The following is a 109,358-nucleotide window of genomic DNA, read 5'->3' as shown; positions in this document are numbered from 1 at the left end:
CATATTAGTTTTTAATATTATATATATATATATATATATATATATATTTATTATTATTAATCTATTTCTGTTTTCTTTTAAAGTATTTCTTGCGCCTTATTATTTAATCTATTTCTTCTATGTTTTCTTTTAAATTCTTACTTGCTTCTATAATTTAATTTATGTTTATGTTTATGCAGACAAGAAGATAACTCTTTTACAAATTCAGACAGCGGGGTGCTCGAGGGTTTGCTGATGCTGCAGATTTCTTCGCTTTTTACAACTCCTAAATTTGTTCTATGGAAGCGTGTAGATGAGTTCGTCAATAAAAACAATTATAATATTTACAAAACAATTATTATTTATATGATTATATATATATATGTTATATATTATGTATATATATTATGTTTACTGTATAAATATATATATAAATATATAACATATATATTTATATTTAATATAAATAAAATGCTGCGTTATGCAAAGCATAAGTAAATATTAATACATGCATGCATGCATGAAGCAAAGTGTTTGCATTCACATGAAAAAGAAATAAAAACATTTAATATAAACAATCTGCTAAAGAAACATAAATCGATGCTCTCTGGGGTATTTGTCTGCATGCATTTCCTCATATATGTGTTAATGCATGCATGCATTTCTTCATATACGTCTTGATGTTTGCATGCATGCATGCATGCATGCATGCTTTTCTTTATATACGTTTTAATGCATGCATGCATGCTTGCATGCATGCTTTTCTTTATATAGGTTTTAATGCTTGCATGCATGCATGCATGCATTTATACTTTTCTTCATATACGTTTTAATGCATGCATGCATGCTTTTCTTTATATACGTTTTAATGTTTTTTTGTGTGTTTTGCTGTTGTTGTTGCTGTGCAGAATCCTCTATATGATAGTATTTGAAGTAAACGAAAACTGTTTATTAGTTTCTCTCTCTCTTACATTCTTTATTCATATCATTGCAGACATCTTCGGTGTACATGCATCTTCTCCGCCATTAACACAACTTGTAAGTTTATTATATTCTTTTATTTGTTTTTTTTTGATTTTTCTTCGGGTGTTCGTAATAGAGTATTTGGTATTAGAAAAATAATATGTAGGGTTTTGCTTGCAATTAAATATTTAATGCTTCTTTATCCTTATTTTGTATCTGTTTCTTCTTCTTGTTTTAATTGTAATAACAAACAAAACAAATAAATATTTAATGCAATATAAATGATACGCCTCTTGAATTTAACTTGTATTCTCTTCTGTACAATACACTGTACAGACATCGTTTTGCAGACGTTTTCTTTTGTTTCTTTTTCTTATTTTAATTAAATATTTAATGCATTAAAACAACACTTTCATTAAAACAACATTTTGCTTCTGCATGCATCATGCAAACTCTCCTTTATATCCTTTTTCTTCTCGTTGAGTCCGAGAGAGAACAACCTAATACTGAAATATTTATTTCTTTTTTCAATAATCATTATATTGTCAATTTAATATTATCTTTTATAATATTATGTAGTATAATATAATATTATACTATATAGTATTATCTTGTATAATACTAAATAAAATATTATTGTATATTGTATAATAGAGTAATATGTTATTTTGTCGTATATTATATGATGTTGTATTATATTACAATATATGATATTATACCATATCATACTATATTATTTTAAATAGTATAATGCATTATAATAAATCTATTTTCAATAAAGATGTTCTCTGATGTTCTCTGACTAATCTTTTTATCGGGCTGCACTGCATGCAGACACTGTCTGATTCTTGCTGTTTGTATATTGTTGTTTTTGTTTTTGTTTTATTTTGATTTTTGTTTGTCTCTGTCTCTTTTTTATTTGTTTTTATTTAATGCAGTTTCAGAAAAGACCCGACGCTCTGCTCGTCACGCTGCATTATTTATTGCCAGGTTACTCTAAACCCTAAACCCTAGATAAACCCTAAACCCTAGATAAACCCTAAACCCTAGATAAACCCTAAACCCTAAGCTCTAGATAAACCCTAAAACCCTAAACCCTAGATAAACCCTAAGCCTTAAGCCCTAGATAAACCCTAAACTCTAGATAAACCCTAAACCCTAGATAAACCCTAAACCCTAGATTTGTTAGAATTAAGAAAGGTGTTGGTGTTTGATTTATAGAGGGTAATTTGCTTCTGCTGTCTTTTTCTGTCTTTGCACTGTATCGGCTCGTATTTGCAGAAACACATAAATGTAATATTTTCGTAATTGTATGCCTTGCATTTATTTTAATAAAGGTATTTATTTATTTTATTTTGATCTATGTAAACCTATACATAATACTAAATACACATATAATACTAAATATATATATATATATATATATATATTTGTAATTGTGAATATATGCAGGAGGTAATTTGATGTTTTTGAATGTCTCGCGAGCGCAGCGCATCAAAGCGGATGTGAAGGAAGCCCTTAGACAGGCGTCGCAAGGCAATTCTATTTAACTAAAACATATTATTTGTTTATTTATCTATTTATTTATTTGTTTATTTATTTTATTTTATTTAGTTTATTTATTGTATTCATTTTGTTGTAACAACCTGCGCAGTTGTGCAGCTTTAGAGATCCTGTTGATGTATTTGTTTGTTTGCTCTAAGCTTCATTGCTGCTTGCACTGCTTCTTTTATTATTATTATTATTATTGTTATTATTATTATTATTTATTGTTATTATTAGTAGTGTTACCTTGATGCTTTTTTTATATAGTAATAATAATATTATTATTTAATAATTTAGATTAAAGTTATTTCCACGCAGTCTTTCGCTGCACTCTTCGATAAAAAGACAACACAGAAAAGTTTGTTTCAAGACAAACTCAGTATTCTAAATTTATAATATTTATATATTATATTATATAAATATAATATATCATTATTCATGATATTATGATGTATTAGTTTTTTAATGCTTTATGTAATATCTAATATATTTAATATATATATGTACATAATAAATAGATTATATATTATCGTGCATAAGTCATTATGTATATTCTACAGCAGCTTTATTTGTCTTGTTGCAATAGCCATCAACAATAACAAAGATATGTTCTGGAGTTAAGTTAAACAGAGAAGAAGAGAAAGAGAAGTGCATAAAAAAAAGACAAAACACAAAAATACGAGTAGCAGATAATATACACTGGCTGTCTCTTTCAAGGCGTTTGCTACAATGCAAGAAGCAAAGAAAAAATATTTTAAGTATATATAAATATACGTATATATGAATATATATATATATATGTTTGTGTTGTTTGCAAGATATTAATTGAATTTTGCTGCTTCTACCTTGATGCACAAACTCTGGAGTTGGTTGTTGTTCGTTTTATTTATATTATAATAAAGAGAAGCTGGCTGCTGTCTTTTATTTATTTAATTATAACTCCCGTACTGTTGTTTAATTATATAATTAACAACTGTTTGCTGGCTAAACACAATATTTATCTTATGTTAGTGGTGCTGGGGTTTCGAATACTGTAGGTATATGAGGAGCAAAAGAAGCAGAAGTATTCATATTATTTATATTTTTAAATTTAGGTTTTATGTAAATGTTAATAATATTACTTTTACAACTTTTTCCTCAAGTTTCAGGAAGAAGAAAGTGTGGGCGATGGGTCGCCACGCTGGCGTCGGTGGCGGTGCGAAGTGCTGCATGAATTTTTTCTTTTTTGAATGAAAAAAGTTTAAATTTGTTTAAAACAAACAAATTAATTAATAATTAAATTAAATAAATTTTTAGAAAAAGAATATTCGGAGCAGTAGACCGACAAATGCAACACTGGCGGCCGGTGGTCACTCAGTGTGTACAATGCAGGTTTCTGTGCTGCATGCATTTCCTTCCCCCTATCAATTATATTTTTAATTGTTTTTAAATGTATTTTAACGTTTTATTTGTTTTTTCGATGATAAAAGAGCAAAAAAACAGCCGAATTACTGCACTGGCCGCACGTTCAACTCCTGCATGGTTTGCTTCCCCCCCTCCCACACGCGGGAGAAGCTCAGCTAAAAACAGCGAATAAATGAATAAACTTTATGAAAAAATAAGCTTAGATTATTTAATTTCAAATTAGTGTTGCATTTTATAAAACAAAGAGCGGCAGGTTCAGGCGCAGTGCAGGCGATGCAACAATGCAGTCACTGTGTGCATACATAAACCCTAAACCCTAAACCCTAACCCCAGCCTTCTTTGAAACTAGAAGCAAGGAAAGGCCGTCAGATAACGCCGGTCTGTATAGAGGGAATGTGCAAGAAGGCAGCAGTTGCTGCTGTAAGGGGGATTGTCGCTAGATAGAGTGCGGCGGCTCCACTGCTGTTCTGCTGAAATGCTGCAACAGCAGAAGATGCAGCAGGAGGAGCAGCATCAGTTGCTGCCGCAGCCGCAGCAAGAACAGCAGCAACAGCAGCAGCAACAACAGCAGCAGCAGCAACAGCAGCAGCAACAACCTGCTGACGCTCACGCTGCATCTCCTGAGACTCCCCTTTCTATTCCTGGTGCGCTGTGTGTATGTGGCGCTGCATGCATATATTCTCTTTGTCTAATTCACCCTGATGTGTTCATTAATACTTTGTTTGCATTTCTTGAGTTTAAAAGAGCAGCATATCAGGAGCAACTGACTGCAGCAGCAGCACCACCACCACCACCACCAACACCAGCAGCAGCAGCAGCAGCAGCAGCAGCAGCAGCAGCAGGAACAAGGAAGCATGAGTATTTACATTTGGGGTGTCTGCAGGAAACCATTTGCTGCTGGTTGTGAATGGCTCTATTGAATCTGTTCATCTGTGGGGAAATCGAAGAGGCGTCGTCTGTCGCTACGCTATGGTAGTAGGCAGCGACTGGGCCCATACTTGGGTGCGTTGCGGCGTTTCCACGGTAGCTAGCTACCCAGCTAGCTAGCCAGCTAGCCATACAGCTAGCCAGATAGCTCCGCAATCAGCTAGCCAGATAACCACCTAGCCAGCTAGCCAGCCAGCTAGCTAGCCAGCTACGTAGTTGGCTAGCTGGGTAGCCAGCTAGCAAGCTAGTTAGCCAGCCAGATAGCCAGAGAGAAGGACAGCTAGCTGTTCTGCTAAGCTAGCTAGGTGTGAGCCAGCTAGCTGCTGCAACTGCTTTATTCTGTTTGTGTTTGGCTTTGTTCACAGGGCCTGGCTGGGGGTTTAACCCAACAAGGGCGCTGCTCACCCTATACTGCAGAAGCTGTTTTTAACTTCCCCTTTCATGCTGCATTCAAGGTGCGGCCTAGCTAGCCAGTTAAGAATGGACATACTTCGTCGCAGCTAGCTAGCTAGCTAGCTAGACAGGTCCTCTTCGCTAGCTAGCTAGCTAGCTAGCCAGCAGAACCTCCACCGAGCTAATAGGAGCTAGCTAGCTAGCTAGCTAGCTAGCCAACAGAGAATAAATCCATCAAGTAGTGGCTAGTTGTGCTAATAGCCTTCTTGAGCCCTCTACTGGTGGCCCCTAAGCAGCAACCACGCAGACAACTAGCAGCAGCAGCAGCAGCAACAGGAGCAGCAGCAGCAGCAAATAAACCAGGGGATAGAGGCAGCGGGATTAGGAATAGTTAGTTTCTTTGCAACTGCTGAGTGTACAGCTGCCAAACCACTACCCCCAAAACCCTAAACCCTAAACCCTAAACCCTAGAGGGTTTAATGTTTGTGTGAGGGTTTAGGGGACGTCTCCTTACGGTTGGCCTCGGATGGCGTTTTGTGTGTATGGAAGAGACTGGTATGTCTTTGTTGTTGTCTTAACTTCGATATAAATTATTTCTTTTGCATTACTTTGCCCCTGTTGTCTTGATGTGTCTTATTTATAATTATATAATAATATTGTAAGCCTCTTATCTATTTTATTTAAATATATATATATATGTATACATATATATATATGTGTGTATATTATTTCTGTTGTTTTTGCTGCTTCTCTCTGTTTGTCTTCTTCTTCATTTGTCTCCATTTATACTCCATTTAGAACTGGAGCCTTAAAATAAGCTTTATTTATTTATTTATTTATTTATTTATTTATTTATTTATTTATTTATTTAATTAATTTATTTGTCTTTGCTGCAGGCTGAACAGACAAATAGTCGCAGGTTATGCACACGCCTCAATCCCTGTACAGCCGGGGCGGTGAGAAGAGCAGCAAACACTGCAGCAGCAGCAGCAGTAGCAGCAGCAATAGCAGCAGCACCAGAAACAACAACACCTACAGCAATAACGGCAACACCAGCAGTAGCAGCAGCAACAACACCAACAGCAACAACAGCAGCAGCAGCAACAGCAGCAGCAGCAACAGCCGCAGCAACAGCAGTCGCAGGTGCATTGAGTATGGATAGCTTTGTTGTTTATATTTGTGTGTACAGACACCTGAAGCGGCTGCCTGTTTACTCTCTTGTGGGGTCTTCTTTCTCTGTTCGACTTACTGGCTGGCTTAATGCACAAAGAGCAGAATTCATTGATCTCGCAACACCAGCAAAAACAGAAGGCAGAGAAGGTCCGCTGCTGCTGCTGCTGCTGCTGCTCCTGCTCCTGCTGCTCCTGCTGCTGCTGCTCCTGCTGCTGCTACCTCTGCTACTGCTGCTGCTGCTGCTGCTACCTCCGCAGCAGCTGCTGCTGCTGCTACTGCTGCTGCTAATATTCCCTGCACTAACACTAACAAAAATGCTAATAACAATAGTAATACTAATAGTAATATAGCAGTAATAGTAATACTAATATAATACTAACACCAATACTAATACTAATACTAATGCTAATACTAATACTAATACTAATACTAGTACTAATGCTAATATAATACTAATGAAATACTAATACTAATACTAATAAAATACTAATATAATACTAATACTGATGTTAATACTAATACTAATATAATACTAATATAATACTAATGAAATACTAATACTAATTCTAATATAATATTCACATAAAGCTAATACAAATACCAACACCAATACTCGTAACGGCATTGAAGAATAAAGAGTAAACATATTCCTAAATATAAATGCACTAAGAAATATAAATATATTTAAATATATATCTATATATATTTCTAATTAAAAATGCATTAATATATATATATATATATACTTCTAACAAACAAACTGCTCTTGTTTTTTTTGTGTTTTGTTTGGAAGTGGTGCGGGCTGAGAGCGCAGGGGAATTGACTGTTTCTTTTGAAGTTCTTCTGCGAGGAGCAGATGCATTGGGGTATTCTTTTTAATTAAAACAACAAAACAAATAATATCTTTCTCTTCTTATTTCAACAGCTGCAGCAGCAATAGCAGCAGCAGCAGCAGCAGCAGCAGCAGCAGCAGCAGACACTCCGCTGCGAACTTAGCCAGGAAACCGCGGCGCCCACTCTCCTCCTATAGCTGGGCTTTATGCAGCTTCCTCTTCACCGATATCTACTGCTGCTGCTGCTGAATCTGCTGCTGCTGCTGCTGCTGCTGAATCTGCTGCTGCTGAATCTACTGCTACTACTGCTGCTGCTGCTGAATCTGCTGCAGCTTCAGCTGCTGCTGAATCTGCTCCAGCTGTTGCTGGAGCAGCTGCAGCACCTGCCTGCTGCTGCAGCCTCGCCTATATGTGCTGCGTAGGGCCCTAAGGGCCCCCTGTAGGGGCCCCCTTGGAAATGAATAGCAGCACTATTTTAGTTAAATACCTACACCCTTTGGCGCATGCAGAAACAAAACCCACTGCCTTTGCAGCAACTCGTTTAGCAGCCACAAGCCGCCTTCATCTGCGCCACGGGTGCTGCTACAGCTGTTGGTGCTGCTGCTGCAGCCGGTGCTGCTGCTGCTGCTGCTGCTGCTGCAGCATTTGCTGTGGAGGTGAACGACCACTGGCTGTTTACCCCTCATATCAAAATTCGGAGGGAAGCGCAAAAGACAAACAATCTGCTGCGGCGCTTCAAAGTAGAGAAAACGCCCAACACGCATTCAACATAGCCTCGTGCTGCTGTTGCTGCTGCTGCTGCTGCTGCTGCTGCTGCTTAGCGACGGGGGCCCCTGAAGCCCCTTCCTCCCCTGGGGGCCCCCCCAGGCCGCTCCCGCTGCTGCATTCCCGCAGCGCCTGCAACTGCGTGCCGCGGCTGAAACTGCTGCTGCTGCTGCTGCTGCTGCTGTAGCTGCAGCTGTTCCAGCTGTTGTTGCTGCTGCTGCAGTTGAAGCTGCTGCTGGTGAATCTTCTCCAGCAGCATTTGTGTGTCGGTTTGTATTGGTGTCGGCTGCTGCTGCTGCTGCTGCTGCTGCTGCTGTGGGATGTGGGAGTCGCTTCTGCCCTTTCTGCTGGCTTTGGGAGCTTGCTGCGGCTCTTCCATTGTTGTTGCTGCTGCTGCTGTTGCTTCTGCTGCTGCTGCACTTTTGTGCGGCTGTTGCCGGCCTGGCTTTGTGGGGGCTGTTGAGAGCTGACGCCGCCGCTGCTGCTGCTTCAGCCCTGCAGGAAACGCTGCAGCAGCAAAGGCAGCCTGTTGCAGCTGCTGCTGCTGCTGCGCAGCAGCAACGACTGCCTGTTGCATGGTGAGCGACGGTGCTGAGAAGTTCATGGCGGAGGAAGCAGCCACAGCTGCTGCTAGCTGTTGCTGCTGAGCAGCAGCAGCAGCAGCAACAGCAGCAGCAGCAGAATTCCACGAACTCCCATTGGCTTTGCTAATATTTGCAGGAGGCGACAGCGGCCCAGGGAAGCCCACAGGCCAATATGGGTTCATAGAGAAGAGGGGGAAGGCGAAAGGCTGCTGCTGTGCTGCTGCAGTTGCAGGTGATGTTGCTGCAGTGTTGCTGCTGATGCTGCTGGTGCTGCTGCTCGCGGGAGACTGAGGGCCCTTGCTCGGAGCTACAAGCGAAGTGCGCGTGGCAGCACAAGAAGACGCAGAAGCCTCGCTCCTCTGTGGCCGTTGCTGCTGCTGCTGCTGCTGCTGCTGCTTCCGCTGCTGGTGTTGCTGCTGCGGCTGCTGCGGCTGTTGCAGCTGTGGCGGGTGCTGCTGCCTCAGCCGAGTTTGGTGCTGCTGCTGTTGCGCCTGTTGTTGTTGCTGCTGTTGCTGCTGCTGTTGCTGTTGTTTCTGTTGTTGATGCTGTTGCTGCTGTTGTGGTTGCTGCTGTTGTTGCTGCTGCTCCTGCTGTTGTGGTTGCTGCTGTTGCTGTTGTTGTTGCCGCTGCTGTTGCTGCTGTTGCTGCTGTTGCTGCTGTTGTTGCTGTTGTTGCCGCTGCGGTTGCTGCTGTTGCTGCTGCTGACGTTGCGGAGGACCCCGTTGCTGCAGCTGTTTTTGATTTCGAGCTTGCCTCGGTTGTTGCTGCTGCTGTCGCTGCTGTTGCTGCTGCTGCTGCTGCTGTTGCTGCTGCTGCTGCTGCTGCTGTCCATGTTGCTGCTGCTTTTGCCGCAACGGTTGCTGCTGCTGTTTCGGTTGGACCGGCGCTCTGTGCACCGCTGCATCAGTCCCAACAGCAGCAGCAGCAGCAGCAGCAGCAGCCGCAGCAGGAGCAGCAACAGCAGCAGCAGCAGGAAGCGGGGGGCGGGCAACAACTTCAACAGTCGGCCTCGCCCTTCGCCTCATTGCCTTCTGGGTCTCGCAATCCTCCTGCGAAGAATCACAGCGCATGCACTCTGGGGTGTATGTACACCTCAGCACAACAAAAAAATCAGCAGCTACAGACACTACGGGGAGTTGCTGCTGCTGCTACAGTTGCTGCACCTGTCGCAGCAGCTGCTGCTTCTGCAGTTGTTGCATCTGCCGCAGCTGCTTCTGCTGCAACAGTTGCTGCAGCTCTACCGCAGCAGAAGCAGCAGCTGCTGCTGCTGCTGCAGCAGCAGGTACAGCTGGGTGCGGGGGAGCAGCACCAGCAATCAAGGAAGAGGTGTGGGGCCTCACTGCATTAACAAAGGCCAAATCGTCCCTAGAAATTTGCCCCTCCTTTGCAAATTCATTCAAGACAGTGAAGAAAACACCGCCTGCTGTCTTACGACGGCTTCCGTCAGCCACCAGCATACCCCCTGAAGAAACAAATAATTAAAATAAATAAATAAATAAATTAATAATAATAATAATAAACTAATAATAATAATATACTAATAATAACAATATACTAATAATAATAATATACTAATAGTAATAATAGTAGCAATGCCGATCCAGCAACAAAAGATGCAGAGACACCGCAAAGAAAGGCATGCAATGCAGATAGCGATTGATAATACACAAATATCACAGCCTTTATAAATAAACACTCTGATTAATAATCAGCAAACAGAGTTTAAAATATTAAATATAGCAGAAGTAGGAGATAATGTACAAATATTACGAACAGGTATTCAAAAACATTGATGTAAGGCGTATATATACATTACATATATATATATATATATATATATATGTATGTATATATATATTACATATATATATATATACGTATGTATATAGGTTTTTCTATTCTTTCCAAAGGTCCAGCCCCATAGAAAGAATTATATATATAAATATATATATATATATATTTATGCTAATTTAACTACACCAAGGCAAACGAACACTGCACAGAAATGAAGCCCTCCCTTCACTCAGCAAGCAGGCCTACTGAGGCCCCTAACTATCCGCAAGGCCAGCAGCAGCAGCAGCAGCAGCAACACCACCACTTGCAGCAACAGCATGAGCAACACCCCGCAGACCCCCCTCAGCAGCAGCAACAGCAGCAACAGCAGCAGCAGCAACAGCAGCAGTTGGAGAAGCAAAGAGTGTGAAGCTACCGAGTGCTTGAATCATCAAAGTCTGCTGATAGGCCTTCAGACAAGGCAGTGTGCCCAGGCGTTGAACAGCGCGCAGCAGTTTTGCTTTCTTTAGTTCCTAGAGGAAACGAAAAATATAAATATAAATATAAATATAAATATAAATATAAACTATAATTATAAATGTACATGCAAAGTACAATAAAATAATCATTTAAATACTTTCATGCAAGGGACAAAAAGAAGCAAATACGAATACACACACAGGGGAAACAGAAGAAAGAAGTCAGAATTACGAAAGAGAAGCCTAAACCCTAAACCCTAAACCCTAAACCCCAAACCCTAAGCTTCAGCACCATCAGCAGTAGCAGCAGTAACAGGAGCAACAGCAACAGCAGCAGCAACAGCAACAGCAGCAACAGACTTGAAGGCCTGTAGCTAAGACTTCTGCTATTGTAGCAGAGACAGCGGTGTCTGAGAGACCCTGAGTGCCTATGGCGCAGCAGGTTGCTGCTGCAGCAGCTTCTTCCATCCCCACTTGAGACTCCACCGCTTCTCTGTATGACTTCAGCAGCAAGTGCTGCAGCAACAGCAACAGCAACAGCAGCAGCAGCAGCAGCAGAAATAGAGACAGTCTATTAAGACATCAATCAGAAAGATGAGAGGTAAAGCAGACAGAACAAAGACAAACAGAGGAGACAAAGAAAGAACAGACAGACAAAACAAATAAAGAAGAGACAGACGAAGAGAGAAAAGAAGTAAAGAAGAGACAGAGGAGACAAAAGAGACAGAAGGGCGTGCAAGAGAGACAGAGACAGCCACAATAAAAATGAAGAACAAAAGGAGACAGAAAAAGAGTGAAAATGCAGCAGAAGAAGAGACAGCAAAAGATAGAAGAAGAGACAGAAGAAGAGACAGAAGAAGAGACAGAAGAAGAGACAGAAGAAGGGACAGAAGAAGAGACAGAAGAAGAGACAGAAGAAGAGACAGAAGAAGAGACAGAAGAAGAGACAGAAGAAGAGACAGAGACAGCGAGACACCTCACCATAGAGCGATGTCCGTGCAGCCTTGCAAGGGCTTCAGCTGTAAGCCCCCAGACATCTTGCTGCAGCAGCAGCCGCAGCAGAGCCTTTGGGGGCGTTGCTTCCAGCAGCAGCTGCACAACCTGCAGATTTCCTCGCGTTGCTGCAGCGTGAAATGCACCTCTTTTATTTATATCCAGGAGGTCAGGCAGAGCCCCTAAGAGAAGACAGAAAAAACAACGAAAAAAAAATTAAAGAGATAATGCAAAGAAACACAAGCATGCAGACTATAGACACAAAAATATAATAAACAAACTAAACAAACGCATGCAGCGAGATGTATATATATATATATAGATGTTTATGTATATGTATGAACAAACATAAGAGCATATATATTATTATAATATAATAATTTATATTATTGTAGGTTAAATTAAACATAAACATAGATATAAACGCAAAGAAAGACAATCACAAACAAAGAGAAACAGAGGCAAAGACAAAGACAGAGACAAAGACAAGCATAGACACGAGCAGAAACAAAGACAGCGAAAGATAAAGACAGACGCAACATCAGAAAAAAAAAAGAAGAAACACCAAGACAAAGACAACAGCAAACAAAGACAAAGACAGGGGCAAACCGATAATAATGAAGACCAGCAGAAACAAACACAAGCAAAGATGAAGACAGAAAAAGAATTATATATATAATTTTTTCTCTTCCTTACCTTGTTGAAGAAGCCACCGCACATACTCCGGTTTATCTCTGCATGCTGCATAATGCAGCGGCGGTCTCGCGTCTGAGTCCAAGTCATTAACTGCAGCAGCAGCAGCAGCAGCAACAGCAGCAGCAGCAAAGACAAAGAAATAAACATTTTTAAAATAAAGACAGCCAATGCAGCAAGCAACAGCTTCCTGCGTACAAACGAAATGAAGCAGGCAGCAGCTAGCCACAGCTAGCTCCAGCTAGATACAGCTAGCTACAGCTAACTGCAGCTAGCCGTGGCTGTATAGGGACAGCACCCCAAACCCCAATCAATTAGCTGCTAATGCGGAGCAGCAGCAGGAGAGATTAGACAAAACAACAAAAAGAAGAAGCAAAGACAAAAAGACAGAAACAGCAAAGACGCAGTCATCACCTACCCGTGCTGCCGTGCTGCAGCAGCAACTCGGATATAGGGATATTGCCCTTGATAGCAGCAAAATGAATTGCTGCACTCCACGTTTGTAAAGAGGACCCTTCGCTGCTGCTGCTGCTGCTGCTGTTGCTGCTGCTGCTGCTGTCGCAGCTGTCACTAGCGGTATTTTTCTTGCGCCCTAGCTGCGTATTTTCGTCTGAATTGTCGGCCGCTGCTGTTGCCTCCACTGCTGCTGCTGCTGCTGGAGCAGCAGCTTCGGAGGATGTTTTTGCTGCTGCAGTTGCACTGTAGCCTCTACAGGGAGCGCAGCGATGGCAGAGCAAATGCTGAGGGTTTGCACCAGCAGCAAGAAGAAGCCGAACGCAGGGCTCGTGCTCTTTAGTAACAGCAATAAGCAGCGGAGTCCACCGCTTCTTATCTGGCCTATCAACAAGTGCAGCAAGCCCTCCTCCGCCTCCCCGCTGCTGCTGCTGCTGCTGCTGCTGCCCGTCCGCCCTAGCGGCGTGCTGCAGCAGCAGCGACACCGCCTGAGCCACACCCGTTGCTGCAGCGTAATGCAGTGGTGTTCTCCCTATTGCATCTGCTGCAGCCGGAGACGCCCCCCTTTCTAAACATAACTTTACAATATCTGTGCGGCCTAAGAAAGAAGCACGCAGCAAAGCACTCTGTACGTCAGGACCGCTAAGACCAGGAGGAGCGCGGACGCCTGCCGCTGCTGCTGTTTCTGCTGCTGCTGCTGCTGCTGCTGTTGCAGAGCTTGAAGAGGAACCGCCCGCTCCCGCCTCCACGTCCACTGGAGCAGCAGATGCAGGAGAAGAGGGGGGGGCCCTGCATGGAGGAGGGCTATTAGCAGATCGAGAGGCATCACATCCGAAGGAAGCGTCGCTGTCCTGTGCATCTTTGGCCGCTTGCTGCTGTTGCTGCTGCTGCTGCTGCTGCTGCTGCTGCTGCTGCCGCTGTCGTTGCTGCTGCTGCTGAAAGCCACGGCCATTCGGTTTCTTGCCTACAACAGCTGCCCTGGACAGTGGAGGCCACACGGTGTCTGTACTCTTTTCGTTTTGTTTGCCTTGAGAGCTGCTGAGGTTGCGCTCGTCGGCGGCGGGAGGTGGCAGGCAGAAGCTGGGCTGCTGCTGATGCTGCGGAAGCTTCGGCGCTGCTGTGGCAGCAGCAGCAGCAGCAGCAACAGTGTTAACCATGGTAGCTGTCTGCTGCAGCAACTGAGGGGGGAAGGAGCCTTCATTGAGGCAAAGATCTGCAGGGGGGCTGAAATCGAGTTCGCCTATGGATACAGCCTCAGGTGGGTGTTGGTGAGTTGGTGTTGCCGCAGCATCTTTACCCTCTTCAATGTGTTTCTGCTGCTGCTGCTGTTGTTGCTGCTGTTGTTGCTGCTGCTGCTGATGCTCCTGCTTGGGCTGTTTCGGGGTCTGAGGCTTCCACACCGGGTGCTTGAGGCTCCCCCCATGGCGGCCACTATGCCAGCGACTTGAATGACCCCCCGGCGGGAGGGAGGGTTTGAGGTGTTGGGGTGACATGCTGAGTTTACGTTTTGTATATATGTGGCGTGGTGGTGTTCGGGGGTATCAGGTCGGTGGGTTTGTTGGGGTGTATGGACAGCTATACTGGGTAACAGAAACCACACGTTTAGGAGCGGCAGCAGCGCAGAGAGAGCGCTGCAGACATGCTTGTGTCAAGGCCTAGGCTTGATAACAGTAGGAGCGGCAGCTCAGGCAGCCTCAGGCAGCGCTGCAGTGTATAGGCAGCAGGGTGAGTGAGAGAGTGAATACGAACACGGAAGCTGCTGCGTCCAGGGGAACCTTGGGCTCCTACGCCCTCAGTCAATATTTGAAAAAGAAATCAACAAATTCAAAAGGCATTTCATCAATGCATGCAACAAACAAGGTCTGTCTTGCACCCGCTTCTGCCTTAGGATGCCATATCATCATATGGGCGACGCTTTCGGCTAATATGCAGGAGGTGGCACAGCACCCCCCCACCTGTTGCAACACGCAGACAAGGGCCTTTTCTTGTTAGCAGTGTTTTTTAAACAAATAATTTGTTTATTTACCCTTTTCTTCGCCCTTATTCAACGAGATTTCCGCGTATCTACAGCCAGAAGCACCACAAACACCCAGACACCCTAATGAACTCTCGCCCACAGAAGGCACAGAGCCCCGCTACCATCCTCCGCTGGTTGTGCTCCTTACACCTTCTCTCAACAAGCAGAGCTACGTTAAAACAAATAAACAAATTAAAACAGCATTACTAGCTCTCCCTTCTCCCTGCCTTCCCGTATTTCATAGCAGGGAGCCAGCCAAGAGAGCATACAAACATATGTTACTGCCGAACGCATTGGTGGGAGGCAGGATGGTGTTCTTAGAATGGTCTGTCTGGAGGTGCTGGGTGGTTGCTATGCATATTTGTTTTTGCGTTCGTGCTGACTTCACATTGCCAAGGAAGTGTTGAACACTTGTTTACAGTGTTAGAGCATGCACTACGTAACATAGTCCATCTGATGCCGGCAACTCGGTTTCTACTTTCGCACAGGCTGGCTACTTAGGACCGAGGAGATGTAAAACAATTATATACAGTGCTAGAGCATGCAGAAAATCCGGCTTGCAGCACCAGTTGCGACAAGATGCGTTACACCTCAAAGCGCGCAGGCTCCTCCCCGAAGTAGCCGCAGGCCCTTCGGCCGCTGTTCCCAGGAGGCCTAAGTGATGTAGACAAAATCAGAAACTTTTTAGGAACGCTTATCTTGAGTCTTGAAATCTACTGCCGCGCGCCGCTGCCCCCAGCTTAGGTAAAGGACCCCCGCTACGCTGTTTAGCAATGCGTGGTTCATTGGGCATATGCGAGCAGCGAGCCCCTCCATGGTGACGCATCAAACTCACCTTCTAGGCATAGGCAGGAGCTTCGTGAAAGTACCGAGGCGCAGGAGACCTCGATATCTGGAGGCGGAAATCGAGCGGCAAGCTGATAAACTGTAACAGAAAAGGCTAAAGTGAACCTTCAACCAGCGCGCTCGGAAAAAAATAGGGTGCTGGAGAGGAAACAGAACTGGAATTGATGCCTGTGCGCTGCCTCCAAGCCCCACAAAAATTTCCGATGCACCGGATCAAGGCACTACTTCTTCGCTGCAGCCTTGACTGTCAAGCTAGGATTCACAAGTGGGAACTCTAGACTCGTGAGCACACATGCAAAAATGCAGCGAAAGGTCAATCACGACTTCTTCGCCCAAGCATATGATCTCTGGATAATAATCTGCACGGAGGGAGTGCTCCTGCCCAACCGGAATGTGGAGGAGCAGTTGCAGCATATGCTGCGTGCTCTACAGTTGCATAGTTAACAGTGGCTCGCAAAGGCACGAAGGTTCTCGTTTCTCGTTTCTCGTACCAACAATTGAATCCCAAGGGCTTCGTGCCTCTCAAGCAGGTCTCAACTCAGATCCGGCAAAGATGGTGGCCGTCTAGAGGCGTGCGCTTCCCCTTTAAACTGTGTCGCCAATCGGTCTCGATCCTTTTCTCTTCTGGGAATGGTTAGAATCACATACAGAATATCCAAACGTTGTAGTGCTCCCCCTTTTATAAGAAAGGGGAGTAAGCGTGACTATTCTTCTAACTCTCTTAGACTGGTAGGCAGTCCTAAATTGCTTACCGTTCAACATTCTCTCCACTGGCTGTCGATTTAGTGATAACCTCTCTCCAGGTGACGCCCCTGTGCTAAGCCATTGGTAGACGGGCTTTTAATCCACTGTGGAGCTTCTGTTCACCAAGGGCTGATATTCTAGAAACTACGCCCTCTTGATAGCTGCCGTTGCTTAATTTTCTTGAGATTTGCCATAGTAGGCTGTCCCCTGTTCCCTGTGCAACCTGTTTGTCAAAATCCCTTTCCCCAAAGGAGGCACACTTGCTCAGGTTAGGCCATTCGTGCCACGCCTTCAAGTAAAGAAAACGCCAATGCGAACGGTTTGTGATCGGGTCCATTATAGAAACACAAGTACATTTCCAGACAGGCAAGGAAATCCTTCCCTTGGTCCCCAGGCACCCCTGCTATTCAAGTGGTCGGCACAGGCGAAGGCATTCTTCGTCTGCGTTCTTTATAGAAAAATGCTTTTGGCTGGGTGGGCTAGCGAAAGCAAGCCAGCTGCAACGCGGCGAGATGCCAAGCCTTTTGCCGCCTCGCCGCCGGAGAGCAAACCCTGAGCAATTTCTTTCCGGGAGGATAGGGCATGTGCCGCAGTTTAGCCTGTCCACCTGCGGGATGCTGTTAGGAGTGTGCAAGAGCCCTCGGCCTGTGCGTTGGACCGTCGGAAGGCGCAGCCGAACCGCTTTCTGCAGTAGCTTGCAAACCACTTTCTGCAATGGCTTGCCCAAGAGCAACTGGCCACCCTTCCTATCAGGCACTCTGAGTGCAACAGAGCAGGGTTCTAGTACTGACGGGGAGAGGGGGGGTGGCTCCCCTGAGTTGCAGGACTTTCTGCTACAACTCCTGTCGCAAGGGCTCGATTGCACACGGGGTGCCAAGCCATTTTCAGCATAGACACTAACGCCGCAATCAATTTTTGAGCAGTCACTAACCGTGCGGCAGCCCATAGTACGAAAAAAATAAGTCATAGACCTATGGCTTGCAGGCCCCGGTACAGAAAAGCTGCCCCGCTAGTGCTGCGGCTTCCTGGAGCAGCAGATTCATCGCATGACGCATGCAGGAATCTTCGGCTAAACCCAAACTATGCAAAAGTGCTGCATATTTGTCCGCCAACACATAGCAGGAATGAGTAGCAAACCCACCTTAACCATAGGTATAATCCAGAGAGGACGTGGCATGAGAATCTACAGTGTTTCCCCCTTCAAAAAACGTATGGCAGACGACCGATAGTTCATACATGTATATGCATATATATAGATATGTTCAACAAGTAAATGCAACATTGCAGAGGAATATGGCCGAAAGTTGCATGCAACAACACAAGCCAGCCCCATCGGGGCTTACTGAATGCGCGATTTTGTGAATTTGGGAGAACCTGTTAGTTGCGACCGAAATATTTGTTTATTTTTCATCTTGTTGTCAAATTTTCGAAAAAGGTGACCCCTTTGATGGAGCTTTTGCATCGCGTTTCCTCCTTTGCGTTTCTTCAAGGCAGCCAGCAACCACTGGTCTGCATGCATGTTTACTGTGGGATTCGCTGGTGACTGGAGGAATGGCTCGTGTGCTCCTTTGCGGTGAAGTCCGCGGCCGCATCAGCGAGTTGCACCGCCTGCTGCAACAGCTGCAGAAGAAGGGTCCTTTCGATTTTGTGCTATGCACAGGGTCTTTCTTTGCTACAGCGGAGGAACAGGGGCGAGCCCCTGAAACCAGCAACTCCTCCCCTCAAGATAGCCGCTCTGAGAGGCCTCTGAATTCAAATGAGGCACCTCCAGGCGCCTTACGGGAGGCTGTCTGTGCTGCGCTGTTGCAACAGTTCCCCTCTGCCTTCGGCGAGCTGCAGCGCTGCTGCAGTTCTCTCCCGATCCCTTTGTACATCCTCGATGAAGCTGCAAGCAGATGCGTGCAGAAGCTGCAGAAACAAAACCGGATAACGGCAGGAGCTCAGCCTAGCAGCAGCGCGGAAGGGCCCCACAGGGTCAAAACAGAGGATCCACCTGCGCCTCCTGCTGCCGCTGCTAGATCTGCTGCACCTTCTGAGAGCCCAGCTGCAGATATTAAAGATATCAAAGAAGAACCGAATGGAGAAAAATCGCCGAAGGAGAACGGAAGTGGCGTGGAATCAAACAACCTGCCGCAGGCGGATCCTGCTGTGTCAAGAGCACCCGGGTGTGCGTACACCCCACTGCGGTTGTTAGATAATGTTTGGCTTCTGGCGGGAGCGGGGGTAACGGAGCTGCACGGCCTCAACATTGCCTTCTACGGAGGGCAAGGGCCACCTGAGTTGTCCGATGCACCCAGTGAGCAACAGACACAGGATCAGCAGGAGCAGCAGCAGCAACAGCAGCAGCAGCCTGTCTCTGACGACAGAGGTGCTGCATTTGCCTTGAGTCTCGCGAATGGCTGGGGCGGCTTTGAAGCTTTCAGGGGCCGCATCGACATCCTGCTAACCACGAGGCCTCCCTTAGGCATATTCGATGGACTTCCCCCCGGTGTGGCGCCGGCCCTACTACCCCACCAGCAGAACCAACAGCAGCAGCAGCAACAACAACAAGAACAGCAGCAGCAGCAGAATGAGAACGACCCTGCTGTTACGGACGGCAAAAAGGAAAGCCCAGCGGTTGCTGGGGCTGAGGAGTCATCGACTAACTCCGAAGGACTCTAGTAAGTTGGTCCTTCTTCCCCCTCTGTCAGAAAGGGTGTGAATGCCTTTGGTTTAATACCCCATTTATATCATCTCCATCCTTTCTTGCTGCGGTCTCTGGTACGCCTGCGCTTTGGTGCTCATGCTAGTGGTGGTAGTGCTGCTGTTGCTGCCCTGGGTGCAGCAGTTGAGCTGTTTTTTTTCGTGTGCGTCGCTGTATGCTTACTTGCTGTGCACGTACCAATGTCGATGCTCCTGCAGTTGCCGTTTATCCTGAGTCCTGGTGTTGCTGCGGTGGGGTTGTTACTGCAGCTGTAGAGAGAGCAGCTGTCTCGCAGACTTCATCGAGCCTCGTCACATCGTCTGTAGCGGCTTGGGGCTCTTCTGGCAAAGGCCTCATTTTAGGGGAAGGCATTTTGGTAAGGTCCTGCCCCACCGGCTCCAGCAGCTGCAGAGTATCTGTACCTGCTGCTGCTGCTGCTGCAACAGGCACCTGTTCGACTTTGGCCTTTGGCTGTTCTCTTTAAAGCTGCACATGCTGCAGGAGCTGTTTTGAAGCAGGGCTGAAACAGGCTGACATGGTTGGTTTGTACTACTGGCGGACTGCTACCGCTGTTGCTGCTGGTGAATGCTGCTGCAGCAGATGAAGGCTGTCTGTCCTTGTCCTCTTGCTCTCTTCGTCTCTTATGCTGCAGGGTATTCAATGCGTTTAATTTCCTTGGGAGTGGTGGGAGAAAAGGGCCCTCAGGTGAAAGCCTTCCATGCACTGCAGCTGCGGCCCACAACAGAAATGCTGGAGCAGGTGCAGCAGCAAGTACAACAGCAGCAACAACCAGGGGAGCTGAAGCAAGAGGAGCTGGAGAACGCAGCAACGGCAGCGGATGCAGCACAGGAAGCCCGTGCTGCGCTGTATTGTGTCCCTCTTGAGTGCAACAGCCCCAACCCATTTGTCTGTGTCAGTAGGCAAGGACTGCTGCAGCTGCATGCTTCTCCTGCAGCAGCAGGAGAGGGGCCATCACTAAGCCCCACGCAGCTGTCTCCATACCCTGGTGCCGGCGTTCATGGACCCCAAAGGCCTTTCAAGAGGCAGCGGGAGACAGGTGTAGTGCTGGTTGAGAACCTGCCTTATGCAGTCACAGACGAGGGGCCCTTAAAGGATGCTATGGAGCAATTTGGAACAGTAAAATTCGTCTTTATGCCGAAGGACAAGGCAGACCCAACCAGAGGAACGGGGAAAGCGTGAGGCGCACGGAATATGGCACTCCACGCTGCTGCTGTTGCTGCTGCAGCTCCTCCTGCTGCTGCTGTTCCTGCTGTTGCTGCATCCGGACAGGGTCGTGGGGTAGTCTGTGGCTGCTCCTTTGTTCGTGTTGTTGGCGCATATTGGCGTGTAGTTTGTTTTACTGACGGCTTGTGCAGGTTTGTGGTGTACGTTGACCCCAAGTGCGCCGCCAAAGCAACAGAAGCGTCAGGACAGCTGGAGGGGGGAGGCCGCCCTCTTCGGTTGCGTTTGTACTACGACAAGATTCCCTTTGATAGACCTGCAGGGGAGAAGCGAGTAAAGTGCAGCGATGTGATTGCCACAGAGCCGCATGCAGACTGCTGGTTCTGCCTGGCGAACCCTCAGGTTGAGAAGCACATGATTGTGGACATAGCGGACCGCCTGTACTCCGCAGTACCGAAAGGAGGACTCACCTCTCTTCACATGCTGCTCATCCCTATTGCCCATTTGCCTTCTCTAGCATACGCTGACGCAGATACGCGCAGAGAGGCAGCTGAACTCGTGGCAGCCGCACGCAAGGCCTTCCACAAACAGGTGAGAGTTCACTCTTTCACAAACACTCAACCCACTGTCCAGCATAAGGAGCTAAAAGAGGTGTGAAATGTCTTGCAACGGCTGCTGCATATTCAACTGAAGCTCCTCTCTCAGCCTCAGTGAGAGGCGCACTTTATGCTTTGATGTGAACTCCCTCTCTTTATGGATGACCGTGAAGGCCACGCTCGGCTAGTGATTTCTTTCTTGCCAATCTCCCCTTGTCTTTAGAGATGCGTTGTTTAAACAGAATGCGTGCTCTAGGCTTTTAGGGCCCAAAGAGGCGTTCCGCATCGAAAAAATGCATGATTGAGGGTTTAGAGGCCACTTTTGGGGTTCAGGGTTTGAGTGCGTGCAGAGCCTGGACTTGGTTGTGTACGAGCGGTACGTTCCGATGAAGACCACCAAGGCGATGCACTGCCAGCTGCAGGCCATTCCCTGCGACCGCTCTCAGGCCCTGCGATCGGGGGAGTTGTTTGAGGTAAAGCAACGAATCAACCTGTACACCCTTCAATGCTTTAAGTGCTGAATTCCTTTGTCTTGTGTACACACCGCAGTGGGTAGAGCGAAGGGGATTTTAATCCAATTAAAAATATCTCTAAGTAAATAATGAAGAAGATATCTAAATGGATATGGAATTAGTGATTATTTTGGAAGCCTTGCTTTTAGATGTACACTACGAAGGCAGCATGACAACCCCCCAGCATCCTCGTGGCCTCACCGTTGAACGGCACAGTTCTGCACAAAGCTATTCTTCTTCTTCTGTGTGATTGCGGGACTTCACTTTGATGAAGTTGTACATGCAAGTGGTTGAATTGTGGTTGTGATGTGTTTGTTTGTGTTTCTGCTTATAGAAACGGGCGCGGCGGGCGGGCCTTTCGCTGCAAAAGCTTCCGAGTTCTTCGGATATAACTGCGCTGTCTGAGCTGGCGAAGGACCCTAACTTGGGGTATTTCTACGTGGAGGTACCGGGCGTTTGTACAGCACGAGGTCAGACAATTGATCGGTACTTGCACGTACAGTCGGGGAGAGAAAACGGGAAGATTCCGATGAACTTTGGCAGAGAGGTCATGGCGGAGTTGCTGGGAGAGAAGGATAAAGTCAACTGGCAGAGTTGTCTTCTGCCCAAGGATCAAGAGGAGAGGCTAGCCGCTGCTCTCCGGAATATTTTAGCTGCGGGCTAGCAGCAGCAACCCAACTGCGGCGCCCAGCAGCGGCAAGCAGCAGGAGCTCCCAGTTTCGGCGCCTTTGCCAAGTCCTGGGTTTTGCCTTGTAGAGCAGCGGGTTAACCTCTGCGTTCCGCGAATCTTTTGGGACAAGAGACAGGCGCGCTTGCGATGTGTGCGTTTACTATATTTACCTAGGGTCCCTGATAACGGGAAGCTCCACTAGGAGCGAAGCTCCCTAGACATTTTCTGGTAACTCCAGCGTCCACTCCGTTGCCTTATACATTGATTTCGTCTTTGTTGCCGTGGGGCTGTCTCGGTGCAGGCCAGGCCTGCTGTGTGCTTGAGATGCTGGTCACAGACAAGGACGCAGGGAGGCCGGATGCTCCACCGAGCCACCGCCTATCCGTCCAGAAGGCTTATTAAAACGCTGACGTACGGAACCGGTTTTTTCAGCAGCGTGCTATTTCAGAAGCAGACCCCCACAGCTAATGTTGTTTGTGGCTCATTTTTTGGCTCATTTGGCTAAATTTTTACTTTGTTATTACAAATGCCGACCGAGCTCCGGTTGCGGTGGTTTGCTGAGACAGCGTACCGTAGATACTACCGGAGCGACAACTTCACCACCTTCTGACAGTTGTGCAACTGGTCTAGAAAAGCCATTCTAAAAGATGTAGCCCCGATGTTCATCCGCAGCCTGCCTACGGGGAACAAGGTCACTGATGTCCTCCCGGGAAGCCCTTTCTGTTGGCTAGGTCAGAGAGCTTATCCGGCGCCTACGGGCCTTACTTTCCGTTGGCTTTCATACTCGCCGTGTGTATGGCTGCGTGTGGATGTGTGAGCGTGTGCGTGCGTGCATGCGTGCTGGTAAGTTCTGACTTTATAGTTCTGTTCCCTGCCCTCCCTCCCCGAGACAGCATCCTTCTTCGCTGTGTGCCTACAAGTGTCTGCCTATCATCGGCTGCAAATGCCGCTTATGTTACTGTTATGCTCTCGGAACAGCTGCGCGAAGAGCCGGGGCCGAAGCAACAAAAACGCCAAAGCCGAGCTACGAAACTACAGTTTTTCCGAGGAAAGAAAATACTCATTAAATTGCTTGCACAGGTACCTGCTGTGGTAGAGCCGGTACTGCATTCATTTATCGCCCTCGGCACCGCGCACTCCGGGCGCATCCGGAAGGGGAGGAACTCACGACATATTTGGCAGGGCTCTACCCCCTGAAAGCGGTTCAAACTGAAGGAGCGGGAGCACCTGAAGCCCGGTGCCATCTAGTTCAGCCTTCTATACAGACAGCACAACGAACTTTTCAACATGTGCACAATCCTGTTCCTCTGTTCCCAAGTTCCCCTGACGATATCCTCTAGGGGAAAGTTGCTCTCTCCTTTCACGTGTAGTAGGCCCTTCTCCGCGCAAGGGTCATGGCAAAGCAGACCCTCCTGAAGGCCATCGCGGCAAACAGAAAACGCGCGAGGCACAGCAAATGCGATGGAATGAAAGGCGCCTCTTGGCGACCGCCTGGAAACATGATGAGGAAGGGCTGGAGCGCCGCACTCAGCAGCAGCTGCGCCGCCCCGATAACTACATGTGCGGCAGCCTCAGCCGTAATACACCGCCTCTAGAAAGGATCCTCTCCAAACCACACGAACGACAGTTGCCAGCAACATCGCTGCACCTTCCATCGGCAGGAGCTCCGAAGTTCAAAAGCAGATAACTGCCTCGTGGAGGAGGGAGGAGGCCAGTTGGGTCCTTCACGGATGCGCAGCAATGACAGCGGAGGTGTTGCGGTACAACGCCAGAAAACAGAGGCATGCTGCCGCTGGGTTTAATACAAGCAAGAAGCAGGCAGTCATGCCGCAAGCCACAGCGGGGCGTTCCAGGAAGTTTAAAAACCAATAAACAAAACCAAAACCGAAGGACTGCATAGTTGCAATCATGACCGCATAACATGCACCCAGCAGGAAACAGAAAGGGAGCATGCACAGTCTGTAGGGGACTCTGGAAAGAAGAGACAGCCCCCACGTTGCTAATGGGCAACACAAATGCACATACACCGAAGCCCACAGATGGTTGGGCCTGTGCATCGGAAACAACAGAGTCCAGTAAACCAACAGCATTACAGTAACCATGGGCAATGCCAAACAGAAGACGACGTCATGCAAGCACAGCAGCGCCTCTAACGCTGGCCGGTTCGGGCCGCCACTAAAGGGCCGCCTGAAGTCGCAGCATCCCTCCAGTGGTTGCTGTTGGGTCTTAGAGGGGGATTGTGGGCTGCAGCATGTGAGCTCTGTCTTCAGCTTCAGGAGCTGTTTGTACTCCAAATCAACCCTTTTGAAGAAAGATAAACAGGAACCGCGAGGCGCAGCGGAGGCGCTGGAGCCCGAAGCATCACCCCCCGCCTCTGCCGCTTGTGTCTGCCTGCTGAGGGAGCAAACTGCGGCAATGCTGATGATTGTGGACAGCAGATAACCAGCGAGCGCCACCAGGTTTGTCCACGTTGTGAAGAACAGTATATCTCTGTAGATCTTAACAAAGACTAGCGCCGCCAGGTGGCCTACGAAGACCGCCCCCCGAAGAAGAAGCAACGCGCAAGGGCCGAAACCAACCAACGAGCTACCCGCATAAACCAACCGCCAGTCTCTGCCGTTCAAGCCGCAGTCTATCTGCAGGTGACAGGCCTTTGATATTTCCGCGCGAAAAAGTCGGTACAAGCCCCCCCCAAAACTGCTCGGGGCAACGCACTTCACAGCACTCGGAGGCTGATAATTGCTGTGTGCGGTCGTTTCCTCAACATTATCCGGCGGGTGCTTTAGCTCGGCGGAGGCGACAGCAACTGCTGTGGAGTGCTGTGGAGCACACTCCAACCTGTAACGGCAGCGAAGAAGATAGAGAAGCCACAGTTCGTGAAAAATAAAGAAACATGGAGACGGGCTAATAAAAGGCACGCAATGCATAACCAAGAGCTGCAGCAAATGATGCGGAGGAGAAGAAGATATGGAAGTACAGCGATCGCTACCCCTGCAAAGTCCAGAATGCTGCTCGAGGCGGCGCAGCTTATATAGAAGAAAGTGTTGGAAAGGGTATGTAAACTGAAAATCTAATGGTAAATATGCATCTCTTAGCTGCAGGCAGCGCTTTGGCCTTACTCTGTCCACTCCACACATCGTTCTTCTCCCGTCAGCTTCATTCCGTGGCGTGCGCGCGATCCTGGAGCCTGCTAATCAGCAGAGGTTCATTAACATCGTATGCAGTTGAGCTCGGTCTACACAGTTGCCTTGCACTCACTGCGAGGGGTCTGTCGCGTCGAGTGACTCTGAAATGCTACGAGTCCACTCCGGACGGTCCTGAGGCGTAGCTGAAGCAAGCGCGAGGCACACAACAAAAATATACTACGCTTGGAGGAAAATGTGCAGCGCAAATGAATTAAGTGCTTCAACTCCGCCGTTTTCCGTGTCACAGGCGAACACACCAGACCGCAACAGATTCATGAAGATAAGTCCCTCACCTGCAGAGCTCTGGAAGACCAAGATGTTCGGGAATAAAAGCGTAAACAGAAGGTATTCGCGATTTTGGAAGGGGCAGTCCAGAGGGAAGGTGCAAGAAAGGCAAATAAAGGCGCCTCGCAAGGAATCCTCTCTCCAGACCTGCTGAGAAACGGCGATTCCCCGCAGGAAGTGGAACAAGTTAGTGGTAAAAATGGATCAAGCAAGACAAAGAGAACGAGATATTGCGCAATATTACACCCTTCACTGAAACGATCAGCCATGAGCGGCCCGCGGCCCCGTTGGGGCGGTTGCAGTGCGAGCGACAAGGCAGTGTGTCTGCTCGTTAGCATAGCAGCGGAGTCCAGGCCGATAATGGAGATGCAGCATCGAGGTAGATACCTTTTGAATGAATTTTGTTTCAAAACGCGCGCGTACTTAGGTGTTAATTTCAACAAAGGGGGCATCTAGGTAGTCATGCTACCACTTATGCATTGAATAAGTGGAGCGATAACGATCCGCTGTGGATCGACACTACGTTGTGCTGTAATACGCAGGCTAGATGCTTCAGAGGACAACAAGAGCTTTAATCAAGTGCTGGGAGAGTTGAAATAGATAATTTCGGGTGCAGGGCCCCGCTCGGAACACGTACTTTCTTTGTAATGGGCCAGACCCACAACTCGAAGGAAAAACACGAGGTCTATGGAATTGGAGAGACAAGAATTTCGTAACCTAGTCCTCGGCAGGCAACCGTTGTCAGCGGCAATAAAGGGTAAAATCACTTAAGATGAGACTTTTAAGAAGAGGCGCTGCCCTTCCGGCCTCCAGGCGCCTTGGGCACAGCGACAGGGCCTGAACTGGTGGAGAGGATGCGTCGTGGGCTGGTTCCTGCTGCACAGTGGAAGTCGGTATCTAGCTTTGTTGGCGTAGCATACTTTTGCGTATTAGATATGAGAACTCAAAGGGTCGGTATTTAAACTTCGCAGCCCAGCGGACGCCCGCCTGAACTGAAAACATATACACCCGTCGCAGTGGCTCCACTAAAGGAGCCACTGCGACGGGTGTTCGATATGTTTTGAGACCGAATTGACTCTTTGCACGGGCATTTTTAGTCCTGCCTAAGGCAACTGAAAATATCAGTATTGCACGGGAGTGTCTCAGTGCAGCGCCGGCGCCCTGAAGACGAGCAGCTCGCGACTTGGCTTCGTCCACGCTGCACCTGGAGTGGCAATTGAGGGGAAATTCGCCTGTTATTTACATTTTCACCTGTCATAGTATGCAAAAAAGGTTTTCAAGAGTCCGGAACAGCTGAATAAGGTGGAGTGTTGTGTCATGTACGTCCCTAGCGCTTGCCGATGCCCCGTGGTGTCCAGATGAGACCTGCTGATGCGCCGAAGTTAAATATTAGGCCCTTTTAGCTTAGAAAGAAATCCTTTGCCTGCATTACAATAGGGTTCCACCCCTAGACCCGTTGCGTATAGTCGGCGCGAATGAAACGCCTCGCCTCTGCTTTGCGGAGAGAAGCGCTTGTCGCGCTAAGCGCTAGGAAGCCGCAGGCACTGGGTCAACATCTGTCCCATTGGACCTCGCAGTGTGCTAGTGCAACGAAGCGCCAAGCATTTTTCATCCTCTCTGAATCCCAGCATGTTCCCCGCACTGCGCCCCGTGTCCACTGACGGTTTCCTGCTGCTGCTCCCGCCCGCTAGGGAAAACATTAAGTGAAACAAATCCCTCAGCAGTTGCCTCAGACGGCCCTTCTGCTGCTGGCGCTGCGTCCGCCATACCAGCTGCTGCAGCTCCTGCCGGTGTGTTGCCGTTGCGGTTGCTGCTGTTGTTGTTGCTGCTGACGTTGCTGCTGCCCCCGCTTCCCAGCATCTGTTCTCAGGGCCGCTACTGCTGCACTTTCTGCTTATGCTGCCTCTGAGGCAAATGTGCAACAAGGGAATATCTGGGTGTTTTCTCCAAACATGGTTAATGAAGAAGTGGGCGCTCTCGAACCGGGGCTGCGGCGGGCGTAGTTGCTGAGTCTATCCATGACGATGGAAATGCTATCGTAGCATTTGCTTAATGGACGAATATCGCAATAAGATCGTGAGATCCATGATCTTATTACGATATTCGTTCAGAGCCATTTGAAGATCGGAATACACTGCGCATCCCAGGGTTTCAGACTGCTCTGCCGTTATAGCGGCTGGCATTATGGGCAAGTGAGGACAGAATCCTACGCTACGAGCCGCGCATCCTAGGCAGCCGAAAAAACCTAGCCACTCTCTCCACTGTTGTGTTGAGCCCACCATGGCCTGCTAAGCGCAGTCGTGCGCCTTGGGCGAAACGTCTCAGCGGACGTACAATTGGAGGAGTCCCCGCTTTGTTGATTACCACACGAGGTCGCCTTCTAAGGTGTAGTGCGTTACGCGCTGAGTATTACAAGGGCCTCAGCGAACCGCAAGGGCTTGGGTCTGAAAGGTAAGAAGAACGCAGCTTAGGAACGAAATGGAGAGCTCTGCAGACGACAGCAATTGCAGAACAAGGGGCCTGAGCGGTAGGCTATTGTCATAGTGCATTAACGGCCAAGTTGGTGATACCCTTGGTATCTCTGACTGTGAAGTCCTACTGCGCAAATCGGCCAAGAGATCTTCCATTGTCCTCGTCTTGGAAATCCTTTGTCAGGTATGTCACGGACTATGGATCGGTTTGAATCGTGAACTGTCTTCCACACGAGAAATGTTAATAGATTTTGAGTCCCCACCAAACCGGGTACAGCTCCATCACACGTACTGGAAAGCTCTGCTATTTTTTCGCGGAACGGTGTGAGTAGCAGGCGATTATCTTTGTCACGTCGAGTCTTTAGTTTGCTGAGAGAGTATCACCCCAACTGCTGTGTCACTGGCATCTGTTGCTGGGAAGAAGCGTTTGTCGAAACCAGGGATCGCGAGTACAGCAGACGACGTCGGGCATCTGATGATTCTTCTGGCGGCTGAGTCTTCGCTATCCGTCCAAGTATGCGGTTTTTCCGTCTTCAGAGACCCGTTAAAGTAGGGATAATGCAAGTGAGCCACGGGATGTAGTTCCGGTAGCACGATGCGAAAACAAAGAACTTCAGGGCTCTCGTGCAAGTGTATAAGGGTTGCAGCGGCGTCCGCATGGCGGGTCAGAGCGGTCAAAGGATGAGTACACTGCTGGACCCTGCAAACGTTCAAGTAGTTCGTAGATCCGGGGCATCAGAAGCTTTTGCTCCACCGTGAGTTTGTCGAGGGGGTTGACGTCGACGCAGGTGCCCATGCCCTACTTCCCTTCCTGTTTCCTTGCCATCACCGTATTGTGTCCGAATGAGGTAGTTGACGGTTGAATTTTGTCATTTCGTAGCAATTCGTCTGAGTGCATTTTTATTCACTTTGGAAGATGCGGCATCGCCTGTACCTCGGAAGAAAGCTTGGGGTTGCTTCGGGAATGAGTTCGTTGCGGTGCATTTGACTACCAGCAGGTGCCCTGCCCGCTGGTTGCTCCTTATTATCTAGTACATCGGAGAACTCTTCCTTTAGTTGCACTCGTTTCTGTCTTTCGCCGAGTGTTAAAAGGATCGACTCCCCCAAATCGGTGTCTTCGGAAGATCATCACGGCGGGTTACATGCAGTTCTCCGTCGTCGCGTGTAGCACGTCTGCACTGTGTAGGAACCTCTTTGCTCCTTCCTCCTTGGGAAAATAGTTCCGCTCGTCTTACCGTGGGAAGTACAGATGCCAATGTGAGCGCGGAAGGACGCCCACTCAATGCTTCCCCGAACACAGATTTCACGCAAATGGTGCCGTGTGGAGGCTTCATGCGCGCCCTCCAGTGGAACGTCCACGGCAAGCCTAACACTATATCGCGGAGAACTGGTACAGCACAAATCCCAGTGTCATGGTAATATGATCCATTTGTGAACTGAGCTTGAGTTTTACACCCGTAGTTTTCCCGGTTATCGTCTCCTGTCTGCGTTGTGCTACGGGTAGGCCAGAAGTTGCTAGTGCTACAGGATACAGGCTGTAAAGTGTGTTTGACAGCTCCATTCACGGCGAGTAGACAGGTAGCTTGCACCTCCTCGCCGTAACTGGAGCTGTCAGACCCACTTCGCAGCCTGTATCCTGTAGCACTCGCAATTTCTGACCATTTATACGGGCTTGCATAAGCACACAGATATTTTGAGGCAGAGCTGCAGGCGTCGCCTCTTCTGGACCCTTCAATGTGCGGGATGTCGCAGGGGCTGTGTAGCGTTCCCCTGATTTCTTTTTTTGTTCCCCTGACAGCGCTGTCCGAATCTTTGCTCCTTCAGCTTCGTTAGCTGTCTTCGTAGACAAACGAAAAGTTTGTTGCAAAGTAGGTTGCTACGTCGTGCAACCTTGTTGCACAACGCAAATGCGCCGCTCAGTCGGTCCCCCTCGGTTGGTGTCGATTACATGCAGCCATCTTCTTATGAACAGGGCTAGCATTCATAGCCACAATATCAAAAGGCATTATGTTCGGGTCATCGTTAAACCCAATTCGTTCCTTATCAGCTGGGGCGATGGAAATGGCTTTTTCTCCCCCCCTTTGATGCACTTCCTCATCTTGCCATGGCCAGCACTTTCACCCCTTAACACCCGCTGCGCTTCGGAGCTGCAGCGGTTTACAAAAATGTCCTCCGCAGAGAAGCAATGATATACGAGTGTTCAGCCCGCCATTGGTTTTCTGTTCACTAAGGACTGATGCTTCCCGATGTAGCGCTCTATCGGTAGTTCCCCATGTTTGATTTTTCTCACTTGTGCTGTAGCCTGCTTGCTTGCCGGCACGGGAACGAATGTGCATCTCAGGGCGTATCGGAGGGCTTCTCTAGTCAGAATGCGCTCCGGTGAAGTGGAACCCTTGCTCAGATAGAACCAACACTGGCGTAACCCCCCTCATACTGACGAAATGTTCTCGGGCTCATTTTGGAGATGGAAAGAAAACTCAAGAGAACCACGGAGCTCCTCCACCCCCACCCCCCCATTGCGGCGACACCCGTCATATCCGGACGAATGTGTCCGCAGCACAACCGGTTCATGAAGAAGGCAGAGGCGTTCTCCATGAAATGTGCTGTACAGAGATTTTAAAATTGGTCGCCTCCCCAACAAAGGGCAGGTTCTGACCATTCTCCACTATGCAAGGAGAGGAAATGACTGAGGCTTTGCATGAGTCCGGAGAGCGTTTCTAACCTGTTCGTATTCTTAAAAAGCCTCGGCACCAGTAAATGCTATGCATCAGGCCAACCCGCTGTTTGGGTGGGGTTCGTCCGTCGCGCCTGGCCCGACTAACAATGCAGTACTACCAAATCCAACGAGCTGCAGTCGAGCCAACAGGCTTATGATAGGAATTGTTCAATTCTAGCTGACCACCCGTCCAAGCCCCAGGCCTTATGGTTACAGAAACCCAACAGCATGGTAACTGGGAGAGAGGAGGCGCCCTGCAATAAGTTGTATCAGCGCAACGCGTTGCAACTGATGCTGCACGGCACATTCACATGCACGCACAACCCACGCTTGGTTTCTGCTCGAACAGTGTAGACAATTGTTGTAGCTCAGCTTGCGTGCAGTCTGCTTCACAATAGTGCATGAATACTTGCCCAAAGCAAGTCTTCATGCACCACCCTCATATGGAGCACGCCACATCTATCGTCACAACCCTACTGCCAGTACGAATGGATTAGCTGTAGCCCCACCAAACACGCGTTGCGCTTGCCACCACAATGCTTCTCTTCACGTCTAAATGGGATCCGAACCAAGTAGAGCACAATGGCACATAGTATACTACATGGCTGTTGCTACAACACGAACGGACAAGACTGGCCGCTCGTTCCTGCATTCCCTGAGCCTCTACATTCGCAGTGAGCTTCGCATGAGCAAATCTTACACAGATATGAATCGTCTTTGGAAAATATTGGCAGAGACAGCAGCAGAAGGCCATCTCTGCCACACTCTCGTAGAGGGCTGCGGGGGTTCACGCATCTATAGGGGAGCATGTGGGGCGCAGCGGATTTCTGCAGAGAGCAGCATGTACGAGCCCCTGTCTCCGCCGCTTTAATCGATATACTGGATTTACATAATCTAATATTCTACGGCATACCTGGAGCAGGCTACGCTACTGCAGCACCGAGCCGCCTTATTGCTGCCGCTGTTTCTGCAGAGTAGGCAGAGCAGCTGCGGCCGCAGCAGCCGTTGCAGCGGCTGCTGCAGCTGCCGTGACTAGGGCGCACCAGGCTTAGCAGCAGCAAGAACAGCAACAGCAGCTCGAAGGGTGAGGAACGGCAATTAAATTCACTTTGTGGCGGCTGCGGCCTGCTAGACTAGCTCCCCCTCCCCTCCCCAGCTTCGGGTCTGCTGCGGCGGCAGCGGCGGCGGCAGCAGCAGAAGCCTGGCCGGGCAAGAAGTTGATTTCGTTGCACCTAAATATATCAGCAGGAGCAACAGGAACCACCTTGGTCACAGTAGTTGTACAGTCGCTGGAGCGGTTCCTGTGCCACTGCTACTGCCGCTGCTGTTGCTCGGTCCGGCCTCCATGCGTAGGGACTGCTGCTGTTGCAGTTTGCTGGTATGGCTGATCTGGATGCGTTCCAGCTCTTGAGACAGCAGTATCAGGGGCAATAGCAAGAGCAACGTGTGCACACTGTACCGAAGCCGTCCGGCCATCTCGTACACATCATCCCCCGCGAACCAGGCATCCCACGTACGTAGCGCGAGGTTTCCTTCCGGAGGGGCGGCAGGAGCTGCTGGCATCCTTTCAACCGGAGCAGCAGCAGCAGCTGCTGCTGCTCACGGCAGCAGCGAACGACACAGAGTGCTTCTGTGGTCATCCGCATGAAGCCTTAGATTCAACTTCGCTTCTAAGCCAGGAGCACAGCTGAGAGAGCTGCGGTGGCACCGCTGCAGCTGCCGCAGCGGCACCGTCAGCAGCAGAAGCGGCAGCACGTGCTCAGACGCTCATCCTGCATTTACCCAGCTCTCCCCACATTTGACGTTCAAAATCTGCAAAAATGGCGGACCAAATGGCGGTGTTGCAGCAATTGCTGCTAGCAACCCTTGACCCTCGGCCCTCCGTGAGGCAAGCAGCGGAGCAGCAGCTGACCACAGCGAGACAAACAGATCTAGGTCAGTTTGTCAGCTCGATGGCTGCTCTCATTGCTTTAGAGCAGCCGCCCCAAGGGCCTCAGGGGGCCCCCAGTAGCCTTGAAGATCTTCTTATAGCCAAGCAGATTGCTGCTGTGACATTCAAGAACTCCATCAGCGCTAAGGTAAGACCCCTGTTCCTGGCAGTTGCTGCGTGCCGTCGTCTGCTGCATTGGCTTTTGCTTCCCTGAGTGTAGCTTCTGCTTTTTCGATGAATGGCGGCATGGCCGTGTTTTTGTCCCTGTGCCGCTGCTTCCGAGCTGCGGCTTTTGTTGTGTTGTGCATTAGCACTATCCTAGGGTGAAATGGCTGCACTAAACGAGGTGCCGCTCTGCCGACCGTTAAGTGAATCAACGTGATGTGGCTACGGTGCTGTGGTCGGGTGGTGCAGGATATGACGCTAGATGGCGCGGCTGCACAGGCCTGGCGGGATCTTCCAGACGCAACGAAAGCCGAAATAAGAAAACAGTTGTTGGCAGCTTTACATACGGACTGCACTCAGGTAGGCACTGAGGTGCACGTGCACTTCATTTTTAGTCTCGCGAGTTCTATCGAAATGCCAACACTGGCTTGACAAGTACAACGAGCGCCTCCCGTCGTCAGTCTTAAAAGCTAATTTTCCCTTTGGGCGCACAGAAGTCCCGTCTGAGTAGTTGCTTGTCTCGCGACGCCTCTAAAAGCTTGTATTCGTGATATAGGGCCTAGGATCCAAAGTGAGTGTATAGAGTGCTGCTTTTCAGGTCGGCAACGCAGTTTGCCAGGCCTTAGCGAAGTTGGGGGTTATAGAGCTGCGAGCCTTGGAGTTTGAAAACCTCTTACCTGCACTCCAAGAGATGGTGCAACAGGCAGTTTCATGCCAGCAGCCGCAACCGCAGCAGCAGCTCGCCAGGGCATGCGGACGCCACGCTTTAACGTGTCTTGCGTATCTGTGCGAAGAACTTGCCGATATTGTTTCAGAGGGAGAAGATCCGTCAGAGGTCCTCTCGAAAGAAAGATGCAATGTCGTGCTCACAGCTGTCGTTCATGGTTAGTTAGCTGCTGGACGATGCCCGCTTAGCGCCTTGCCTTTGCCTTTTCTTCTATACTGTATGCTCGTAGTGGATATCTGCTTGTCTTTGACCTGATTTTCCTTCACTTATGCCTCTTTGTAGCGTTGGTGGATGTGACTGTCTTGGGGGGCTTGTTGCACGACTGCAGGGTTGACGGATTCGGACCCACAGTTGAAAGTGGCGGCGTTGCGAGCGCTCTACCATGCACTAATTTTCGCAAAGGAAAACTTCAATAGAAAGGTGCAGCGAAAACAAGTTGTTGCAAGCTTGCTCCTGCGCAGACTTACAGTGGAGGCAAATCATCAATTCGCGAGAGATGCGGAAGTAGACATTTCTATATTTGTTGGCAAGAGAGAGTACTAAATATTCACTGATTGGTGCCCTGCTCCGTGCGATTCACAGGAAGAACGGGACTACATCATTGGTGCGGTAGTGGAGGCTGGCGGCGCGGCGAATCCCAGTCCTGTTCAAGTTGCAGCTTTTGAGTGCATAGTGCAAGTTGCACAGGAGTACTACTCTATCTTAGAAGCATACATGCCTACTGTGGGACCAGTAAGTTTAGACTGCAGCTCCATGGCGAAAGATACTTAGGTCCAGTTTCTTTTTCAGTCCCGGGCAAGATGTGATGAAGAAGCTGTACGCATGCGCATGGGCATCAAAGCGAACAGCTCTCCGTGAGCATCGCATGCCAGCGCGTTTATTATGTATGTGGGTGTGCCTGCATATGCTGCCTACTGGAGTGGAGCCTGCGCTCCCCGTCAGGCCGTTCGTCAGCATGAGTGCAGTGGTCTGATTCGTTTGCCCCTTCAAGGACAAATTGTTGGTCGCGTTTTTTCGTATGGAGCGCTGCGCACTTATTTGTGTTGCGCTCAGCTCACTTGGCATGCACTCGAGGGGTCGGATTCAGCAGTTGTGATTGCGGCGTTGGAGGTGTGGAATGCGTTGGCTGAGGAAGAACTAGCTATAATAGAGGGCGACTCAACTCGATGGACTCTCTTGAAAATTATGGAACAAGCTGCACCCTTCTTGCTTCCCCTTCTTCTTTCACAACTTCTCAATGCAGCGGAGGATGAGGATGATGATGACAGCTGGACCCCGGCTATGGCTGCCGCTATCTGTTTAGGCCTATGCGCACAAGTCAGCCGGTTCACCATAACTGCTTAACTAATTGCAATTTCCACGCGAGTCACTCTTTGCAGAAATGCGGGGGAGATTGCGTCGGAACATGGCGGATAAAGCCGTGCGGGACCGTGCGGAAGGCTTTTCTGCTGCCTCCCCGATTGTGGATGAACTTTTGTTGTACGATTCATTGTTTTGCCGTTCCGTCTCAGGTAGTGAAGGATGCGATCCTGCCTCCCGTGCTAGAGTTCGTGCAGTTAAACTTCTCATCAACTGAGTGGCGTCGGCGAGAGGCGTCTCTGTTGGCCTTGGGCTGTGTGATGGAAGGGCCAAGCGCAGAGGCAATGGCCCCTTACGTCGCAACTTCGTTCCCCATGCTGGTGAAGGCGGTTGCGTCGGATGCCTCAGTAGCTGTGCGAGACAGCGCCGCATGGACCCTCGGCAAGGCGGCGCAGCAGCATGCACCTATTGTGCTGCGTCATCTGTTCCCGCCGGCCGGCGTGTCGGCTGCTGGCGCCCCAGCCAACAGCAGCGGCGAACTCCTCCTTGCGATCGTTGAACGTCTCGCTGACCAACCGAGGGTAGCAGTGCACATATGCTGGATGCTGCATGAGCTAGCGGACAACATCAACACACCTGAGGGCCGAGCGGCTTACCAAGGAACTACAGCTGCGCAACAAGATCAAAACCCATTGGACCCGATCTTTCCCAAACTTTGTGAAGCCCTACTGAGTGTCTCGGAACGGCCAGACGCTGTGAGTCAAGGCTTCTTCCCCTGCCTCCCTATGCTGTGAATGCTCAAGTTGTGTGTGTAAGGGCTCTTTCCGCTCTGTGTCGCTGGCCATTGCACAGGACGAGAAGAATCTGCGCGAAGCAGCATTTAATTGCATGGGGGCGTTGATTAAAAATGCAGGTTAGACGCTCTGCGCTCTTTGCCGCCAAAACTTCAGGTTATTGTGCTTCTCAGGGCTTTCTACTTTGCCGCGATACTGTACAGCAGGCAACATTCCGTGCTTGCTCAGTTGCATTGTTGGGGCGTAAGGAGTGCGATTGAGGGTGTTGGGTGCGCTTGCAGGCAGTGCTTGCTGGAACCATCTTCTCTCTCTCCTTGAGCATTTTGAGGGTCAGCTGAGAAAATCTTTTTCTTTCGAACAGACAGAACAGACGAAACAACGCCAAGGTGAGGGCTTCTCCGTGCAGCTTTCAATTCCTTATGTGCACCTTGTTAGTATTCGGTGCTTCCCTGCTGGATGCTGATGAAAGCCCTGTTTAGTGGTATGGGCGAAGCGTCGGTGGCCACTCGAAAGGCGGAGCCACATGCTGCCTGTGCATTTTGATGCAAAGAAGCGGACCACTCGCTAAATGGAAATTCTGTGTGGCTTGTGTTTCTCTTTGTGCAGGGATGCTATGTGGCGTCATTCAGATTCTCTGCCTACGTCTTGGTGACCAAGTGAAGCCCGTCGCTGGCAGCCTTTGGAACACTCTCAAGCAGGTCCGTTGTGTGCATTAGTGACGAGCTTAGATCTACTGCATTGGTGTCCGCTTCGTCGCTACGCCGTGATATGCGCAGAGATATTCAGGATGGGGGTGCATCTCCTTGATATTTTAGTCTGTATAACTGTGTACTGTTCCACATATTTATTCCTGTATTGTATGTTCTTCACTTTTGCCGTCCTGTAGGTTTTCCAGCGGCCTACGAACGGCGTGCAGGTTAACCAGGTCGAGGGTAGCGCCTCGCCCAGCAATCCTCAAGGATTTGTCGTCAGCTCCGAGCCGAGCGTCTGCGATGCGCTGCTTGCACTTTCTGCCCTTATCAACTCCTCTGGCCCTGCGGTTTCTCCCTTTGCGGAGGAAGTGGCGGACTTGCTGGTGCTGCAAATGAAGCATCAGTGGGAACCGCAAGAAACAGCACCGGCGGCAGCAGCTGCAGCCTCTACCACGTTAACAAATGACAGCAGCACGCCAGACGAGCTACAGGCTGCGCGCATATGTATAGAACTTGTGGGGGATCTTAGCCGGGCCCTAGGGACGGAGTTCGGACGCTTTTCGGATGCCCTTCTCCAGCAGTTTTACGAGCTGCTCCGGGTATGCCTATCACCGTCGTAGCCTCTATAATGTAGTCTTTTGCTTGCCCGATGCCGCCTGCGTTGAGCTGGCTTGCTTTGAGGTTTTATTTTGTTGGTTCTCCATAAGCTTTTTTTACTCGTCTGGCATGCGCATAACCGGATCTGTGCGTGCGTCTTACTCTAGGCCGCGTCGGTGGACAGGTCTCTTAAGCCAGTCGTGATTGTCGCAGTAGGCGATGTAGCACTGAGTCTCGGGGGTGCCAAGTTTGCGCGTTTTGCCCCGTGGCTGATTGAGCTGCTGGTACAGGCGGGCGTCACCCCTTATGATGCGGGCCCCCCCAACTGGCAAGTAAGTTACATCCCTAAGGCGAGAATTTCTGTGTTTACATTCGGACGACTCCTTCACGTATTCAGCTTTCAGTTGTTCGTGTGGTAATCTAGACAGCAAAGCCCATTCTTTGTTCTGGTTTCTCTTCTCGGAAAGAGAGGGTGTTCGTGGGTATCCTAGGGTTGCTTCAAGCCAGATAGTGTGTCATCCTGTGTCGTGCTTGTGGGTGTATTAACAGCTCAATGAGGAGTGGATGTGGTACGTGCATGAGCTGCGGTCAGCAACTCTGGAGGCCTTGGCCAGCTGCGTATATGCCTTAAAGGAGGCACAGTTGCAGGAAGTGCTGCGCACAGAAGTCAACGGGATGTTGCAGGTGGTAAAGGCCGTCGCAGAAGCCCCATCTTGGGTCCACGGCTCAGCGCAGATGGTGCAGCAGGCACTGGAGCTTACAGGGTGAGGTGCCTTTGGAGCAGGGTGCCATTATATATGTTCCCGTGCATTTCGGTATGCGTTTGGCCCTCTGGGACTTGCAGAGGTTTGTTCACGCGTTTCATGGTGCGTACGGGCAGCCGGTTGAAGCCCCGCGTTATGCTTGTTTTGCGCCGCTGCCCAGGGATCTTTTATCGACATTTGGGCGGACACTGGGAAGTCACTTGCGCTCTCTAAGCTTCGTTGTTCAGTTGCAGAGGGAAGCCGAGCGTCTGGCAACAGAAGAAGGCAACGCCGCTGTTGGAGCGAAAGCACAGTGGCTAGCTCAGGTACTAATTTGCTGTGGAGCTCTTCAGAGTCGGTTTTAGAGGCTCTTCACAGTTTATGCTTCTGCGGGTCTAGATGAGTTTTAGGGACGGGAGAGGGGGGTTTTGAAGTTGCAGGGTACTGGGATGGAAGGGGGTGACGTATTGTACACGTTTAAAATGTGTGTAGCTTGCTTACCTGCGTTGTACAGAATGAGAAGACTCATCATCCATGTTTTGCCGATGTGTCTTTTGCTTTTTTGCTTCGTTACGTGCTCCATTTTCGTGTACCGGCGTTGTTTTTGTTTCTTCGCAGTTGCTGAGCCACTACAGTTGAGTCAATGGAGAAGCGGGTTGACTAGATATGAGCTGTCGGCCGGGCATAGGGCAGCATCGGGACAGGTTTCAGCTGCAGCAGAGCAGCGGCAGCTTCTGCTCCCGATTCTGTTGCTGTTTTCACTGCTGCTACAGAGACTGCTTGTCGACCAAGGACCCCGCGAGTTCGCGGGCTTTCAGAGGGCGACTAAAGAACCGCGCACCAGCAACGTAGCCTGTAGAGTGACATACTGTTGCTTGTGTCTATGCTGTCCTTTGGTGTCAGTTTTGTAAATGGCTGGGGAGGCGACGAAGATCCAGGCTGTCCGTTGGTGTCAGTCTCTCGAAGGGTTAGGGAGATGACAGGGGTGGTTCTTTTGGACCCAGGAGACCCAAAAGACGGCCCCAATGCCTTTCCAGTTTTTGTGGAGGTTTTGGTGCGGCTGCTTCTAACGATTGCTGCTGTGTCTGCTGCTGCCGATGCTTGCTGCTGTTGTTTGAATCTCTTCCTCTCGGTCGTTGGCTTTCTTCTGGGCATAGCCAGGCGACAAGGAGAGGCGCTGCAGTGCTACCAAGATGGTGGCATAGCAGACCATGTTTTTTCTGCTGCTGTTTATGCTGCTGTTAGTGCTGCTGTACGAGGAGTTCCCGCTTGGGATCCGCTCCTCGGTTTTGCTTTGCATGGGAAGTTCGTACTGGCACGTCTAGAACTGCGGGGGTTGGTGAAGTGGAAGGTCTTTGTAGGCTGCGTAACTGTTAGTTCGTGACTAGTTTACATCTTTTAGTTTGCTAACAAGCTAGCTGAGGGGGCAATTTTGCTTATACGTTCAATGTGCTCCTCCTCTATTTGGCAGGACTCCACGCCATGTGGAGTGGGCTGTGGTGGTAGGCCGAGTAGCTTGTCAGTTAAGCTGATGTGGACTGGACGGATGTAAGGCAGCAGCTCTTACTTGACTAGTCACTAGGACGACCGTTTTTTGGAGGTACACGGGACGTCTCGTTCCAACGAAGTGTGCAGTCGCCCCAGACTGGCAACCTCCCAGTTGGTGGGTGGCCGGCTCTTCGTCAGTTGAAAAGTTCTTCAGTTGTTAGGTGCAAAAGATGTTTAACGATGAACAGAGATAATTTTTTTGCAATATCGTCCGAGTTGCCTGGACGAATATAGTGGGGCTCCCACTGGGGGGCCCCACCTTGGGGCCTTCGCCTTGAGGTTTCTTGTATCCAAAGTCCGATTTCCCTCCTCCTTGTCTAAAACACAATCACTTCGTTGAAATAGAAATTTGGTACAGACGAAGATTGTTGGCTAGAGGCCTTCTACAGGTCAATGCGGTGCTTGCCGTATGGTTTTTGTAGACCGCGCCGAATTTTTCTAGGCCTGGAGCTCAGCAATGGCTTGTTCTTTTTTAGACAAGCTGACTCGTCGCATTAAAGAATATGGGACGATTCTTTGTGTAGGGGTTGACCCCAACATTCCATGCGGTTCTGTTGTGGAACTCTCGGCCACTGAGCTGCGGCAGCTCGCTAAAGATCTACATGCAAAGTGCACTTACCTCATTAAGAAGACTTCTGATTCTGTCTGCTGCTTTAAGTTCAACGTGGCTTTCTTTGAACAGTATGGACCAGGAGGAATGGAGGTGCGCTACCCGCTACAGGGGATTCCTAAAGTTTTGCACAACAACCGTCCCTCGTGCGGTACCTTGCATTCACGCAGCGAAGGGCAGAATAACTCGTTTCAATGGAATGCATTGCGTTACGCCTTATAATCTTGCGGAGGAAGTTGAATTCAGCTTAACCTTTTTCGATGGCGCTGCAACATGAAAGCTGCGTGTTTCCGACCGTTAACCCTGCCATTTTTTTGCCCATTTAGGTTTTGCAACAACTCTGTAGGGAAATACCCGAAGATATTCCAGTTATCATTGACGCAAAAAGAGCGGCGACCGGCGAAGCAGCAGAGGCCTACGCTCATGCCTTCTATTCTCTCTACGGCGTATGTATGGTTGAAGAGTCGTACTGCAGTGCATATTAACAAAACTTCTAAACTAAGCTACAAGAGTTTCCGTGGCAGTTTAATCCCGACAAAACACCCACATTGGTGCATCCCTAGGTTTGCCTGTATCCTCTCTTGGCAGTTTGCCTCCTGCCTCACGTGTTTTTCCTCCTGCTGTGTAGTTTCAGCATTATCTGTTCGTGACGAATTTTTCGTACGTTTGCGCTCGTGCATCAGGCTGACTGCATAACTTTAGACCCATACTTGGGGGAGAATGCGCTCCTCCCCTTTGTTAAGGAAAAAGGGAAGGGGATATTCGTCGTTTGCCGAAGTTCAAATCCACGCAGCTCCGATTTGCAAGGGCTTATTGTTAGTGGGCGTTCGGAGGAAGTGCAGATGGAGGCAAATAAGGAGGTGTTCATGCGAGTGGCTTGCATTTGCGATAGCGTGAGGAGGCAAAGTGGTAAGCGCAAGCATATTAATTACTCTAGCATCCAGTATCATCGACGTGTGTGGAGTTTTGACAACCCTAAATATGCGTCCGATCGTTCGCTTGCGCAAGGACCAGAGCGACTTGAAACTAGTTAGTCTGAAAATAGTTCTTCTCTAGGCTAGCGAGCATTCTTGAGTCGCGACCTGTCTGCAGAACCTTCCCTGACAGAGGGTGGAGGCTTAGTTGGCTTGGTTGTGGGTTCAACATATCCTGACGACATGAGGAGAATTCGTTCTATTTTCCCCGAAATGTGGTTCTTGTCCCCGGGCATCGGCGCGCAGGGGGGAGACCTCGAGGCAACCATTGAAGCAGGTGGGAAGTTCTCTTTCTAATTATGGTTTGGGCGCCCTCTGCTGGGGATAGGAAGGCGCAGCATTGTAGTATTGTCTGCCCCTGATGTCGTTAGTGCATTTGAGGCGAAGGAAATGCGCTTTGCCACTGACCGCTAGCCTGTACCAAGTCGAAAAGGCGGTCAATTGTGCCGGTGTTTGACTTACAATCAATTTTTATCTGTTTATTCGCAAAGACATGCCAAGCACTGCCCGAATGTCCAGGTCTCAGGAAAGATGGTCTCGGCCTCATCGTGAATGTCGGACGGGCAATCTCGGAAGCGGAGGTAAACGACGTCAAGCAGGAACACGAGGTCCAAACAATAGTGCGGTGACACCCGATATGCCGCGCTCCTACACAGATGCCCTGTGTTCTTTGCCTTCCTCACGATCGCCTCCTTGGCTCCATGTGCTCCGCTTGCCCAACAGGACCCCGGGAGAGCAGCCGAAGCACTCCGAAAGAAAATGAATGACCTAGTCCAGAATCTGAGAGAGTCTGCTTACCGCAAAGCAGCGGGGAAGGCAGCACCAAGCTGATTGGTTCTCCTCGATACGCTTGGGGCATTTGGTCTAGACTCTTGTTTGGCCTCTTCAATAGGAACACTAGCTAGGCTGGCAGTTTCAAAATGGACTCTGCGTTCGGTAGAACTACTTGTTCTAATGCTTATTCGCACACGCGGCAACCCCTCCTCCCCGTCCCGGCCCCAACACACACACTAAGCGCCCTCTTGTATAAGAATATCTGTAGCCTAGAGGTTACTGAAGGTAATGAGTGAAACACGCAGGCACCGAGGTAAAAACCAACAGAACATTATTAGTGTCTGTCCAACAGTTCGCGTACAAAAGAGCGCACGCCGCCCGCACCCTCCCACTCCCCGAGCCTTAACCATATACAGAATCCCGCCTGGCAGCGAGGGTTAACGAGGGACCCTCGCAGTTGGCATACAGGATTTCTCTAACAATTTAGATGTTGGAAGGATACAAAAAGACACGCACGCGACCTCCAAATGACTTCGGGGGCAAATTCTTCCTAAAGCGGGCGCGCACGACGCCGCTGTTGCCATGAGGGCGGCAGATCTTTCCCCAAATCGTCTGTAAACGACAGAACAGGCAAAAGGTCAATGCAGAGACATCAGGAGCACGCTTCCGCTGAGTACACACCCACTCCTACTCTATGAGGTGTACAGTCCTCAGCAGTGACAGCCAGCCCGTCGCTAAGTACACACATGGCGTACCCTGAACTTTGTCCCCTTCTTCTCTGTCTTTGCCTTGTACACATATGCCACGCGCTTGCCTAGGTAGAAAGCAGTGTCCTGTCTGGTCTTCACATTCTCCAATTGCAAAAGAGAGCGAGACGGAGTCTGATTCACCTTGGACCTGAAACGCAGCCAGAATACTCACTCCCAACTGAGCATGCCTTTAGCGCCTCCTGTAACACCCAAGTGATGCATAAATCGAACCCTCCGTAGAAAGGAAACCACGTGGACTAAGAGGCAAAGTACTCATATTATGTTTCTTGCGGTAGGCATGGGGCTGCCTCTCCACAAAACCCAGAGTGGGATAGACCCACTAAAGGGAACTAGTTGGTCTTGGCTGCAAAAAGGGGAAGGAAAGCAAAAAGTAAACAAATGAGGAAGAATCCCTCACCTCTGATAACCGAGGACAATGCCTCGAACATAAAGCCGAACCGGCTCCTTAGTGCCCTTAACTGGGCGTTTCTTTTGGGTGGCCGCTGCTGTCATCTTTCTTGAGTGGGAGTTTGCAGGATTTACAAGTAAACACGTGTAGAAAACTGCACAAGTCCCGCGAAATACAAGAAAGGGCCCCGTGGTGCAGCAGATGAAAGAAGGCGAGAAAGCCTGCTCTGAGCAGGCAGCCGTAGCAGCGTGGGGGTAGCGAATGCAACAGCACCCCACTAGCGTTGTTTAACAATGTTGCAGTTGGGGCTGCAGCCGAACGCCACTGAGAGCCCGACAGAAGCGGCCGCAGTGGGGCAGCCAGCGGCTGCGGGAGAGCACCCACCGCCTAGTGGGGCTGCTGTAGCCTAAAGCCCGACGGAGTTCTATGTGGGGAATAGTGGGTGATGCTGGCTTTCGGAGAGACGCATTTTCCAATTGTGGCGGTATTTAGGATTTATTATTCCTAACTTATACCTCCTTTTTCCTCTGTAGCCACCAGCATGAGCAAGGCGCTCAAGGAGGGTTTGGAGGGGGAGGAGCAGCGGCTCCACAGGATACGCATAACGCTTACCTCGAAGGATTTGAAATCCATCGAGCGTGGTGAGGAATCAAAATGAGCAAAATTACCCCTCCTTGAGCCTGATCAGTTCATCTCGGTGTCAACATGCGCAGCTGTCAAGGCGTGTATCATGTCATGCACCTGGCGAGACACCTGAATACCTGTGCCTCTTTTGCCTTCTAAATGCGTGGAGCAAAGGCAGCGTCTTTACTCATTAAGACAACGTCCTTCATATCTCTCCTTCGCACGGACGAGGCAGGGAGAGGGGGTTGGAAGCTCCCGCCTAGTTTCGTACATTCTTGCCTTGCGCCGGCGCTTGTTCAGATTACTAGCGCTTCGCAGCATTTTCCCTTTATACGGTGCAGGGCGTATGAGCACTTCGGTGCAACATTGTGTATGGGCGTCATTTCATCTCTCGCAATTCCTTTTGTTGTTGCCTCTGCCTGTGTCCTCTGCTTTTTTCTGCATACTCTGTTTATCCGCAGTGTGTACGGAGCTTATTGGAGCGGCAAAACAGAGGAGGCTGCAGACAAATGGGCCGGTACGCCTACCCGTCAAGACCCTGCGGGTCACCACTAGGAAATCGCCGTGTGGAGAGGGTGAGTGATACAACAGATGATGAAGTCTCCTCCACTACCAAGTGCGGATATCCTGTGTGTATGTTTCCTTGCTGACTATGCATCGAATGTGGATACAGGTTATCCACATTCGATGCATAGTCCCATTTTCTCCCGCTCGTTATAGATGCATGCAGGGTCCAGCATTTTCCGTAGCAGGCGCGAGTTTGTAAAGTGCGTGTGAGGACTGCATATATGATGCCTCTTTGTTGGTTTTCTGCGTACCGATGGTTTCAGGAACGAACACGTACGACAGGTTCGAGCTGCGTATTTACAAGCGTTTGATCGACTTGCACTCAGCAAGCGACGTGGTTCGGCAGATCACGTCCATCAACATCGACCCCGGTGTTGAAGTGGAGGTTACTGTGTCCAACATATAAAAAGAGCCGCTCACCATCTGGGGACCACGCGGTGCGCGGTCAGCAGGCCGCGCCGCAGGGTCCTAACCCCCAAACTCGAGACTTCTAATTCGTCCTTTTCTGTTTTGTGTATCGCTGCATTGAGTAGGGGCGAATGGCGACTCGTTAGCTACTTAGTTACGGCCCACACAATCATATTTATGGGAAAGAAGAGGCGAATATGTATACTGTTACATCACTTTCACATGCCTCCATACGCACATCTGTAGGATAGGCAGTGCACTGCGTAGGATGCCCCGAGGTACTACGGACTGGTCTACAGCTCACAGGGCACAGCAGGGGATTTTGCGCAACCAAAGCATAACGCGAGCATCCCCAACCGCCCCATACGGGGCTTAGAGTTTTGGTGCAAAGGGACTGTGTTAACCCCGGAGACAATAATAGTTGACTGGGAGCCGCGAATCGAGGTCCGCAAGAGGTGAGGGGTTGGCCACGCTGAATGGCTGTGCAAGCCAGCTGGAGCTAGTGTCCCAGCAGCAGCGCTGGCTCCCCATCATGTCTCCCTCTTGTCAAAAACTCCACGAGTGTGCAGCGAAGGCCTTGGCTAGCTGGCTACCCCGTGGCAGGCTGGGCATAAGGCGAACATCGGCTGTGTACAGCGAAGGACGCCTGCCTACGGATAATGCCGCTCCCCAACCGCCGGGCAGCAGCAACTGACGGCGTGACACTGCGACAAGAGCAACCGCTCAACCGTATAGGCCCCGGACGAACGGGCCAAGGAGCTAACCGTCTCCACCCACCCCATTCCCCATTCTTCTTCACGCATTCAAGAAATATGCCAGGATCACCGGAATGCACAGTATAAGCTCTTTACAAAACCTTGGCTATCGGCGGTTTGGAGGCACCACATGGGGCGCCCTGCGTCCTGTAGCACTCGACTTTCCAGCTAGCCACTGCAGACGCACATTCACTTGGCAAGCATCATGCCCACGAACTCCTCGTAGTTGATCTGCCCGTCTCCGTCTATGTCTGCCTCTCTAATCATCTCGTCGACCTCCTCGTCCGTTAGCTTCTCTCCCAGATTCGTCATCACGTGCCGTAGCTCAGCTGCGGAAATCAGGCCGTTGCCGTCTCTGTCGAAGACCTTAAAGGCCTCGATCAACTCCTCTTCCGAATCTGTATCCTTCATCTTACGGGCCATCAGCGTTAGGAACTCAGGGAAGTCAATCGTGCCTGTGCGTACACCCGCTCCCAAAGAGCAAGAAGCCTGCCTTACATTCCATAACTTCTTCACATAGCTGCAGCTCACGATCGAAAAAAGAGATCCATGTGGATACCAGCAACCACCTAGCAAAGGATGTGAATGTATGGGTATTCGTACCGTTGCCATCCGCGTCCACTTCGTTAATCATGTCCTGGAGTTCCGCCTCCGTGGGATTCTGACCCAGGGACCTCATCACAGTCCCAAGTTCCTTGGTTGTGATCGCTGCAAAGGGAACAGGAGCACGCACAGCGCCACAAACAGAACAATATAAAAGGAGGAAAATGCAGGCCGGAGTGGGAAGAGGAAAATATCCACCAAAGCTTGCAGAACAGCCACCATGGAAATCCTCTTTTCTCATCAGTGGGAGCGCCAGTTCGCCTTCCAAACCCGGAACAAACTATAAATCTGGAGGAAATCGGTATAAACAGTCATATCAGATGCAGTGCAATGAATCATTTCAAACCAAATGCCACAAGCACGAAGGAAAGAATGCCACATGCATATTCGTCAACCACGGCGCCTGTGCTCCCCCATCCACCATGCGGCGCATTCGCCGCTTGTGTCTCGTACGCGTCTCTTCCCACTAAGAATAAAAATACGACACTGCAAAAGGAAAATGCAGTACCAAGTTTGAACATTCGAAGCAGAACTCTAGCTGCCCGTTGAGGCCGCTGTGCGCACAACGGCCCAAAGGGGCCCATGGAAGAGGAAGCGAGGGAAGAAAAGCAGCATAAGGAATCAGACAGTCTGAATCGATTCAACAAAATAAAGGTTAGTCGTTGTATTGCATCCACTGAAGCAAGACGAGTCAAGAACAGCAGCCGCGCCAGCAGCTCGGGCCCCTCCAGGGAAAGAATGACTCCCATCACAGGAGCTCACTTCCGTCTCCATCTTTGTCAAAGAGACTAAATGCCTCCTTGAACTCTGCAATTTGCTCCTCGGTGAGCTGATCCGCCATCTCGACTTTTGTTCGTAGTTGAGGTGTTTGAATACAGGGCTGGGGTTGAGGGGAAACAGCTCAGATGTTCTGAGGCAGTCGGCAGATACCCAAGCTGCTCAAGAGAGGCCCCGCCTATGATATTTCAAGGATCTAAACTCAGTAATCAAATATCCAACGCAAAGAATCGAGAAATTTACAACAGGACGCCCGCAGCACATGTGCACACAGCCACTGTGCTGTGCCGGGGGGAAGCCCAAGAAGCACGGCAGCGCAGTTCCGCTCGGCCTCCCCAAGCCCCCCAGGAAAGGCAAAATGCGGTTGGTTTCGAAAGTATACTTTAGATGTAGGCATATGCAATGCAAGGGCGCACCTTTCTTATCATCTACGTGGACAATGACCAGCAGCAGCGGTGTAGTGCGCCTAGCCCTGCTAGACACTTAAGTGAGTCTCTGCGACCAGCTAACTAAACTAGACTTCTAAATAACCTGCGCGGATTCTCTAGATTCATTACCTAAAATATTTGACACCTGCTTCTGGTATCCGCGAGCTCTGTTCTGTACTAAGAAAGAGAGAACTTCCACCGCTTAAATTATTTCGCTGCGTGCACAGAGGTGCTGGCAGCTGCAGAGTGTCTGCCACTCAGATGGGCTCCGCTGCTGAGCCCGTAGGGTCTGGCCACCATCAGAGCCTCGCCTTCTCGGCATATTATATCGGGCTATATAACTTCATATATCTCATTGTATCACCCATTATATCACATTTACAATTTAGACATGTTTTAGTCGCTTCTTTTTGCTCCCTAGGGCAGTTCGCCAGCATCATTAGTGTGCCCGGCACTACAACTTCACTCCGGTGGACGCTTCCGTTTCCTTGCCGCGAGCACTTCCCTGTACTCTCTCCATCAGCGGTATGTTCCTGTTCGCTCTATGCACTTTGGGACTTTTACCGTGTGTCCTCCTTTACTGGCGCCTTGTTTCCCGCGTCAGCCTTTTCAGCGCATGCTGACGGGGTGTGCTGCCGACAAGAGGCGCCGCCGCACATATTTTCTAGGACTGTCTGTCCAGAGTTGGTCCATGAATACTTGCTTGGCCTCAGTAGGCACCCTGCGCTCATGAGGAAGTACAGCAATTGCCTCTTGCACTACTAAATAGCGAAAGGGGGCTTAGTTGTGCTTGCATGCGGAGGTGCCTTGCAGCATCAGCTGCAACGAAGTGTTGTGTAACTCGTGTTAGGGTGTCTCCTCTCCCCCGGCTCCGGGACCTTGTACCACTGTACGCCTAACGCCTGGGGACTGGAGGGGAAGTCAGTTTGTCCTTAGGAACCCTTGCCGTAAGCCGTTTTGACTGACTGCACCTTACGACACTCATCTGGTAAAATCGCGGACTTTCGCGGCACATTTCTTCTGGCCGCGAGTGTGTAATATTTTCTGCCTCTAATTTTTTTTAAAAATGCTCCCTGTGTATTCATGCAAGTAAGTGGGCGTGCGAATGCACGCTCGTTCTCTTCCCACGTTAGTGGAAAAAAGGCACGAAGAGGCAGCTGTATATACTCGAAATACCTAAGCTAAGAGTTTTAAGCCGGGGAAAGCGGTGAGTTGTGACGAGGGTTGCAGCATGCTCCTTCTGAAACTAGTACAACGTGAACATCTGTTTGGCCTTAGAAGGCAGCCATAGCGTAAACCGAAATACAAGGAACTTCTACACTGTTCATGCAGATGCCCAAAGTGGATTTAGTTGTGCATGCATATGAAGGTGCCTTACAGCATCAGTTGCACCGAGGTGCGCTGCAACTCATGGCAGGGCGTCTCCTTTCCCCCGGCACTAGGCTGTTGGTCTTCTGTACCCAGAACGCCTGGGGCCTGGAGGGGTGGTCAGCTGCATTAGGAATCTTAAGTTTTTTTGACTAGATTGCGCCTCTCAGCGATCTTTGCGTAGGACCGGGGACGCTAATTACACTTGGTAGCACCGCATTGTCTGTCTGTCCCGACCAGCCATGCGGTCCTACCAAGTGTAGCATCGCATGGTTTATCGGGACAGGTGCGAGCGGCGAACCCTTCTCAAACAGCGGGGTGTCCTGGTGCATAGCAATGACTGCTACCGCAGCTTGTGAAAAGTACTAACAGGTTTGAAATGCTCCCCGAACTCTTTCAAAGCCTCAGCCGTCAGAGTCTGCCCTCTCGCGGGGAGGCGACAAACTTTGGGAGCCGTGTCGCATTTATACTAGCTCAGCATACCTATCATACCCAGGGGAAAATGCCTGTACGGCAAACACATTTCATGGAGAACGCCTCTACCTTCTTCATGAATCGGTTGTGCTGGTCCAGATGTGACGGCCGTTGCCGCGATGCGGGGGCGGCGGAGGAGCTGCTTGACTCTCTGGACTTTTCCCTTCATCTCCAAAATGCACCGGAAAACACTTCGACACTATGGGGGAGGTCACGCCAGTGTTAATTCTATCTGAGCAAGAGAACCACTTTACCGGAGCGCATTCTGACTATGGAAGCCCTCCGATACGCCCTGGGATGCATGTTCGTTCCCGTGTCGGCAAGCGAGCAGGCTACTTCATAAGTGGGGAACTATCGATAGAGCGCTATATCGGGAATCATCAGTCTTTGGTGAACAGAAAACCAGTGGCTGGCTGGACAATCCTATATCAATGGTTCGTTACAGGAATGTCCTCCGCAGGGAAGCAATGGATAACCAGCTGGGCAGAGGAGCGGGTGTTAAGGGTTTAAAGTGTTGACCATGGCGAGATGAACAAGTGCACCAAATGGGGGAGAACAAGCCGTCTCCACCGCCCTAGCTGAGAAGAAACGAATCGGTTCTAAAGATGACCTGGAAATAAAGCCTTTTGCTATTGTGGCTACGAATGCTAGCCACGTCCATGAGAAGATGAAAGCATGTAATCGACAGCAACTCGGCGGGACTTACCGAGCGACGCATTTGCTTCGTTTGCAGTAAACGAGGTTGCACAAATCAATACTGTAGGTCTGCGAAAGAGCTAAGAAACTGGAGGAGCAAAGATTCGGACAGCTCTGTCAGGGGAACAGACAGATCAAACAGGGGAACTCCGCCTCCCCCCCTGCCCCGCAGCATCGGCACCAACAGTTCCGCCTCAAGTTAACTCTGTGCTCGCCTGGTCACTTCCAAACCCGTTTTCTTCCTTTCCAGCAAGGCAGTGAAACTGACATGTTTCATCCATGATGAATAAGTAATCCAAGATCTTGGCGGGTTTGAACCTTTCATCCCTTTGTTCCCTCTCCGCTGCCCAGCGGGTTGCCAACTGGGTCTTCCCAGGGGACAGTCCTGCCATGTAACATGGATACAGCAGCTCTGAGCTTACTGCTAGACTTCTGCTCACCAAGGACTGATACTTTTCGATGCGGCATTGCGGTCTATCTCAATATGGGAAGGGATTAGGTTGAGGCTTTGGCAAATATTTTTAGGAGAATGCCCAGAGACGCTCGCGTTTTTGTTTTTCGCAGATTGTCTTAGTGCCCTAATCAATGCCGTGCACCAGGCCGTCCAGCAGTGATGCTGCGATCCGCTGTGCATGCCTTCCCTGATGAATCATGGGATGCTACCAAATGTAACCAAATTCTATCTTAGCTGAGAACCGTTGTTAGCTGAAAACATCGTCAGAAAACGCAAAATAGGAGTTCTTGCAAGAAACTCACTTCGCGTTTAGTTGCCAGGCGTCCTGGTCAGAGAGGTGCAAAGGTAGCTGTTGAGCAAAAGTGTGTGAATATCTTGGGTCGCAGTGTACCTTGCTGCAACAGCTGCTGCAGAGTGACCTCAAAACCAACTATTCCCAAACCCCACTTGCGCTGGCATTGCAGACAATTGTTCAACATTTACTGGGCATTCAGTGGCCAGCTTGCACACAAAGGGAAGAACATGTACCACCGTCAGGCAGATAATGCTTGTAATACCCTAGTATTGGTTGAGCGTGTAGCCTCTTGAAAATACAAGTAAAATACGTATTCTTAAATTCTTAAAAGGGGCCGCGCATCATCATGTAAAAACTAAGGTAGACAGCCGCTGTAACCTGGCCGTCCAGGGGTAGCAAAATCCCCCTCCAGTCAAATTCCACCCTGAATAAGTGGTGGAAAAACCATCCTAATCTCTCTAATGTAAGACTCTTCTAAATGGAAAAACCTAGGCCATGCCCATGCTGGAAGGCAACCGAATGAGAGCGCAACAGAGCCCGTCCTCGCATCACCCGCAAAAAACACTGTAAATAATTCTTAAAACACTTACTTGGAATTCAGTAGCCAGCGGGCAGACAAGTATTAATTCACTTGCCAGCTTAAGACAGGGCATGCTACACAGGCAGCTGCCATCAGCCTCGTCTTTCCCAGTTTCTGTATCACGTTATCTCGCATATTGAATCATATTATATCACATATTATACCAGGGTTATAACATAGACGTGTTCAACTGGCTCCATTTTGCTTCCGAAGGCAGTTCACGCCCGTCATTTAATTCTCGTCGTGGCACACTTGCTCACCGCAGGTTGGCTGCATGCTTGGCCAGTCACTCGACGGCATGCACCTGGCGCGTGTTAGGGGATGTCTTGGATTAATGCGATAATGAAGCTATTTTCTTTTTTCGTTCCACTTCTTACAGTCGCCATGCGGCAATCTATTCCCCCACCACTTCTTGCAGAACTGCCCAATTCCGTCCCCGCCGACAGCGTGAGGCACAGCCATCTCTCAACTTTCTGTATTGATTACGCCCCTTAGGAGGTGGCAGAAGGTTCGTTTTTTTTTGCACATTAACGGCAACAAACTTCCATGGATAATACCATATGGCTAGGGTGGGCATGTCGGGCTTTGCATTCTTCGTGATTCGTTTGAGCATTTTTCTACTGAATTTGGCTCTACAAGAAACCGCGGCATCACGTGTTTCTACTTACGCTAATTGTGACCATATTAACTAAAGCATTTCGTTCGGACAAGGAGATTTGTCAACACTCGTGTAGCTAATCCCACATCTGGGAAGGGCATTTGATCGATAGTTTTGGCCGTTGTATTTGTCTGGTGAGAGGTTGTATTTGTCTGGTGAGCGTTAGGCCTTCCCAGGGAGAGCGAGTGAGAGACCTTCGGAACTCTACCTACGTCTAGAATGTCGCGCCGGTACGACTCGCGCACGACCACTTTCTCTCCCGAGGGGAGACTTTACCAGGTAGAGTACGCTCTTGAGGCTATTAACAACGCCTCGTCCACACTAGGCATTCTGGCAAAGGATGGAGTTGTCTTGGCTGCTGACAAGATGGTTACCTCGAAGCTGCTTGATCATGGAAGAACCAAAGAAAAGCTATACAAGGTGAGACCTACAAAAGATCCCAACAGACTTGCAGTTGAAGTTAGCCGGGCTTCTGCGTCGTTTACAGCAACACCGGCCCTCTTTTCTTCGTTAGACAGATATTGAAGTGAGGTTGGTGGACGTGGTAATACGCTCTGGTGATGTAGAAATAGACTTGGCATGTGTTTTGGAGCGACGGGTATACGCGGATTTGCAGTGGTAGGCTACTACGCCATGGCGCATAGGCACTAAGCGCTTTTGATGAACGGCGCATTTGTTCAGGTCGACAACCACGTGATGTGCGCAGTGGCGGGATTAACAGCTGACGCAAACATCCTGATTAATCAAGCAAGAGTTAACGCTCAACGCTTTCTGTATCAGTACGGAGAACCACAACCAATCGAGCAGCTGGTGGTACAGCTATGCGACATCAAGCAAGTAAGCATGGATTCAAGACTGCTCGATACCTTGCGCGAGAGCGGTTGTAATGCATTGGGAAAGACAACTGTAGTGGGGAACTCGCGGGCATCTTGATTATACGCAGTCGCTGGCGCCTGACACATCCGGGTATTTTAGAATGTTTTGTGTGCAGTCTTACACACAGTTTGGTGGGTTGCGGCCATTCGGCGTAAGCTTTCTGTTTGCTGGTTGGGACAAGCACTACGGCTTCCAGCTGTATCATACCGACCCATCGGGCAATTACTCTGGATGGAAGGCGACAGCTATTGGCGTGAACAACCAGTCAGCACAGACAATCCTGAAACAGGTATGCACCATGAACTGTTGGGGTTCGTTTGATGCAGCTGTTGGACGATACATTTCGCCTTGTCGCCCGTCCGAGTTCTATCGGTGGCAGACGGGGCATCGCCGTACTACGTTGCCCTAGTTGGAGTTTGTGTCTACTACCTGCTGATGCGAAAATGTGCTTGACGCAGGAGTTGCGAGATGATATGGACGTACCGGCGGCGCTTGATTTAGCAGCCAAAGTTCTCAACAAAACAATGGACACGGCAGCGCCAAGTGCAGATAAACTTGAAATCGCGGTTTTACAATTTGACCCCCAGGACCCCACTGTTCTGGAGCAGCGGTCGCTACCTGCAAAAGAGGTGGAAGTTCTCATGAAGCGCGCCCAGGAGCAGCAGGCAGAGGCACAGTAGAAAATGCTGAACAAAAACGATTCCGGTGAAGCAGCAGCTCCACTCACTTCCCTAGTGCGAACTTAACAGTGTGCGCATCGCTTCTGAGCAGCGTCACAAATATGTTACTAGCATGTGCTGGCAGGGTCTGACGAAAGTTTACACTACAGTTGAGTTGCTTCCACGCGCCAGCCAAAGCGCGGGTGACCGTCGACATTCGTGTCCCCCGTCCCACAGAACAGCAGTTTCTAGCGTTTAAAGCTAGAGCCGCTGGTATTAAGTGGTTTAACTCGAGATGCTCCTTCACCGCCAGATGCTCCGTAGGGCGGCTCTTTCTGACCGAGCTTGCTAATCACTTATTAATGCGTTGTCCTAGGGACCTAGACTGGACAAAGATGTGCAGCCTGCGTCAGTCGTAGTACATCGGCGCTGCAGCTAGCCGCACAACACAAAACCCTGCAGGAAAAGTCTCTACAGCATGCTGATCAGCAAAATGACGAAAATTGAGAAGGGACAAGAGCTGAAAGCAGACTACGGCTACATAGAATCACACCGCAATAAGACGTGCGGGCATTGCTGCAGCCACGTTCGTAACTCAAAATGAAACACGCAGGGATGCAATACCCTTCACACCACGTCCGCCAGGTAGGAAAGCAGAGTTGCCCACTGCCCACTACGTTCGAAGAAACCTGGTCAACGGTTCCGAACAAACTTCACTTTGTGGTCTTGACCTACGCTCTGCAAGTTCACGATTTTGACTGGCAAACCGAGGTGCTCTCAAGCGCTCAAGACAGCCGCCTGCACTGCACTGCTGCTCGTTTTTTGGCGATTTTCCGGCGAGTCGGCAAACGGCGGCACGCTCCAACTAGGTGCTTCGCACGCGCTGTTAAGCACCACAGTGTGATCTGCAACGTTTGCATCCACCAAGTTCTGCTCCCCACAGACGCTGCCCTCGACTGCTGCCGCTCGGTGAGCGACAACTGGACCCCGATATTCTTCTACGGCTGCTTGCGTATCTGTAACAGCAGAAGCCGATGTTTCTGAGTCGCCGTATGACCCCTGTAGGCAAGCTGAATGCTGCGGCTGTTGCTCTGATGGCACACAGGGGGAAGAGATGACTGAATCAACAGCATGAGGATCCTGATGCAGCGGGGTGTCTTTGCATCCCACAAGCTGCTCGCAACAAACATCTGCAGGAGAAACGGGTATTCCGTCATTACCCTCCGCATCTGAAACTGAATGCACACTTAACTCGCATGCAGGATTTGAACAATTCCCTTTAACGCCTTCTCCATCTACTGCGGTTGTAGCCTCGTCGTAGGCCCGTTCAGCCTGTATCTGGTTCCCTTCTTGAATGGGTTCCCCGTCAGCAAGAGCCGCTCGTTCCGCTCCCGTGTCAGTGACTCCCTGAGGAAATGAATTAACATTCGTCGAGGAGCCGGAACTGCTACTGCTTGGAGGCGTGTTCATTTCCCTGCCGGAACGCCCTCCCTCAGTCTCCCTGCTAGGGGAAGTTTCATCTGTGACTGGAGGCCGTGCAGGGCCAATAAATCGCATGACTTTCCGCTGTGGCATTCCATTCGGCAGGGAACAGGATGCAGCCCTCTTCCGGGCAGTTGCATGGGGCGGCAACCACCCTGCTTGTGGCAACCGTCGGGGCTCCGAGTGAACTGAACGAGGTTCCTTCTTCACGCATTCGTAAAGAACTTCCAGCTGCGAGCGGAACGACTCATTTGGCTGCGCCAAAGGGTTTCGGCGGCGGACGAATGCCAATGCCTCATCCGAAGACATGCCCTCGTATTTTATTAGATACGAACAGATGAAGGCAACCGACCGAGAAACTCCTTGATTGCAGTGTATTAAAAGGTTACCATCTTCCCGTGTGCGGCAAGTTTCCATGAACTCCCACACATTCTCATAGTGAGGCTGCAGCGTCTCGGCCTGCGTATCAAAGATAGGAACCCGCAAGTACCTGAATGCAAGACGTGATCCTACAGACAAGCGCTCATGGAAATTGGGGACCCCTCCATCCCCGCAGGGGGGGGTGCAATTGACAATATACGCAATCTTCTGTTTCCTCAGGAGCTGTTCATTTCGTGCAACCCTCCTATCGCCCAAGAAAAGCCACGGAAAACGAACAGAATCCAGTGGTTCCAGACTGCACGGTCCACCGTAAGCTTCCATTTTCTCTATCTGCAAGCTGGATTGCGAACAGTAGCAATCCTAAAACAGACGAACGGAAGAACACGAAACGATTCACCTCAAGGATCCATACACGGCACGATGTGCGCGTGGCCTTGCTCTCCAGACGTGCCTACTATCGACGTTCGTGGTGGTCCAGTCAACGGCCAACCAGATGAGTGAGGTACGATGAGAGAAGTCTTCGCAGTCGGCTCAACACGAGGCCAGCTTCCCACCTAAACATCGCCACGCGGGCCGGACGGCAACAGAACACGTCTCCAAGCAAGCGCAACTCTAAAAGATGGCCCGGCCGCAACTTGCTGTGAGTAAAGTTATAATTTGGCGGGTTCCGACCGGCGGTTCTGGAACAGTAGAACACGAAGTCGCAGCCTCAAGCAATGAAGCTACACAGCTCGCACGCCGGCAGTCGCGCGTCCTGAGCGACCTCGCAAAACTCCGAAGCCTTGCCGTTGTCTCTCCCAGCAGAAGTGAACTAGTTTCATATGGGTTGTCCAATGCACTCTAGAGGTCAAAGAAGCGCGCCTCAAACACTTTTTTACAAAAAGCGTGCCGCATGTACCTGGCACCGAGCAGCCATTCGAGTTGATAGCAGAAATAGTAGCAACCCACGTCGCCGCTCCTCCTGTCCCAGGATATGCAGTCAAGCATGGCATGCATATTATACAGCACTGCCGAGAAAAGACAACACGGAAAGAGTATTGCAGTGCGGTCAGCCAGTGACAAGGCGGCTGGCGGTGCAGAACGGGCTAAGGAAGGGCTGAAGCCAAGCCCCAAATTACCAGGTCTTCCACCGCCTCATGTGGAAGTCAGAAGCTGCTTGACATAATACCAGTGGTTTAAGTTCATTCGGATTCATTCCCTGATCATGGACGCAAATGCATCCAGAAGAGCCGTACTACAGCTACTGAGGAATTGTCGTTGCAGTCAAAGCCTGCATGATCGCTCCTTCAGTGGTATAAGCATTGCGTGTGCCTTATTTCACTTACTCTGTATGAGCCGTCACTTTTACGTCTCCTCTGTTGTTTTAGGCCTGAGGCAATCGAATTCGCTGCTGCGTTAGCATTGGCGGCCATTCGTGGGTGATCCGCGGCGCAGAGTGGGCGGTGCGTCGTCATTGTTGGCGTGTTCTGAGCTGCCATGTTCAAATCGCTCCATTGGGCATGAGGCTGAGCATCCTGAATGTATTTAACTACACAGACACTACTTTGCTTTGCCCAACTGCCTCGTCAATGGACCCTTTATCACAACTCGTGTTGCAGTGCACCGCCATACGTGATACGATAGAATTCAGCTTAGACGCAAGAGCCCAATGCGCAGAACGAAGGCTGCGTGCTTTTCTCCATGCGTAGTACCAGTGATTGTAGATTCTTTTACAAGCTGTCTGCCCGCTGCGGGCCCTTTGCCACGATGGCTGACTGAAGGTGCTTTGCTAGCGCTGGTAGACACCTCATGCACCTGATTAGGTTTTTGTTAGGAGCGAAGGAGCTGAGTCGAGCCTTACGATTCTGTGGAGGCGCCTGCTTTTGGGTTTGATATGGGACCCTTATCGGGCGGAGCAGTGTTTCCTGCTGTCTAGCCGTGAAACAAAAAAACCAGTGAAGAAGTAGAAGGGAGCTGTAACAGTCACTTTCTTCGGGAGGATGGCTAGCTCCGGAGGAGTTACAGTGGAAATTGAACACTGGTGAGGTGGGAGCGACATTCAGTAGTGCCCTTAGCGGATCTACGGACAGCCTTTTCGCGGCATAGTGGCTCCAGGGTGAAGCAGTGCAGTTCATAGGAATACTGCGTAGTAAGTAAAGTTCGGCTTCAAGTGAGGCTGTCGTCGTAATTGCCTTGCAGCATCGGATGTGATGCTCACCAAACCTATACCCGCCATATCGAAAGCAAATATGAGGATTATGCTTCCAAAGGTGGGTGTTTTAACTCCAGCCAAAACGCCAGCTTCATGAGCACAAGACGGATCTTCCTTTTATCAGAGTACCAGATAATTTTGCCAAGCACTGAACTGTGTTGGCAACAGTCCCTGATAGAGCACTCGTAGTCGCCGCCCTTCAGAGGATGCATGGCGACTGCACTGAGCCGACTTTCGCCGGTACTCTGTGCCGCAGTCAATCGGAGCATTTCAGCGAATGTCTCGTCTGAAGTACAAGTTTTCGTAAGTCGAGCCTAAACAAACCAATAGCTGGCTGTAGCGCTCTTCATGGAGGCCAGCTCTCAAGGAGTGGTCAAACAACATGCAAAGGTTCACTCTACCACACCGCAGAAACCCTACTACCAGTAGCGTTCATCTATCCCAGGAGCTCTAAAATTGCTTCCTTTATGCCTGCAGGTAAATCCTCAACCAAACTTGGGGAGGCACGACGGCATAATTCTTGTCAGAGACCCTTACAGCAACACGCACTGTCCGTTTTCTTTTCAATAAACAGTCGTCAAAATGGAGTAGCGTTTTTGATTTACCTGAGAATACGAGGCAAAAGCGACCCAATTCATTCACAACACTCTTTGGGAAGATCAGTGATCTGGAACGCTCACTTATTTTTCTTATTGGGCGCGATAGTCAAGGTGTTCATTTGTTCTGTAGATAATGCCGTGGACGCGACAGGAAGAATTACTTGTAGGTTTCGGTATCCCCGACTAGGGGCGTTTGAAGTGTTTCTACGGATTCCCTCCATCAACAGAAGAATTGTAGGCAAGCACATTACACCTGACGTGCTAGCGAGTTCCTTTGCTGGTTGTAGAAGGTCTAACATTTGGCAGTTTAGGAAAAGGAGTGTAAGTCAAGATAAACGTAAGCAAAACGTCAGCGCAGCTGAAAGTTTCCCCGAAGTTCAGTTGCACTTCACTGCAGCAAATCTTCTCTAAACTAACCTGCGGCAAGTGGCCAACTCCGGACGCCGTCGCACAGCGCGTCCAGCGAGCACTGCAGCAGCCGTCTAGCTTTGTCGAAGATGGACCGCTCGCCCCTCTTAAAGCGGTCGGGCCTGTTTCTCATCAATCTCCTCCCTCTCGTCCAAACGCAGCTGTAAGTAGCTTCTTACCGGTGAGCCTTCAAAAACGGAGCATCGGCTTCTGTGTCTCCTCATTGCTCAAAGTTGAGCAAAAAGCGAAGGCCTCCGCTCCTCCCTTCATGCATTCTCATTTTAGGCGGGACTGCGCAAATTCCAAACGAGCACATCTTGGGTCCCTGTGCTTCCGCAGGATCTTCCACCCCACGCTTCTAGGCATGGGGCTGGTGCAAATGCTAAGCATATACGCACTAGCGAGGAAAGCATAAGTGGAGCAGGCAGCAGTCATCAGTTGAGTTCAGAACAGAAAGGTGCCTCAGGAACTCCGGGGGAAGAAGAGCAGGCAAATTATGCTGTGGTTGAGGGAAGTAGAACGCAAGATGGTAGGCGTTTAATGCTCAGAAGAGACTTTTCCAGCAATGACATATTTGTTTTATATCTTGATACAATGCCATCTTGGGATAGAAAACCATATGTATTGCCCGCAGCTGCTCAGCACATGCACTTCTCCACGAAAAAGCAAAAAGAATCGAAGGATAAGCACAAGGGGGATCAAGATAAGAAGACTGACGATGAATCAGGCACAGCTAGCGGCGACACCGAAGCAGCTTCAGAACCATCGAACACTAGCAGCTCCAGAGGCAAGCCCAAGAAAAGGTCCAAGGATAAGGAAGAGGGCTCAAACTCCGAGGAGTCGAGTGGTACAACTCTAAAGACAGAATGCAGCCAGAGCAGCGAGCAATCGTCGTCAACACTACATGCCGATAAGGCGAAGAAGCACCACAAGTCAAAACACAGCAAAGATAAGGAAGCCGACAGCCAAGAAGCACGGGAAACTGCCAATAACGAAGCACCTGAAACAGAAGCTGCGGGCGGCGCTGACTCGGGAGACGCGGGTGAAAAAAAGAAAAAGAAAAGCAAGTCTAAAGCAAAAGAACACGCCAAAGAAGACGAAGGCACAGAAACAAAGTCTGACGCCAAGAAGAAGAAAAAGAAATCACCAGATGGGGAGATTTTGGCTGACGGGCAGTCCGAGGAACTGTCAAAAGAAGAGACAAAGAAAAAGGGAAAACACGCGGATAAAATAGATTCCGGCACTCAGGACAGTAGCAAAGCTGCCTCAGAGAAATCGGAGGATAGCAAGAAGGAAAAGGCCACGGCTAAAGAAATTGACGAAAAACTGGAAGGGACCGCAGGTGAGTCTGGCAGCACCGAGGAAAAGAAAAAGAAAAAGAAAAAGGAAGAAACAAAAGACATTGCCTTGCCTCACGAAGGAAGTGAAAGAGACTTAGAAACAACAGACGCTAAGAAAAAAAAGAAAAAGGATAAGAGCGACGACAAAAAGGGGGCCGTGGAGACACCTGAGGGACATGACGACGCGTCAGGTGCTGCAGATGGCAAGAAGAAGAAGAAAAAGGATAAGAGTGACGACAAAAAAGAGGCATTGGAAACACACAAGGGACGTGACGACATATCAGTTGCTGCAGATGCCAAGAAAAAAAAGAAAAAGAGCGACGACAAAAAGGAGGAGGAGGAGACGCATGAGGGGCATGACGACGCGTCAGGTGCTCCAGATGGCAAGAAGAAGAAGAAAAAGGATAAGAGCGACGAGCACGATGCTACAGGAGAAAATAAGGAAGCCGCTACAGAAGACAATAAAGGAGACAAGTCAAAGAAGAAGTCAAAAAAGGAAAAAAAAGACTCATCAAGCGATGGCTCGAATGAAACAGGGGACAAGCACAAATCTAAAGGCAACCCTCTTGCAAACTGCTCCAATCGTACGTGCACCTAAGACCCTTTACTAGATGAACCGGCAAATCTACCAAACGTAACTTCCTGTGCTCAACAGTCAACGCCATCGTTGAAGTGTGCTTTTCAGATCCTGTCGTTCCAGTCACAAGGAACTACGATTTGACCTTCCCCGTGGGAGCAAAACAAACTCAAGTGCGGCCGTTTTAAGAGCAGTCAAGAATGGAAACGGCGCCTTCTTTAGTAGTCATGCTTCGTGCTGCCCCTTAGGCACCGGGACAGCTTAAATCGCGGAGGCTTAAGGACCTAACAAAGTGGAAAGCACCTCCAAATCGATATTTTTGTTTTCCTGCTTCTGCAAATGAATTTTGCAGAGGCTTTCGTATCAAAATCCTAGCGACGTCGGTCTGAGCATCACTATTGTTTCATCGGACGAAAACGTCATGACACCGAAGTAGGTGAAGTCCTTGAGGCGCTTTTGCTCGTCACTGTATAAGACTTGCGAGGCTATCCGACGGGCCAAACCCGCGCAAATTGCCTAGAATCAAAAGCTTTGTTCTTACAGGAAACCGGAAATGGCGCTGGGCCCTGGAGAGAGCGTGAAAATCCCCGTGGCATTCCAAGAGGTTTGATTCACAACTGCTACGAATAGATAAAAAGCAGGAAGCAGTATCGGTGGTGCACTAGAAACTCAAGTGTGACAGTTTCTTTAGGGCTTCAATGGCGCAGGTCGCTGAGGCATGCGAAAAGACGGTGTACCTGTACATGCTGCAAAAGGAGTCCGAGCAGATAATGTAAGGCAGTTCCTACGCCCTTCAGTGAGACGGATCTAAGCATTGCCTTGGCTCTCAGTAAAAACAATGATGGAGGAAAATACCGCAGCCTTCACCATTCCCTAAGGGTGATATGTGTTTCTGCCCCCTACAACTATTAAGGAAGGTCGTTGGCTTTCACTGTTCGTTCCCAGGGAGTGCGTGGAGATATCCCTCACTTTCAAGTAAACGCTGCAGGTGGCGGGTCGCGCCTGCTGGGGACTGCAAATCAATTTTGGATACGCTATTCTACCGTCCGGGCAACCCAATCTGTCAGGCGCTCCACTGACAAGCGGCACCCAAAAGGATTGAACACTTCCAGCATACGCTCAGCATACGCTTCAGGAATTGGAACTGCCATCAGCTGACGGTGCATATGGCAGCCACTACTGAAAAATCCATGCCGTGTGCACCTAGACCTGCAAGTGGTAGGGACCCTGTTGCCCATGTGGGCCCTTCCCGCTCTGCCGCACAGGGGATGCCATGCATTTATATTATGCGTCTAGATCCGGTTCTGTTCTCCGGCACCTCCCAGCCGATGGACACAACTGCTTCTCCAAAAAGTCATCTGAGGGCATCGCGGATACATGCTGCGGCTCTGATTTGCACTTGCAACACTGTGTGGCCAATGCTCGAAGGAAATTAAACTAATACAAATTTTGTTGGTTGTACGGGCTGGGTATGTACAGCCGTCAGCTCCGTTCCTGTAATCACGTCGAATAAGCGCGCAATTAAGAAAGTGGCGTTTGGAAGTGTGGAAACCAAAATAGAAGACAAAGAGGCCAGTTACACCAAAGGAATTCCGAATCTATTCGGCGTCTATTCCTTCAGTTGTTTCAAAACTTGGCCGGGTGTGAGAATATTCGTGCCACCTGCATCACCAGTGAAGGCAAAAACAGCACCAAGCACGACCATTAGCACGAAGCCTATACTAGAATGGCACACTAAGGGCGCGGAATTGCAGGGGGAGGGGGGGAAACAACGCCCACCGATGAAAACCTCGCAGTTTAGTTCTTTTGACACTTCATACGCGCATCGCATTTCAGACTGCACGATGCCCCCTAAAATAAAAACGATTAGGCACTTTTTGGACTTGTCCAAAACTAGGGAAGAACTCTGAGGCTGCATATTGCAGTAAGAAAACGCAAGCATATAGACGCACGGACTGGAAGCTGGATAGCTGGTAGGCACCAAAAGTGACATTCGTCATATGCAGTAATTCACCTTTTGAACAACCTCAGGGACAGAGGAGTCCCACGCCCATTCCGTCGAACGTCCAATGACTGCAGCTGCAGCACCAGGAAGGCAACGGAATAAAACGAGCTGTCTTGAGTGAAGGCGCAGAAAAAAAACAAAGTGCGAAGCTAGGAATATAAAATGGGAGCTATGCCACAACTAGGGCGCGAGAAGTTTAAGCTCAACAGTGGCCAGACACACTTCCTCGCTTCGTCTGCACTGGTTCTTCGTTTTCCATCCTTCTCCTGTACACGAACCGTACAGCACACAAATACGATGCAAATAAATCATAAAGCTGGAGGGAAAAAGTCAACAGATATTTCCATCTGTACTGCATTTCAGGCGGCTCACGATGGCTCATCAACAAAAGGGAATCGACCTCCATGCAGAGTCCCTTCAACTGCCTTCTGAGTTTCAAAACACATCAGAACGGTTGAGATACCAGCTGTGTAGTCGAAAATACGCCCTCCACGTCTCTAGGTTCTGTCTTGTGCCTCCTTTTGCCCACTTCCATGATCTCGCGGACTGCAGGTTCAAACCTCGACAGATCGTAGCGGGCCCGTTTCGCCCGGTGCTTGAAGTGCCGAATTTTCTCTCGGTCTTCTTCAAATCGATGGACAGGCTTGGACTTCTGCATTAAGTTACCAAACAGGCACCGTGCTAAGTAGTATAAAATTGAAGTTTAATGATTTTTCGATCAACATCAGTATGGGGAAACCAATGAAGAGCATGCGGACCAACTATCTTGACCTAGTACAGCAACGAACATCCTGCTCTACTGAAAAACAGGTTGGTCTTCCCTTACACACACAGCGTACCGAAGCCTGTTCGCGTGACAAGGAAGCTGAGTGGAGTTCAACTGCGTCACATCCGCAATTCGTGCAGGTGTTTGGTTGCGCAGCGTCTGCCCAAACAACCACGAGCAGGGTTGAGGCAGAAACAACCTACGTTCCAGGAACCTTTGGATGCAACGTTGGTTAACTAGGCTCATCTGTGCAGTCTCCATTGCCTGCAGAGAAACAGGGACAGAAAACTGAAAATGCATTTATTCAAGTTCAATTCATCACCCTGTGCGAAGAAACCGCTTTGCTCTGCACTGACCTTAGTCCGATCCGCTGCATCCAAGCCAAGGATGTGTGTAAACTCCAGGAGGAGTAGACGAAGCTTCTCATCGGGCCTGAAAAGTAGAACCCCACCAGAATTGTTGCAGCACTTTAAAGAGCTTGGTGCTTTCTCTCACCTCTTCCACGCTGGCTTCCTAGCTGTTGCAGGTGCACCTATTTGGAAGAAGACGCACTGAATAGTGTCATCAGAAACAAGTGACCCAACGGCTGCCTGCAGTTTCGATGCGCTAATCTCCTTTCCATCTTTGTCGACGCCACAGCAGAGATCCTGGAAGAAAGGAATGACGACAAACTACGCACTGTCCCACACACGGCACTGCACTTTGAGCAGCACTTTAGCTAGAAAAGGCGATTGATTTGATGCCTGAAGTGCGGCCTCGCAAAGGTTGTGAAAAATCCCCATGGGCCTTCAAACCTTGTTTTACCAGACTTTGACCATACCTGTTCCACGGCTCCAACAGTCATTATCTTTAGTTCTTGCAGTTTATCAAAGCACTTCTCACTGAGCGTGACGTGGGTCCAATACTAAAAATTCGCCGCAAGCAAAGCAACGATCAAATAATAATAATAAGGTGCAATTATCGAGATGTTCTTGATGGGCACAGTCCTACCCGTGAGAGCGCCTCCTGGTACTGCGGAAGGGAGCGAATCGCCCGCAGGGTGTCCTCTGATGTCGTTGCCTGCACAACATACAAATTGATGGCCCAAAACGCATTTCCATGGGAAGGGCACGCTCCAGGTGGTTTAGCTGTGCATTATCCAAGGAGTGGCCAGGGAGTCACCACCACGCCTTACCACATTTTGCTGCACTTTGGCGGTGCTGTTTTCCTTTAGAAAGAGCTGAACTTCCTCCTGGACACTTTGGTTTACTTCCTGAACGTGCTGATGACGGTACCGAACCCACACTTCGTCTTGTTCGCCAAGAATTGCCTGATCACAATTCCGTGTGGGGAGATGGCTGAAATAAGCTGTTTCATGTGTTCTTGGTAAGAAACCACACGATGCAAAAGCTTTAACGGCTCACCTTCTTCCTTTCAATCAAACCCATGTTGTTTGTCACATCATACCTGCGGTGAATCGCAAAACAGCTGCAAGTCTGCGTCCTGATGCGTTGCACGTATCGTGATAATTGAAAATACCAACTACCCTCCCACTGCAGTTACTCGCAATCACGCATGCATTACTTGCGTACTCATAGACATCCTCCATGACTACTGGCGTATCATGGGAAGCCTTCTGAGGCGGCATACGACAGCAAACCGGAAGGTCCAGAACGTCGTACGCCAGAGCCTGCTCAAATACAAAGCCGAAATTCTTTGAAGAGGCCGCTTATTGCCCCCTTCAGTAGGGAGAAAATAGCAACATGGCGCTGTAACTCTAGAATGTTAAAGTTCACTTGTTCTAAGTAACGTGCAGCCTCCAGACCTGGTAAGTGTATTCGTGAATAAAGAGAGGCGCCAGGTCCACTGAGCGATCCAAGATAAGGAGTGTAGTACCTGGGTGGTTAGACGGCTGTGCAAGGCAACAATGCAAACAAATATGCTGCCGCGCATTCATCTGATTGCTCCAGATGCGCGCCTTTTGAGTAGGCAGATATCTTCAGGAATACTGTGAACGAGCGCACCGGAATTTCCTCCGCCTCCAGCGCTTTGTGAACAAGCGTCGCCAGCTGCTCGCACCATGGCAATTGGTTCTTGTGGTAGCGGACTGCAGGCTTCTGCCCAATGGTAACGCAGAGTGAGACGAGCTGAGCCATTACATTCGTCGCACGCATGGTCTGCATTGGCCTCAGCTGGAGATAGATGCGCACCTTAGTACATCCCTCCGAAAAAGTAACGAGAACCCCCTAGCTTACGTCATTTGCTACTTTCTGGAGCAAATGTGGTGAAGGAAGAGGGAACAGGTCAAGTAACGCATCCGGCATCCCGAAGTGGAAAACCCGCTGTTCGTATGCTGTGGCACAGGGGCAGTAAGCGAATTTTCAAACAGTACGGTACACACTCTAACGCAGGGGCAGAAGCTGTCAGTGGCCCCACCTAAGAAAACAGCTCTAATACGGATGCAGGGCGAGAAACAGAGACGCTGCCTCTCAGCAACCGCCAATCTTGCCGTGCTAGCCTACCAATGAAACTCAAGTTCAATTCAACAAGACACCTTATTCTGGGAAGTAAGGTTGGCGAGTCCGCTAGTGTGGCCATGATCTTGCTGGAGTCAGCTGTCGGAGAGCCAGAGACACAGCATATTTTTTACCTGTTAACGTCGCACCTGGATGGTGCCGAAAGGGAGGCTAGCACATGATGGGATGGTGCTGCTACAGTGGCATCTCATCTGCGCCCAACAAATATGAGCTTCCTCTGCAGTTCTGATCCCCAGCCGCAATCACTTTTGTGATCGGAACTATTACAGGATTACTACTAGCATCTAGATATACTAGAGGAGTGTCAAATGGTGGGACAACTGCGTTATACAATCTGTTGAGTGTGCCCGTGCTGAATTTTCGGCAAGCTTTCGAATGGAGACAATCAAAAACGACGTACGAATGTGTGCGGCGAAATACACATAAGCTGAGCGGTACTGAGGCTTCTTCTCGTCTTTGAAGTCTTGTACGAGCGCCCGCACCGAATCTTCGGAGGGTGATAGGAAGTACAAGGCATTCAGCTCAGGTAACGGCTGGCGCTGTTTCGAAATCAGCTCTACAACTGCGCAACAGGTACATCAAAACAAATGTAGTCATATTATTCTAGCCTTTACTGTGAAAAGATGAAAATAGATTCTACTGGTGTCATGCCAATTGAAGACAGCTTCGGACGCGATAAGGCTGTCGGTCTGCGCACTGCGACGAAAAATATGTCGCCTGGGCTTACTTGTTACCCCATCGTTGAGCACGTCGTATACACTGCAGCAAGAGGACAAAACATTGAGGGTCGTGTCGTCCACAACCATAGCGATGTAGTTTCCGGGTCCGCCAACTCGGCGGACCATTCCCTCTAGCAGTCCTGCAAAAAGCCAGTCTCACCGCACATTCATCAGTTTCGGAGATCGAAGCCTCCTGGAAGGGTTTACAAGCAAATGCTGGAAGTTGACTGGTAAAGCTGGAACATTTGTAACGGTGATACCACGCACTCCGCTTGCACATGACCTTAATTGAAGCCATGATTCCTGAGGCCAGTGGAGCGAGCACTGCCGCTCGCGAAGGGTTTAACACTTCAACTGCCTAGCAGTGTTTATCTCGCTGCGGCCCTCCGCAAAGTTGGGGATGTGCCTGCAGTTTCAGCATGCTAAAAGCCAAGAATGGAGTGCCTCTCCCGCGTTCCGCCGTCTGGAAAGCTTCGCTGCCCAGGAACCCTACAAGAGGGCTCATACCACGACGTAGATCACGCTAGCGCTTTGTGATGATTCCCTTTGACGTAGTAAGCTAAAGTTCAAGGCGGGTTTCCCACAGTTGTCGGCGATCGTCGTGCGTCCGAAAGTTGGGAGGAAAACGTGAGGTGTCTAGTATTTCCCGCCACCGATATTGTTCTCATTAGTTTCAAAAACTTGATATATATGAGTTCCTACTCAATAGAATCCAATCGGAAGAGAAATGTTGCAAGCATTTGCACAGCTGGGGGCCCCCGTCCTTCAAGTAAGGGCCCCAATCCACCAGTTGAACGACGACACAAAACGCAACACAGCTTAATTCCGCATCATTTTGCAACTATTTCATATGGAGCGTGCATTTAATCTGCTTTACTGACCCTTCGTAATGGGGGAGAGTTAGAGGAAACCGCCCTTGAACTCGGTGGGCAAAATAGGAATGCCAACACAGTGGGCGTTGAACTGCCGTCCCATACACCAACACATGAGGCAAACCCTAGCCTCGTCACTCCCCTGGCTTGCTGCATGGAAGAGCAGTAGTGGCTTTTCGCGGACTGGATGCCGAACTTTGCGTCATCGCCTCTTCAGGGGTAGCGCCCATGCTGAGGTGCCTCCGAATGCGCCCCAGCTTATCCTGAGATATACCAATTAGGCTGCAGTTAGAAGGGACGAAACATCCTATGTGTCCGTGACTCAACTTCCAAGAAGTCGTGCTTGGAACGCAAGCGCAGCCGGTTTCGCTAGGGGTGGTGTTTTGAAGCGTAGAAATGGCCCCATCAGAGCAATTTTGGCAGCTCCTCCTTGGGGGGGAGGAACCATCAGCCTGCTCGCAAGTGGATAGTGAGCAAGGATTTAGAAGGGATGTTGTGACGCAGCTGAACGCGTCTAAGCCAACGGACGTGCACGAACTGCAAGGTGTAGGAAGTCATTTGACGGCTTTTTCCGAGAAGATTAAGCCTCAGAAGAAGACTCAGGTGGACAGCGCTAAGAAGCTTGGGATTGAGGAGTTTCTTCAGATGGCTAGCAATGATCTTTGCCGACAGCCGGTAATGCAACCTTGCAACTGATCAGGCAACGCTGACCAAGCACGTTGATTGTAAATAAGAGGAGACTGATGCATGCAGCCCACAGATCTGGCCTAGCTGAACACAGGCATCTTGCTTGTTGTTGCAGGCTCTCCTACATATGCAAGCGGAGAAGCTAGTGAACGTTCAAGATGAACTGGCGGTGCAGAACTGCTCGCTGTTTCTTGCCTCCTCGAAGGCACTAAGCAGTCTCAGCAGCAGTGTAAGCAGAGACCAATATCACGAGCTGCGTTGCTTTTGCAGAGAGGTTCGCACAAAGAGCTGGTGAATGCATATTCTGAACCCTGATGTGTGTGTTCAGATCAACATTCTGTCCGCGACGCTAGCTGAAATGGAACAGTGCATTCAACCGCTGCACAGTTGTCTGAAGGTGAGAATTAGTCTTTGCGCCAAGGTGATTGTTCGATTCAATACGGTCTGTAAGGCGGTAGGGTAGGCTGCACAAAGGTTTTTGTGGCAACTGCATGAGGCTTGATGTTTTGTCCTGGCAGCAATTTAGGGCTGAGAGTAACGAAGCGTCGAGCCATGAAGCGTCACTACACATCCTCGCCTCAATGCAGTCGTCGGTATCAGGGGTACGTTTGACGTTTCATGGCTCTTCATTTACTAAGGCACCGCAAGAGCAAGTATAATCCGACCGTATTTGCTAGTATGATTGATGAGTCAATTTGCGATCTCGCTTTTTGAATGCTAATATTGCTGCGTTATCATGTGGATTTCAGCTGCTTGAATTGCCGTCGCTTGTGCTGAAGTGCTCCAGCGGAGGGCTGTACGATGAAGCAGTGGACGCTATGATGCTGGCAGACGAAGTGCGTATTGATTGTTATTTCCTGTTCTAAATTCCCTTAGCGCGCTTTCTCTTTTCGTTTCCTCCCGCTTGCATAACGGCTGATTCCTAGCGGAAACTTTTCGTGCTTGTGTTTTTACACAGCGTATCGCCTCCCTACGAGCCAACGGTTGTTGCGGTATGCCTCTGCTTGACTTCCTGGAAGTGCAGGTAATACATTTTAGTGCTGCGCTGGTTTAGCTGCAGACCTGGACACCTTGCTGCTTGTTAAGGTGGAAATACAGTTGATTGCAGTTGTGTGCTTTCTTATGTATTGCCAGATGAAGGACGCCCGCAACAGCTGCGTGAAGACAATGCTGCGGCAGTTGGGGCAACATGCGCAGTTGTCCTCTTCAATGAAACTCATCGGGTGCGCGGGCTCGTGTATTATTATCCTAGCGCGTGGCAACATACTAGGCTACTGAACACATGGACACTGTTGTAACCTCGAAGCATTCACTTCATGAAATTCTTGTGGTATGTCGCTCACCTGTCGCGCTGCTACAGCCCACTTCGCCGCCTGAGCTGCTCTGAAGAGCAACTGAGGATGCAATATCTGCGGCGGCGGGACGCGGAGATTTGTCGTCTGCGTCGCAACGCAGAAGGGTCGTGCGAGGCAGACCCAGGCCAGTAGGTGGCAGCTTTTTACACGGCATTGCTGACATGGAGCAATCCATGCGGGCGTTTCTCTGGTGCCATCCCCACAGTATCACAGCAACTTTCATACTAATAGTAACTTTCATACAAGCGTATGACGTTGCAGAATATCTGAAATTTCAATTGTGTTTGCCCTCTGTTTTCAGTGGTTTGTGCGCGGCATCAGAGCTGCTTCGGGTGGACGTTTTGCAGACAGCTATAAACTACCGGTGAGCCCTTGTTCCTGGCCATTCGTGACAGCAGGCTTGCCTGGTTGAAGTTGGCGTTGTGCGTGCGACTCCTCTGTCCCCCATCAGACGCACAGTTAGGTCACGTGAAGGGATTGGATTGCGTGCTTGCAGGGCGATTTTCGGTTCGACGGATGAACGATTGTCGGCTTGGCTAGCAGATCAGGTGCACTGGTTTGTGAAACTTGCTGAAAAGGAGCTTCTGCAACGCACTGGCATAATCGATTCAGAGGATGATTTTAAGGGAATAAGGCCCTCGCTTGATCTTGCAGCTGCTGAGGCAGGCGTCCCGCAGACGAACTTGCGATCTGTCCCAAAATGCACAGTGGGATTATTGGACTTAGCCACAATATTCAGACAAGTATTCAATGCAGCTTCCGCATTCTGCCGAGTGCATGCATACTTCTTCCCCGTGGTGGCCATCACATTTGAACGCTACGTTGTCGCAGTGCATCGTCAAAGACTTGAAGCCATTGCTGCGGCCTTCGCACGGGTGAGGTTACCAATACTCCATCATCTCAGAGGCGACGTTTAGAGTGCGGCGATGTTAAACGCGGCTTAAGCGGCAAAAACCCATAGTATATATAATGGATGCTGCTTGCCGTGACTGCTTACAGAGCATGGACGAGTATGACTACGTGCCGGTAACTAGTCATCTCAAGTTGCTGGGGGCCTCGCCGTGGTTTCAGTCAGGCCTCTCTCCCAACCGCGGCTGCGTCTTCCTGCTGCGGCATGCACCCTTATCAAATCTATACAACAGCATACTCGAAGTAGCAAATGCATTTCAAGAGTGTCCCATATCCACAGCAGCAGCACGTGTTGTCACCTTGACAGAAAGTCTTCTGGCTTTCTGCATCCGCAAGCTGATTTCCTTGAAACCGGGAGGGCGTGAGAACCTTGACGAAGAGATAAAAGCAATTGAGCACAACTTAGTTCAAGAGGGCGACGGACGAGGAGGCCACACAACCTGCCAAGCAGAATTCTTTGTTCTCTGCGACATCTTCGGTACTGTGTTGCTGCCGGCACTCGCCAACGAACTTTCATCGACCTTCCCTCTACAGACAGTGTTGGATATTAAGGTAACTATTCTTGGAAGGCCTAGTTATCAACAATGTGCACTTAGGGTGTATGGTTAGCTTCATGGGATAAAAAAGCTTCTTTGTACACTGCTCTCAGGGACTACGCTCGCTGATGGCGAAGGCAGACCTCTGCCGATGTCCAAACCCTTTCACGGAGGCATGTTCAGCATACGACGGGCAGACCTCTGGTGGCAATAGCCCTACTCACGCTTCACCCGTTCTTCCGTGAAGCAGGACTTCCCTGCACTCCTACCTAAATCTAACAAGCAAAGGCGTTAGCACTGCACCCACTGCAGTGCCTCCCGCACCGTATGCTTCGCTTTTGCCTTTTCTTCATCGATTGTCGCTGTCTAGCCTAAGTACTCGTGACAAAGTCTGGCGACACGCCAATAAGCTGGCGGGAGTGAAACAAGCCGCCTACTTCGGGCACTGTCAAACAACGCCAACTACGCAGAACTGTTTTAAATCATTAGGTTGAGAAAAGATGGTAGCGCCATTCAAGTTACTATCAGGCATTTCCAAAGGCAGCATTGGCAAAAGCGGTCGCCTGTATTAGGCCCGAAAATCTGCATGATACGCTGCCGGCAGATGCATGACCTGGGAAGACCTGACAGATCATCTACTCAACAACGAGGACCTTCAACAGGTTCGACCAGCCGGCAACCTCCTCCTTCATGCCATGCACCGCAACAATGCTGTCGCCTTCGCTAACCAGCTGCATCTCCTTGGCGGCAGAAAGTGCATTCTTGATCAACTGATCAGTGCCCTGGAAAGACGGGACCAGGAGTGTGGTCACACCCCTATTGACTTGCAGGTGCTTAATTGTTTCTTCTGAAGCGCTAAGAGCCAAGATTGGCTGCATCGGTCTGTACTTAGCGATGAGGCGGGCAGTGCGGCCCGTTTCGGTAAGCGCAAGGATTAGGGAAGCGTTGATAGACTGGGCTGTTTCAACAGCAGCGCGTGCGACGGCCTCCTGGGTATCAATGGGGCTCATGGTTGCCTGGCACGTCGCTCTAAAGACCTGCTGATAATCAATGCATCCTTCGGCCTCGAAGCAGACACGAGACATGACCGTGACCGCCTGCACCGGGAAGCTTCCGTTTGCTGTCTCTCCAGAAAGCATAACACAATCCGTACCATCCAGAACGGCATTTGCCACATCTGCAGCCTCTGCACGAGTGGGGCGCGGGTTCTTCGTCATGGACTCCAGCATCTGGGTAGCCGTGATGACAGGCTTTCCAGCAACGTTGCACCTGAGAAGCACGCGGAAAAACTGTCCTTAAAAATTCTTGAATTGCCGCAAACTCTCAAAGCGTCTACATGCTTGATGCAACTCAGTCATCCTATAATTCACGTGAAGCCAGCCTGAAATGCAGACACTCACTTTGAAATCATCATCTTCTGGGCAAGGAAGACCTTCTCAGGCGGAATTTCCATCCCTAGATCGCCTCTGGCAATCATAATACCGTCAGCCTCCTGCAGAATTTCGTCGAAGTTTAGCAAACCCTCGACGTTCTCAATTTTGGGGATGATCTTGATGTTGCGTCCCTTGCTGCCAAGAATGCTGCGAATGTAGCGCACGTCATCTGCGGACTGGACAAAGGAAGCGGCGATGAAGTTGCAGCCCATGGGAATGCCGAAGTTCAAGATATCATTTTTATCCTTTTCACCAATTACAGGCAAGTCAACCTTCACACCTGGAAGGTTCATGTTCTTTTTGTTGCCGATTACCGCTGGGTTCATCACCCTCGTCATGACATAGTCCTTACCACACTCAACAACTTCGACAGAAAGCGAACCATCAGCAATAAGAATGGTGTTGCCTGAACAGCGAGCAGCATAACAATAAACTACCATGTGGGGCAAACCGGTGTCCAATGTATGCATGCATCCCACAACGCAAAGGACTGGGCCAAGCGTAGGGGGCGCACAACACACACCTGGCTTGACGGAAGTGGGAAGTTTGTCATAGGAGCAAGCAATGCAGCTCTTGTTTCCGATGAAGCTGTAATCTGTGACGATCTTCAGCATGTCTCCTGCGTTGAGCTCGATTGGCTTATCGCCCTGAGGATATATCCAATCAACAAAAAGAAGTAGAAAAGGTCCACAACATCTGTTCTGCTTATCCTTCACTGGTGCCGTACTTCAGGCCAAATATACTCACCTCCAGCATGCCAGTTCTGATCTCTGGCCCCTTCGTGTCCAGAAGCAAAGCAACGCGCTTCCCAGGGCGCTGCTTCAGGGCTTCTTGCAGGTTTTTGACTACGCGCCCATGGGCTTCGTGATCTCCATGCGAGAAGTTAAGACGGCACACGTTCATCCCTGCATCAATGAGCTGCACCATCTTATCCACATCCCAGCAGCTGGGACCCATTGTGCACACAATCTTCGTGCGGTGTGCGCTGAAATCCTCATCTTCATGATGTTCAAGGATCTGAGACATGCGGATGTTGGTGCTCTTGCCCAACAACTGCATCATAACCGAGCTTGCGCTGACCAGACGCAGCAGCCGACCCGAGCTATCCGGGGCCGCGATGACCTGGGAGTGCGAGGGATTCGCCATTTTCTAGATTGGCGAGAAGAGAAACCACAACAAGCTAGAACCTGCAACAAATAACACAGTACAAAACAAAAAAAACATCTCGCTTCAGTCCCAAAAAAGGGGGGCAAGACCACGCCATAACAGGGAACAACGCCCGCCTATTGCGGAACAAACGAGGCCTACAAGGATCAATTGCGCAAATCAAATGGCTTACTTCTCTATAAGTCGGTAAACCTTTGCACACAGACAAAATGTACGGCCCACACCAGGGCAATACACATCGTGGTTGCTTCCGCTATGCGCCTAACTGCTCGAGCAGTGTGCGGGCTACAGGTGCGGTTGTAGTGCGCCTGGCCCAGCTTGGCACCCACACAAGGCTCAGCTATCGGCTGGTCTAAGTGAACTGTTTACGTAGCCTCCACTGGTTCTCAAATATGCTACGGAAACACTTGACAATCTTTTATGCCAGACTACATCTAAGTTCTGTACCGAGGACGAATTGCCGCTCCCCCCCCACACCTCTGCGTGCACGCAGACGTTACTAGCTGCCTTTCTGAGCTGCTAAGCGCATATGGTCTAGCTGGATAATACTCTGTCTTAAGCTCGTAAATTTATTTCTATTTGTGCGTAGGTTTGCTATGTAGGGCCGCCTTCCACTCTGTATGTTCAGTGTTCCTGCACACACTGCGGGGGGGGGAGGGGGGGCTTGGGTACGTTTGCATGTGGGGTTGCCTTGGAGTAGGAGTTGCAACAAGGAGGGTTGCAACTCAGCCGAAGTCGCATCCTCCCTCTACCGGTCTCAAGCCCGTGTGCCACTATGCCCAGGACGCCTGGAGGCTGAATGGCAGGCCAGCTACTTCGTCAGCACCGGATCTTTTATCCTAGGCCTTTCGAGTCTACTGCAGCTTACAAGAGCCGTCAGATACGATCTAAGACTCTCATTGAGACTTGGTACCGCCTCATGATAAAGAGGGATAGGTGCCAGTTGCGAACCCAGGCCCTACAGCTGGACGGTTTGGTGCGTTGTAGCCTTGACCAATTACGAAGCCTCCATGCGGGAAGAGCAAAACAAACTTCAGGCAGTCCCTCCAGAATATTTGTGAGCAGTTCAACCATTCAGCCACTCGATATATGGAGACTGAATAGGGTCTGGCCTTTAAAGGCACGGCTACCAACGGCTGCGCGCCTGGTCGCATCGGGGTATCCGCAACTCGCTCAGCCGAAAATATGTACAGCGGGAAAAATCCAGGAGGAGTGCTCCATCCCTTTTTCCTGTTCACGTATGACGGTGGTCACGTTGCGGGGGCAGTTGACGAATTCCGCGCCCCTTTGGAGATGCGCTTTCTTCTCCAATACGCAGCGGAAGAACTATAGCTGATATTGGCATATTCTTTATTAGAAGGGTAGGCAGGGTAATAATGGTTATACCCAAACAAGGGTAGCATTTCCCGAGGCGCATCCGGACTATGGAATCTTTCCGGCAGGCGTTGCGACGTGAGAGTCGGCAAGTTAACAGGCGATGGTAGAACACAGGAAACCTAAACAGGAGGGGCATATCGACAAAGTCCTATACCGATAAGTATCAACCCATGATTTATGCAAATGTAATGGCGGGCACAGAGCTTCTGTGCCGATAATTCATTTTTGGGCTGTCTGATGCAGAGCTGATGTACGCTAATGGTTGGGCGGCGGGAAGGGAGAAGGCGTGGAGCAGGTCTAGGCGACACTATACTGTCGGACCATCGCTGAGAAGGCAGAAAATGGGGTTTTATGTGGCTCATATTTGAACGCCATGGGTACCGGGTTTCGGTAAGCCAGCCCTGCCCAGAAGAGAGGGAGAAACAGGAAGGGAAGGCAACCAACGAGTTTGCTTCTCAGAAAGTTGGTGTTGCTCATGAAGCCTCTTCTGTTGAAACGGAGAAGGCAACATGACTCGGCAATGCATATTCATGGGAGAAGACCCTACGAAACAGCGGAAACCATGTTTCGTGTACCGCAGCCAGGGGAACAAACCAATCAGCACGTGCTGGCTCCCATACAACATGCAGAGCAATGCTGGAGCCGAAACAAATGATATTTGTACATGCTGATCAGCCTCAGTTCAACTCTGTGCATTCTCATGCTTGTACGAACTGTAAGGGCTTGGCGAAGCTACTTGTCACAGGCTGCGAAGAGAATCTGATAGTCGAAGATACGTCTAGTACGTGCAACATTCCTGCCTGCGCTCTTGCACAGTCCCTGCCGCTACGTTTCACCGATGGCAGGCTGGACTGGAGAATTCGTACAACTGTGGGCGTAAAATGCGGCCTTGCGCGCCTTACTTGCCATGATACTCAAGCTTTGTGCTGGACGACTTCGCCACGACGTAACCGTAGGCAAGGTGGATGTGACTTAATAGAGGGAGCACATGCTGCCTCCACGCAACAGTATTGATGCCCAAGTGCAAGGAAGCAGTAGGCACTTGTGCCGCCCAGCGCTCCTAACAGCTTTGGCATCCTTCACTGCAAGTGGAGTGGAGCCAGTGTCCCAAGAAGCAGACAGTGAGGAGGCTTAAACAGTGCGGAGCGTTGCTAGAAGTGACGGAGAAATGCATGCACTCTGTCGGGCGTATCAACTGGGAGTTCGGTAGGACTGCTACCAGGTAGCCATAGTGGAGGCCCAGGCTCTGCGAGACAACTGCATGAAGAGCTACTTGTGCCATTTGAAGAGGATTTGGATCGAGGAGGAGGAGAAAAAGAAATCAGGAAAGCAGGGGCTACCAAGAACACGAAGGCCTGTCGTATTTTGTACTGAAAAGCTGGGACAGCATGGGCTTTTCGCATTTGGTGTATGAACTACGAACTTGGATAAGCAGCCCTCACAAGCAGAAGCACAGCAGTTGTTTACAGTGTTAGTCAATACACCAAAAGGGGGTTGGGTTGTGAATGCACGTGAAGGTATCCTGCAGCATCAGTTGCCACGCGGTGCGTTGCAGCTCATGTCAGGGCGCCTCGTCTTTCCCTGCCACAGCTCGTTGGCCCACTATGCCCAGGACGTGAGGGGACTGTAGAGATGGGCAGGTGCATTTAAGGAACTCTTTCCTTATTCCTACTGGCTCGGTTGTGGCTCACGGGTGTCCATGGATCAGCTAGTGGACACTCACACCGTGCCACGCCTTGGATCAGCTCGTGGGCACTCGTACCGCACCATATAACAGCTTTGCTGTCTCCCAATATCCTGCAGGTTCCCTGACTACGTTTGAGATATCCAACACATCAATTACTGCTGGGCCTGCGCTCCGCGGCAGTAGTGTATAATAGGCTGCTTGATGTTGAGTTAGCTAAACTCCACGTTCAGTGCAAACCGCCTACCCATTGATTTCCTCCAACAAAAAGTTAGCTAAGCATTTTCATCCTTCATGTTTTTCATGTGGTAAAATGCATCCAATTCCATCTAATTTACTCATCATGCAGTCATTCTAGAGACCCTCCACAGGCCCAGCTGCAGAGAGGTTCGGTGAATAGTGATGCTGCGCGCCTCTGGTCCTGGTTAGCATCTTGGAGAGAAAATATTACAAGGCGGACAGCTAAAGTGCCCATCACGATGCGTTGTTTGTCAACCTTAGCATGAACAATACATCGCCCTTGCATGCATTGCCGTGCCTTGGAAGCTCTCGGCTGCTGCTCCCCACATGGAAGCCGTTCTTGACCCGCACCCCTCCTTTGCTCGCCGCCTGCATGCTAATCTGTGGGTTTTGAAGCGCGGTTCTCGATACACATTATCATAAGCACTTACCGCCTTGATTCCGTAAGTTTTTCGCTCGGGGGTATCGGTATTGTGAAGGGACAGCGGAGAGGATGCCAACGAAGCGTAGGAACGCCGGCCGCGCCAAACACGGCAGGGGCCATGTCAATCCGGTCAGGTGCAGCAACTGCGGCCGTTCATGCCCAAAGGACAAGGCAATTAAGCGTTTTAACGTTCGCAATATAGTGGATGCATCTTCCTTGAGAGATCTGAGGGAGGCCTCCGCATACCATAGTACGTGACGCCACGAATTCGGCACAGCCCCCACAAGAGTATTTGCATTCGTATCTTGCTGTCCTGCTCTCCTATTTTATTTAGTAAAAATCGGTTCTTTAGTTCTAATCCGTGCACAGTGGAAAGCCTGCTCATCGCCCCTGGCGTTCTTACACGTTCTCTGCTGAACGCCAGGCAGCTCTCTAGTGTTTTGTTGCCAGTTGCTTGTGCGCCACTCTTGCGTAATACCCTGTCAGATACTGTTGAATTGTAGCGTCTCTCAGTTATGCTTGCCTGCTGATGTTTTCCAGCTTTTTTTATTGATTCGGTTCTGCAATGTCTTTAACGCTGGAGCGTTGCGTCGTGGCTTTTGCTGATTGGTTTAGCAGTTGCATAAGAACAGAGGCGCTCATCTGATATTTGGCAGCCGACGATTTCCCTGGCTTCTTGGTTATTTGCGGCTCGGGACGTTGCGTGTCCGTAGCGAAAGGTACAAACGCAGATCTCATCGTATGCACCGGCTATCTTCTCTCTTGCTATGTTTTGTGTGTGTGTGTACAGCTTACAACCTGCCGAAGTTGTACATCAAGCATTCATACTGCGTCTCCTGCGCCCTTCACTCCAGTGTCGTCCGTGTCCGCTCGCGGGAGAATCGCAGGATCAGGGCCAACCCACGTGCCAGGATCCACGGCCACGGCGGCAACATGGGAGGCAACCGCAACTGAACAGCAGCCTCTTTAGTTGCAGGCCTTATAGGTAGCGTAGAGCAGGTGCTGATGGCGGGGCTTATTCCTCCCCCTCAGTCGGGGCTTTCGCTGGGGCACATGCCGTGGGGAATCCTTGCGGCTGGCTCTGCACGGCGAAGCCGTTGACGTGAAACGCGGCTTCTTTTGGAGTGACAGCAATATAACCAGCTTCAAAAAGGCGCCCCGGAAGGAGACCAAAGAGCCTGTAGTAGTGTAAAAAGCTACCGCTAGCCACTAGCATGCACGTAGTAGACGATAGTTGGCACTGCACTGCAATAGAATTGGCCCCCTAAGCAGATGCGAATGATGACATCTTTGGCCGGTCTAGTTAATCCGTGGAAGAGAGAGAGGCAAGAGAATAGATAAACCGAAGGGCTGATAGTGCATATGCCAGAGCTCCCACATACTGGAGAATAAACCCTAGGGGGGAATTTCGCCACTGGATTTGGCAGCTGTTGAAGACCTGATACGGCGAGATGGGTGGGGAGCATGAGGGCATATGGATATAAGAGACGTAACCTACGCTTTCAAGCGCTACCCGCCCTGAAGGGGCACGCTTTAAGAGGGTCTATACGGGGTACCTAGGCGCATGCATACTTGTGTGCACATTGCGCCCTGAATTCTAATGGGATGTATCTAACAATTGAGTTCGGTATTCATTCACGCCTCAGAAGGGCAGTGTTGCATTCGTTGCTGCCACTTGGCAGGGGTTGGGGCAAGAATTGTTACAACTCATGGCAGTCCGCCTCCTCTTGCCAACAGGAGAATGGCCCAGCGCAGCTGCACTCTGGACTCCTGTAGAAAGGAAGCGGGGTCAAATACATGTAGGGAGCTGCGTACACGGTAATTGTTGCGACAACACCACGGTCCTAATGTTGAAGACTCCTATGGCGCATGTTAGCAGAGTATGGCTCTCTGTTAGCTTTACTTTGACAAGAAGAAATGCTTCTTTCGTAAGAATTCCGTGCTTTCTACCGATCTCACAACTAGCAGGAGTCCACGCCAGCGTCGTCAGAAGTGCAGCATAATGTTTAAAATGCAGAGAACATTTAATGGATGTTGATTGAACATACCCACATTTTCGCATATTTCTGTATTTGGTCCCTTATTTCGTTGAATTTAAGTACACCGCTGCGTTTGCCTTGCAGTTGGCGATCACAGACACACTCACCGGCTGCTCTGGATTCCTTCCATTTTCCGCACCAAGTTGGGAAGATGTCTTACAAAAAGAGCAAAAATACGAAAATTTTCCTCCTGTGGAATCCTTCACGCTTTCTCTCCTCGCTATCACCCTGATACTAGTCGCCCAATAGGAACAGCAACCAAAGACTGCCAAAAATTCGGTTTCCTTCTGTAGACTCAAGTCTAACGAACTCGAAAAACGAGTGTCTTTTAATTCGGCGTCGCCTCGGCTGCATTTAGTTTCCTTTTCTCCCTTGGGCTCCGCTCGAATAAGTTGTACCGCGTCTTGTCTGCTGACGTTTTCTTCACTGCGAATGAGAATGGCACCGCGATGATACTGGCACTCGTACCTCTTTAGCAAGAGCCTACAGCATGTGCTTTTTCATATACGGAAGCTGATAGGCTTGTTTCTCTCCATTAATAATGGATTCATGAACCTTCCGGTTTTTCTCGATTCCCCCGCACAAACTCGACCCTATTTGCGGATTGCGGAGTGTTGTGGAAATGGAGGGCCTCCCAATTTCTTCTGTTGACAATGCATTGTATTCTTTCGACGAAGAGGAACATAGCCACTTGCTGCATTCCCTGCAGCAGCATCACCAGCGGCTGCGTCTAAATCCACAGTGCTCTGGCGTTCAGGGCCCTGTGACGTTTACTGACGTGTGGATCTCAGATGTGGCACTGGCAAAAATGATGGCCCATGCAGAGAGGGGAGGCAAAATAGAAGTCATGGGGCTATTGCTCGGCAAAGCTGTCGTGACACCCGAAACTCCCGACGCTGGGTCTCTGGGTGAAGCCACCGTCTCGACACATTACGAAAGCGTATCTTCAGTTTCTGAGATAGAGAGGGAAGCGGAAGGCCAGCATGAAATCCATAGGGGGTATTTTGTTGTGACGGACTGTTTTGCGTTGCCTGTGGAGGGCACAGAGACGCGGGTCAATGCAGCGGAAGAGGCAAATGAATTCATGATTCAATTTCTTGAGGCGGCAGAGAAAATACCCGTACAACAGAAGGTAGTTGGTTGGTACCACTCCCATCCTAACTACGGATGCTGGCTCTCAGGGATTGACGTTGGCACCCAACAGCTTCAGCAGCAGCACCAGGATCCTTTTCTTGCAATTGTTGTGAGCCAGAGAGCACTCGCCCCTATTATTTAGAGTGGAAGTAGTACGAGGACACCTCAAGATGCTGTGGTGGAGGAAGATGTGCAGCGACTTCAGTGCTGATTTGCACTAACAAAACATGCAAACGACCACAAGTGGATTTTTCTGATATATGCGCAGGTTGACCCAATTCGAACGATAAGCAACAGATCCATCGAGGTGCTTAATTTTCACTTACTCACATCCCAAAAAGGTTTGGAAAGGTCACAGGGAAGAGTTCTTTTGCCTTTTCTTTCTGTTCCCGTTTCGCAGCTGCTGCTGCACGGTTTCCGTGAGGGGCTCTTGAACTTGGTTGGTTTCGTTTGCGTCAATGTATGTTATTGATACGAAGGCTTCATTGGATGCTCTGGCTTCTCATATCCTGCTCGGCTTGTTGCGACTCTTTGTTCTCTTTCCCTCATCCAGTGGTTCCTGCGTTTCTGTGCCCTGTTTTACATGCGTTCGTTTATTCTTAGCATGCTTGCAGTTTGTTGCCCAACACTTTCTTCTCTTTGTTCACGTGGTTGCTGTGCGTGTCCGCCTTTTATTGCAATTTCTCTTTCACGTTGTCAGTAATGTCAATATCCGGGATTGCGCCCAGGAACCCTGAGGATAGGGATTTATGGCGAGCCAAACAGATAACGAGTACAGAAAGCGCACCGCTAGGTGCAGTTTTCACCTACCCCTTCTTGATTGGCATCTCACCCATTCTACTGCTACGCTCTCGAATTTGTATCTCTGCGGCCGCTGTCTTCAGTTGGGGGGGTTCAGAACTTTTATGCCTGGAGAGGCAAAGAGGGAAGATGAGGGAGATGCGGAGGCGGCTTCTTCGCAGCTGTTGCCTGCGGAAAAAGTGAACGACTTTGGTGCCCACTGGAAACAGTGAGGGCTCTTCCTCACAGACATCTATTACGAATTTCACTTGCTTATCGCCTGCAGTGAGAAATCAGACAGGCGTTGCTGTTCCATTCTCCAACCATGCATGACACCACAAGCCTAACAACAACATGCATACGACGGAAGAAGGTGGACTTAGCATGGAGCCTAGAAGCTGACTTCATTGCAAGAGACAACACATATCTCGCACACTCTTCGTCTAGCGCTCATCGTCGTAATACAAGTGCATCCGTTTTGCTCAGTGGTGAAGCTGCGTCATCTGCAAGTCCCTTCATTGTGAGACAGCTTCACGGCCAAATTGGTTCATATGTTGGAAATTTGGGGCTTGTGTTTTGCTGTTCTAGGTATTACCAGCTGCGTGTCCACTGGTGCGCCAACTCCATCAGTGCACGGCTGCTAGAGGGAATGCGTAGTGCTTCGTGGCCACAGCTTATTGTGGGCCAAAGCCTTCACCAGGTACGCCTTGTTCTTCCGAGGAGAGCTTCTTTTTTATACAGAGGTACCACACTAAATGCGGCGGGAACAGCAGCAACAGCCTCGGCGGGCACTGCTGTGTATCCTCAAGCTCATTGTTTAGCACACGCTCTGCACCTGTTTTTTTCTGCATTCAGAACCGGTCTCTCGAGCTTCGCCGGCTAGAAGCGATCGTTGAGTCTTGCAACGACGCCATAAGCGCTGCTGAGAACAGGTATTCAGAGCATGCGCGCACATACATGCTCGTGCCCAGCCTTGTAGGCAGAACACCCGTTGGCTGGTTTTGGTTTTGTACCTTTCATGATCAGCCCGTGTACACGCAGAGTCAGGTGAAGTGACGCACCTAATTTTTTTCATGAAATCAGTCCCCAAAGCGACTTATGCTGGTATCGGGGTTATTTCGGCAGCGTTTTATGGTATTGGGGTTATCTCGGCAGCGTTTAGAGTTCCACTGTAATTGCTCCGTAGACACTTTCTATGCTCTTTCTTTCTGTGCAGTCAGCCCTTTTCCTTAGCAGGCATCAGCGGCCAAGACGTGCGAGAGCAGTCTGACCTTGCTGACAGCGGCTTCGCTGCTGGAAATTCGGAGGACGCGGAATTAGGGGCCGGCAGGGGGAAGCTTCTGTGCGATAAGCTCGTGGGCACTGCAGAAAAAGCTGCAGATATCGCGGTGCGAGCGCTTGGAGGGCTTGTTGAAGTTGCAGCCCTGGTGAGTTTGTGGCTCTTGCGCTTGTGTACGCAGATCTCTTTGTGCACGCACTTAGGCTGATGCACGGAACTCAAGTTTGTTCACTTTTCCCCAGCACGGTGGAAACGCCTGAACAGCACACAATACTGCGGAGGCGTGGATGCATGCAGCACAGTACTTCCTCATGACCTTAACTTACCCTTCGTCGCATTGTGTGCAGAGCGCTGTCTACCGCGATAATATTACATGGCGCCAGCGAGTCCTTGCCTCTCGCAAATCATATGAAGCACTGTCTTCGGGAACCAAACTTTAACGGCGTTTGATGGGGGGCATGCACATCTATGTTTATTCGATTGTTTCAAATACAAGTATTGTACAAACAGTATGTGAGCATAGAGCTGTACGCGCACCAGAAAAAGGTTCTTGGTGCGACTTAATCGTACGCTCTCTAACGCATTTTGTACCCTTTGCTTCTGCATTTCCCTGGCGAGGCTCCCACTTTGCTATTTATGGTGGATTACCTGCTATGGGCAGAGGCCGCCCTGTGTATCTGGCCGCATCCTTCCTTCCCCATCTCTAAGGAAGCAAGCAAGCGCAGCCGCAGCCCCTCAGTTAACCACATCTGCTCTTAAAACGCGAACGCAGCGTTTGAATCTACGGGCCTGATGACTAGTGCATATCGAGGCTGAATGCGACCAGCTAACGTGCCTTTAATTTGCTGACAATAAACAGAGAAGACAACATAAAAGGAGTTCGGCACTGTCACGCCGGTCTCCGAAGAAAATACCCGAGTTGGTTTCTCATGCGAAACCTGCAATAAAGAGTTTTAAACTGATTATGCAGGTACCGGGCTGCTCAGTAGGAAGCTTCTTAATGGCGCAAAATCAGAGACCAGAACGCATCTCTTTGTATCCATTTACCATAGTAAGCCTCAACATCACATGGCCACTCTCACGCTTACGCACCCAACTACTCGGCTGCACTCTTTAAGATGCCGAAGGAGCACATCTTGCTCCAGTATCGTGGTGTACGTCAGAACGACAGCCAGAGGCGCTACCAAGAACCGGTAAACACAGAGCAACAGATCACAAACGACAGAACAATGGAAGTAGGCGATGCAGACAGGGGCAGAACAGCTTCCTCCACGGAACTGCAGTGGATAACTGCCTCTGCCTGCAAACCTTTTCGCGAGGTGCATGCGCCTGTAAACTACAAGAGCCTTTGCAAGGAGTGACGCACGCAAAGATGGAATGGATCGTGCAAAGTAAAAAACAGGGGTGTTCACAAGCCACTATCAGAACTCGACGGGCCAGTCAAGCCGAGAGAATGTCGCACACTCCGCTGCCCACCACCTCGGCTGCCTCCCTTTCGCCCAGCTGACACGCCTTCCCCGTCCGCTCCAGTCCGTGTACTTTCCTGTACGTGTCTAGACGTTGGATTGCCTGAGTGTTATTGTTGGTGCAGTGACATTTGTGCAAACATTCCAGGCGGATTTGCCGATGGTACGGCGGCTTGCCAGAGCTCTAAGCAACCCATCCATTGGGCATTTTGGCTTCAGCGATGAACTCCGGGATAGAGTTAAGATGAGTTGCTTGCGCCTTCCCTTGCCGCTTCGACTCCAAGCGTTTTGAACGCGCCAATTCCAGCGTTGAAAGATTCCCAGAGTCCCATCCGATGTTCACATCCGTTGGGGCACCCCGCACGGGGGCCCCCATGCGTTTGGTCGGCTTTACCTCATCTGATTCGAAATATGGGCTGTCGCCTGTCTCAACCGATGGCCGGAATGATGAGGACCTGCTGAAATCTCCAGGAGGACCACTCGCCATCTCTTGCTTCGACTGGAATGTAGGGGGGGACGGACTGCAGAAGCAGTCTATCCACCAAGGCATGCTCACGTGCTTACGCAGAACTAGACATCCCAACAAACCTAAAAAGAACAGCGTTACCGAGCCAACGGCAACGCCGATCACCCAACCGGGATACCCCTCCTCTCGCTGGACATACTCTCCTGCTACGGAAACCTGCAAGCCCCACCAAAAACGAACGCAAATGCAGGCGATAAATGAAAATGGATGACCAATAAATGTGCAGTTATGCAAGTAAGGACTGAAGAAAACGTTCGGAGAAGTGAGCACAGACAGTTAGACAAATGAGGCGGGTGTGCGCTATATCACGAGCACATCCTCTTCTCAGCTAGGTTCTGTTGATGGCCGTTTGCCCGCCCACCAAAAGTACCCTCTGCCCCCGCAGGCAGATGAATGCGATCGCCACCCTTGGGCACAATACTCACTTCTTGCGGTTTTACAGGCTCCAAGAAGACGACGTTCATTGTGCCTCGAGTTCGACTCTTGAACCGTTTATATATTTCCTCTGCTGTAGCCTCAGATTCTCTTCTCCCGATGTCGTTACGCAGGCCAAGAACAAGAACGTGGACAATCAATACGTACCGTTGAATCAGGTGATCAATCAGGGCTTGTTCGTTGTATGACAAACCACTACCGAACTTGCCCATGCGAATTGGTTTTGCTGAGCCAACCTTCATTGCGTAGCCCATGACTCGAACCCTATCCAAGCGAACGTGACGGGGTGTGGAATATGTAAGCGGCTGGACAAGAATGGCTCCCATAAACATGTCGTGAAACGAAGAGGCATCTTTGAAGTGCTCTGACGGCACTTGAATAAGCAAATGCAGGTCTGGGTCGTACCTTGAGTTACCCCCAACTGCGATCTCTGCATACTGAAGGTCATTAAAGGTCGAGTATACAACTTCTGCCAAACCCACGCCTGGCAAAGAAGGGTCATCCTCAAGTCTCTGTTTGAACATGCTGGCCGCTTTCAACGCGGAGATGAAAGCTGTGTCAGACTTTTGCGCCGTGATTGGATCGGCGACACTAAGCTGCACGTACATCTCATTTGCGCTCAGGTTTTGATTGAGGACTGTGACCACTCCTTCAGAAATTTCGCTCCCGAATTCCCCCCTCTCCACCACCGCCGTGGGGCCTCCGCTGCCTCTCGCGCGGTACGCCGTCACGAGCACATCTGGAAACTGCGCTTGAAGGAGTTCTTCGGAACAAAGCCAATTTGATTCAACTAGAAGCGCCATGCGAATGAGAACTTGCCGCACGCTTTCAAGGATAGACTTCTTCAGCGCCAGCTCGAACTTGTCGAGCTGTTCTTGTAGGGAAGGGTCATCTTCGCTCTTGTCACGCAGCTGCACGAGCAGATCCTCCACCACCAAGCGACTCAACTTCAATATCAGTATGCCCCCCATTGGCCGATCAGTTACTTGCGTGTTTGTCAATGCAAGAAGCATCACCGAAGTTGTCGCTGATCTCTGTTCTTGCCGGAAACTCCTCCGCCATATACTCATCCAGTTGGGTATCGACAGAACTGCAAATGCAACCCACATAGAACAAAACAACCCATGATGCCTGAACAACGGATAAGTGCAAGAACATAATATTTTGCCTTCTTGTCTACGAATGATGGTTCCTCCACGTTCACAGCGGGAGGACAAACAGATGCATCAACGCTGACAGTGCGCGCATGGGCAAACAATTAAACGACCAAGCTGCAGTTGCTCTGGTTCAAACAACACCAACATGCTGAGTTTATAGATACAGCAGGGTATAAGGAACCCCCAACAAGCCCTTGTTTCAGTAACACAGCCAAGCGCACAAAACGTCGCTCCCCCAGCTTACCGCTCGAATAGGAGTAAAGGACATGCAGCTCCGAGACCTGATGGTAGACGTAACCAATTGTGGTCATGCTCTCATCCAAACTCCACTTAAGGTCGGGAATAAACTTGAGCATTTCAGCCAAATGCGGGTCCGCCTTTTTCTCTTTCTTTACAAATGCGTTGAAAGATTCGTAGTCCGTCACCTCGACCAGCCTAGGCAGCTGAAAAACAAGTCCCAATACATACACAACATCCCAGTATGAGACCAGACTCCAATCTCCTTAAACGCAGCGACAGCAGCAGCTATACCGTTCATCGTCAAACGCATGCAACCACGTTGGAAAGCAGTTCTCATTTGTATTTTAGACGACAGACCAGACTCTTGCACGTGCTACGGGGTAACGACAAAAGAAAAGAGCAGGCTGGGCCCCATCCCACCGTCACACATGTTCCTCTAAAGTCGGTTACGACAAAAGGAGAGGTGGTGAAACGATCCCTCACCAAACCAGGCGCAAACGAACATACCCACTCTTGTGCAAGCCATGACACGAAACTTCCTCCACCTCACTTATCACCCCCCTGCCTCCCAAAGCGGACTGCTGCCTGTGCTTACATCCTCTTCAATGATTCCCTGGAAGCCGCACTCCTTTGCCCTCCTGACAAACCTCGCAATCTTCTGGTTCGTGTCGTCGAGTTCGCTAAGCGCGACGGACTTCGCAAGGACGACTTTGAAGAAATTCGAGGTCAAGGGCGGATCCCAATGTTTGCTTCGGGTGTACATGGGCCAATATAACGCAGTCAGAAGCAAAATCAGAAACTGACGGCGCCACACCTGATCTGTCTTCAGTCGTCGGCAGTAAGAAGCATATAATATTGCCAGGGTTGCACTCAGCTCGTGCGGAGCAGCTGCAGCAAACATGAACACGAACACCTCCACCGTCTTCTAGCGACCCCCCAAGCACACCAACTGGAAAGAACAAATGGCTCAACGTTAGAAATTAAATTCACTCAGTGGTAACTCGGCACTTGAGAGTCGAAAACCAGCACTATACACATGCGCACACCAATTCATAACATATGCAATCGGACCCGAAAGAGCCCTACAGGTCCGTTTATTCTGCTACTTGCACGCATGCGTCTGTCTTCTAAGCTATATGCTGTCACTACTGTCCCCCCCTACGTGAAATGAGCTACAACAGCAGGACCAGAAGCATCAGAAACAACAGCAGCCGCAGCCGCGCCTCCATAAGCTGTTCCTGCACTTCATCCTGCACGCGGCTCATGAGGCCATTCGTGTGCAACTGTGCTTTGACTGCTTTGCAAGCCTTACTCATAACAGGCACAGGCTTCCCCACTTCGTTGTTCGTGGGGAGTTCTTGAGGCAGAGACTCCACTGGAACTTGGGAGAAAAAGTCGTCCGCAAAGTCAAACCAAGGCCCCGACTGGTAATCCCCTGTTAGCCGCTGCACGAATGAGTATACAGACAGAAAAGAAGCAGAAGTCCAAAATTATCTCCCGAACTGTTACACTTACACCAAAAGCACACACGCTGCCAAAATGGGCAGAAGAGCTAGCACAAACTGACGGACACCGCAACTGGACAGAAGCAGGAAGAAAAAAGGAACGCAAGTATCACACCTCAAGCAACGACAGCCAACAACGCGTAGAAGAGTGGTAGACAGAGCAACTGAAGAATGAAGCACGTGCACAAAAACTCCGTACGGAAAGACAACAAGAGGAAGCAAAAAGCAAGACAAGAGCAGCGGGAAGCGGCAACACGTAGACCTCCTCCTCCTCGCCACAGCGCCTTCACGTTGCATGCAATGAACCTAAAATGGATAGAAACAAATGGGTTGCTCAAACGACAGCTAAATTACCTCACCTTCGTTCCGCCGTCTACGCCCAGCACTTCCAGAGGGCCCACAAAAAGAAAGCAAAGCGCTATAATCAAAGTCGCGAGAGCACAGGACGCGTCAGTTCTGCGGCCTACAAAGTACCGACGAGCACAATTACCCCCTGTTGCTGCTGTTATTATTGCTGCGGCATCTGAAGGATGCGGCTGGAGCTGCGTTGATGTAGCTCCAGCAGCTCCACAGCGGCAGCTCCTCGCGATGCGATCGACGTTGCATTCCGGATGATCGAGGAAGCCCTGGCACCCCCACAGCTTGGTATGCCCTGCATGCATTTGAGGGTGACCAGTTAAATGACCCTTCATGCTGTTCCTATGCGTTGTTTGCTGCAGACTTTCTCTCTCACGCAAAACACATGCGACTCCTCCTTGCGACGCCCTCATCTCGAACACGCAGAAAAGAGGTACGCAGCCCCGCCAAAGGAACGTCAAGCCGCCAACAAAGTCGGGAATTCAAGGAGGCATCCCGGAAGAGGAGCTGTTCAAACGTAGAAGCTAGTTCAGCGTTGTGTTGTAACGCAGCGTAGGCGGTGGTCTAGCGTACAATTTGCTTGCTGGCTCGACGCCTTCCTGCTGCACGACTCGACAAAAATCGCTTGAATCGAGCCTGTTAACAGAAGGGAGGAGAAATATGTCCAAGTTCTGAAGTGTCTCGCGACGAAACGACGTCCTACTTCACGATGAGCCCAGGGCCACAGAACGGTGGCGCCAATGGAAAATCCCAAGGGCCAATGAGTTATAGACAAAAACCCTTCTCCTTACTTCGTAGATAAAACTAATATTAGCGGAAATTCCCCTCGTCGCAAACGCAGCTGCGCAAGGGGGCGCTCCTCAGCACGACAGACGGAGGTCCGTGATGACTGCGTTGCTTCCGGAAGCTCATTCAACGATCGGGGGAAAGGGGACGGAATTCCCAATTAGCAGAAATGCGCGCATGCATATTTAATGCATTATGAAGTAAAAATCCACTTAACACGAAAATACAATCGAAAAGCCCTACCCACCCACCACTCCGTTCAACTTCATCAACAGCGAAGCTGCCGTGGCTGCTGCTGAGCGTAAGTCATCTTTTTCTCCTCGACGCGGTGAGTTGAACCGAATTAAAACGAACTAAACATTTCAAAAAACATTGCATTATATCCATAGGAAAATATGCCTTATATGACCTGCGTTTCCTCGCAAACTACGCAAACAACTCGTCGTCTGGTCCCGTCTGAACGTGCAGTCTCGTCCTGCAGCTTCGAGCCGGGAACTCGTACGCCCCTCTCTTTCCAATGGCAAGGGGGGGTTTGGCCTTAGATAAAATACAAGAATATATAGTTGTTTTGCTTTCTAGCTTCTACGCTTCCAACAACTAAAAGCATTTTGTGCCGTCCTGATGCACCCACATCTACATTACTATGGAATAACTAAACGGAAGCTGCTGTTCACAAGCACTTTGCACTTCACTTCGCCTACCCAAAAGTGCATTTTACTGCTTTCGCCAAAACTACACAAATATAACAGGGAGTGGGAGAGGAAAGCACTTCCAGTGGGAGGCACAGACACCGAGACACAGCGCGCAATCCAACTGGGGAGCAACACAACTCCTGAAGAATCTAGGCCTTCGGTACAATGCACTGTATGTGCTAAGTTACAGAAGCCGTACTTTTGTAGTTCAATAACAAGCGTTTCACAGGAGAAACGCGGAAAAACAAGACAGGGGCCCGTCCCTTCAACCACGAAGACGTGGGTACTGCCGCAGGTAGGGCCCCGCTCAGCTCTCGCATTTGAAGCAGCAACTAGATGCATGCATGAAACAGTATCTGTTCCCCGGCCGAAGATGCCTACTGCAGAATATTCAGGCCAATATTGCCCCGTTCTTGCCAAGATCGAGAGACAGCTACACACTGCACTCTCTAAGCCCCCACCTCTTGCACATGACGTGCAGAGAGCGAACGGGTCTCTATCTTCTGTGTTTCCTCTGTGGCTCTCAACTTCTACAGTTAGGGGGCTTCAGCATAATTGGACAACTCAATGGAGGTGTACATACACCACGATCTTGAGCGCCGTTGTTGCCAGAACAAAAGCGGGAAACAAACGTGCTGCCTTCGATGCAGCTGGTAACATGCACTCCGTTGCTGTTACTTGGGCCACTCGCCATTCCCAGTAATAGCAATGACACGCCCGCACTGGCAGCGGCGGAGGAGAGAAGCAACGAAAACACAAGCAGGAGAAACAAGCAGCAGCTTCAACTACAACACCAGGTGCAGCAGCAGCACGAGTAGCAACAACAGTCGCATAACCAGCAGAAGTAACGACAGCTGCACCAGCAGCAGCATTTGCAACAGCAGTCGCAGCAGTAGCCGTAGTACCCCAGTCGGAGCAGCAGCAGAAATTACAACGCGCGCTGCCGCAGCAGCAGCAAATGCTAGGCGACATGATATCTGTGCTATCAGGAATACCGTCTTGCTTTTGCTACCAATTCGTACGTTATCTCGCCAATACTTCTGCTGCCATTTACCTTAAGACACCTACTTGGGCTTCTATTTCTGTTTCTATTTCATATATAACTAGGCAACGCCGCTAGCGTTCTTAAGTCAAAACCAAACAAAAAAGCAGCATTTACAACTCTCGACCCCCCGCGACAGCATAAACTGTCTATGCAGGAAATCCCCATAAAGCCAGGCCCCTCAAGTCGCCTCCGCGAGAGCAGATAATACGCACATGCGTTGCTGCTGTTGGGGCCCCTTCCTCCTGTGTATCGGTTGCGAGTCCTTCTGGAAGCTGTACATACACCCCCAATCAAACGACAGAGGCAGCCACTCCAGAAACACAACAACAAGGAAAGCAAGAAGCAAACCCTAAACCCTAAACCCTAAACCCTAAAAAAGAAGCAATGCAGAGGAAGTAAAATACAAAAAATGCATTCGGCATACCTCCAGGCTCGCTTCATGTTGATCGGGGGCAAATGCTGCAGTCGCTAAAGGCCGCCAAAGAAGACTTTTAAACGCATCGCCTTCCTTTATCTCTTCTGGCAGCGACAGTCGCAGCAACTAAACGAAAAAGCAACAGAGAAAACGTAATTAAACAAATGCAGCAAACACAGGAACATACGAATCCTTACGCACCAACCCAGACAGAGAGAACTCCAGAGAAAAGCAGCCGCGCAAGGGCCGCTAAACCCTAAACCCTAAACCCTAAACGCTAAACCCAAAGCTTTTAGGCATAAACACCAAACATCCAACCATGAGCCCTTCCAACCGCTAAGCCCCGGTAAATTCTAAACCCCAACAAACCCCAAACCCTGACAAACATTGAAACCCGGCAAACCCTAGACCCCAGTAAACCCTAAACCCCAAGCCTAAAATTCTCAGCAGCCTCACAACCCTCGCGACCCATACTATCGGCTAAACTCCCCAAAACCCTAAACCCAAGAGGAGGCGGACCCCGTCTGGCGCGTCTGTACACTGTATTTCGTAGGTGGTGAGGGTTTCGTCTTCGGTTGTGTTGTCTTGTAGACAGGACCGCCGCACTTCAGCGTATTTCAGGTAACTCCGCGCACTTAGCCGCACAATCCAAACTTCAGGGGCCCCCGCAGCTTTGCCAGACTCGACTTCCTCTCTGTCCAGACCCAGAGCAGCATACGCACTGCTGCTGCTGCTGCGGCTGCTGCAGCCACCCCGGCTGCTGCAGCTGCTGCGGCTGCTGCGGCTCCTGCAAGCACGCAAACAACAGCAGACACAAAAGAAAATAAATGAAACAAAGTCCCTCCAACAAACACAAAACTGTTCAGGTGACTAAGAAGCAAACGATTCAGAAGCAACAGCAAAGTGCTGAAGACAAAATGCTGGCTGCTTCGCGATTCAGCGGCTATTCCCAAGGCCATAAGTTGCTGCTGCTGCTGCCGCTGCTGCACCTGCCGCAGCAGCTCTAGCAAACACACACCCACCATCTAGTATCTGCTCCCTGTGCATTTCTCATCATCAGCAGCTCTTGCCGCGATTGAGATGCCCATACACCTGACTGCGGCCCTGAAATAACGGCCGCTCCTTGAAGCAAACTCGTCAGCTCCTGCAGCCCTCTCGAGTGCCACTCCTGCTGCTGCTCCTGTTCCTGCTGCTCGGCATCCGTTTTCAAATGTTCTTCTGGGGAGCTTGGCGGGTTCCCCAGGGCGAGCTGTCCATACACCCGAAGGCGCAGCACTGCTGTACGGGCACAGGCATCGTAGCAGCTATAACCAGCGCCAGAACTGTCGTTCGGATGCCCCCCAAAACGCCGCACCCCCAGCCTCAGATGAGTCAATGCGAGGCCCCCAACATCCACTGAAAAATAATTGTGGTGTCCTCGCAAACGGTCCTCGCAACCCAACACCGTCACCCAACCCGGAGCTGCAGCACATACATTTACCAGCAGCAGCAGCAGCAGCGGCAACTGTTGTGGAGCCGCACAGGCGTGAGGGAAGCCTGCATGAACTACCATCCTCAACCATACAGCGTCAGGCAAGGATGGATGTGTTTGCAGCCTAAGACAAAATAACAACTAGGAGGACTCGTTGCTATCTCTTCAGGTGTACATACACCCCAAATAGCCTGCCGCCCCCTACTCAATCCTTCCCTTCCCCTACTCACTCTCCGCCTCGCTGAGCTCAAGGCTGCCGTCTACTGCGGGTTTGGCGCGCAAACCCTCCACAAAAAAAGGGGGCCCCCGGGGACCCCCTGGGGTCCTTGAAGAAGCCCCTTGCGAATCCGGAGAAGCTGCCTCTTGTACTGTCAGTACGTCGAGGCCGTAGATGATAGCTGCAGAGAGAGCAGCAGAAACAGCAGCAGAAATAGCAAAAGGCGAGCGCAACTCAGGAAGGCTGCTGCAACAGGGATAATAACTAGACACGGGGGCCCCTAATAGCCCTCCAGAAACACATGAAAGGTTCTAAACCCTAAACCCTTGATCCTAAACCCTAAATCCTAAACCCTAATCCTTCAACTCACTCGGAGCTGCTAGCTGCACAATTGTCCACTCAACACTTCCCACATCCCCGCGGCACTCCGCAGCTGCGATATCCCGCAGCGCCTCCTGCACCATCACAAACCCTAAACCCTAAACCCTTAAACCCTAGAACCTCCCACATTCTGGCCCCCTTTCTGCGAATACCAACCGCTGCGCTGGCAGGAGGAGCAACAGCAGCAGCAGCAGCAGCAAAAGCAGCAGCAGCGGACCTGAGCCTCCTCCACTGACGGTCTTCCCGCGAGGATTCGTCTGGAAATGATGCTGCAGGGATCGCTCCGGCGGACTTCACAGGCACCCAGCTGCAGCAAACAAACCTCGAAACACTAAACCCTAAACCCTAAACCCTGATGGATGTTTTAGTTGATAGACTTCGGTGTTAATATTTAAATTTAAATGTGATTATATTCAATACTTAAGTGGGCTTACGTTCATATATATATATATATATATGTATATATATATACACCTGTGTTTACATTTATACTGATATGCGGTATGGCTTATGTATACATATTTATCTAGAAACATATGTATATATATACATTTATTAAATATATAAATGCATTTATATCTGCGTTTCTGCACGTCGTGGGGCCGACCGTTTCTCTCGCGAAGTCAGGGAGTTTTGTGAATGCGGGGGGCAGCAGGCGCGAGAGGGCCTCCAGGAGTTGGGGGTTGAGGGGCCCCACAGCAGAGAGCAGAGCAGAGACAGCAACAGAATCAGCAAGACGGCATGCCTTAGTAGATAAACGAGAAAGCCTTTCACGAGCAGCAGAATACAGACGACGCCAGCCAGCAGAAGCAGCTCGCCGGCCCTTGTGCGCTACCGCTGCAGCAACCCTAGACCACGGACTGCTGCTGCTGCTGCTGCTGCTGCTGCTACTGCTGCTGTTGCTGCTGCTGCTGCTGTGAAGAGCAGAGCTACGCCGCGACCTCTTGCGGGAGCTGCTCGCAGTTGAAAGACGGTGACCTTCTGAAGGCACATCCGAAGATGTACTAACCCGCTGCTGCTGCTGTTGCTGCTGCTCTTGCTGCTGCTGCTGCAGCAGCAGCTGCTGCTGCATGAGTTCAGAGGGACTACTCGACGGAGAAGACAGCAGTGCGCCCCATTCGCCACGAGGAGAAGGCATGGGGTGCTCCGATGGTCGCCTTGAAGGCCCCTCAACGGGGCCCCTAAGGGCCGCCTCATAGGGGCCCCCAAGGGGCCCCTCAAGAGGCAGACTGCTGCGCTGAGACGAGGGACCCACCGGGCCAAGGAAGGAAAATGGGCCATCACTTTCCCGATGCTGTTGGTGCTGCTGCTGCTGTTGCTGCTGCTGCTGCTGCTGCTGCTGCTGTTCATGCTGGTGCTGCTGCCTCTGCTGGTGCAGCATCAGCTGCTGCTGGAAGTTTGCCTCTGCAGCAGCATGCGCCTCTGGGGAAGAGCGGAGGCGGCGTGGGCCTTCGCCGGCATCGGCCCAAGGCCCCCCAAGGCCTTCCTGTGCAGCAGAGATGCATGCGCTCGATGAGGGGCCCCTCACCTGCACTGAAGAAGCAGCATTCAGTTGCTGCTGCTGCTGTTGTGGCTGTTGCTGCTGCTGTAACTGCTGCTGCTGTGGCTGTTGCTCCGGCTGTATTTGCTGCTGCGGTGCCTGCAGCGGCTGTAGCTGCTGCTGCTGTAACTGCTGTTTCTGTAACTGCTGCTGCTGTACCTGCTGTTGCTGATGCACTTGGTGCAGCGGAAGCTGCTGTTGCTGCGCTTCGCCTATCCGAGCCTCTTGTTCGCCTCCTTGAAGCTGCCTCTCCATATCCAGCACACCCGTGGGGGCTGCGAGCAGGTTGCAGCTTCTGCTGCTGCTGCTGCTGCTGCTGTTGGCAGCGTTGGTGTTTGCGGTTGTTGCATTGCTGCTCGTGCGGCGGTAGCTGCTGCTGCTGCTGCTGTTGCTGCTGCTGCTGCTGTTGCTGCTGCTGCTGCTGTTGCTGCTGCTGCTGCTGTTGCTGCTGGGGGGCTGACCAAGCAGCGGCAGTTGAAGTTCTACAGCTACCTCTGCACTGACAGGAGAAAAGAGACGGGAAGGCCTCAGTGGGACACGCAGCGGAGAAGCCGATCCCAGAACCGTGCCCCCAGCCTGCTGCTGCTGCTGCTGCGGTTGCTGCGGCTGTTGCTGCTGCTGCGGCTGTGGCTGTTGCTGCTCCTCCTCCTGTGGCTTTTGTTGCTGTAGCTCCTGCTGCTGTGGCTGCTGCTGTGGCTGTTGCTGCTGCTCCTCTTCCACAACCGGCTGCTGTTGCTGCTGCTGTTGCTCCTGCGCCTGTTCCAGTTGCAGGTGCTGCTGCCGCTGTTGCTGCTGTGGCTGGTGATTCTGCTGCTGTTGCGGTTGTGGCTGGTGCAGCTGCTGCTGTTGCTGCTGTGGCTGGTGCTGTTGCTGCTGTTGCTGCTGTTGCTGCTGTGCTGCAGCTGGCTGAGGGGCCGCTGCTGCACTGAAGTCGCTCTGTCTCGGACTTGTACGCGAAGAGGGAGATGTGCTGGGGGACCCGTCCCTCCCTCTAGGTTCTGCTGAAGGTGTCAAACCGTTTACTGCTGCTTGCTGCAGCAAGACCTGCTGCTGTTGCTGTTGCTGTTGCTGCTGCTGCTGCTGCTGTTCATCTGCAAGCGTTGTCTCAGCTGCCAACCCTTGCTGCTGCTCCTGTTGCTCTTGTTGCCTGTGGTCTTGTGGCTTGCGGTGCTGTTGCTGCTGGCCTCGTTTCTGCTCTTCCTCTTGCTGCTGTTCCTGCTGCGGCTGCTGGATTTGCTGCTGCACTTGTAGCTGCCCTTCTTGCGGCTGCACCTGCTGCTGCGACGCTTCCTGCTGCCGATGCTCCAGCAGCAGCTCAGCTGTCTGCTCAGTGGACATCTCTTGCTGCGTTTCGCCTGAGGGCTCCTGGTGTCGCTGCTGTTGCTGCTGCTGCAGCTCCAGTCGCTGTTGCTGCTGCTTCTGCAGCGGCTGTAGCTGCGGTCGGTGCTGCTGCTGCGGCGGCTGCAACCGTTGTTGTTGCTTCTGCTGCTGCAGTTGCTGTTGTTGCTGCTGCTGCTCATGGTGCTCATCTCGCGTTGGGGACTGCCCCCTACTGCAGGGAGAAGCGGGTGGAGCTCGAGGGACATCAGATGAAGACTCTCGCGAAGCAGCAATGGGAAGCAGCAGACGAGTAGCAACAGGAACAGCAGCAGCAGCCGCAGCAGTTCCGATTTCTGCTACTTCTCGTGCCGCTGCGGTTGGTCTCTGCTCGGCAGCACCCCGCTCTGTTGCTTCAGCTGGTGCTGCTGCTCCTGCTGGTGTTGGCGTTTCTTCTGCTGGTGTTGCTGCTGCTGGTGTTGCTGCTGCTGCTGGCGTTTCTGCTGCTGGTGCTGCTGCTACTGGTGCTGTCGCCGCCGCTGGTGTTGGTCCTGCTGTTGCTGCTGTTGTTGGCGCTGACGCTGCGGCTATTGATGCTGCTGCTGCTGTGACCTGAGGTGTCTGGCGGGGTCGTGCAAGGCGCGCTTCAGCCCAACCGGACGCACGCTGCTGCTGCTGCTGCTGCTGCTGCTGCTGCTGCTGCCGTCGCTGTTGTTCAGCGGCAGACGCTATGCCTGTGTTCGTAGAGGTGCTGATAGGGCTGTTGCTGCTGCTGCTGCTGTTGCTGCTGCTGTGTGAGACTGTTGACGTCCCCTTGTTCCCGCCCGTCAGATCAAGTGCAGTGGGTGCACGTGAAGCAGCAGCAGCAAACGCAGCAGCACCCGCAATAGGAGGAGACACTGCAGCAACTTCTGAGGGGGCTTTAGGGGCCCCTTGTGAAGCAAAAGCAGATATGTGCCCCTCCTGTTCCCTGTTTTGCTGCTCTTCATCAGGCTGCTGCTGCTGCTGCTGCTGCAACTGCTGGTACAGAAGCAACGGCGAACGCAGCTCTTGCTGCTGCTGCAGTCGTTGCCCGTGCACCAGCAGAGGGGAGAGTTGCTGATGGGCGCGTGAACGCGGAGACAATTGCCGCTGCTGCTGTTGCTGCTGCCGCTGCTGCTGCTCATCTCCTGAAGCCGGCATGGCAGCCAAAGTCTCTGTAGCCTTTGTTGCATGGGATGCAGCAGCAGCATCAGCAGCAGGCGGAGCAGCAGGAGCAGCAGCAGCTGCAGCACTTAATAGTGGGCTTTTGCTGCGGCGGTGTCGCGAGCTCCTGCGGGTTCCAGAAGACAACGAGGTAACAGACTGCAGCAGAGGCCCCCCATCCCCTCTGTAGCACTGCTCCCTCAGCGCACGCAAGTCAAAGCTGCTGCTGCTGCTGCTGCTGTTGCTACCCAGGCCTAGTGGTGGGCCGGTGCTGCGGGCTGCTCTTGGAGGACCAGAGGCAGCAGCGACAAGAGGCGATGCCGCAGCAACCCGTGTTGCTGCAGCAGCTGCTGCTCCTGTTGCTGCTGCACCCCGCGGCTCCTCTGCAGGTGCACTGACAGCAGCAGAACCACCTGCGCGGACACCTCCTTCAGGAAGGGGAGACACAGCCACAGGCTGTCTGCCAACTCGGGCTGGGCGCTGCTCTTGCTGCTGCTGCGGCTGCTGCTCCTTCCGGTGCTGCTGAGAGCTGAGCCAAAAGCGACGAGCAGCAGCAGCAGCAGCAGGAGCAGCAGCAGTAGATGAAGCGCTGGTGCCCATGCGGCGGCGCTTACTTGCTGCACCTTCTCTTTCGCTGGGGGCTCCGCGAATACGCGGCTCCTCGCCTATTGTTCCTCGTGCTGCTGCTTGAGCAGCAGCAGAAGGTGCTGCTGCTGCTGTACCAGGTGCTGTTACTCCTGCAGCGGGCGCTGCTGCTGTTGCTGCTGCTGCTGTTGGGTCCTGCATGGCACTTTCTGCAGCCCTTTCCGTTGCTGCTGCAGCAGCAGCTGCAGCAGCAGCAGCAGTGTCGGAAGCCCATATAGCACCAAGGGGCCCCTCTTTATTAGGTGTGCCTTCTGCGGGAGTACTCAGGAGGTTTTTCTTTCTGCTGCTGGTCGGAGACAGTACATTTGAATCTGCTGCAACATCTGCTGCTGCTGCCGTGTCCCCTGCTGCAGAGGCTCTAGGAGACAGCAGCAGCAACGGAGACGAAAAGGTTGAGGGTAAATATGAATGGCGGCGAGTAGCATAGCTGCCGGGGCTGTAGTGAGGCAGGAAGCCGCCATCTAACTCTCCCCTTGGCGCCACCGTCGTCGAAGCAGATTCAGATGTCTCCTCCCGCCTGTCTTCTGTCAGTGTTGCTGCTGCTGCTTCAGCCTCTGCTGCTGGTGCAAGATTTGCTGCTGCTGCTGGAGGGTCTGCAGCTGCGGCTGCTCCCGCTGGAGTTGCTGCAGTTGCTGCAGCGGAAACAGGCGCAGTTGATCCTAATGCTGCTGCTGCTGCTGCTGTTACGGGTACTGTGTAGATGTCTTGTGGCTGGGGCGTGCGGCGGCTAGGGTTTATGGGGCCCTTGCCTGCAGCAACTTCCTGCAGCTTCTGAACGGCCCCTGCGGCTAGGAGGGACTCTCGGGCCCTTTGAAATTCGCTCTTGCGAGCGTCAGCTCCTGCTCCTGCTGCAGCACTTGCTGCTGCACCCGAACCTGTGCCTGCTGCACCTGCTACTACTGCTGCTGCTGCGGGTGCAGCAAAGGCGAGGCGTGCAGAGCCTAAGCTGCTCTGGGCTGCAATAGCCGCAGGAACAAAACGCTTTCGCTGCTGCGGCTTTCTTGCGGAGCCGTTGTTTTCGGACTCTCTTTGACTATCTTCATTCTCTTTTGCTGAATTCGCTGAAGGAGAAGCAAAGGAGAAGCCGCTCACAGTAGGGGCCCCCTTCTCCCCAGGAGGCCCCCCCTCATGCGGCTCTGGGGGCCCCCCGTTGCTGCCGCCTCGTTGAGGCTGCTGCTCGGAGTCATTGGCTGTTTTGTGGGGTGAAGTGGATAGGGGCCCTTGAACGGCAGAAGAAACTGCTGTTGCTGCTGCTGCCGCTGCTGCCGTTGCTGCTGCTTTTGCGGCGAACGGCATTTTGCTGGGTTCCGCCCAGCCGCCAGTTAATGGCGACCGCGTGCGTCTAAGAGAGTCGTGCAAGCCTAAAAAGACTCAAAATGAAACAATTAAATACGCAAGAAGAATGAATAAAGTGGCAAACTGCAGCAGGTCCCTCGTGTGGCTGCGGTGGAAATCCAGGCTGCCTCTGAAATCAAAAAGGGGGGAGTCCGGGGGCCCCTCAAGCCGCTCTTCATCATTTGCGCTAAACAATTAAAGCATTACGTTGAATAAGAAATGCATACGGGCATCGAGACTATCGCGAGACACCTGCAGGGGCCCCCTCTTCCTCCCCTACCCGACGCCGCCCGCCTGCTTGAGTCTTCACTAGAAGTGCATGCGGAGCAGGGAAGATGTTCCTGTGTATTCTTATTCAATTTGCAGGAAGTTTCAAATCAGGCAAACAGACAGTCAACAAGAGGCTGCTGACGGGGGCCCCTCTACAACGGAGGGTTGTAGTAGACCTCGGGCTGGGGGTGGTGAGGTGGGAAGAAGCCCTGCAGCCTGCATAGCAGAGCGGTTCCGACGGCTGTTGTGCATGTGCAGTTTGCTGACAGGAAAAGCACCTGAAATGAACCTGAGACAGGCGGAATACGGCGAGAAAACCAATAAAAATCATTGTTTAAACCATTTATTCCTATTTATTCAGGCCTTCCTTGGCGCTTTCCGCCTCATTTCCACTCGTTTTCTCGCGATAGAGGTGACAGCCAAACTCCGCGATTGCTTGGGGTTTCTGCGAAAATGGGGTCCTCTGTGCAGCCGTCCCGCTTTTTAGACGGTGAGAATTCGAACTTAGTGAATGAAAGATCAAAACAAATGGGTGTGTAGATTAGTTCCTACACTGAAGCAAACGACGCCAGACGGGCATGCGAACGGACCTTGAAGACGGCATTTTTCAGGTGTCTAGGCAGCTGTTGCGCTGTTCCTCCTGATGGCTGTGCGTGCGTTTCAGCCGCTATTCTCGGCCTCTTTGCCATGCTAGTCTCTGCTCTCTCTCTGTACATGTTCGGGGAACTGTGGAATGTCGCACAGGACCAGCGGTTCAGCTCGTGGCGCGTCGGCTTCATCCTCCAGAAGCTATTCCCCTTCAAGGTAGGCTCTAGGGTTTAGGGTTTTCAGGTTGGGGGTTTGAGGGTTGCGGCGGCGACGCTTGAGGTTCAAGGTTGGGCGCACGCAGAAGTACTTGTTGACGAAGTAAATGCTCATCATACCTTTCCATAACGCGCTGTGGGGTTATTACAACTTTGGCTGCAGTCTTCATTCAAATGCCGAGCGATGTTTGAAGGCTGCTGATGCGCCTAACATGCCGCAGCTGCGGCTTGTATGGACAGTGTAGTAGTGAAACAGGTCGTAGGGTGGCTGAGCAGCAGTTGTCTGCATTGCTCTGGGATATCGTTTTTGATGTTGTTTCTGCTGCTGCTGCTGCTGTTGCTGCTTCAGAGGACCTTCGATGTGAATTTGACGCACATCCTTCTGTTTACCATCGCCGTCTTGATGTTGAGCCTGCGGTATGTAGCTCTGTTTTTCTCTGACCAAAGGAGAGCAGTGAACACATTATTAGCAATAATACATCATTTTGCATGCTTTAGTAATTGATAAACATTGTACTGAGACGGAAACAGCCTCCAGCTACGTTCGTAGCAGTGTGTGCTGTTGGCGTTTGAGTCGTTGTTGTCTTTGTTTGCGGTGTATGGACAGCTTATATACTCATATTTCGCCGGAGGTCTTCAACAAGAATCATATTATTTGCATGCACTTGCATGCAGATTTGCATGGCTTGTTTTATGTGTCTGTGTCTGCATCTTTTATTTGTCTGGGGGCCTCATGGGTTCCTATCTGGCTCTGGCTGTGACGTGCATGAGCCGCTTGTTCATTAGAGGCTGCAGAGGGTTTAGGGTTTAGGGTTTAGGGTTTTGTTCTGGTGTTTTATTAGGCCTGAAGCTCCACCAGCGCTTGAGGAGACAGCGCCCAGCCGCCGCAGAGAGAAGGCTACGCGAGTGGAGACGGAGGAGGTGCCCAGTGCAGCCCCTGCTGCTGCTGCTACTCACAAGAGCAGCAGAAGATAAATGAATTAAATAAGTAATAATTGCATTTAAGCTGCAGAAAATAAGCGCCGAATAGTTGCTGCTGCTATTGCAGCAGCAACTATTCGGACCGTCGCACTCGCGAGGTGCTGCTACTCCTGCAGCAGCAGCTGCTGCTGCTGCTGCAGCTGCTGCTGCCCCTCCGCCTTGGTGGCATCCCGTCAGCGGGGCGGTTGCCTATTGGTTTGCTGAGGGATAGCAGCGAAGTTGCTCTGCATGGATGCAGCGCAGCTGCAGTTGCAGCATTAAGAAGACAGGGGGGGTGCTTCGCCAACGGAGGCTTCAGTCAGACAACATCCCAGGTGTTGCTGCGCTTAAGCAGTAGCAAGTGGTGGGGTTGTTGTTATTTCAGAAGAGGGTGAAGTCTTAGTGCCTTCTACGGAGATTGGCGTAGCCTTGCTGCCGTCTTTATGGAGTTGTGCTGCAGTGTATTGCGAGCAAAAGGCAGGGTTGCTGCTGCTGTCTTTCTATTAACTCCCCTCAAGAAGGCCTCTGTCTTCCGTCTTCTTTTAAGGAACTCCAGACCCACAACCGTGGTGTCTTTGCTGATTTTGCGGTGTATATACACCTGCACACCTTCAGGTGTATGAACACGCACCACTAGCTGAGTTAAGGGGGTTTAAATGTCTCTAAACAACGCAGTATTAGTTAATACAGATAACTAGCAAAGAGAAGAGGAGTCCAGCTACATAATTGCTCGTTGTACGCATTATTACGAGGGATAATATATACATGCATATATATATATATATGTATATGCATATATATATGCATGTATATATGTATTTATGCATATGTATGCATATGTATATATATTAGTGTAGTTGAGATTAATATATTATTCATTTGAATTGGTTAACTTCGCTAATGGGCCTGCTAGTTGAGAGCGAGGCGAAGTGCGAAGGATGAGGCAGTTAAGTGTAATTAAAGTAGACAAATAGACAGAGAAAAGAAGACATACAAGAAAAAGTAAAGAATGCATGCACAGTTCATGAGAGCCTCCCTCCAGCGGTAATATAATTAATTCGTTTTGTTTGTTTAGCAAACAGAGGTGAAGAATAAACTGCAAAAAAATATTACAAGCCAACACAATCACCCTCTGTCCTTCCTCTCCCCTGTTTACTTCGCTACATCAACGCACAGAAATTACAAGGGCGTTATCAACCCCCATAGGGGCCCCTTAATCTACGGGGGCCCCTTGGGCATTGAAGCCTCCCCCGAATAAAGAGGGGCCCCCCCTTGGGCCCCCTGGAGCCCCCATTGGGCCCCCCTGAAGCCCTCATAGGCCCCACAGGGCCTCCCTGAGGCCCCCATTGGGCCCCTCTGAAGCGCTCATTGGCCTCCTTAGGGTCCCCATAGAGTCCACCTGAGGCCCCCCCCGGGGCCCCACTGAGGGGCCCATGGGGCCCCCCCCTAAGGCCCCCTTGAAGCCCCCATAGGCCCCCTTTGGGCCCCCACAGGGTCTACCTGAGGCCCCCATGGGGCCCCCCTAAGGCCCCATATTCTGATAATATGTAGGCTAGAGAGTAGCTGCGAGCAGAGACATATTTCCGTTCCTGCTAGCAGCTTAAACGGAGCGCGAAGGCTTTGCACTTCGCCCCACATAAAAACATATCCTTTACAGGGAATGCAGCATGCATGCATGCATGCATTATGCATGCATGCATGCAGAGAATACGCATGCATGTATGCATGCAGAGAATATGCATGCACGCAAGCATGCATGCAGAGAATATGCACGCATACATGCATGCAGACAATATGCATGCATGCATGCAGAGAATACGCATGCATGCGTGCATGCAAGCACATTCTCATTTTGTTTGAGATTAGGATTTAGATTTGTTTGTTTGGGGGCCGCAGAGGCCCATGTCTATGTCCATCGTGAAGTCGTAGTCAATGGTGGGGACGACGCTGGAGATGAACTTCAGCAAAACTATCAACGCCAAATCAGGCCTAAACAAACAGCAGCAGCAGCAGCAACAGCAGCAGCGGCAGCCGGTGGAGGAGGAGCAGCAGCAGCAGCAGGTAGAGGAGGAGCAGCAGCACCACGAAGCCCGAGATGCAAACGCTACAGAAAGTTAAAAGAGGCGCATGCAGTTAACGAAAAGACACACCCAAGAAGGAGGAAAAGAGACAAGGAACCCTAAACCCTAAACCCTAAACCCTAATCTCTAAATTAAACCCATAACCACTCTGGTAGACGCCAACAACAAGAAAGGCAAGGGAAACGAAGAGACAGATAAAAACAAGAGAAACAGAGACAGCAACACCCAAACAAAACAAAAAAAAACTAATAACAAACTCCTCATCCTCTCACCGAGGCTCGACGCCCTGAGAGCGCCAATGGTCCACAACCTTCTTCATCACTTGGGCGTGCCTAAACGCAAACCCTAAACCCTAAACCCTAAAACCCTAAACCCTAGGCCCTACACCCTGAACCCTCTATACCCGCCGTCTCCAGTAACCTCTCGCCCCTAAACCCTAAACCCTCAGCTCTGCCTTGCAGCCTCAAACGCCAACGCCACCTATAAACCCTAAACCCTAAACCCTAAAGCCTAAACCCTAAGCCCTTACTTGCAAGGGTGAATTGAAGCTGTGGGGACTCCTGTGCAGGGGTGAGGGTCCACCGTCACCGTCTTAGCCGCATAATCTGTCAGGATGTCTTCAAATATCTCCGCAGGGGTCAAGGGGGTGCCGCTCTGAGCCAAACCCTAAACCCTAAACCCTAAACCCTAAACCCTGACGCGTCTGCGACAGGCTGAGCTACAAGACGCGAAGCCTGCATAATTACTAAGGGCTCTCTCCCTTATCTTTCTTTTTTGCCTCTACCTCTGTCTACTTCTCTCTCTGTCTCCTCTCTCTCCGTCTATCTTGTGCATCGTATCTATTATTCTTATCTCTCTTATAGCTCTTTCACGTTGTTTTATGTTAGGGTTGTCTCTCTCGCTCTCTCTCTATCATCATTTGAGCCCTCTCTGCTTTTTTATTATTCCTTCACCCCCACGACTTCTTCTCTGTTTGTTTTTTGTATAAACTCGCTCTTTGCTTTTTTTATTTTGTGTTTGTTTAATTTGTCTCTTCCTGTGTCTCTTCTTTCTCTCGTTGTTTATTTATCTCCGCTGTTCACTTTGCCTCCATCTAGCCACCGCCTCCCTAAACCCTAAACCCTAAACCCTCCCCACCTCGTTATAACCAAACAGCCAAAGCCGAGGCGTCTGGAAGTACTTGTCGTACGTAATGCTCAGGTCATACGTTCGCACACTCAGCACATCTGCACCACACTCGCAAACCCTAAACCCTAAACCCTAAACCCTAACCCCTAAACCCTGTAAAACAAAGCTTTCAATCTCTTACCAGCATCGGGCGCCTGGCGAACAAAGTACGACGTTGAAGACTCCGCACACGCCGGGTCATCCTGCAACCAAAAACCCTAAACCCTAAACCCTAAACCCTAAACCCTAGCCCTGAAATCACACTCTTCTCTCTTCCAAAAAAACAAACCCTTCTCTGACTGAGTCTCTTGGCTCTAGTGTTTAAGGTTTAAAAGACGCAGGGTATCAAAATGAGGGTTTAGGGTTTAGGGTTCAGACGCGCCTCGCACAGGAGACTATCCAGGTCCCGCAGGTTCTTCAAGTCGGGTAAGGCGCCTCCCTGCAACCACAAACCCTCAGCATCAAACCCTAAACCCTAAACCCTAAACCCTAATCCCTAAACCCCAAGCACTTCCAAACCCTCATCACACCACCCTTACTGTTGTTTCGGGAAGCAAAGAGAGGCCATCGCCTGAGGCGCAAACAGCCACAAACCCTAAACCCTAAACCCTAAACCCCCTGAACCCTAAAGCCTTTCGCATAAACTCCAAACCCTCAATCCTATTCCCCGTGTATAAACCCTAAACCACAGCCCATGGACCCTCATAAGTCTAGAGTCTACACCTACAGGCAAGCCAGCTCCTCAACCGAAAACCCTAAACCCTAAACCCTAAACCCTAACCCCCTAGTGTGCAGAAGCCCCTTGCCTAACCTGTCGAAGCCTCCCTCGAGGTCTGTCTATCAGTAGAAGCCCCCAAAGAAACCGCTGGTTCGCTGTGAAGCTCCTCAGGGTCTGCATCTATTGGCAGCACCCAACCCTCTGCGTCTTCCCTGGCCTACAGCGCGCAAACCCTAAACCCTAAACCCTAAACCCTAAACCTAAACGCGATACCCTCATTAACTCTGTGCGCTTTGTATACACAAACACATCCTGTGCTTTGAGCTTCTCCACAGGCGTCGCCTACACCCTAAACCCTAGCTCGAGTACTCAACATCCACCTAAACCCTAAACCCTAAACCCTAAACCCTAACCTCGGCGTTTAGGGAGGCCTCGATGTCTCGCACTCTTCTGTGGCATGCTACTCCTCTTGTGACGAGAAATTGTTTATCTGGCGGAAGCCAACTGTTCACCCGTTTGCCGACAGCGGGCTCCCTGCGGTGTACATACACCCCCAAACCCCACAAATAAATGCTGCAGCACCGCTGCGGTGTACATACACCCCAAAACCCCACAAATATATTAAATGCAGAAGCAGCAGCAATAACAATATCAGCACCAGCAGCTACACTCCTCGTCTTACCAGCTGGCATTCCCTAAACCCTAAACCCTAAACCCTACCCGGAAGCCCTAAACCCTTAACATGAGAAGAGTTTAAAAAGCCTCAAGCGAACCCGCACTCCGCACCCCGCACCCCAAAACCCAAAACCCTAAACCCTAAACCCTAGATAATAAGGGTGAAGCCTGACCACTGCCAGGTAGGAAACTTAAAGACGAGGAGGTCTCCAGCATCGATAAACTCCTGAGGGGTCATCGTCCCTTTATCTACGAACTGAGATGTCTGGGGAACAAAGGAAAAGCGAGAAAGAATGCTTCGCCCCAAGTCGGCCAGTCGATGGCCCACGTTGCTGCCAGCAGGCGCAGCTAAAGGAGGAGGTAAAGAGCTTCCACCAGCAGCAGAACCTCCTGCTGCTGCTGCTGCTGTTCCTGCTGCTGCTGCTGCCGCTGGGGCTGGGGCTCCTCCACTAGATTGCCTACTACCACCACCAGCAGCAGAGGCACCTCCAGAAGCCCCTCCTGCTCCTGATGCAGCACCTCGGGCTTTAGGGGGTTTGCTGTCTGTCATTGCTGAGAGAGAAGCAAAAAAGAGCGATTACTATCAAACAAACAACCGGATAGAGACAGCCTAAAAAACACAAGAGGCGCACCCACACTCGAGCGAAACAGATACCTCCTCATCATAACTCTAAAAGCGCTGCTAGCAACACCAGCAGCAGCAGCAGCAACAGTAGATGCTGTGGCTGCTGCAGAAGCAGCAGCAGCGGGACACTCCCCGCAAGCGTGCTACTGAAAGCCAAGCCAACAGCAGATGACTCAGCAGCAGCAGCAGCAACAGCTGCTACAGCTGCTGCGACTGAATTAGCAGCAGCAGCAGCATGTTCTCACCCGTTAGTTGGCGAGGAAACGTGCAGACAGCACCGCAGACACAACCAACGGTATAGTGAAACTTGTTGCTAGTACCGCAGCGGAGGTCCTTAAGATTGAGGCTGAGAGGGTCTAAGGAGTTTCTGAATAATTTAAAGGAATATTAGAAGCCGGTAAAAAGCAAGAAAAGAACGCCAAGAAGACCCAACCCTTCCGCTCATGTCGATGAGGGAGGGGTGGACAGCGGCGAATGACCGGAGTATAAGGGAAGAGAAGAGAAAACATGCAAAGGTATTCTTAAAAAATATGATTTGAAGTATTAAATCCGATGAATGAAACAGAAAAAAGAAAAGAAAACAACAAACAAAAATGCGCAGAACAACGCCGCGCACGATATGCGCGCAGAATCTAATTCTGAGGTGTCTGTACACCTGACGTTGCAGACCGCAGCTCTAAGATGTTTTGCCTCTTTATTGAGATAAACGAATATAAATTTCATGAAATTCATCAAACAATTAACACTAAATATACCCACCAGCCCCTCTTCTACTGCACAATGTACAGCAAAGCCAACGGTAAAGCTGCTGCGCACAGCTTACTAGTGGTAGTAGAGGCTTCGTTCGAAGGCGTTTGTTTCTCTTCTGTTAATATATATATGAATAACGTTTAAATAAAATATAAATCAATTAATAATAAACACACACCATAGATTTTTAAAACTCTTTTCCTTACCTCACTCCCCCAACCCAACAGCTACTACACCCACCTACTTCCTACTACTGCCAGCGGCTCAGCTGTCCTTTTCCCGCTGCATTCAGGTGTATATACACCTCAGTAAATCGTAATTGCAATTTATTTGGTTCTCTACGACATTTCCTTTTCGCCTGCTGCTATGGCGCGAGGTGTCTGTACACCCAAAGACCGTCATGTCTGCTCCTGCTTGCTTCGTTAACGGTGTCTTTGTCTTCTCTAGCACTGCGGCCTTTCTTCTTCTCTTTAGACCTAAAGGAAGAATATCTGTTGAAAATTACTTTAAACAAAGGACAGAGAAGACGCTCCAATGGGGAAAACAACGAAAAAAAGCAGAAAAGCCTCTGCTCGCCTCCCTTGGCTGCTATTAACTCTGCTATGCTTTTGGCTGTACGTACACCCCATAGCTGCTCATCTAATAGCAGATGCAGCAAACTACAGAGCAACAGAGGCCCCTGTGGAGGTGCCTCTGAAACCAGTTGGGGTGCAGGTAGGGCTCTACACTGCCGAAGTAGTTGTTGCTATCTAAACAACGCAAAAATATAAAATTTAAAACAACAGAGACAAAGACAGAGATAGCTGTACGGACACAACAACTACATCTGCTACGCATTTAAATGGCTGTCTCCTTCAGAATTCAGGGGTAGAGAGATATATAGGCATGAACTCTTTTCTGCAGCAGCAGCGAAAGCTGCTGCTTTCACTGCTGCTGCTGCTGGTTTGCTGCAGCTGTGTATCAGTCTTTAGTTTTGCTGAAGTGTAGAGCTGTTCAAGCACCAGCAGCAGCAGCATCAGCGGCAGGAGCAAGGTGCACATTGCTGACAACTATGAATATGCTCCTGCTGCTGCATTTGCTGCTGCTGCATTTGCTGCTGCTGCATTTGCTGCTGCTGTTAGCACTCTACACATAAATGGGGAGAGAAGGGGCACCGACTGACAGTTGGCTTCGATACACCTCAAGTGCTTCAGGGCTCAGCCTTTCAGGTGTCTGTGCAGATGGATGCACCGTTGGGTGAGTTCGCTTTCAAATGAGGTGTACGTACACCTCAGCAGCAGCAGCAGCACGACAAACCAACAGCAGCAGTATAACAAACCAGCAGCAGCCGCAACAACAATCATCAACAAACTCCTCCGCCGCAAATGCAGCGGCTGAAGAACTGCTGCTGTTATCGCTGCTGCTGCTACTACTGATACTGCTACTGTTACTGTTGCTATGCTGCTGCTCTTGCTGCTGCTGCTGCTGTTGCTGCAGCGGCAGGGCCTGTTCGCGTATATCCGCGGCTTGTGAGCAACACGAATTCATTGAGAGAAGAAAAAGAAACAGAAGATTTGTATTCTTACTTAAAAGCTGTGGCGGCAGCAGCAGCTGAGGGTGGAGACAGTGCAGCAGCAGCAGCAGCAGCAGCAGCAACGGGGAATGACAAAGATGCTGCAGCAGCAGCAGCAGCAGCAGCAGCTTTTCAATATCACCACCGCAGCTTGAGTGCTACAGAAGATACGCAAAATATCGACAGCTTCCCTCCTTTGCTGCCACCAAGAAAGAAGAAAAACAAACAAAACAGCAGACTTCAAGAAGGAGACAAACAAAAACAAACTGCAGCAGCAGCAGCAGCAACAGCAGCAGGAGATAAAGAGCCTGCAGGAGAGAAAGAGTATCGAAGCAAACAAATAGAGACAGAGACAGCAGCAGACGAACGAGCAGAGAAAGGCAAAGGAGACAAAAAAGAGACAAAGACACACGCAGAGACAGACTCAGAAGCAGAGATAGAGATAAAGAAACAGAAAGCAACAGAGACAGAGACAGAGTCAGCAAGAGATAAAGATTTAGAGAGAGCGACAACAAAAGAATTAGAGACAGCGACAGGAAAAGAATTAGAGACAGAGACAGAAGGAGACACCCGTCGATTAGATGTCTGCCCTGACGAGGTCTCAGAAGAAGAAGAGGAAAAGAGAAATAAAATATTAGATAAAGCAGGCTTTACTACAGATATGGTGTGCGACATAGAGGGGGCAGGCGGTTCTAGAAGAGAGACAATCAACATAAGAGAAGAAAGAAAGAAAAATAAAGCTGCCTATACACCGCAGCTTCTTCCTTTTATTCTACCTCCTCAGCTGCTGCCCCCCAACTCCCCAGACTGTCACGGCGATGTCTTCTGTGGGGAGATATACTGTCTGCTCTTCGACTGTAACGAAGGAAAGAAAATATAATAATTAATGCTTGTCTTCTCTTCTTCTCTGGTTGTTGCTCTGTCTGCCTGTCTGTCTTTCTCTCTGTTTTTTGTCTCTCTTTCGCTAGTAAGTGCTTGTCTCTCTCTCTCTCTCTCTCTCTCTCTCTCTCTCTCTCTCTCTCTCTCTCTCCCTTTCTGTCTCTCT

The 109,358-nt window shown here is 50.4% G+C and overlaps 20 protein-coding genes across 20 annotated transcripts; 11 read left to right on the top strand and 9 right to left on the bottom strand.

The window, feature by feature from the left end:
* Positions 1-4,366: 4,366 nt before the first annotated feature.
* EAH_00007220 (hypothetical protein, conserved) lies at positions 4,367-6,373 on the top strand (the record flags this gene model as incomplete). The annotated part of the gene is made up of 5 exons (XM_013395971.1): positions 4,367-4,535; positions 4,775-4,893; positions 5,184-5,273; positions 5,711-5,766; positions 6,160-6,373. The coding sequence occupies 5 exons, from the start codon at positions 4,367-4,369 to the stop codon at positions 6,371-6,373; spliced, it is 648 nt and encodes a 215-aa protein (XP_013251425.1).
* Positions 6,374-8,034: 1,661 nt separating this feature from the next.
* Positions 8,035-14,450, bottom strand: EAH_00007210 (ankyrin repeat-containing protein, putative; the record flags this gene model as incomplete). The annotated part of the gene is made up of 6 exons (XM_013395970.1): positions 8,035-9,615; positions 9,730-10,028; positions 10,776-10,872; positions 11,800-11,993; positions 12,508-12,597; positions 12,923-14,450. The coding sequence occupies 6 exons, from the start codon at positions 14,448-14,450 to the stop codon at positions 8,035-8,037; spliced, it is 3,789 nt and encodes a 1,262-aa protein (XP_013251424.1).
* Positions 14,451-18,115: 3,665 nt separating this feature from the next.
* On the top strand, positions 18,116-22,201 carry EAH_00007200 (hypothetical protein, conserved; the record flags this gene model as incomplete). The annotated part of the gene is made up of 6 exons (XM_013395969.1): positions 18,116-19,224; positions 19,752-19,789; positions 19,900-20,443; positions 20,624-21,020; positions 21,376-21,498; positions 21,872-22,201. 6 exons carry the CDS (start codon positions 18,116-18,118, stop codon positions 22,199-22,201), a joined length of 2,541 nt encoding a protein of 846 aa, XP_013251423.1.
* A 10,483-nt stretch (positions 22,202-32,684) lies between these two features.
* Positions 32,685-41,572, top strand: EAH_00007190 (importin subunit beta-1, putative; the record flags this gene model as incomplete). The annotated part of the gene is made up of 19 exons (XM_013395968.1): positions 32,685-32,942; positions 33,209-33,319; positions 33,558-33,843; positions 34,015-34,106; positions 34,269-34,418; positions 34,740-35,003; positions 35,198-35,566; positions 35,802-35,898; positions 36,061-36,165; positions 36,386-36,477; positions 36,666-37,070; positions 37,236-37,400; positions 37,618-37,832; positions 37,993-38,124; positions 38,715-39,187; positions 39,884-40,062; positions 40,653-40,878; positions 41,062-41,220; positions 41,463-41,572. The coding sequence occupies 19 exons, from the start codon at positions 32,685-32,687 to the stop codon at positions 41,570-41,572; spliced, it is 3,888 nt and encodes a 1,295-aa protein (XP_013251422.1).
* Positions 41,573-42,200: 628 nt separating this feature from the next.
* On the bottom strand, positions 42,201-42,979 carry EAH_00007180 (60s ribosomal protein L33-A, putative; the record flags this gene model as incomplete). Its single annotated transcript, XM_013395967.1, has 3 exons — positions 42,201-42,329; positions 42,473-42,614; positions 42,885-42,979. The coding sequence occupies 3 exons, from the start codon at positions 42,977-42,979 to the stop codon at positions 42,201-42,203; spliced, it is 366 nt and encodes a 121-aa protein (XP_013251421.1).
* Positions 42,980-43,416: 437 nt separating this feature from the next.
* Positions 43,417-44,472, top strand: EAH_00007170 (40s ribosomal protein S20, putative; the record flags this gene model as incomplete). Its single annotated transcript, XM_013395966.1, has 3 exons — positions 43,417-43,516; positions 44,055-44,136; positions 44,349-44,472. 3 exons carry the CDS (start codon positions 43,417-43,419, stop codon positions 44,470-44,472), a joined length of 306 nt encoding a protein of 101 aa, XP_013251420.1.
* Positions 44,473-45,418: 946 nt separating this feature from the next.
* Positions 45,419-46,353, bottom strand: EAH_00007160 (calmodulin, putative; the record flags this gene model as incomplete). The annotated part of the gene is made up of 3 exons (XM_013395965.1): positions 45,419-45,684; positions 45,833-45,937; positions 46,341-46,353. The coding sequence occupies 3 exons, from the start codon at positions 46,351-46,353 to the stop codon at positions 45,419-45,421; spliced, it is 384 nt and encodes a 127-aa protein (XP_013251419.1).
* A 5,428-nt stretch (positions 46,354-51,781) lies between these two features.
* On the top strand, positions 51,782-53,118 carry EAH_00007150 (proteasome subunit alpha type 4, subunit, putative; the record flags this gene model as incomplete). Its single annotated transcript, XM_013395964.1, has 4 exons — positions 51,782-51,982; positions 52,244-52,399; positions 52,554-52,727; positions 52,897-53,118. The coding sequence occupies 4 exons, from the start codon at positions 51,782-51,784 to the stop codon at positions 53,116-53,118; spliced, it is 753 nt and encodes a 250-aa protein (XP_013251418.1).
* Positions 53,119-53,874: 756 nt separating this feature from the next.
* EAH_00007140 (dual specificity protein phosphatase, catalytic domain-containing protein, putative) lies at positions 53,875-55,281 on the bottom strand (the record flags this gene model as incomplete). The annotated part of the gene is made up of 1 exon (XM_013395963.1): positions 53,875-55,281. The coding sequence occupies one exon, from the start codon at positions 55,279-55,281 to the stop codon at positions 53,875-53,877; it is 1,407 nt and encodes a 468-aa protein (XP_013251417.1).
* A 2,966-nt stretch (positions 55,282-58,247) lies between these two features.
* EAH_00007130 (hypothetical protein, conserved) lies at positions 58,248-60,851 on the top strand (the record flags this gene model as incomplete). Its single annotated transcript, XM_013395962.1, has 6 exons — positions 58,248-58,321; positions 58,560-60,082; positions 60,184-60,248; positions 60,428-60,507; positions 60,619-60,679; positions 60,783-60,851. 6 exons carry the CDS (start codon positions 58,248-58,250, stop codon positions 60,849-60,851), a joined length of 1,872 nt encoding a protein of 623 aa, XP_013251416.1.
* Positions 60,852-61,684: 833 nt separating this feature from the next.
* Positions 61,685-64,999, bottom strand: EAH_00007120 (syntaxin binding protein, putative; the record flags this gene model as incomplete). Its single annotated transcript, XM_013395961.1, has 13 exons — positions 61,685-61,737; positions 61,855-61,912; positions 62,299-62,346; positions 62,544-62,732; positions 62,907-63,005; positions 63,203-63,278; positions 63,342-63,493; positions 63,837-63,905; positions 64,021-64,107; positions 64,250-64,292; positions 64,418-64,515; positions 64,651-64,737; positions 64,850-64,999. The coding sequence occupies 13 exons, from the start codon at positions 64,997-64,999 to the stop codon at positions 61,685-61,687; spliced, it is 1,209 nt and encodes a 402-aa protein (XP_013251415.1).
* Positions 65,000-67,349: 2,350 nt separating this feature from the next.
* On the top strand, positions 67,350-70,685 carry EAH_00007110 (hypothetical protein, conserved; the record flags this gene model as incomplete). The annotated part of the gene is made up of 10 exons (XM_013395960.1): positions 67,350-67,628; positions 67,969-68,061; positions 68,390-68,476; positions 68,599-68,664; positions 68,775-68,863; positions 69,001-69,123; positions 69,297-69,359; positions 69,492-69,870; positions 69,995-70,456; positions 70,554-70,685. 10 exons carry the CDS (start codon positions 67,350-67,352, stop codon positions 70,683-70,685), a joined length of 1,773 nt encoding a protein of 590 aa, XP_013251414.1.
* A 390-nt stretch (positions 70,686-71,075) lies between these two features.
* On the bottom strand, positions 71,076-73,019 carry EAH_00007100 (pyruvate kinase, putative; the record flags this gene model as incomplete). The annotated part of the gene is made up of 4 exons (XM_013395959.1): positions 71,076-71,709; positions 71,841-72,279; positions 72,397-72,520; positions 72,621-73,019. The coding sequence occupies 4 exons, from the start codon at positions 73,017-73,019 to the stop codon at positions 71,076-71,078; spliced, it is 1,596 nt and encodes a 531-aa protein (XP_013251413.1).
* Positions 73,020-76,834: 3,815 nt separating this feature from the next.
* Positions 76,835-77,719, top strand: EAH_00007090 (40S ribosomal protein S26, putative; the record flags this gene model as incomplete). Its single annotated transcript, XM_013395958.1, has 2 exons — positions 76,835-77,015; positions 77,556-77,719. The coding sequence occupies 2 exons, from the start codon at positions 76,835-76,837 to the stop codon at positions 77,717-77,719; spliced, it is 345 nt and encodes a 114-aa protein (XP_013251412.1).
* A 1,893-nt stretch (positions 77,720-79,612) lies between these two features.
* On the top strand, positions 79,613-82,437 carry EAH_00007080 (Mov34/MPN/PAD-1 domain-containing protein, putative; the record flags this gene model as incomplete). Its single annotated transcript, XM_013395957.1, has 6 exons — positions 79,613-80,047; positions 80,823-80,947; positions 81,307-81,418; positions 81,574-81,650; positions 81,935-82,145; positions 82,345-82,437. 6 exons carry the CDS (start codon positions 79,613-79,615, stop codon positions 82,435-82,437), a joined length of 1,053 nt encoding a protein of 350 aa, XP_013251411.1.
* Positions 82,438-83,647: 1,210 nt separating this feature from the next.
* EAH_00007070 (hypothetical protein, conserved) lies at positions 83,648-88,096 on the bottom strand (the record flags this gene model as incomplete). Its single annotated transcript, XM_013395956.1, has 6 exons — positions 83,648-84,145; positions 84,415-85,514; positions 85,826-86,024; positions 86,417-86,709; positions 87,134-87,266; positions 87,686-88,096. The coding sequence occupies 6 exons, from the start codon at positions 88,094-88,096 to the stop codon at positions 83,648-83,650; spliced, it is 2,634 nt and encodes an 877-aa protein (XP_013251410.1).
* A 2,256-nt stretch (positions 88,097-90,352) lies between these two features.
* EAH_00007060 (hypothetical protein, conserved) lies at positions 90,353-98,673 on the bottom strand (the record flags this gene model as incomplete). The annotated part of the gene is made up of 8 exons (XM_013395955.1): positions 90,353-90,478; positions 90,631-90,725; positions 91,257-91,408; positions 91,644-92,082; positions 92,323-92,490; positions 92,680-92,764; positions 92,908-92,997; positions 93,298-98,673. The coding sequence occupies 8 exons, from the start codon at positions 98,671-98,673 to the stop codon at positions 90,353-90,355; spliced, it is 6,531 nt and encodes a 2,176-aa protein (XP_013251409.1).
* A 762-nt stretch (positions 98,674-99,435) lies between these two features.
* On the top strand, positions 99,436-100,760 carry EAH_00007050 (hypothetical protein, conserved; the record flags this gene model as incomplete). Its single annotated transcript, XM_013395954.1, has 4 exons — positions 99,436-99,514; positions 99,647-99,786; positions 100,135-100,202; positions 100,628-100,760. 4 exons carry the CDS (start codon positions 99,436-99,438, stop codon positions 100,758-100,760), a joined length of 420 nt encoding a protein of 139 aa, XP_013251408.1.
* Positions 100,761-102,607: 1,847 nt separating this feature from the next.
* Positions 102,608-105,936, bottom strand: EAH_00007040 (autophagocytosis associated protein, putative; the record flags this gene model as incomplete). The annotated part of the gene is made up of 9 exons (XM_013395953.1): positions 102,608-102,734; positions 103,099-103,158; positions 103,356-103,480; positions 103,964-104,052; positions 104,136-104,196; positions 104,533-104,564; positions 104,805-104,928; positions 105,224-105,245; positions 105,560-105,936. 9 exons carry the CDS (start codon positions 105,934-105,936, stop codon positions 102,608-102,610), a joined length of 1,017 nt encoding a protein of 338 aa, XP_013251407.1.
* Positions 105,937-107,981: 2,045 nt separating this feature from the next.
* EAH_00007030 (hypothetical protein, conserved) lies at positions 107,982-109,193 on the top strand (the record flags this gene model as incomplete). Its single annotated transcript, XM_013395952.1, has 2 exons — positions 107,982-107,997; positions 108,238-109,193. 2 exons carry the CDS (start codon positions 107,982-107,984, stop codon positions 109,191-109,193), a joined length of 972 nt encoding a protein of 323 aa, XP_013251406.1.
* Between the last annotated feature and the right edge of the window lie 165 nt (positions 109,194-109,358).

This window comes from Eimeria acervulina, genomic scaffold, assembly GCF_000499425.1.
Source record: "Eimeria acervulina Houghton genomic scaffold, Eah_scaff32, whole genome shotgun sequence".
NCBI lineage: Eukaryota > Apicomplexa > Conoidasida > Eucoccidiorida > Eimeriidae > Eimeria > Eimeria acervulina.
Note: the sequence above shows the minus strand (reverse complement) of the source record. Positions and strands in the feature narration are given on the sequence as shown.